A 121896-nucleotide genomic window follows, 5' to 3' on the forward strand; every position below is an offset into this window, starting at 1 on the left:
TTTCTAAGGCTACTCCACTGGTGATGCTTGCTGTTCTGTATAGTTATTTTAATAAAGAAATCATATGGCTGAGGATATAGATCAGTGGGTAGAGTGGTGCCCAGTTGTGAACTCTTTGGGAAGGATTAGGAGGTGTGGCCATGTTAGAAAAGGTGTGGCCTTGTTGGAGGAGGTGTGGCCTTGTTGGAGGAGGTGTGGCCTTGCTGGAAGAGGTGTGGCCATGTTGGAGAAGGTGTGGCCTTGTTGGAGGAGGTGTGGCCTTGCTGGAGGAGGTGTACCACTGAGGGTGCACTTTGCATTACCATGCCAGCCCCAATCTCCCTCTCTTTGCCTCCAGCTTGTTGGTCAAGATGTAAGTTCTTAGCTACTGCACCAGCACCATGCCTGCCTGCCTGCTGCTCCCTGTCATAGTGGCCATACAGTAACCCTCTGAAACTGTAAGCAAGTCCCCAGTTAAATGTTTTCTGTTAAACTGTCTTGTTCATGGTGTCTCTAAGATGCCATGCATATGTGACTCCCTAACACTGCCTGAACCGTGCCTGGTGGTACATGCTCAAAATTCCAACACTCAGGAGTGAGGTGAGGGGATCAGGAATCCAAACCCATGTCCAGCATCAGAGGCCAGCCTAGTCTCACAAAGGAAGAAGAATGAAGAGTGGCCTGCTATGAAGTGTTTCTCTGGCATGCAGCTTTTAATAAACTGAGCTGTCTGAGTGGGTTCACTACAGTTCTTGTGGTAGCAAAATAACTGTCCCCCAACCCTCCGAGATGTCCGTGTGCTCAGCCCTGACACCGCAAACAAGGGCTGCCATAATAGAATACCAGAGATTGTGACTCAAACCATAGCAACCCATTTTATTATAGAGCCGAAGACTAGAAGTCCAGGGCCGCGGGTTAGTGGGTAGTGGTTTTGCTAGAACCTCTTGGCATGCAGGCAGCGGCCCTCTCCTTGTGTCTTCACACGGTCCTTCTTGTGTGTCTGTACCTTAACCTCCTTCTCTTATAAAGACACTGGTCCTTCTATATTAAGGACCCACATGTATGATATCATTTTGACATCATTGCTCCTTCAAAGACCATAACAAGTCCAGCCCTATTCTGAGAAACTAAGATTTTCACGTAGGAGTTTTAGCCAGAATACAATCCAGTCTGTGACAGTTACCTCATATGATAAACAGGATTTTCAGTGACTTTAAAGATCTTGAGGCAGAATTTCTCTGGATGATTCAGGTGGCCTGGTGGGATACTGAGGCTCTCATAGGAGGGAGAGGAGATGGCGAGTGAGAGAAAGGAGGCTGCAGGGGACAGAGGCAAAGGCTGGAGTCGGCGTTGTATAGGTGGAGGAAGGCCATGCATCCTGAATGTAGGTGCCATGGAGTCTCCCCTGAAACATTCCATGTAGAAACTCTCCTGCCAGCACTGAGTTTTTCATGCAGTGAGTCCTATGTCAGAACCCCTATAATCCAGAAGTGTAAGGGGGATAAATTTGTGTTATAGCAATACACTATCTGCATTATTTAGCAACAACAAAAAACCAATACAATCATACATTCCACAAATCCTCTGGTTCAGTCATGCCATATCCCACACTGGTTTAGGACCTTCTTAAAAATAATTAAAAATAAATTGAGGGTGCTTGCCACCAAGCTTGATGGACTGAGTTTGATCCCTGGAGCCACACGCTCAGGGGAGAGGATGACTCTTACAAGTCTCTGATCCCTTGTGTGTGCACCACTGCCTTCTACCTGCAGTTGGAGAGGATCCACTGCCCTCTGCTGGCCTCTATCAGCACCTGCACACATGTGACAGACACAGCTATAAATAAAAAACCAAAAGGAAGCCTTATAAAACATACATCTTTATTATTATTATTATTAGCACACTGTTATGCATTAAAATGACAGAGAATGAGAAAACTGCAAGTTTAACTTCTTATTCATGTGTTTTCATCTCCGGTGATATCCATTTCCTTAAGCAGAGCCAAGCTGTGGGCCGGTGTCATTTTCTTCTCTCTAAAGAAGGCCTTTTACCATTCTAGCAAGGTGGGTCTGCTGAAAGAAGATTCGTTGATTTTTGTGAAAGAAAATCTTTATTTCTGTTCGAATTTTGAAGAATAATTTCACAGGAGATAGAGTTTAGGTCGATGTAGATTTTCTCCTCTAATTTCCTGTATGTTTGCTGAGGGAAGAAAGTCAAGCATAGCTCTGATCTCTGTTCTTCTTTGAGTAAAGCGACACCCTCCATCCTAGGTTCTGTCAAGTGGAGGTTCCCATCCACGGTGTGCTGATCCCACTGCTCGGGGCCTCTGTGAGGAAGCACATTGTGGCTGGAACTCATGGCAGAACAAAGTCGTTGGCTTCCTGGCTGGGAGGCCCAAGAGGAAGAAGAAGCATCTGAAGTCCCACTCAGCACTTGACTTCCTTCCAATAAGTTAAGCTTCCCCCTCAAGGCTCCGCTTTTCATGCCCCGTCCCTCCACTTCCAATAATGGCCCAGGATGAGAACCAAGATGTCAACATGGGGTTTGGGAGCAGGGCATTTCAGATCTAACCTCTAGAGCTATCCACCTCCTGAATTTGGCTATGACATGCATCCCTCTGTTTGTTTTTGTGTTCTTCCTTCCTGGCCCTGTGGTTTGGTGTCTGCTGTTATCTTGGGGTACATGGATGTTCAGTTTACTCTCTCACTCTTTTTCTTTCCTTCTAGATTTCTCTTCACACACATGTTGCCCCCTTTTATAGTTGGCCTAAAATTCTCAGATTTTCTGCTTTCTCTTGTGTTTTCTCCTTGCTTTAGAAACCCCTGTTCAGAGCCAGGAGATGGTGGCACACACCATTAATCCCAGCACTCAGGGGGCAGAGGCAGGTGAATCCCAGCTTGATGGCGTTCCAGGACAGCCATGGCTACACAGAGAAACTCTGTCTCCAAGGTGGAGAAAGAAAGAGAAAAAAAGAAGAAACTCCTCAGGGAGCCTGTCTACAGGAATGTGGAGGCTCCCAGATACATTCTTCATTCCAGTTTTGATGTTTTGGGTTCCTAATATTTTCCTTTTTCTCTCCTTAGAGTTTCAATCTCTCTGGTCTGTTGGGTCCTAATTTATCTACTTTGATATATTAATAATATGTCCTGCTTTGAAATCCATGGTTTCTGTAGTTTGAATGCCCCCATCTAAACTCAGGTCAAAATTTAATTGTCATTTTGATGGTGTCCATGAGCAGGTCATAGAAACACATTGCTCGTGAGTAGAATCAGACCACAGTTGTGGGATGGAATCCCTTAGCCCGGGAGTTTGTTGGTGTGAGCTTTCTCTCGCTTACGGGCCATCCTTGCCATGGGAGGCCTACTAATGTGTCACAACGCAGAGAGAGGGCCCTCACAAGAGGCAGCCTTGTAAGCTTAGACTACCGGGCTTCCAGAAACACGAGCCAACGCAAATTCTATCGCTTGTACTGCATTCAGTCTGGGAGGTTCTGTTAAGGATACATGAAACTAAGACACTCAGACACGAATGTGACAATTCATACATCCCTGCTATATTTGACTGTGGCTTAGACGCTTGTTTGATCTCTTCAAACTGCTTGTGTGTGTATGTGGGTGGGTGTCTGTGTCTGTGTATCTCTGTCTCGGTCTCTCTCTGTGTCTGTCTCTGTCTCCCTCTCTCTGTGCGATCTCTTTCATACTTTATTAATTGTGTTGTGAGATAGGCATGAGTATCGGTGGAGATGTGTTCATGGTGTGGACCTTATAGAAGGTCTGCAGGGGAGGTTTTTAAAATATGTCTGTGCCTATGATGGGTCCTCATGGAATTTTGGATTCTCAGACTTGAGTACTTCAATCCTCTAGAAATTTGCTGATTATAGTTCAGGTTTTTCTACCTCGAAATGGTTTCATCCTGGTTTTGTATCTGGTGAAGTTGGGATTCTCTGTATCTATCTGTCTATCCAACTTCAGATACATCCATTTGTTCCTGTGCACTCTTCTGACACAAATCTAAGGGGAGTTGTTGATTTGGGGTCTGTTTAGCTTTTCATTATTTTTTTTTTAAGGACAGCAGAGGGTTTTCTAAGACCCTTACATGCTAGACCAGAAAAACAAAGGCAAAAAAAAAAAAAAAAAAAGCATTTCCTCCTGGCCAGTGAAGACTCATCAGCAACCAGACATTGATTGATTGATTGCATAGCTGTCTACTATCGGTGATGAGAGGCCATGCTTAAATGCTATTTTAGAAATGAGTGGGGCCACGAGAGAGGCCAGCATAACAAACAGAACAGAACAGCCAGGAGAAAGCCTGGTGTGTTAACACTGACTCCAGAGAGCAGAAGTGACTTTCTGGGGCTTGGAGGTGTTGACTCACTAGAGGACAATGCCATCGAGGAAGTAAAGCCTGGAAACCCAAGCAGTCATCAGGACCCACATCACAATCCATGGGAGGACACGAGAACAGGACAGAGAAAAACAAACCTCAGCCAGGCAAGGGGAAGTCAGCCGTCAGGGGCATACTCAGGGGTGGCGTGGAGATGCCGGATGTGGAGAGAGGAGCTGAGAGCAGAGTTAGAAGGGACGAGGGCAGACGTGGGGTTTGGGTGAATATGCAACCCAAGTATGTTCATTTGAGAAGCCTGGGGTCCCAGAACGGCAACGCCTTCCACTGTCCCACTATTCTGTGCAGGAAATAGGCAAGTCACCAGAACGAGCTGGTTTGAACGGCTTTGCTTCTTTTTCTGTTCTAACATCTTCAGGAGGACAGGAGGAACCCATTCGTTTGCAGAGCTAAAAAGTGGAGTCAAGTCGGTAGCCACTCTGAAGGCAGAAATGTAACTGGCGTGTGTCCCCTGTTGTGGGGATGAGACAGTACAGGGCAGGGACTGGGGTGGTGACTGCACTCGGAGCTCTTGGCATCTGATTACTCTAATGCCGCATGAGGACGTTTCTGTTGTTTTGTAAGTTGCTTTGTTTTGACTTTTGGTTTTGCTTTTCATTTTTATCTTATTGTTTTATATTGTGTGTTTGGGTGTTTTGTACACATGTTTAGTTGTACACCACAATGTGCTTTGTACCACAGAGGTCAGAAGAGGGCCTTAGATCCCTTGGAACTCCAGTTACAGAAGGTTGTGAGCCACCAGCAGGTGCTGGGAATTGAACCCGAGTCTTCTTAAAGAGCACTCAGTGCTCTTAGCCATTGGGCCATTCCTCTAGCCCCATGATTGTCTGTTTTGTAATGAATGTCTGTGTTCCTCCCATGCGATGCTAATTCTCCATATGATATTTGGGAGGTGAGAAGTCTTAAATGACGTCATGAGGGCCAGACTGGTGTCCTTCTAAGAAGGAGAGGTGGAAGCAGGACTTGCTCTCCACTGTGTGGAGCCATCTGCAAGCCCTGAAGAGAGCATTCACCAGGAAGTGTTGGCATCGTGATCTTGGACTTTCCAGACCTAGACCCACAAAAATAAATTTCTATTACTTAAGCCACTCAGTCTGTGGTATCTGGTTATAGCCACCCAGACAGACAAAGATATTTCTGGTTCTCCCCTATCCCTGAGTCATTCTGTAAGCCCCTGGGATGCACTCCAACAAGAGATCATGTGCTACTTGGACTGGTGACTACAGCTGTTACCATAGCAACCATGGCTGGGCCCTTGACCACACTGCAACCTCTTGCAGGCTGTGTTTAGACTTCAAAGGTCAGTGGGCTCTGCTCAAACACCACACCCTCACTCAGATTCTCCTGTCTTCTAAAGCATCAAATGTGGCAGGCATGCTGGGAAAAACAGGGGAGGAAGGGAAGGGGGTGAGAGGGAGGAGAGGGGAGGGGAAGCTAGATGTAGTCTTGAAAACTCAGAATCAGTCACTTTATTCAGATTTAACCCTAGCTTCACTTTGAAGGGCTAGACTAGACCTGGACTCTATCTGCAGTAGGCAGCACTCCGCAAAATAATTCTTACCTTAAGACATCCCATTTCCCTTATATACATTCTCTACGGCTACCAACAGCCCATAACCACTGAAGAAATGAGACCCCTTATTATAAGACACACACGAATTAGTCACCTGATCAGAATTCCATCACTTACTGCAAGTCTGGAAAGGAAAACAACCTACAACAGAAAGTCAAGAAAGATCCCTCCAAATGCAAGAAAGACCTTGACTGATATCCAGGCCGAGGAGCCTTCAAAAGGCTGGGGGCCAATATCCAGCTCTCCCCACAGGAGGAACCCAGGTGACAGAGGGACACTGTGACACATGACATGTTGTCAACAGGCCATACTGATACATTCCAGGCAGGGAACACAAGAAAAGCACTAAACATTTGAACTCTGGGCAGCTTGTAATTCCATCTTGTCAGATGTGAACTGACAAGAGTGTAAACACTGTCTACAAAGTTGGGTGTGTTTTCCCAGGGCCTCCAAAGAATGCAAGAGTGTCACACCTGATGCGACTGTTGATTCTGTAATCTAAACAAAAAAAAAGTCACTTTTGGCAGGTGATTTCCTTCACCCTTGCCTCTAAAAAAAAGCCAGAGTTTCTCTGCTGCAAGCCTTAGGGTGGAACAATGACATTTGGGGGGAGACGGTTGTCACTGTCTTGCACTGTGGTTTCGACTGAGGTCAGAGCAAAGAGAGAATCCCAGCACTGACCACATTCCCCAGCCCCTCCCGTGAGAGCAGCTAAAAGGCTGGTGTGTTTAATTGGAATGCTTCCCATTCAAATGGATGCCAGTTAGAATGTTCTATCAGGAACTCACCAAGGCCAGCTGGCCTGGGTCTGAAAAAGCATGGGATAAAACCGGACTTGCTGAACATAGCAGACAATGAGGACTACTGAGAACTCAAGAACATTGGCAATGGGTTTTTGATCCTACTGCACGTACTGGCTTTGTGGGAGCCTAGGCAGTTTGGATGCTCACCTTACTAGACCTGGATGGAAGTGGGTGGTCCTTGGACTTCCCACAGGGCAGGGAACCCGGATTACTCTTAGGGATGATGAGGGAGGGGAACTTGATGGGGGAGGGGAGGGAAATGGGAGGTGGTGGAGGGGAGAAGGCAGAAATCTTTAATAAATAAATAAACAATAAAAAGAAAAAAAAAAGAAGACCTGAAATACTCGGCTATGTATTTAGGTGCGCTCAATGGGGTTGTTGGCTCTCACTCTTCCAAGGCACCTGCTCCCGGGGGTCAAACACTTCTGCCTACAGATACTCCTCACGGCCCCGCCCCCAGCTTTCTCCAGGACCAATGACAATGGTTGAGCAAGGGCCAGCCATTTCACAGCCATGTGTCCTTATTGCTGTCCTCTCCAGAGGGATGTGGAAGAAATGTGTGGGGAATTTAAAGATTAGCAAATTACAAAAATATGTAAATTAACAACTAAATTGTGTGCCGCTTTTCTCCTACTTGACCATGAATGGAATCGCTCACGCCCTGCATAGGTGTGTACGGATAAGACGTTTGGTGGGCCCAGAGTGCAGCAGCTTACTGAGGCCGAGGGAGTGATTGGGTTCAACTTTAGAGGCAGGAGAGAGTTTATGATTTATGAACATTGGGGCGAACATTGTAAGTGAAGCAGGAGTGCATGTATAATCTCTGATTCCATTCTAAAACCATCCTCATAAATACAGACAAATGTAGCTCCCCCCTTCATGAAAGAAGCTTCCTTTTGTAGCCGGATGGGAATTATCATAGAAAGCCATAAGTAAGCAAAATGCCAAGAACAGCAGGCTGTGGAATGCCCAACCCTGACTGATACATCTACAACCCGACCCCTGCATCTAGGGCTCAGGAAACACTGCTGAAGAGGAATGGGCCAATCATAAGAGACAGTGGACCAGGATGGTTGCTATGAGATGGTGTCTTTTATATGGGACAGAGAAGCTGCACCCAGGAAATCATGACGATATGGTCACCTAAACAAGACCTGCACAATGACAATATCAGTTGCTGTGTCAGTGTGGCAGGGGACCCCCTCCAGATGAAGAGCCATAGACAATTAATGGTTGCAGAGAGAGACGGACAGAGAGACAGAGAATTAGTACTAGACAAGACAAGAATCAGCCCCCTGATAGGTTATTCAGTACTAACCCGTCAGCCCTCAACACAGACACAAAGGAATGACACTAAATGGCTTATATAACAATAACAAATAAAGAGGAAGAGGACGTGAACTTGAGAGGGAGGAGGGAGGACGTGGCAAGAGTTGAAGAGAGGAAAGGAAGGAGGCAAAGATGTGAATACAATATGAATGCAGGACATTTTCCAAAAAAGAAAATAAAACTGTCTTAACTAAAAAGGGGGTAAGTCCAGTTTTCCCCATTGGGGAGATGATGAAAGTAAATGAACAGCAAAACAACACAGAAATATGACCAACTCATGGAGGCATTCCAAGAACGCAAAGGTGTAGGAGGAGACTGCTCATTCGTTTCCCAGCTGCCCAGGCCCGAAATAAACACACAGAAACTATATTAATTACAACACTGTTCAGCCAGTGACTTAGACATATTCCTGGCTAACTCTTACATCTTAAATTAACCCATTCATTCATATATGTATATATATATATATATATATATATATATATATATATATATATCACTACAAGTGTATATATATCACTGCAAGGCTGTGGCCTACCAGTAGAAGTCTGTCTCCTTCAGCAGCTACATGGTATCCCTCTGTCTCTGCCTTCTTTTCTCTTCTATCTGCTTGGAATTCCCTCCTTGCTCTCTTCTGCCCTATTGCAGGCAAAGTAGCTTTATTTATTAACCAATAAAAACAACCCATACACAGAAGGACTTCCCACACCACAAAGGTGTGAAATCTCTTTCCGGAAAGTAACTTCTTTTGGGCTGGTTTCTGGATTCAGCCTTTTCCCTTTCCCAGTGTGAGATTCCTAGAAGAAGCTCTAATTCCTTGGAGCTCCTTGTTTCACAGTTGTCTCTTTAGAATACCTTCATCCCTGCCAGACCAGTGCCATTCCCAAGCACCTTGTTTTAATTCTTCAGTCTAGAAGTACAATATGTCTGTATCTGAGCAAATCCCATGAACAGAATACATGTAGGGGCCAAGGTTAACGCACATTCTGTTTGGGACAGGCAGCTGTGCGTAACAACCACTTCTTTATAGCGTCTTGAATTTCAGTTGTTGGAGGCACAAACAACTCCATCTTTGTTTGAGACAAGGTCTCACTGTGAAGCCTAAGCTGGTTTCAAACTTACGATTCTCTTGTTTCAGTTTCTAAAGCATCATGGGCAAGCACTACTGTGTCTAGCATACTAACCTCTGAACGGTGGAATGGATATCATTTCACCATTACAAACACACACACACACACACACACACATATATGTAACACACACACAAACATACACCAAACTATGAATGGTATCCAGAACAGGTGGCTTTGGTATAGCCCCATTCCCTGGGTGGTGCCTTGGGGGTGGGGTTCTTGGGATGCCTGCTTAAAAGATATTTCATTCCGCAGCTGATTTATTAGATAAGAAACCCAAAGGAAAAGCAATAGTTGGGGGGGGAGGCTCTAGTAGGGACAGTGGTTGACAACAATACTTGTTACGCCTTGGCCCCTGGATGGATTTTTTTTATTAATAAAAACATGTGTGTGCAGAAAGCCAGAGAGGATGCCAGGTGTTCAGGCCCCTGACTCTCTGCTTCCTTTCCTTGAGACAACATCTCTCATTGAACCCAAAGCTCTTCATTTCAGCAAGTGTGACCAAGGATGCTCAACAACACGGGATACAGGCACACATGGCCATATCCGGTCGTGTTTGTTTGTTGTTTCTTTGTTTTGTTTTGTTTTAATAGATGGGATCTGGGGATCCAAACTCAGGTTCCCATGCTTAGGCGCTGGGCAATCTTACCCACTGAGCCATCTCTACGGCCTACTAAATTTCATTCTTCAAGCTGTTTGGGGCCTGCAGAAACACAGGACACAAAGTGGCCTGCTCTCACACCAAAGGCTGTTCTCTGTTACCAGCAGCTTCTATTACTGTTGGTGTTTGTTCCGCTTGCTGACCTGGGCTGCTGTGTCTACTACAACCCACTGCATGGGCATTTGCTGCCTTATTCATTCTCTGGGACTTAAGGAGCAAATGGTGCCATGTGCCACCTTGGCAGTATCATTTGGGAGAGTTTTACTGCCCTAAAAGTCACCACAGTGACTTAAAAGAAAAGACTATAGGCTGCTTGAGCCTCCTTGCTTTGAGTAACAAGGCATTTACCACTGTTGTACATTGGCTTAAAACACATGAAACACAGCTACTTTCTGAGTCTCTGTCCCTAGCATCCTTCTCTTGATATTAGTTTCGCATCTAAAATTGGATAGTTAATGATACGCTCTCTTTTCCAAATCAGACAATGAGAGAGTCTTACAGGAAGAAAAAGTTGTTTATTGCATAGTGGAGCTTATCAAAGGGAAAGTGACACAATTCGCCACCTCTTTCATTACCGCTTCAGTTTCTCTTCCTTTCACAGAGCCTGTTCAAGAGAGAATAAGGGGCAGGTTAGACCACCATGGTATGCATCAGCATCCCTGAGAAGGAGGGGCAGGTTGGACCACCATCAGCATCTCTACACCGGATGCCTGGCCTGGGATGCCTGGGAATTGCTTTAAAAGTGATCCAAATGACACGGAAGACCTGAACAGCCACACAAAACATCCTGATTTGGCCAAAGACAGAGTGAGAGACACCACAGAAAGATGAGGTAGCCTGGTTAGGGGACAGGGGCACAGCCTCAGAAAGGGAGTTTATTTCTCAGCAGGAAGGACCAGAGAGACTCCTTGCAGAGGCTCTAGCCAGGCACTGGCCTGTGACTGGGGGATGGAGAAGCCAAGCAAAGCCGTAGCTGGCCCAAGTTGGTGGTAATTGGAGGAAATGGGACTGGAGACCAAATTTTCTCAAATAAACCCACTCATTCATCCGTCAGTTAATCTGCCCAGTAAGCAAGAATGCATGAAACATGTTTTGAGGACTGTGAAGCTCAAAAAAGACACAGAATTGCCATTATAAGCATTTAAAGTCATAAAATAGAGGAGAAGGTGGATGTCACTGAGGGTTCAGGCGCCTGACAATATAGACCCAAGGCAATCAGCTCCCAGAGAGTGTAAGGAGTGATGTACCCTCTGGTGGGATGGACAGGGCCTGGGGATGGAGGTGAAACCCAGGGTCCAGTTAGAATTACCCACTATGTGAGACTTCTGTTTGAGGCAGGAAGCAGAGGAAACCAGGATGCCAACAAGAGATGCAGACAAGGACCACACTACTGGGGGCCTTGTCCATATGCCACAGTACTCGGCCTAGTAGGACCCTTCTGAACTTGTGTTAAGGGGCCTCAGTGACTGAGCTTTTTTTTTTTTTTTTGGTTTTTCGAGACAGGGTTTCTCTGTGGTTTTGGAGCCTGTCCTGGAACTAGCTCTTGTAGACCAGGCTGGTCTCGAACTCACAGAGATCCGCCTGCCTCTGCCTCCCGAGTGCTGGGATTAAAGGCGTGCACCACCACCGCCCGGCTGTGACTGAGCTTTTGAGGGCAGCAGGAAGAAGCTGCCAGGAAGATTTAGTACACATTCAGCTACAAAGAAAGAGGAGCAAAGAACAGGGAGAGAGGCAGAGCCAGGAAGCATTGCAGAGGAAGGGCTGGTCAAACTCATCACACCTTGGGTGAGGAAGGGAAGATCCCTATACTTCATGTCTCTGGCGTGCTAGCCAAGATGATGAGGGAGAAGAGCAGGTCTCTAAGGAAGAATTTTGGTTTGAATTTGCAGTGGAGTAAGTGGGTGGAATTTGCAGGAAGTGAGTGGCATGTTGTTGCGTTCTAAGCCCAGAGTTCAACATAGAAGGATGGATCAATTCCAGACAAGTACATCAAAGCACCCAGGATGCCTGGAACCACCAGAAGGGGAGGCAGCGAGTGGAGGAAGGACTGAGGTCCAGACCATAGGGAGTGTGATCATTTAATGAGCAGGAAGAAGAGTGTTCCATGAAGAACAGGGAGCTCTGGCCAGCGAGGGGAGCCAGGGAAAGCAGAAAGTCCCAGCAGCAAGGGGTCGCAGGAGAGGAGTGGTCACCACTATCCAAACCAGTCATGGGGTTCAGTGAGGAAAAAGGTAGATGCCCCGAGGGAGGAGGGAGACGTCAGGGTGAGGAAAGTGTCTCAAGTTCATGGATGGTGATATGGGCTGCAGTATTAAGAGGGTAGGAAGAGACAGAGAGCAAGAGATGTTCAAGAGGAGCCAAGAGGAGCCACGAGCTACAGGGACCATTACATAATCAGTCCTCAGGCTCAGATTTTGCTTGTGGGTTCACCTGATCACTAATATTTGCTTGTACCCCCAATTCAATTCTCATGGTCCCTTGTTCACTCATGGCCCAAACCTTGAGACATCCTGTCCCGTGTGTTGCCCTCTGAGGTCCAGTGAGGAAACATCCAGTCTTTTTTGTCTCAATTCACATGTTCTATACAAGCGTCTTTCTTGAAGTTTATTTGATGTTGTGGATTTTTCCATGTTTTAGCTTTGTGTTGATGAGTTACTCATCTTGCCAGTGCAGAGCTGTGTAGTATCCTAAGTCCAAGAAGGCTGAGGTAGACTTTATAGGCAAGCCTATATGTTATATGGTGTGTGTGTGTGTGTGTGTGTGTGTATGTGTGTGTGTGATGTGGTGTGTGTGGGTGACTGAATCCTGGTCTCTCAAATGCTGTGTAAGCACTCTGCCTCTGAGCCACAGCCGTAGTCTTTCTGATAGTTATTTTTTATTCTGAGAAAAGTCCCACTAAAGTTGCTCAGACTGGCTTTGAACTCTCTCTGTAACCCCAGAATGTCGTGAACTTGTGATCCTCCTGCCTCAGTCTCTTGTGTAGCTGGGATTGATGCCCTGCACCACCAACCTCTGCTTGGATGTGCTCTTCTCTAGCCTGGGTTACAACACATTGGGTATGCATTTAATGTTTTTTTTTTTTTTTAAAAAAAGGAGAATGAGCAAAATACATTCAATAAGGCATCTAATCAAAAACACGCATAAACAATGTTACATGCCAGGAACACAGCTCTGAGACACCTAACCTTATGTTTCTTGTAGATACAATTGTTTAGTAATTCTGTGTTCTCTCATGTATAGACCATTAATTCATGCAGATCACAGGAGCTCACAATACCTTCTTTTTTTTTTCTTTCTTTCTTTCTTTTTTTTTTTTTTTTTTCGAGACAGGGTTTCTCCGTAGCTTTTGGTTCCTGTCCTGGAACTAGCTCTTGTAGATCAGGCTGGCCTCGAACTCACAGAGATCCGCCTGCCTCTGCCTCCAGAGTGCTGGGATTAAAGGCGTGCACCACCACTGCCCTACTTCACAATACCTTCTAAAGCCAATAGTTAAGAGATGCAGTGTGCAGGAATGAGAGCCACAGGGCAGTGGAGAGTGGAGAGGAATCAGATTCTTGCCTTTGGGGCCTTAGTGGCTTTCCCCACACTTCTGTGAGTGACTCCCTTTGGTGGGTCAGTCTGTCCTGGAGATCATAACAAGACATTCTCACTAGTGAGTCTGAAACCTGAACATTGAAATCCCTCCCCAAGAGGCCAAGGTGCCTCAGGTGTTGGGGAACAGTGCCTCCACCTGGCTTTTGGTGGTAGGCATGCTGCTCACACTTGTAAAGTTATGGCCAGTTGGCAAGAACACATCCAGGGCCTCTGAGCCTGTGATAAATGGATCTCAGACACTGAAGTTTCACGAAGAGATGTATCACAAGGGGAAAAGACCAGAGGTGTAGGAAGCAGACAGGAGAAGATAAACTCCAACCATCTGTGCGAGCGGGGCCTCTCTGAGCACCTTGTCCCCTTCTCTAAGAAACAGACGATCTATCGCTATATAACTGACATAGCCAATGGGTGCAGAAGGAATAAGCATACTTGTGAGTGCTAGTCTTCCTGGATGCAGTGACTGGGTGCAAAGAGGACATTTGACCAACAGTAGCTGAAGGAATGAGTGGAAAAATCATGGGACAGATCTATTGGCTTATGGAGAGAAACCATCAGACCTGCCTCCGCCGCTGCTCTCGGGTACACGTCAACAATCCTACAGACAGCCATAGGACAGCATAAAGGAAAATGTCACTCCACAGTTGACAAGACAGAACCGTCCTGGCTACAAAGGTTAAGAAAACGTAGGACTTTCAAGTAGACCCTTTTCAACATGAGCATTGGGCCCTGGTTTTCCAAAGTCCCTATTTTAGAGTCCCGCTAACAAACAACGTCATGGTTCTTTTATTAAATAGAACATTTCACTCTATACTTGTGTATTAAATCTTTCCTGGCAACCTTAAAGAAGCCTAGAACAGTATTTACTAAATTATAGACACATTTTCTCACTTTCTATTTTAATCCAGGGACTGGGGCAGACTTGATAAAGTGGGGGAAATGCGATTCACAATTTTAAAATAGCGATCTCATTAATAGTCAGTCATCCACTCGTTCTATCCTGGGTATCTAATGAAATGAATAAAGGACATTTTTATAAATAATTTTATATAGGCATTAAGGGATATCTTCAGTAGCCATCGAACTAAACTAATAAGGATGGCTGTGTAAGGCACCAGCAAAGAGTTCATCTAATGCAAAGAGAAAGAAACAGCCTTGGAGGTGCTGAGCCCTCCTCTCAGGACTGGATGCCTGTCAGACGCCATGGCGCAGGTTTAGGAAGAGACCAGAAGAGCCCAGAGCCCACTGGGGCTGTCTCCTCAGTAGACCCACCGTGTGACTGCTATTAGCTTCATTTTATGACTCGAGGCAAAGTGGTGGACTGTTTCAAAACCTGTCGTGCTAAATAAGGTCACATGAGGGCAGAGACGTATCTGGGACACTGGCAAAAAATCAATGCACAGGCCAAGGCTGCTGCATTTGGTCTTCAGTCTGCATTTAATGACATGTGTTTTGGTGATTCATGTCTCTGCAGATGCTAGATGATGCAACTATATTGCGACACATGCATGCATACACACCAGAGGTAATCATATCATTAGTAAACAAAGCACAGCCGACCCACTGACAATTCTACCCTCACACCCCTGCCCTCGCTCCAGATGGTATATACTGGGGCAGTTTTTGCATGCATGTAAAGAATTCGATGAGTCTCTTTCTTCATGATGAATAGTTTCTTGATCTCAAGAAGAAGCCGGTTTTTTTTTATTATTTTTAGATGAAAAAGAAAATCTGCCACTTGCATCCCTCATCCGTAGTGAATTTTCTCTCTATTTTAGTAAAATGTCAGTTGACTTCTTTCAAATTGTAAGTCGTTAGGATTAATTATGCCTTGCTTAGCTGCCTTTCAGGCAGAAGCCTCTCAAGAGCATGATGGGAAAGACCCCAGCACCCACTCCAAAGACACCGACTGAGCGTGGACATGTCGGGTGTCATGGACGGATTACAGGGGCCCGGGATGAATGCTCAGGAAGCTCCCTGTATGAACGTATGTGTACCTTAATTTGTTTGCCTTATGCCCTCAGAGACCAGAAGAGGATATTGGATCCCCTGGAACTGGAGTTACAGATGGTTGTAAACTACCCTCCGGGGCTGGGAACTGAAGCTGGGCATCATGGGAACTCAGGGGTGTGGTGGGTGTGGGAAGGACAAAGCCAGCGGTGTAGTGCTGAAGCAGTAAGGCCGCTGTGAACCATCGAGGAATTCAGGTCATGTCTGGAAGTGTGCGGTGTTGTCCACAATATGAAGTGAGCAGAGAGCTGCAGAGATGGCCCAGCAGTTAAGAGCACTTGCTGCTCTTGAAGGGAATCCAGATTCAGTTCCTGGCACCCGAGGGCACCAGGCATACACACGGTGCATATGCATACGCGCAGGCAAGCATTCATCCACATAAAATAAGTAAATGCTTTCTTTAAAAATGTCAAGTGCATGAATTCTAAGGCTTTGTTAGTAATTCATGTGTGTGTGTGCCTGTAAACATGGCTGCCCTCAAATCCACACTTGTAATTCCAACCTTTTATTTAATTTTAATTATTAGGATTTATTAATGTTATGTATATGAATGTGTCTAGACAACCAACATCCCACAGACACCAGGAGATGAGGAAGGACAGAAAAGAATGTTCGGTGATGCCCCCACATCTTTAAGTTAGGAAAATTTGGTGGGTAAAAGGGCATTAAAAAGAAATGAGGCTAGCAGATCTTCTGGATCTCACAGTATGCCCATGGGCAATGCCTCCAGCAGGCATTGACATAGGACCCAGATCATGGGAGAGTGTGACACATTTGAAGGTAGCCTTCACATCAATGGCAATGATGGCCAGTAAGAGGAAGAGATGAGAGAGTAATCTACAGAGAGATAAAGAACTGGGCTGAGAGAGTAAACATGGCCAGCAGTGCTGAAATGACAGAGAAAGAGAAGCCAAAGAAGATTCCATGAAAAACGTTATGGAGCCTTCTGGGAAGGAAGAATGACAGGATGGAAATAATGGAAGAGAGGCTGGGTAAAGCAGGGGTTATTCTCTTTGTGGTTTGTAAAGTGAAGAAACTTGATCATGTCAGTAACAACAGATGCCACATAGGAAAGATGGGGGCCCACAAGATAGAAGCACAATGGCTGGAGGAGGCAGAAGGTAACAGAAAGTCACACTAAAGAGCACGGGGAGGAGAGCTGGAGCCCTCCAAAGCCATGGCATTTACTCCAAGTTCCTTCTGCTTCTAAATGACCATAGTGTGAGCATCGTCCCTTACCTCCAGGATGTCACTCAAAGCCAGAGTTTGCTCTTGCTCTTTGACGGGGATTTTGGAACCTTCTATGTGCAGGAAGACGTCGCCTTCTCACATTCTCTGAAGACGGAAGGGAGAAACAAAGACTCTGTCAGGCATGAGTTATTGAGAACAAGCCAAGCAGAACCGAGGCCATCACTGCCCACAGAACACCCAAGGCACCCATCTCTCGCCTTCCCCAACAAGCCTCGAGCCCTCTCATGTCACAGCGGCACCCAGAGCTGACTTCTCACTCATCAGCCCACGTGACACCCTCGGCCTTAGCTGCAAGCCCTCAAGGGCGGAACTGTCACATTTCTCTTTCAGCCCTCCGTGGAAACTGCCCCATGCTTGTCACACACATTTGCGGAATTCCATTAAATCGTTCTGTTCAAAGGCATCTCTGAGACAGCTGTACATCTGCATTAATGATGCTCCAAGGCCCAAATGTGGTTAAGTGTTGGCTTGGAGATGCCTTCTGACACACACAAGAGGACAGGTCACATGAGTTTACATCTGTACTATATTTTCATCCTTTGTTCTCTCTCTACACCACCCCTTCGTGTGTCTGTATGTGCGTGCGTGCGTGCGTGCATGTGTGCGTGTGTATGTGTGTTCCTAACCCCAGAAACTACAAGATAATCACGGTTTGCTGTCAGAGATGCTGAATTTGGGAATACATTGGTATGTATGTAGCAACTGGTAGTGAATACTGCATGTAGATTATCAATCTGATTCATTGGATTTATTTCCTGTTTTTGATCATTTCCAGAATCAGATCCCAAGAGCTAACAGTTCCTACTATGGCAGGCTTTCAAGGAATAGGCCATAGATTCTGAAGAAGTTCTGTAAGAAATGTCCAAAAGAACACTTGAACAGTGGTCATGGCTCTCTCTCTCTCTCTCTCTCTCTCTCTCTCTCTCTCTCTCTCTCTCTGTGTGTGTGTGTGTGTGTTCTCCCAAAGAGGCAAACCCTGGGGGCTTTTATGCAACAGACAAAGGTCTGATCTCCAAAATATATAAAGAACTCAAGAAACTAGACTTTAAAATGCTAATGAACCCAATAAAAAAATGGGGCACTGATCTGAACAGAGAATTCTCAACAGAAGAAATTCAAATGGCCAAAAGACACTTAAGGTCATGCTCAACTTCCTTAGTGATAAGGGAAATGCAAATTAAAACAACTTTGAGATACCATCTTACACCTGTCAGAATGGCTAAAATCAAAAACACCAATGATAGCTTTTGCTGGAGAGGTTGTGGAGAAAGAGGCACACTCATTCATTGCTGGTGGGAATGCAAACTTGTGCAACCACTTTGGAAATCAGTGTGGCGATTTATCAGGAAATTTGGGATCAACCCTGGGGGCTTTTAAAAAGTTTCAGGGGGCTGGAGAGATGGCTCAGTGGTTAGGAACACTGGCTGCTCTCCCAGGGGTCCTGAGTTCAATTCCCAGCAACCACATGGTGGCTCACAACCATCTGTAATGGGATCTGGTGCCCTCCTCTGGCATGTGGGCATACATGGAGGCAGAATGTTGTATACATAATAAATAAATAAATCTTTAAAAAAAAGTTTCAGGTTGAATTTCTAGCACTTGGCATCAATTGGAGGAAAGACAGAGCTCCCTAACCTGTGGATATCAATGTCATTTATTCTAACAGGGCTCTGGACACAGGGTGGATTTCACAAAGCTAGAAAGAAGTGTGGAGAACGCACAGACCTGTTAGACAGATAGGATCAAAGTCCTGACCCCTGTGCTAGTCACGTGACTGGGGACGACAGAGTCACCCTAATGACATAGATGAGATGGAGTTCTGACTCTTCAAGGGGAGCACAGCCACACAGGGGACCCTATAACTCAGATAACATACGCAGGGGGAGTAAGTGTGTACATGTACGGGACACTCTTAACAAGGAGCTTCTTCCCTCCTGCCTGCAGAGATTTGGGGACCATTGAATGGGAAAAGATCTGTAGAAATAGAGAGAAGTACCATACCAAAGCCTCCAAGGAGGGTGAGAACACGGTGCAGCCACAACCTGGTTTTGAGAGTCAAAGGGGGAAGCCCTGGTAAGTAGTAAGGCAGGGTATGTACTCTGCCTTTGCCAATTAACACCGAGTGTTTTTTTGGATCTAATACAGAGCTGACAAAGCCAGCCAGAAGATTGAAGAAGGAAATTGACCATACAGGCAAGGATTAAAGCTCCAGTCTTTCCCATTTACCAAGAAGTCTGGTCAGGTCTGGGAAAGGAGGGAGATAGTCATAGGGAAGGTGACCCAGAAAATGTTACGGAGGGACAAGGAGAAAGGCCAGTGATGACTTCCCAACTTGACTTAACATTTCATTTCTGGTATCTTCTATGGGAGCTAGTGCCTCAAAGTTACCTTCTCACAGTTTACCAAGCAAGTTCATACATTAGTGTTCTCGTTTGTGGAAATCATTTCCTATTTCAGGGTCTGTCCATTCTTTGTGCGATGGCTTCAGCGTGGCCCTCCTGATGAGCAAAGTTTCTAGGGAGATCTTACAGAAGGAAACAGACCACTTACCAAGTGACCGGTCCTGGAATCGTTCATTTCTGAATTCATCCAATTCATCCGTAAGAAAACCTGTAACACATTGACAGCCATTAGGCCAGACCTCCCCACCCACTGGCAGAGAGTGATGGAACTGCAGAGCTGAGCCTGCGAATATGCTCCATAAACAGGAGCAGCGCACGACAGCATTGAGTTTTACCGACACTGACGCCAATGGGAAAACTCATCAGAAAAATGAAAAATGGCTTCTAAGCGGTAGAGCAGAACCTGATGCCATTTACAATAAAATATTGCATAGGGCGGGGAAGTGAAGACCCTTCTGTCACCATGAGTAAGACACCTTGAGAGACAGTGGCATGGATGCCAGTCACATGACTGGAAATGCCTGAGTCTACCCTGATTAGGAACATAGCACATATTAGGCCCTACCGTGTGGATGCTGTGTGAAGGGGGAACGAGCATGTCCAAGTGTGAGGCCCTCTTAATGTGTATGCTGGTTAGGGTTTTTGTCAATAAACTAAGTCATTTGAGAAGAGAAAACCTTGACTGGGAAAATGCCCCTACCAGATTGGCCAGTGGGCAGGTCTGTATTGGGGGGCATTTTCTCAACTGATGACTGATGTGGGAGGGCTACCCCTGGGAAGGTGGTCCCGGGTTGTATTAGGAAGCAGGCTGAGCAAGCTATAGAGAGCAAGCCAGTAAACAACGCTTCTCCATGGCCTCTGCTTCAGTTCCTGCCTTCGGGTTCCTGCCTCGACTTCCCTTCATGATAGACCATGATTGAGATGTGTAAGCCAAAAATAAGCTCTTTCCTCCCCCAAGCTTCTTTTGGTTGTGACATTTTATCCCAGCAACAGAAACAGGACTATAACAAGAAAAACTGGCACTGGCCCTACTGGTCTGCAGAGGTGTCAAACCACTGCATGCCATCCTATATGGGGAACTCTGTAGCAATACTTAAGCCAATGGTTGCATCATTACCCAGCGAGATAAAGAAGGAGCAAAAGTAAAGCCAGGTGTTTGTTTTTTGTAATGACTTCAATTGTTCAAAGGTTGTCTGTAGAAAAACTAGACATGTCCAGTGTTAAATGATTCACAGAGAACTGTGATTGGAAGTTTAGGAAGGAAAAACAAATAATACTAAAGGTCATAGGTCTCAACTTACCCAGCAGATAATCATTCCTCCGTCTATAGGATCTTGGCATGTCCCCAAAAATCATCTAAAAAAATTTAAATATCAGTATGAAAGAGAAAACGCAAATGCTGCATAGGGGACTCGGATATACAATGTGTTCAGTGGAAAGATATAGCTCTCTATATCTAATGTGTACATTCAAGAGAGCACAGTAAGAGGCTGGAAAGATGGCTCAATGGCTAACTAATTAAACAAGTTAATTAATTAATTAAAACAAGTTGAAAGGAAGACAACTTGGGAAAACTAGGTGGGATCATGCACGCCTGAATCCAAGCAGTCAAATGGCAGAGACTGCGAGATCGTAAGTTCAAGACAGCCTAGGACGCAGGTGAGGCCTTGCCCTCCCCACAAAGAGAGGAAATGACAGAAGAAAGAAGGGGGAAAAGCAGAGAGGGAGCAGGAACTCACATGGAGAAGAGCAAGTTATATGAAGGTTAAGCTGAAGCCAAAACTCCCACTGACCCAGTATGTGCTTCTGGACGCTGCAGCACAGAAACAGAACTTTATAATTAGACCAAGTTCAGGTCAAAATGTACAAGCTTAGAGGAAATGTCTCTGTGAGATTTCCAATTTACATTCATGAGATCAAAAGAGCTCCAAGTAGTTTGGAGAAAATGCCCAAATCCATGCAATAGTCAAGGAAGTCTCTCCCATCTTTCTGCCTGGCGGCTACTTCTCCATCCTCAGCAGCCACTGTGAGGCTCTGGCTCCCATCATGGGGACAGATCAAGGGACGAGGACTTAGCAACACAATGCAGTAAGAAATACTAGGACAACCAGAAACCACATACAAAAGAATGGTACCGAACCATTTCCCCACACTATGTGTAAGAACTAAATCATAACAGAACATCAATAAAAGATCTAAGTGTTTGTAAGTCTTCAGAAACAATAAAAGAGAAAGAAATTGGATGTAGCAAAGGTCATCACAGAGGGAGGGGGCATGAAAAGTGAGAGGAAATATTCACCAAGAAGTCCATAATAAAAAGATAACTAGAACACAGGAATTGACATTTTCCCTAAGCTATGCAAATGGACAGTCACGAGGAAAATGCAAATTAAACCATAACAAAATCCCTCTTTATACATATCACATGGCTAAAATATAGACAGGCAGTAACAAATGTTGGCAAGAAGGTGTAGAAACAGAAGCTCTCAGCCAGCTAGGGTGGTGCATGCCTTCAATCCTAACACTTGGGAGGCTGAGACAGGTGGATCACTGTGAGTTCAAGGCCAACCTGGGCTACATACTAAGGTCATCCTGGGTTACATAGTAAGAGCCTATCTCAATAAAAAAAAAGAAAGGGGGGAAGAGAAAGGAAGGAAGAAATGAAAGAAAGGGAGGGAGGAAAGGAGGGAGGAAAGGAAGGAGGAAGGAAGGAAGGAAGGAAGGAAGGAAGGAAGGAAGGAAGGAAGGAAGGAGGGAGGGAGGGAGGGAGGGAGGGAGGGAGGGAGGGAGGGAGGGAGGGAGGGAGGAAGGGAGGGAGGGAGGGAGACTGTAGACTAGAGAAGGGCTCTTCTCAGGAACCCCCTCTCCAGATGATGAGTGGATTCTGAATTTGGATAGTGGTGGCAACTTGATCACCTCCCTGCAAATATACCCAAACTCACTGAACTGTACCCCAATATACCCCAAACCACTAAACAGAATCTGTTTAAAAGGCAGATTGTACCCACATGTGAATTATAGCTTAATGGTGTTACTTTAAAAATGAAAGGAAAAGGGGGCTAAGGATGTAGCTTGGTGGTAGAGCAAATGCTTTATTTAGGAGGCCTTTCATCTCACCCCCAGCACCACACACACAAAAATAATAATCGCAGTGTACATAGAAAATATATGTAAAAATAAATAGTAAGATAGTATCTATAGCAGAGGCAGATGACGTTAGTCAGGCCAAGGAGAACAATGGTAGATGATTTCTCTAACTCAAGCTAGAAATAAGTATTCCCTTTGCCTCCTAAGTACCAAGGATGTGTGTCTGTAACTGTAGTTTTGCTTTGTGATATGAAGAAGAAGGTGGGGCTGGGATGTAGCTTAGTCAGTAGAATGCTTACCCAGTAGGCACGAAACCCCAAGTCCAATCCCCAGTGCCAAATAGAACTGGACAGTGTGGTTATACCAACCTCACAGATTTCCCCTCTAGCCTCCCATACAAACCACAAAATCAGTAGTAAATGAATTCCCCAGGAAGCTATGTTTGATCACTGTCATTCTTGAGTTAGCTGGACTGTGTGTCACAGGTTTGTCAAAGAGTTTAACTCTGAGAGTTAAGTAAAGGGGACCCTTGGTACTTAGCATCAAAAAAAGAAAATCCTCAAACTACAGTGCCAGGGCAAGCCCAGAAATGACTTGGAAGGTTGACACTCAGAAGTTGGCAGTGTGAATGAGATCGGCCAACAGTGTGTTTCTTCTCTGTACGGTTCCCATGTGACTCTGAGGTCTCTGGTCATTGGTTTTATTAAACAGCCAAGGGGCAGGTATGTCAACTCCATAGAGGGCGTGAACGCTCATGTTCAATTCTTGAAGTTAGAGCTTTATGCACTTTTTAATATAATGTTAATAATAGAGCTTTATCTCATAAAACTGAACAAAGATAGAAGATGTAGAGAAAGTTATTCTATAGCTGCACAATAGTGGGAAAGATTTAAACACTAGTCAAGAACATTACTCCACCATGAATGAGCAAATTACCTGAAAGATGTGACTGTGATGTTAATCACACCTTCGGAATCTAGAAGGAGATTTTTTTGTGCTGTATTCCTGACAATTTTCCCCTCAGTTTTCTTGTACTCTTCAACAAGTATTTACTGAACACCTATCTGGTATCAAGTTTAAGTGAGGCCAATGAAAATTAACATCCCTCAGCCTCAGGAGATGCAGTCTAGTAGGGAAAGCTGTCAAGGAAGTAATGTGAGAACAAGTCATAAATGTACATCATTGATTCCATAGTAATAGTGCAAACCACTTTGCCATGGCCAACACTGGTTGGTAACTTGGTAGGATTTGGAATTACCCAGGAGAAACACAGCTTGTGGAGTCTATGAATAGGTTTAAGAGAATTTCAGGTTTAAATCAAATTCTCTTGGGCTGTCTTTGCCCCCAGTAGCCTTTTATCGCTCACCTCTGTGTATGGCCTAACATCCTTGGGACCATCAAGTCAAATACTTTTTGGGAATGTACAGATCCCTAGCTCCCAGCAACCCAAAGCTAAAGTGACATCAGATACATCTGAGGCCTCTAGCAGGTTCCCCCTCTTTGCTGTAATCCACCTACGTGAAATTTCCACAAACATATTTGAAATCCATTGATTTTGTATTTTAATTGTTCTGCTCCTATAAGAACATGAAATCAGGAGCAAACTATCATGCAGGGAACATAGCATTTGGGGCCCACTGAATCTGTGCTCCCAGGTCATGGTCACTTATAAATATAAGCTCCCAAATGAACTACTTCCTGTTCCCTTTGAAGGTAAGAACTGCATTGCTGTATTTTGTTTGGGGGAGTGTGGTGGGAAGAAGTAAGGATTATGGAAAATGGGCCAGTTGTTGTTCAAGGGAAAATTTAACTGTGTGAGCAGATTTCTGTCTACTGACCTGCATGATGGCCCAGCTATCCCATCAAATAGCCTAGCTTTCACAAACCGTCCCCAACCCAGGTGGAAGGAGACAGGCCCCCATCATACCTCTTCACTGCTGTTGGACTCGGATGCGGAGGCCCAGCGGCAGTGAGCCCACACATCCTGCACCTGCCCCTTGGACATCTGCACGGTGCTCCGGCAAGCAGCTGTTGGCTGGCAAAGACAGAGTCATGAGTTGTTTCTTCAGTACCCTGTGGGAGGGGTTAGCCTCTGGTCTATAAACTAGGAAATCCGGCAGGGTTTGCAAAATGAGGCAGAAAGGAGAAATTCACAGAGGTGGTTCAGGTATCCAAAGAACACTCTGCAGAACTAAACAGCTTAAAAGGAAAGTTTAAATATCTCCATGAGTTTAATACCAGTCTTTGAGAAAAGCCTGCATTTCCCCGTGAGTACAAAGGGCTGATTGGAATCTCTTCTTGCTTTAACAGAAACAGTAGTAGAGATGCCCTACATTTGACTATGTGCATATACATACATACATAAGTACATATGTACATACATGTATATATCTGTGTGTATGTATGTGTCATATATATGTGGATATGGATAAGTGACATGGCCCTAAAATTTAATGAGAGTGCGTGCATGTGACAGTCCTCTATAAGACAGAATCCCATTGAAGTTTCATGAGATAGATAGCGAAATAACTCCCTCTGTAATGAGATCACAAGAAATCACTCATTTGAAATATTTTGGGTCTGGACTGATGGTTTCATTCTGATCAGAGAGGATTCCACTACACAACAGCTGACGATTCTGGTCACAGAGAACGTAGACATAAATGGGCCATGTGAGCTGAATGAGAAGGGGAGACACACTGTGGGCAACACTCAGTCATGGACAGCACACCAAAGTGAGGCTCCCAGACTCACATCCGTGTCAAGCAGAGTTTCAAATGTGCTGGGACGTCTCTCTGCTGCAGGCCTCTTCGCATCACTGCGCCATCTGATACAAAGCATCCTTACCGTGTGAGGATATAATACATACTGGAGATTACACCTGGACCTTAGAGAATAGGACGCTGGGGCAGTGATGGTTAAAGAACTGACCAATATCACCAAGACTGCAGGTTCCAGACTCAAGAGCTCACTCCCTCAAGCACGGAGCACACAGTCCATGGCAGGAAAGGTAGTGGCGACCCAGTGTGTGGCTAAGTGCCAGACAGGCAGTAGTCAAGCTCCTTTGGTGACCCCTGACCCACTCCTAGTCATGGAAGTAGTGAGGGTCTCCCTCACGTTACTTCCTGGGTCACTTACCACATAGTAACCTCTTCGGAATGTGCAGGAGGAGGGATCACCAGAATCTCTCAGGCATGTCGTTTCCTGAACACTGAACTCCAAGTTCATGACCACGGTGTCTTCATCCAGGACGTTGACCTTCACAAAAGCAAAGCATGGATTTGCAATAGGTATGTTTCTGAGATTCGTGGTGTTGGTATGATTCTTTCTGCCCAGTGAGAAAACGTTGACAGAATCACGTACTCACTGGAAAAGCTATGTGATATCTTAGCATCCGTGTCATGGCAGGCCCTCACACTGAAGCCCATAGAGAAAAGCCACACAACACTGACAACCGTGGAACCAACGAAGCTGAGTGTGGCAGGTACCCCTCCAATTCCAGCACTCAGAAGGCCAAGGCAGGAGGTTTCAAGCTTGAGATCAACCTAACCTATAGAGAGAAATCTTGTCCTAAAACAATAATAAATAGAAGCGAGGGAGAGAGGAAGGGAGGGAGAGAGGGAGGGAGGGAGGAAAGAAAGAAGGAAAGAAGGATATAGAACATATACCTTCACTCCAAGGCCAACATTGCTTCTAAAGATTTACATTGGCAATTCCTTCTCCACAAAAGTTATGCTTATGAACTCACCTAGTCACCAAATATTCTTTGCAACTCCTAAATTACTCACCTAGCTTTTGTTCAACCTCTGCCTTCTCGTTCCAGCCTGTGCACTGTGAACACAGTGCCAGCATTCTGTTGGGAAACTTGTGGCTGGCATTTTGGTGCTTTCTTTGGGTCGTCTCAGTCCCCAAGCTAGTGTGAGAGACTATACGGCATCAAGAGTAAGAGACTGTGGTGTACCTTATGTAGAAAACATATGCGTTCAGCAAGACTTCTTTGGGTGGGAATTCCAGGTTCCTGGGGAGTGGGTTCAATGTTAATGAATCTACAGTGTATGTTATATTAGGAACCAATAAGCTCAAAAAACTCACAAAAAGGGGCTGGAGAGATGGCTCAGAGGTTGGGAGCATTGCCTGCTCTTCCAAAGGTCCTGAGTTCAATTCCCAGCAACCACATGGTGGCTCACAACCATCTGTAATGGGGTCTGGTGCCCTCTTCTGGCCTTCAGGCATACACACAGAATATTGTATACATAATAAATAAATAAATAAATAAATAAATAAATAAATAAATAATAAAAAAAAAAACTCACAAAAATAAGGTTACACATTGAATGTGTCAGTGAAAGTATTGTGCCCCAAAGCTCTTGGGAACCTCACTCTTAATCCCTCTTAGGAGCCATGATCTAGTCTTTCCTAGTTCAGTCTAGAACACAGCAAGAATAGACTGCATAAACTTGTAATTTTTTTTCCTTTTTCTTTTTTGTGTCCCCCCCCCTTTTTTTCGGTTTTTTTTTTTTTTGGTTTTTTTTTTTTTTTTTTTTTTTTTTTTGAGACAGGGTTTCTCTGTAGCTTTGGAGTTTGTCCTAGAACTAGCTCTGTAGACCAGGCTGGCCTTGAACTCACAGAGATTGTCTGCCTCTGCCTCCCAAGTGCTGGGATTAAAGGCGTGCGCCACCACCACCTGGATCAAAGTGACATTTTCTTAATGGAGGCACCAGACATGTTCACCAATTCCTAAAATAAGTGAATGAGCCCCAGGCTATCTCATGGATGAGCACCTTTGACCTATGACTAAATCTATATTGTTTTCTAATCTTGCCACCAAGATTACCAGGGCACCTTTCAAACTTCTGAAGAACTTGGGTGTCTGAGGACAGAGGATGCTATGATATACCAAGCCCCTCCCTGTGTGCTGGGCACCTGAGGCAGGGCAGTAAAGGGGTCAGGCAGCTGTGATTCCAGAGTGGGTACCACCCCACAAATGTTTACCAAAATTAATAATAATAAGCAAGATAATTCGGGAAATTGGTGTGCTAAAGAATGAAGGCAAGCAATGTTGGAGAAATGGGGAATGTCAAATTGTAGCTCCGTCAGCCATGGGAAGTCGTTACAAACTAAAGAGGCAACCCAGGCTCCTCTGCCCACCCGCAGCGATTTCTGTCGCCAACATCCACTTGGCCATACCCTTAGGATTCTCTCTCAAACACACTTTTTAATTCTTCCCACAGCCAGGCTAGAGGGCTGGGTTTCCAGGACCTTGTACTCTGCTTCTCTTTGAATTACAAACCCTGTCTTTATACTAGTTAGCTCTCCTCCCATTTGACTGCAAGCCTTTGGCCCTTGGCTGCAGGCTGTGCCTTCCGTCAGACACCTTAGTTTCCTGTTGCAGTTGTAAGGGGGTGCAGAGAGGAGAGGCCATCCGACTAGCAGGGAGCCCGCGGAGGTCTCCCTCACAGAGGAGGAACATGATGCTGAGGGGCAAGGTAAAGGCCATCTCTGTTCTGTCGTTTGACAGAAACTTTGGTGGGCCTGTGGGTATTTCCTGTGACATCATGGAATGCAGAGCTCAAGGAGAGGTGATGGAGAATGTTGCTTGACTAATATACTCAGGTGATAGGGAGAACAAAGGAACAGGAACAGGCACGAGGTGGGAGAACAATACCCTGGGACAAGATACGTTAAGTATCTGTTAGGATCCACATAAGCAGTCTGTAAGTGACTTATCTTTAGGTATGTGGACCTGGGGTCAGGCCTACATGTCTATAGCAAGATGGCCATGTGTCAGTGTATTCTGTGTTGGGCATGTCTCGCTGGCTACCTGTCCATGGTGTCCCCACTTAGTTCTCTCTGGATCTGTCCCCCTGCTCCCGTCTAATGAATCGTTTTGTTCCATAGTGAGCCCTAGCTGAATTTAAATTTAAAATAAATTTAAATTGTTGATCTGCTAGTTTGACAAGAGGGCATAGGTTCTACAACATTCTAAGAGAATTACATCCAGGGCCAATGAAACATGGCCTGGGTGCCAGCAAAAGCAGGGTTGGAGACAGAGGCAGCTGCATTTTGATGTAGCTTTCTTCCAGAAGCAGCCTGGCCTTTGCCTGGTAGCTGCCTACACTCTAAGTAAGTGCTGCCCCATAATAGTGTTCAGTGCCAACCTTGACAGTCAGATCCTGGGGTTGGTACCTCACAATAGCTCAGCCCACATCTTCATGACCATACCCAGTTAGAAGAGACAACTGAAGCTACTCGATGAATTTGCTTTGTGTTTGGGAAAGAAAACAAGGAACCAGTGTCAGAAGGTGGAGGGGGCAAAGGGACTTTATTTACATGAAGGCAAGCTGGGAAAGCAAAGTGTACTTCTGTTGAACAGCAGAGGAACAGCTAAATGACAAAGGTCGTGGATCTAGAATAGCGTGGAGAAGAGAGAAAGCCACAGAGACTGTGATGGTAGTGTGGTCTCTATGTGGTGGTAGTGGTTGCCTGACCATGTGGCTACGTGAGTCCACTCTTGTCTCCATGAGGCTGGCTGCTCTATTTCTTCCTCATCTTTGACATGAACATCAACTGCTTGGGGTGCCTTTCTGTCCCTACCTTTTTCTGAGCCCCATTAAGCTGATAAAAAAGAGTAAAATCCTTAAGGGGCAGGAAGGAGAGGGGCTTCTCTACGATACTGCTCCATTTCCCCCTCAGTTTTTGCTCCACTGAGTCCCAGAAAGCCCAAGATAATGTCGCTCCACCCAGTTCTCTGGTGATCAAGAAACAGCACTATGAAGTTGACAAAGTTGGGTGGGTTTCTTGGTTTCCGCAACCAGTGCTTCTTTTTTATAAACACTAGGAGGCCAACAGCATCCCTAGAATGCTTCCCAGGAGCCAGGAGGGCTTCAGGACTCTTCACCCCAAACCAGGACACGGACAGAGAGAAGCCAAGGTCAGAGGGAAAACGCAGAAGGAAGAATCAGATGTCCCAAGAAGCTTTGAGAACCCCAGGGCAAAAACTATAATTAAAATCTCTTCTTTGAAGCAGTCAGCATGAAAAAGGACCAGCTGTGATCTTTGTAAACAGAAAAATAAAAACAACTGATTCAACAAAGTAAGCAAAGACAAGGCAGGGATGGTGGAGAAGGCAGGGAAGGTGTCCCCATTCACTTACTCTTTTCAAGGAGTTCCTGGTCGCCTGAAACAGGTAAGGACTCAGGGACTGCGAGTTCACCTTCGCCACCGAGGCCTTGAGGGCTTCCTGCAGGGAGGAAGGGTCGAAGTCGTACACCGGGAAACCTGGACAGCGAGAACACAGGCCACAGTGAGAGGCGGTGGAACTCGGAAAGGGCAATCACCTCGAGCAGATGGCTAAGTGTGTCCTTCACCTGAGGCACACTGGTAGTGCGTTCCCAGCACCAATAGAACAAGCATCTGCAGCATTGCCTGCTCCATCCTGAGAGCTGTGACTCAGAGTCAGGGAGATGGCCGCTCTAGAGCTTCAGGATGATAGTTCTTATCCTTGTCACCTATGACCTGACTGCTCCGGCTGGTCGGAGCAGCCCGGAACTTCAGCAGAGATGACTGACTCTGGTGTCAATATTTACTGCTGACTTTTCCTATGGAAAAGTTCCAGGCTGAGGCCACTTTTGAAGTTTGGACCTTTCCAAGGGACTTTAGCCCACACCAAGAGACATCCAGAGAAGCTTGGGTCTCTGTGTGGGATATTTGCTTTTTCTCTTTGCATTTCATTCTCTGGGGGGAGGGGGTAAAACTGTAGCCTCAACAAAATGGTGAATTTAAAGCTGTCGTGTATTTATTCCTTACCTGGTCCTCAAAACCCTACACCCTCGGTGCCAGGTTCCTTCGTTCCTTCCTAGAGACCGTACACACACAGAGTGATTTTGCCTACCTGCTTACCTTTGCCTGCCACCTCCAGTACATGACAGGGGCCATGATTCAGAAACCACAATGGCCGTGCGGGTGACACAGAGCACAGAAGTACGTGTTGAACAAGTGAGCGAATGAACACACCAGGTCTCCCCGAACTGCATTTCAGGTCTTTCATCTGAAGCAGGCACTGACTTCTGGTGTCTAACAAGGGCCCAGAGCGTGCTGCTATGAGACAATGACCGCTGAAGTCTGTAATTCCATTACTTTTAACCTGGTTTGAACTCAATTCCATTAGAGTCTTCCAGATTGAACTAACGTCACCATCTGGCTCCAAACACTATGGTCTCATTAAATGAACTGCAGTAATAAAAGCAATCGCAGATGAGCGAAGGAGATGAAGGAGACAAGAGCATCGTGCTGCCAGCACAGGGCTATTGATTTTGCTTGATGCTTGCTGGGGTGAGGAGGGAGCACTGGGCTTCTCAGATTCTCTTGGCTATAATTAAGTGTTAGCACCAGGCGTGCAGGACGGGCTCTGAGGAGAGCGAAAAAGCGATGATTTTAAAATGCCCTGCAGAATTCCATCATGTCTTGTAAACCCAGAAGATTAAATGTAAGCCATCCAGACACGCTCATGCTACGGTGATTTCTTGTCCTGCCTCCAATCTGCAGGAATGTGGGCCACATTCATCCCTGCAATTTTCTGCTCTTCCAACCCCAGATACTTGGTCCAAAGTATTCAAAGTCAGGTGGCAGCCAGTGAAGCATCGTAGAGCTTTCTGCACACGGTCCCTAGGAAATCATATAAAGCAATCACAGGCCATTTAGCAGGAGCACCTGGAAACATACTGAGCATGGACCAGTGGGCGGGTGGCTGCATCGTAAAGGAAGATTACCCTCTGTTTTTTCCACAAGGACATCTCCTTTTTCTCATCTCTGCTGTCATATGACTTGCACGGGGGTGGGGGGGCTAAAAGGGGGGGGAGAGAGGGTGGATCACTAAATTCAGAACAAATATAAAAACGGAATCTTCGACAGATCCCCAAACCACGAACTTCGCAGCTGCCTTCTAATTTCTTATGGCATCATGGTTTCTAAACTGAGCGCCACGGCCAAGATTCTGCTGGCTGGCCTCATCTTGGTATTTCTGTGTTCGGGAAATGTCAGCAGTGTGGTCGGGAGGGTCACCATGCTGCAGCAGCAAAGACCAGAGCTTTAGAACCACCTAAGAGTTTGCTGAAAACGTACATCGTTCAGACCCACTCAGAAGCAGCCAGCAGACTCCAGATACAGGACCAGCCCCCACCCCCTTTATTTGACAGGCCCCCCACCCCACCCCATAGGACCTCCCTCCCCCTGTGTGGCTCAGATCTACACTCATGTCTGAGAAATGCTAATACAGAGCAGAGATCCTCAGCCAGGGGACTTTGTTCATGTGAGTGCATGTATGGCTTGAATACGAACCTCCCCACACACCGTCCCACACATGCACACGCATTTGCACACACACACACAGAGGGATTCTTGTGTTATAGGCTACCTCAGTTGGCTGTGCCATTGGTTCAAGCGGTGGGGCCTACACAAAGGAAGTACCTCACAGGAAGTGGCACCAAGGAACATTTCCTTCCTCTTTCTCTTTAGCTCTCTTGGCTTCTGGCCCCCTTGATAGGGACAACTTCGTGCCTCTATGACGCCCCTGCCACCATGTTCTGATGGACCATGGGCTATTCAGCTCTTAAGAAAATTAAGAATTTGAGAAAACTTCCTGCTGTTTGTTTACACAGCAGTTGCGTCATTTTTACCTCCCTGTGAATCATGTTCGGAGGGTCTAGGGTCCACAAATCTTAACCAACACTTGTTCTTTTCCCTTCTCCGGAGAATGGGAATCCTAACAAAGGTGAGGGGAAACTTTCCTCTGCCTTCAATTTGCATCTTCCTCGTAATTGGTGGCCGGGCATCCTTTCTCATCCCCATCAACCATCTACGCATCTGGCTTTGATTCATTTTTGAATCCTTTAGATGGGCTAGCTGGAGGCTTGTAAGCTTGCTGTTTTCCAGTGGTAGCCCGAAGTGCGGCTCGTTCTCTTCTGTTGTTTCTCTAGTCTCTCTCTTCCTGCTGCCTGTGGATTCAGATGTAGAACTTGCAAGTATTTCTTAGCACCATGTCTGCCTGGATCTGGGTGCGCTGTGGAACCCGCCCTGTCTGAAACTGTAAGCAAGCACCAGTTGAATGCTTTCTTTGATGAGAATGGCTGTAATCACAGTGTCTCTGCACAGCAGTAGAACACTGACTAAGACAGTAGATGACCAAATGTGAGTCACAGAGCACTGGTGACAACCATGCAAGAAAGAGCATGTGCTGTCAGAATCACACAGACCACACCTCTATGGCCGTGGAACAGCTGGGAAAACTGCAATGCAGCTTTCCTGGGAGGATGAAGAGTTGGAGAAATTTAGCTGAACAGAGGTGAGGTTGGGGTTGGGACAGAAAAGAGCCAAGTGTCCTTTCTCTACAGTCAGACACCAAAGATCTGAAGATTCAAGAAATAGCCAGAGAAGCCTACCATTTTGAAATATAAAAATAAAGAAAGAACAGGGGGGTAAAACAAGCCAAAATGTTTATTTTCAAAAGTCATGAATGATGTCTTCAGCTCTCAGCTAACATGTGGCAGGCAAGGATTACTACTTTTTAATAAGCTCCATATCTGCCAGATGGTGCTGGCACACACCTTTCATGCCAGCACTCAGGAGGCAGAAGCAGGTGAATCTCTGAGTTCTAGGCCAGTCTGCTCTACAGAGCAAGTTCCAGGACAGCCAGGGCTACACAGAGAAACCCTTTCCTAAAAAATAAATAAATAAATAAATAAATAAATAAATAAATAAAAATAGCCCCATATTCTTGGTTTTCTAAAATAGGCCAAATATTATTTCTTTTATGAAACAAAAGTTTGGTTTAAATATGGAATTTAAGTATGAGCATTGAGAGAAAGAAAGAGAGAGAGAGAGAGAGGGAGGGAGGGAGAGAGAGAGAGGGAGGGAGGGAGAGAGAGAGAGACAGAGAGGGAGAGAGAGACAGAGAGAGAGAGAGAGACAGAGAGAGAGAGAGACAGAGAGACAGAGAGAGACAGAGACACAAGAAAGCCCCGTGTACAGTGAGCTCTGGATTCTCATGAGATCGCCTCAAACACAGCTGTGAAAAAGAAAAAAAAAAAAAAAAAAACAAGCTGGATATCTCAAGACCAGGAGAAATACCCCAGATATTTCCTATAGATGATCTCTTTCTCTTTAAAATGCCCAATGGAACCATGCATCATTTTGCAACTGGCATACGGAATCCAATAGCTCTGCCATCACAAATGCCGATGAACAGAAACAGAAATTCAATCTTTCATCTGTGTTTTATTTAGAGACCTGGCAATCTGAGAAGGCAGTGGATTAACACCCTAAAAAAATCCTGTCTTCCAGCTCATCAGCCAGTAGATTACATAGGGAGAGTTGGGAGGCTGGAGAAACAGAGGCAGCTAGGCATCTCAGAGCTCAACCTCAGCCCTTTGATCAAGTTATGTCTCTGAGACTTGTGATGTCTAGCTCTCGTTATCATTCCTCTCAATCCTCCCCATTCTTTGGATGTGTGGGCTTAGCCACTTCCCAAATTGCTGAGTCTGGTTAATGTACGCTAATATCAATTTGTACTCCTCCAGAGGCATCTGGGATGGAGGAGGGTTAAGTCAAAACAAACACACCACTCACAGTCCTGGTGCTTAGCTGGTAATGTGTGCGTACTAACTCCAGTCTCCAATACAGAATCTACCCACCCTCCATGTGCTACTAATACTTTGGGAGAGAAGGGGAAAGGATGTGGTGAGATGGCCCACCGACCCTTCCGTTCTATTATCTTTCATGCAGCTGCAGACTAAAAGACAAAATAAGTCCCCAGTCTGGTTCCATCTTCACTGTCAGCAAGCATGCCAGCACACTGTGTCAAGCAAAGGAAGCGAGGAACTGAATGATTTCCATCTGAAGATACTCTACAGCCTAGACACTTTCAGTAACCATGTCCGATACCAGGTCAACCCCTCAGTGCATCAAAAGGCCGCACGTCTTGTTGCAGAACCCAGATCTCATCTCAGAATAAGAAACAGTTTATTCTGGGGACAAATACGAATGGCCATTTCCCAGGAACACCGATTCGAGTAGCCCAAGTAACACGTTCCAACGTGGAAACGTGTCGTGAAGGTTTTATAGTTACAAAACAAAAGAAAAACATAAATGAAGGATTTTTAAAAAATACCTTAGTGGAGACATAGGGTTGACAAGTTTAAAGTGAAGCAGAGGAATCTGCTCTGGGCCTCGGGTGCTGTTTGAAGAGAATGCTGTGCTCTTGGATTGGTGGTAGCGGCTCATCTGTTAACACCGTGAAATGACTTACCTGACAGGCACAAGGGTGTTCAGTGGGACACAGAGGTGGGAAATCTACGACAATTAAGAGGCTAAAGGTAGCCCAAGATAATATGGCCTTGATCCGCAAGAGTCCAGCTCTCTTCAGTGATGGTATTCAGTCTTCAATAGTTGGTGGCCTCAAAGTTACCTCCTTATTTTATTTTGAGGTTTTTGTCAAATTCAGGTTGTTGAGCCAAACCATCAGAAATCAAATGTGGGTAGTGAGGTTTCAGAAAGCTAATTTTTCTTAGTTTAAGTTGTTTCATATACATTTTAATTAAAATATAATTCCATCACTTTCTGCTTCCCTTTCTCCCTCCAGATCCTCCCATAATTCCTTCACTCTCAAATTGATAGATAGACTTTTCTTTGATTATTATTGTTACATAATGTATCTGTGTGCACAAATATGTGAGTGTGACCTGCTGAGTCCAGTTTTTGCTGTGTATGTGTGGTTACAGATCTGATCATTTTTTTATTGAATAACCAGTCAGGGGGCTCATTCTGGAACATACAATGCTGGCCTCAAACTCACAATCCTCCTGCCTCAGCTTCCCAAATACTGGACTTACAGGTGTTATTTCTGAACCCAGTCTTATTCCCTTAGTCTAAATGCAGCCATCTGGCTCCTACGGGTCAAGGGCTGTACTGAGCACTCCCATCATCCCAATTGCCCTATAGGGCAGTCCTGACGTGGTCTCCTTGGGGCCAACAAGGAGGCTTCTCAGAGAGGCAGGTACTTGAATCCTCTTGTCAACTCTTACATTGTCTGCTCCCAGTGTGAGTATTCGTGGTAGAGACTCTTCCCTAGGACCACCATTCCAGATGTGGGAAACCTGAGCACAGAAGCATAGCTCCCTAGGACCACCATTCCAGATGTAAAGACAGAGAAAGAAAAATGATAAAACCAGACATGGAGGCCTGAGATGGGTTTGAGGTCTCTCATGCCTGTGGCATGGATGCTGGAAGATACACCCTCCAAGATGAAGGTGGGCCCCTCACAGCTGGAATGTCTGCAGGTTTTGCATTAAACATGAATAACATGCAAAGCTCCACATTGTACCCAGGTATGCAGCCAATTGTGTTATTGAACACTGATCTCGCAGAGCCCAAAGCGTTTATCCAGCACACTGGCCTTTCCTTCTCCAGAAGGTCTTATCATTATTAAATAGGGAAACCAGTGGGTTATTCATTTTTCTGACAAGGCATCATTTATGTCTTCCACGGCTATATTCATTATCAAGAAGAATTCTTGTGCTGTGGGATGATCTTTCTAAGCACTCTGTGAATATGTATTCTTCTCATTGGTTAATACTAAAAGCTGTTTGGCAAATAGCCAGGCAGGATAAGATTAGGTGGAACAATCAAACTGAGAACTCAGATGAGGAGGGGCAGAATCGGGAGAGATGCCAGTCAGCGGCTGGAGGACCAAGATGTATTAGAACACATTTAATGCCACAGCCACGTGGCAATGCATAGATGAATAGAAATGGGTTAAAATGTAAGAGCCAGTTAGTAATGAGCCTGAACTACAGGTCAAACATTTTGTAATTAATATTAAGTCTCTGGGTGATTATTTAGAAATGGCTGTGGGATAGTGCAGGGCAGGGAAACCACCATTTACATATTTGATCAGTTAAACAGAAAGTTTGCAGTCAATGAGCCTCTCATACCAGAAACCAGTGAATAACCATCTCCCAATGATTATCTGATGTCCTCATTGACTCAGTATCAGCTTCGAACTGGAGGCACACATGAGCAAGGCATCCCCTAGTTCCTGACTGCTGAGCACCTGTAATACAGGGGAGTGACTATCAGACAGTGGATTTCATAAATGCAGGGAAAACAACAACAGCAATGGAGGCCCTCCAAGGCACAGTCAGTCACACTAGAGGAATGTTTCGTAGAAGATTCTAGAAAGGTATACCATTGGGTGGACTTGAGATAGTTAGGAAAGTCTCTTTGGAAAAGCAAGTGTTGATATATGAGCTAAAGGATGATTCAGAATGAATGAGAGGGGAAAAAAATCAGGGCAAGAGAGTCCCAGACAGACAGACTAGAGGAAGTAGGAGTTCTGGGGCAGAAACAAGTATGTCACCGCAGAGACAGAGTCACACAGTTTGCCCAAGGTAATGCCTCGTTATTGTTCTAGAGTAATCACTAATAGCATCCTGAGACCTAGACAGAGTCCTGCAGTTTGCCTAAGGGAATTCTGCTGTATGTCTAGTGTTCTAGAGCAGTAATTCTCAACCTGTGGGCCACAACCTCTTTGGAGGACAAACCCATTCACGGGGGTCACTTAAGGCCATTGGAAAACACAGATATTTGCATTTTGGTTCTCAGCACTAGCAAAATTACAGTTATGAAGTAGCAATGAAAATAACTGTGTGGCCAGAGGTCACCACAACATGAGGGACTGTATTAAAGGGTCACAGCATTAAAAAGATTGAAAACTACCGCAATCTCGAGTAATTGTTAATAACATCCCTAGTCCTAGATAGAGTCACGCAGTTTGCCTAAGGGAGTTTTGACATATGTCTGTTGCTCTAGGGTAGTCAGCAATAGCATCCCAAGCCCTTTCAATAGTGTCTCGTGAGAAACTAAGAGCCTTAGCATTCAGGATGAGGCAGGGCCCTGTATCAGATAAGGCTGGGAAAGTGAGCAGGAACATGCCAAGCCACCGACTCTTGACGACAACCCTGACCATTCAACATGAAGTTATTAAAGGGTCTTAAACAAGCCGGGTGGTGGTGGCGCATGCCTTTAATCCCAGCACTTGAGAGGCAGAGGCAGGCGGATCTCTGTGAGTTCGAGACCAGCCTGGTCTACAAGAGCTAGTTCCAGGACAAGCTCCAAAACCACAGAGAAACCCTGTCTCGAAAAACCAAAAAAAAAAAAAAAAAAAAAAAAAAAAAAAAAAAAAAAAAAAAAGCTCTTAAACATGAAGGCTATTTGATCAGATTTTGATTGGCCTCGACTACAGAGGCATTAGAAGGGAAGGGAATAAGCAGCAGAGGCTTTTCAGAGGCTCCTACCTGAGACTCAGTGTTATTTTTATAAAGAGAGAGCCAAGGAACCCTTCTCCTCCTGCCTTTCTCCCTGCTGTCTGAGATCAGGGGCCCTCACTCTGTTATTCATCCATCTTCGGGGGTGGGGATGAAGTTGTTGCTGCTCAGTTCAAGCTAAGATAACAGCTCAAGGTGGACAAGAGTGATTGCAGCAGAGAAAAAAGAGAGGTGCTTGGATTTTAAAAGCATCATCAAGTATACCCTGGAGGGCAGAGAGACAGAGGGAGAGAGAGAGAGAGAGAGAGAGAGAGAGAGAGAGAGAGAGAGAGAGAGAGAGAGAGAGAGAGAGAGAGAGAGAGAGAGAGAGAACACAGTGATGTTGTCTGCATAGAGCCAGCCAGTTGGTCAAAGCATTACAGTCTAAACAGTCCAGACAACCATCTGGGTAAGCCCAGCCAGAGTTTACGTGGAAATCGAGGCTGGAGCTAAGGATCGGAGAATACACGCACACACTGAGAGTGGGGTCAAGTCCTTCCACCCCTCCCTTCTCAAACCCATCTATTCAACTCCAGATCCAGCCGGTCTGGCCTCCTCCCCCTCTGCCCCCCTGGCTGCCAGCATCTACCCATCCCATCATTTTCCCGCCAGCAGTGACTTCACCCCACTCCCAAAGATGGCTGAATAGTGGAACAAGAATGCCTGCTCTCAGACTGAAGGGGAATGGGTGGGAGGAGAAGGATTTCCTGTCTCTCTCATCTAACGTCTGCCTCGTTTACAAAAATAACTCAGAAAGACTCAATGACCAGGAAGAAAGAAAGTATGGATGTTCTCACCAAATGCTTCCTCCTTTCCCTCCATCCAGAGATGAGACTCTAGTGTCCCAGAGAGGGGACAGCCTGAGAGATTATTTCATTCAAGGCCTCCTTTTTCTAATGAGGCAGCTCAAACCCCAGGAGGTATTACAATTCAACCCTACAGAAGGGACCTTACATCCTGGAGACCAGGAAATATCAGGGAATTAATCTGGACCCATCTAAGGCCCAGGCACGCAGTGGGTGCCCAATCAAACTGATGGAAATGAACTCACCTCCCTCTCCAAGTTCAAGCCATGTGCACTTCAGTTCTGGTAATGAAAGCCTCCTGGCTTCTAATAGGCTGAGGAACTGTGCCACTTAAATACAGAAGGATCAGAAAAGCAAACGTAACCAAAAAAAAAAAAAAAATTGAATCCAGGATTTCAGAGCTAGAAGGCAAAGGCTCTCAGGAGCCAGAGAAATTATTTCCTGACCTGGAAATAGTCCACAGTTGGAGCGAGAGCTTTGCAACCTCCCGAGATCCCAAAGGACAGCAAGGGTCAGAGCCAGGAGCTCAGCTAGACTTTGACCTGGGGGACACAAAGGGCAGGGGCTCTGCAGAGAACACGGGCTGTTGTTTTGTACTATTGCCCCGGGGTTCTCCCTTAGGGTAGGCCATTGGGACACGGAAGTCCCCTTCCTCTCCTGTCCCCATGCCACAAACTCCAGAGTCTCATCATTTCCAGGTCAGTAAGGGTGATCACTCAGAATAAAACGTGTAGGCATTGCCAAATGCATCTGGAAACTGACAGCTGGCTGCCTAGGATGTCCATTTCCCATTTCCAAAAGGATGCTGGAGAACTGTAGTCTTAGAGTGTTTTAGTCGGGGTTCTCTAGAGCAACAACTTATAGAATGAATACACACACACATACACACATACATATATACACATATATATAAATCTCATACTTACATATGAAATTTATTAGAATGACTTACAGGCTGTGATACAGCTAATCCAACAATGGTTGCTTATGAATGAAGCCATAAGACTGGATGTCTCGATTAGTCTTCAGTATACACCAGAATCCTGAAGAAGTAGGCTCTAATGCCAGTGAAGGAATGCACTTTCCAGCAAGACTTAGAACAAACAGGCAAAGAGAGAAGGCTTCCTTCTTTCATGTACTTTATATAGGCTTTTGGCAGAATGTACAGTCCAGATTAGAGGTGGGTTTTCCCAGTTCAAAAGGTATGAATTAAAGATCTCAAAGATCTGTATTAGAAATGGACCTTTTCACTTCAAATCATTAAGCCAAGATCCCTCACAGGTGTGCCCAGCCATTACTGAGTTCATTCTAGATATAATCAAGCTGACAACCAAGAATAGTCATCTCAGAGGAAATCAAGAAAGTCCCAGGGATATTGCACTGGGCAGTGGTTTTGCATCTATAAGGAGACATATCAGGGGCTAAAAGCGGTAAGTCTGAAGACTTTTTATCCATCTAGAAGAATGATTGCTGTTCTATTCCTCACTCATGTAAAAAAAAAAAAATGAATGAGACATTACAGGCATTTGCCAGCACTGAAATTAAAAGAAGGAAGGATAAAAGTGGAGACTGGGAGAGGCCCACAGTCAACAGGGATGGGAGTATCTCACCACTGAGGCGCAAGCGATTAGGAAACATTGATTAGTATTATTGTTGTGGTTGCTATTAGTAGTCGTAGATTTTACTTGAAAACAATGGGCCAAGTGAGCGTGGGGAATTTTTTTCTCTTTATTCTTCTCTTATACTGTACGTTCTGACTGTAGCCTACCCTCCCCCCACTCCTCCATGTTTCCCCCTTTCCTCTCTTCCCCAGGTCCACTGCTCCTCCATTTTGCTTGAAAAAGTCACAGACCTCCCAGTAACATCAACCAAACACTGCAAAACAAGATGCAATAAGACTAGACACAAACCCTCACATAAAGCTGAAGTAGGCAACTTGGTGGGGGTAAAGGGTCCCAAGTGCAGGTAAGAGTCAGAGACAGCCCCATTCCGACTGGTAGGAGTCTCAGAAAGACCCCAGATGAAACGTATCTCTGTAGTATGTATATGGCATGTATGTAGAGGACCTAGTGCATACCCAGAGCATGTGAGATTTTACTTTTATTTGCATAGAATCATTACGTGTGTTATTCCTGGCCACCCAAGTTAAAAGTGCTACTGGACCCTTTCTTAATGTAGAGGACTGAAGTTTTGTCATTTTGAAAACACTAATGAAGCCTTCTGCTGCCTGAAGAGTGTATTCCAGGCTGAGGGTTAGAAGATGGGCTTCAATACCCACACACTTGGACAGCCCTCTGTGCCCCGTAGGCCCCTCATGTCCTATACAGTTCTTGAGCAGTTCATTTCATTCCGTTACCCATCCATGAAAGGTAAAGGCTGATTGCACAGGCTCACATCACGAAACATTTTCCAAGAACACAAATGCAAAGTCTGCTATTGACCTGAGAGTTCCAATACCAAACACAACAAAAGAGTGGACTACATAGCGTTCCGGAGGTGGAGTTGGAGCCCAGGGGAGACAATGACAACTTGACTTCTCAACCACTAGCCAGCCTGTGTTCTCTGTTCTTCAATCCTTCCTTGTCAGTAAATCCATTCTGCCCATCATAGGTCCTGGATGTCTCCCTGCCTTCTTCCTCAGAGCTAACTGGGAGTCTCCTCTTTGCTTCCACATCCCTTTTACTAAAGCCCCATCATATCTCACAACTGAATGACAGCTATGGTAGACAGCTGTTCAGTACAGATTCAAGGCTGTATCCAACCACAATGGCATGTACAACTCATGAGTCAAGCGTGTGGATTAATATATAAATGAAAAAGCCCAAGTCTTTATCTTGTAAAAGCTTCTGATCCAGTGGAGAAAGACCTGGGATGGTGATTTTTCTGTTTCCAGTTGACTGGGTGTTATTTCTGGGTGTCTGGAAGTGTGTTGCAGGATAGGATTAGTGTATGCATTGCTGTAATCAGTAGAGACATTTCCTTCACAGGGTGGAAGGTATCATCTATCCCCAGAAGACCTGGACATAGCAGGAACAGGTAGAGGTTTCATTTCCTCTCTGGCTCGTGAGCTGCATTCCCGACCTTTCTTGGACCCTGGACTGGGATGTGAGTCCTCGCATCCCTGGTTCATAAGACAAGACTTTAGGGCAGAGCTGCAAATCACCACCTATGGTGGATTGTGGGACTTCCCAGCTGCCTAGTAAACCCATTCTGCAGACACCTTTCATTGGCTCTAGAGAACCCTGCCACAAGATTCTCCACAGTGACCACAATTCTTCAACACAGGCTTCCAGGGTTGCCATCAGATCCATAGACTGGCTTCTGTCCTGGTGTGAAGAAGGCTGTGAACATGAGGAAATAGGGTGTGCTTAGATAGGACTGAGAAATAGTTCAACCAGGCAAGAAAAGAGAAGGAACAAGAGCCTGGAGAGCATCTTATGGCATGCTGAAGAATGGTGCTGTTCAACCACACAGCCCTCACTGGGCTCTTGCACTCTCCATACAGAATGAATGAGACAGACCAGCTGGACAATGTCTCTCCCTCAAGAACTCTCCATCCCCACCGGGGGCATTCTAAGAAGACTGTGTTGGAGACCAATAACAACAGCATCCAACAAGGATGGCAGATGAGGAATAGGTTAAAGGTCTGTCAAGGCGCTGACATTTTCACCTAAGATGAGTGTCCTGTGGGTACCTGAGTGGAGGAGTCAGGGAGGCTCCACAGGACAGAAATGCCAGAGACTGCTCTGGGAGCTGAGGTTTTCAAGGCAGGCTGTCTGGAGGTGGTGTCTTTCAAGTTGGGTGCTGTGGGACAATGGTCTTGTACTTTGGAAAGGTTTGTCTCTTGTATTGTTTTTTAATAAAATTCTGATGGGCCAGTAGCCAGGCAAGAAGCATAGATGGGATGACCAGGCAGGAAGTATAGGCAGGGCGACTGGAATAGGAGAATTCTGAGAAGAGGAAAGGTTCGGTCTGCAGTTGTCATCCAGACACAGAGGAAGCAAGATGTGACTGCCTCGCTGAAAAGGGTACCAAGCCATGTGGCTAACACAGACTAGAATAATGGGTTAATGTAAGTTATAAGAGTTAATAAAAAGCCTGAGCTACTAGGCCAACAAGTTTATGATTAATGTAGACCTCTGTGTGTTTGTTTGGAACTGAATGGCTGCGAGACCAGGCAGGGCAGAAACCTTGGTCAACAGTTGGGCTCTAACAGGGTTTGTCAGAGGGAAAAAAAGGTGAAGAGACTTTGGGCAAGAGGAACAGTTGAGAACGGTGGAAGTAAGGAAAGCTGACAGGAGCTATAACAAAATGTCATTCTAAGACCCAGAACCTCCCAGCTACCTCATCAAATCTTATCCCTCTGAGGAAAGGAGGCCATTCTACACACAAGCAAATCAAGATACAGCACTTGTATGATCTCCTCAGGCACAGAAGCTTCTAGTGAACACAATTTCTCCCATCACTGAGTGAGTCTACAGCTTATTCTAGAAGATATACTGAGGTGGAAACATAGGAGGGGGAATTTCATGAAGAATAAACTCAATACTAGCCATTTGATCCTCTTCCTGGATGATGGAGTGCTTGGGTGGCCAGTGGTCAGCTCTTGCTGGGAAGACAAGCTGCTAAACACAATGGAAGAGACTCTTCAGCAACTACCATGACATTATGCCCAGACAATTAGCTTGGTGTGAGATAGTCACAAGCTGTCACACAATGAGCCTACAGAGATAAGGCAGGGCTACTGAGTCCCCATGTATTAGAACACATGGCAAGGTAGTCTGTGAGGGATCACTGAAGGCTTGAGAGAGGAGAAGGGAGGTCCCACCCTGAATCCCAGGAATATGTCTCTCAGCATGATAGAGACAATAGGACCTCACAGCCTGGCATAATGTGTCCCATGTTCTAGAAGATTCCGTGTGACTTCCTGATCTGATGGACTACTTTACATTGTGTGTGTTGTGCATGTATGAATATGAAAATGCGATGCTAGGGGACAAACCCAGGACCTCATGCATACTGGACAAGTGCCCTCCCCTGAGTTGTAGGTCAGCCCAGATCTGTATACATCTTCTAAAAAGATTTGTACTGTCACACAAATTTGGGGGGTCCTAAACATATTCCCCTCAACCCATTCCTCTGTCTCATTCCTTTTCAGCAGCTCTCTCTTTGCCCTGCATTCATGACATTCCCCGACAATGTCAAATGCCCCACCGCTGCCTGACACCTAGCCGTCACTACCCATCATCCCTCACACACGTCCTGTCCCCACCCATCCTGTTTCTTGAGGCATTTCTACATTGCCAACACCAGATGGTCCCCTTGAGGGGAGTTCAGAGGAAGCCAGTCTCATTGCTACAGCCAGGCTGCATCCTGAGAGACCTCTTTCATCCTCCACCCTCATTCCGAGTCCCTCTGTGCTCGACCCCACCCCTTCATTTAGTTAGTAGTCCACCTTTTGGTAGTATTGACTCTGTCTGAGATTCACTTCTTCTACCCAAGGTTATAAAATGGTAGAAAGCAGAGCCTGCCAATCCCTCCTAATTACTTTAAGTCATTCTCTTTCCAAGGAAGTGTTCGCAGGAGACATTTAAAAACACATCCATGCATGAGGAGCGAGGGGAACTTGACAAACAAGACTTCTGTAGGGGAACACAATCTGATCAAATGCACTGGTGCTGTCTGTGTGGATGTTTTGTGCACAGCCCAGCAGGACCCCAACTAGCTGAACTTCAGAGGTGTCTGCTCGGAAAACTGGGGTACGCCACCAGACACTGGAGCGTTTATCTTCAGGAGAATAAAGTCCCATGTCCTCATGCTTGGAGCTGAGGGTGAAGAAGGATGCCCAGTTCCAGCACAGATGGAGGGCCTGAGTTCTGAGCAGCATGTTTTTAAGACAGAAGCTTTAGGCAGCAACCATCTCCTTGACAACCACATGCTCAGTCTCCTGTGGACCACTGAGAAGCAGGAGGGGAAAGGATGCATTTCCCTGAGTCCTCCTGGAGAGAAACTTGTGCCCTTGGAGCAGGAAGACTCGGAAACACTGGCAGTGACATAACTATATCAAGCAGCCCTAGTCCCATACTGGGCACAGGTGGCTCTATTGTGGGTGAAAGACTCCATGTTAGCCCAGGGTAATCTGTCGGTCTGCTGGCAAGCCTACATCTAAACCCCTGTAGCTTTATAAAACACCAGTAACACAATGGAGTACCTCTGGTTCAGTGAAGCTGAAGACCCTTAGGTTACAGATGGGTGCCTAAGCAAAACCTACTGGTGGTTTTGATCAGTTGACTCCCAGCTGGTGATGTTATTTGGGGGAGGTTCAGGAGGTGTGTTGCTGCTGAAGAAGGTACAGGCCAGCTTTGAGCTCATTCTCTCGGATTTGTGTGTATGGTTCAAGATGTGAGCTCTCGGCTTTCTGCTCCTGCCTCCGCGCCTGCTGCCCACAGCCATGATGGACTCTTATCCCTCTAGATCCATAGCCAAATAAACTTCTCTACAAGTTGTTTTTGATCATGGCACTTTATCACAGCGATGGAGTAGTTAATACACTTACCAAACTGTGGACCACAGGACCTAAATCTCCCGATGGCAAGTGCAGCCACAGCACACTTGCTTCTGTTGGCACCCAGAGTGGTCCAGTTATCAGCCCTGGGACTCTGCACCCAAGCCCTTTAGGAACGTGTAACTCGGGGAATGACTTTTATTTTTCACTCTCACTAGAATGACACACACACATGATCAGGACAATTCCTCCATGGTTTAATGCTCCCACACACTGCTCGAAGCCATGTTGCAGGATGCTATGGAGTTGTGTGCAGGTCTACAGACAGTTAGTACCAGACTGAAGGATGTAGCTAGCACCTTTGATTTGACAAATAGCCAACACGTGATATTTTCATGAGATACAGTAGAGATAATGATGTCGCATGAGCACGCATCTTGCAGAGTAACCATTGGAGACCCCACTTGGGAGGTTTGATAGTTCCACACTGAACGAGAGACGACGCTGAGCATTGTCTAATTCTTCTTTAGGGTCAGCAGGAGAATAATGTGTGCAAACACCGCTTTCTTAAGCTCAAGAAACTATGAGCACGCGGACACGTTCACTAAGTGGGGAATGGCAGACAGATTAGGCTAATTGGTCTTACAGGGCATTTTAAATTTCATTTACTTCTTTTATTCCGGTTTGTTGCTTGAGTTGCAGGTAAGGGCCTGGGACTTAATGTCCACACAGTCTTTGTGTTGCCATAGATTTTATTTTTTGCAAATCCCTATGGGGAGGATGGACCCTTTCTTGTGTTGGTTTCAGCCAAGGCAAGCACTTTGTTCATCGGGGTGAAATGGACATGGGCTGCTCTCACCAACGGAGAAATGCTCGGCTTTCCATCGTTGGCCATTCTCATTGTGTAAATTTGCCCCATCTCCTCCCTGCTTCTGAAACTCTGAGAGCGAGAGTCCTGGAAGGCCAGAGTGGGTCTAAGTAACAGCGTCCTTTATTCCTCCAGTCTCTGCTAGCACTGCGAAGAGCCAGCCAGACCAAATAAAAATAGATCCATCTATCCGGATTAATGCTTCAGTCATTCTTCTATCTAAATATTCATTTAATGACTTCCTGCTGAGGGTCGCTCCTTCAGTTGCTGAGTGAATGGTCTATGAAAAGCTTAAAAGCTAACTACAAATGCTAAAGTGCCTTCTGCTCTCCCAGAACATCTCTTTGGAGCACAGGGACCACGGTTCAAGAAGGCTAGGAGCAGAGCGTTCATTGAGATAACCACTGGAAGTTAAATATAATACCATGTCTTGATAGAGAGCTCCACATATTTTATGCCTTATACATAAGTTAATAATTCCTATTTTGCTATACACTGATGAAAAAAAAAAGCCTTGTAAGTGGTTTGATAATCAACAGATATTTCAAAGAAGCTAGTATCCTAGATAGGAACTCTCTTGATGGTCTTAATTCAGAAAGGAGACTCATGCTCAAAAATGTTCATTTCAATGGCCAAGTGGAATCAGCTATCAATGACCTACGTTAAGGAAATTGCTAGAGGTTTGAATATTACCGACTTACTGATACTGCTTGTGAAGACTGTGAAACATCTTTGATAAAATCGTTGTTGAGAAGGCCTCTATAAAACTGTATATGTAGATGATGTTAAGATTTCTAAAAGTAAAGTATAGCATGCATAGAAAAAGCTAGTCTTGAGCAAACACACAGAAGTGTGGGCAATAGTTACACGAGGGAGTGGGAGATTGCTTATGTGCACTTACACCGTCTAATTCCCTGTACTATCCATCTGCTATTTTTAATGGGGAAATACTAAGAGTGGAGGAGGGGCACAGCCAGCGGAAACAAAACAAGCAAGAACTCCTCTCAGGTGATCCCCTTGGGTGACTTTTCACACTGGTAAGAATAGATGATCTCTTCAGCCCAAGTCCTGGTGAACCCAAGAGGAAGTCACTGCCACGGTGGCCCTTTTTGATGTGTGAGAAAGGAGAAGTTGCCCTAGGGCATTTTAGAGGATGGCCTGATGGGATTCTGGGTAGGACTTTTAACAATATGTCGAGTTCATCATACAATGCAGGAAAGAGAAAAGCAGGAAATAACAACAGTGCAGGTGGAACATCAGGGCCAGGATCGCCATCATGGGAGATGCACGGAACAAAGATGTGGAACTTCAAGGGACAAAGAAGGTAAGCAGACACATCAACACTTAATGCCAGCACGAGGCTCTAAGGTGAAGAAAGTGCAGGCATCCTCACGGAGGAACACGTGATCCTTTACAACCCTCTTCACATCCAAAGTCCTCCACACACTTTGCTCCCTGATGTCTGCCCTCGAGGGTGACAATGAGTCACTGGCCCAGGAACCTGAAAAGTTCTCCTTCAGAGGTCAATAGCAGCACAGTCCATCAGTGTCCTGTGAGCCTCCCAATCCAGATGACTGATTTCACCTGTGAAAACAAGAAAATGGTGAACTCAGAATAAGTTTCATGGCTCCATTCTCTGACAGCATAGGTGTTTCAAAATGGACTGGGGAGAAGTGTGAGCACGCCACCACAGCCAAGAGGTTAGTTTTGCCACACTAGTTGTGCTTGTCTGGGAGTCTGACCCTGTGAGCTATGTGAGGTTCACTGAGCAAGATCCAGCTCATCCCCTCTAAGTGAAGTCTCAGAGAACCAATAAGGACTTTATTAGCTTAGCTCTTAGTCAATTAACTAAAAAATATAAAATAGCCAAGTTGAAATCTAGAACATTTATCAAAACGCAGTTTTCAAATGACATACAAAGGATCATCAAAAGCTTGCTTTCTTTTTCGAAAGAAAGTGAAAGCCGGGCGGTGGTGGCACATGCCTTTAATCCCAGCATTCGGGAGGCAGAGACAGGCGGATCTCTGTGAGTTCGAGGCCAGCCTGGTCTACAAGAGCTAGGAACCAAAAGCTACGAAGAAACCCTGTCTCGAAAAATCCAAAAAAAAGAAAAAAGAAAAAGGAAAAGAAAAAAGAAAGTGAAATGATGCAGCCAGGCCCATTCTTTGGAAAACAGGCTATCCCCAAGGACCTACCCCCTTCCCCGCTCCACTCCCCACCCCCGAGAGAGAGGCTGCCTACTTGAGTCTTGCTCTGGAGTCTTCTAGCCATAGTGTGGAAGAACGAAAAAACAGGCACAAGGGGATGGACCAAAGGCTGGCACAGGGTGAAGATAGAAGTGTCAGACACCTGTCTGCCTGTCCAACCCCCACCCGTCCCAGCTCTCACCCTGAGGCTGACTTTCTCTGCCCGTTCATATTGTCCCAGGGAAAGGTTGCAAATCCTGAGCCCTCTAGATAAAGAAGCACTGAGAGACTTGTCTGAGCCACTTAGGACTGGCACTCAGTCAAACACTTTCTTAAGGGTATGAATATCAAGAAAGAACTTACCTAGAAGTAAAAAGAATACAAAGATGGCATTTGACAAATTCATTGTTTCCAAAGATGTCACCAGGTGAAAGTCATGGGATATGTTTCCTTTTCTGCCTGTGTGAGTGTATGTATTAGTGTTTGTTACTCTGTGTATGTTAATGCCCGTTAGAATGTGTGTTCATATGTTAGTATGTTTGTCAGTGTATGTTAGTGTGTTATTGTGTGTGTTAGTATATACTAGCGTATCAGTATATGTATTAGTGTGTGTTCATGTATGTGTATCAGTGCACAGGCTGCACACACCAGCACATGGTGCACACATACAAGAGTAAGTGTCACACCCTCAAAAGTTGTTTTTATCCACCCTTTCATTTGTTCTGAGCATATTAACAGAGGCCAAGGCTAAGTGCAGGGTAGATGGGTGGGAGGCCAGTCTGCTTGCCCATCTCACAGCCAAAGCGCTGAAAGGCAGACTGAGATCAGAGCTTTCTGGGTGGGTGTACTAGTATGGATTTGAACCTTTTGTGATTATTTCAACTCTTTGATCACATTTAGATTTATTTTATCATTTGAATTGTTTTGTCTGCTCCTTCCTATTTTTTTTCAGTTCATACATTAAGAAAAAACTGTTTCAAAATCCAAAGTGCAGTGTAGTGATATTGCATTTGTATTTTAATAAATAAAACTTGCCTTAAGATCAGAGAGTAAAACAAGCCTATTGGTCAATCTTACAGACAGGCAGTGGTGACACACAACCTTAATCCCAGTAGCCACACTAGTTTGCCACAGAAACCGGGTGGTAGTGGTGCACACCTTTAATCCCAGCTCTAGAGAGGAATACAAAATGGGAGGAGAGAGCTCTCAGAAACAGTCTCATTCTGAGATTCCTGGAGACAGGATTGCCATTTCAAACTGAGGTAGAGGTAAGAGCCAATGGCTGGCTATTTTTGCTTTTCTGAGCTTCAGGATGAACCCCAATATCTGTTTCTGAGTTTTTTATTAAGCATGCTACAGTGCAGTGTATTTTAAACTTCAACTTTTTAAATTAAACATCATTGTGAAGGTGTCAAAATGGATTCCCCCTGAGTACTCAAGGCCTGAATTCTTCAGCACATTCAGGAAGTGGCACTCAGCTTTCGTATCCTATCAGGTGTGAGTCTTCCATACCGGAGGTCTGTAGATATGAGCTGTGACTGCCAGGACCCCAGGAACACAGATGAATGGCCAAAGACACAGGATTTCCCTGCAGCATGACCTCTCTGCAGAGGGGAACTCTGCAGTCCAAGTACTTACTGCACGTAAGTAAGGGTCGGGGCAAAGGGCAGCACAGGAGACCAGTGCCAAAGAGCAGCATGAGGGATGAGCTCGAAGGACCAGTGTGAGGGGCAGTATAAGGGCCAGCACAAGGGGTCAGTGTGAGGGGCAGTATAAGGGGCCAGCACAAGGGGTCAGTGTGAGGGCTCCACATGAGGGTGCCAATGCTAGACATGAATACAAGAGGCCAGCATTAGGAGGCAGTATGAGATGTCAGCGCAAGGGGCTAGCGGCTAGCACATCACAATTCTGACCCTTCTGCCACACTCTGTCAATACTAACGGAGCAGGCAACTCCTCGCTGTGTCTCTATTCCTTACGGTTTGCTTGTAGACTAATGGAACACCCATAATTATGTTCCTCTCTCCCCTCCTCCCCATGCTCCTAAAATATTCAACATTTGGCCTCAGGATGTGGACAGGTTGGGGGGGGGGGACATGATCAAAGCAAATGGCGAGAGGCTGGAGTGAAGCCTTGAGTTCATTTTTGCCAATGGATTGAGTTACACGTCACTGTGCAAATGAGCTGTTGTTACAACCCTCCCATGCCTAACTGGAACCATTTTCATCGGCAAAAAGGTGATCAGCCTACCTACCCCACAGCAATAGACATAAGAAGCCGTGAGACTAAGGAACATTTTAGGCACATTTTCACAAAAATTTCTATGATAAAGCATTAAGGAAGAAAAAATAGCAAATATTAAGTCAGTATGACCTCATTCCAGTATGTGAAAACGGCTACAAGGCTGGCAGGTGTTAGACAGACCCTGTAGGCTATCTGTGCCCTAGAGCCACCCTCTGGGAGGGTCGTGAGCAGGAACTTCCACTCCTTCGTCTCTAGACTGCGACTTATTTGGTTTGTTTTGTACAATGCTTTATTGTCAAGGCTGATAACATATGAAAATAAAACAAGTGGGAAACCACCACAATTTGAAAACTATCCTTAAAACGCCGAAATTTTTAGAGCAAAGAAGAAAGACGTTAGCCAACTCACCTTGTCACTCCTTGATTTCTCCCCACGAGGGTCCGTTCACGTAGCTTATTTGATTTTGTTAGCAATCTCTTTCAGAAGACCTTTGAGATCGTTAAGCTTGGGAAGGGAGAGACACGGAACTCGGTCTTAGGACAAGTTTCCAACATTCCATTTGAAATGACAAGTCCCTTAACCAGTAAAGGCAACCCGGGGAAGGCAGGCAGACCCTGCCTATTGCTAACTTATGGTCAGCGGTTACCAGACAAACCGACATCAGCTTCATGAAATGCACATCCAAAGGATTTCCTTCCTCTTAGACCCGACAAATGATGACAGCACAGGAGGAATGTGTGCAAATGGGCACAGACACTGCTAGTAGATATGAAGGAAGTTTTGCTATATAAAAATGTAGTGCTAATAAAAATTATGAAGATACTAGCAAGATATAACGGTATGCCTCCTAACACATAACCAGTAAACTCCAAAATATAACTTGCATAAATGATTCATAAGATTACTCTGCATATTATATGAGGTCTGTAGCCTCATTTTAAGTCACATGCCACTTTGATGTCCTTTATAAAAGCGCATGGACAAGTTCTAATTTCTGTGGAGTTGGCTCCTAGCTTCTTGGGGTGGGATGCGAGGGATGTGTGCTGAAGTTGGGCCCGGTTCCAGTGCGAGCCTCTTCCTTTAATTAAAAAAGAAAGAAAGAACAAAGAGAAACCGTGGTTGCTAACGGCGGCCTCATTGAAAACCGCACAGTGAGAGGCCACTTCTAGGCCTCAGGTCAGCAGTGAATAACTTTGTTTTCAGTTATAATGAGATGGAAAAGGGTTCTGCTCCCCTCCCCAGGGGATTTTGTTACTAGTAAAATGCTATTAATAAGCCACTTCAAGGAGAGCACAAGACTCTCTGAGCAAAAGAAGTGACACGGAGAAACAAAAGGAAAATAAGCAAAACTAAGAGTCAGTTTTGTGAAAAGGTAAACAGAACCAACAAATCTGTAGCTAGACTTCAATAAAAGCTGTGTCTGTTGGAGTGGTGTGCAGACTTAAAGAACCAGGGGCTGCTCAGGCCTGGATCTTCCTCAGATGTGGGGAGAACACAGTCTAACAGGCGCCTGCAACAGAGTGATGGGCAGACAGGTATAAGCTGTCCCTGGCTAGCCAATGGGCACAAAGGCACCTGCCACCACATACAAAGCTCCTGCTCCAGGGACAGGCTGGTCACAGGCCATCACACATGCCAGATAAAACAGATGTCTCGTGAAATAAGCACCTCCATCCAGTCCTCTTCGTTTCCCACAAGGGCAGCTTGCTAGCCACAGTGGTTCTGGAACCTTGCTTAGCCAGGGGCTTCTCTAGATACATACAACCTAAGGAGTCTGAATAGAGATCACAGAACCCAGGGCCTACAAGATGGTTCGGCAGGTAAAGGCACCTGACACCTAGCCTAGTGACCTGAGTTCAATCCCCCAGGCCTACATAGTCGAAGGAGAGAATCAGACTGTAAGAGTTGTTCTCTGAGCTTCACACCACAGTGTGGCATGTGCACCCACCTGCATGTGCACACACATACACACAATTAAAATGCACACATATACACACAATTAAAATGGGATCATTATTTGTAAAGACCATAAAGCTCAAACAAACCAGGAGCAAACAAGGAGACAGAATCGGCCTCAAAACGATCCTAACAAAGAACAGCTCCGGAGCAGAGAGGTGGCTTCACGAGAGAATCTACCATCCGACATTTAAAGGTGAACAAATACCAATCCCATTTAGACTCTCCACAAAACAGAAGAGGGACTGCATGTATGAGACCAACATTACCCTGGCTCCAAAGTCTGATAAAGACAATGAAGAGAACTCCAAGCCAACATCCCAGTGAATAAAGATGCAAAAACATCAATAAAATAGTAGGAACTCAATTCAAGAGCACATCGAAATGACCACGCACCACAACTAAGTGAAATTGGTCCCTGGGATATGAGACTGGCTCTGCATGCCAAGCAGTGGTGGTGGTGCACGCCTTTAATCCCAACACTCAGGTGGCAGAGGCAGGCGGACCTCTGTGAGTTCAAGACCAGCCTGGTCTGCATAGTGAGTTACAGGACAGCCTGGGCTTCAAAGAGAAACCCTGACTTAAAAAACAGACAGACAGATGAAAGGACTGCTCAGCAAAAGAAAACCAGTGGGTGTGGTAAGCTATGAACAAAATGGAGGACAGAGTCAACATGATCCATGCATTGAAGGCAGAAAAATTCTAGATCTGTTTCACAATAGAAACTTAAGAAGATAAGGACTCTTAGACACAATAAAGACGATGAAGAAAGAATCCTATCACCCTATCCAATACCCCATCATCTCTAGTATCGTCAGACAAGCCTGCTCACCCTCGCCACTGTTATTCTAGCCGGTGTTGGGAGTTGTAGCCCATGTGATCAGGTAAGAAAAGGAAGTAAAAGCTATCTAGATCTGTTTGTGTGGGGTGTTAAGTAATGTCTTATAACAAAGACTTCACCAAAAACCTTTCCTGGAAAAAAAAAAAACAGAATAAATTTGTTAAAATTGGTATTCCTGTTGTGGAAAACAATACAGAAGTTCCTGGAAACATTAAAAACGGCCTCGCTCCCCCACTCCTGGTACCCAGCTGAAGAGCTGATGTCAGGACGATGAGGCAGCCCATGTTGACCTGTTCACTGAAGCACCAGCTACAGACACAGAAACAACCCAAGTGCCAGGCAACAGATTGACAGATAAAGAAAAATGTGGTTCATGGACACCGTGGAGAACAGTTTCACCCTAAAGAAAGGAAGGAAACCCTACATCTGCAGGGACACAGGTGGCCCAGATGGTCAACCCCCTCCCATGTGATCTCACTCTCATGGTCAGCCTAAAATAGTCAAAAGGGGTAGGGAAGGGAGGAATATGAAAGGATCTACTGTACACGGAGGAGAGAACGGCCATTATTATACTGTATTCATATGCTAATATCCATCTAGACATTAATATCGTCTACATACATGAGATGTGCTGTGATCATAGGTCTTACATTGAATCCTAGGACATATGCAGGTAGTAACTATGCAAGTATGTAAATTAGCTGGACTGGATTGTGGTGTTAATTTTGCAATGTATACATGAATCAAAATATCTAACTGTATACCTCAAATATATTGAATTTGTGTCAATGATATCTCAATGGAGCTGTTCAAAAATAAAAGCAATTTAAAAGGAAAGCAAAAATATGCTAAATTCTTGCTCTAGGAACAAAAATTCAAAACATGATCCCCAGATTTCTATGAGTGGAAAGGAGGGAATTTTGGTTGTTCAGGGTGGGAAGAGGACAGAGAAGGTGACAGAAAGGGAGGTAGGGGCAGCGAGACAGCTCGTGGGATGCGGGAGGCTCTGTACTACGTAGATAGGGCTTCCAACACTGAATTGTGGCAATCATCTTGCAGTGTATACATGCATGGAAACACCTGCCTGTATACCTTAAATATATTCGCAGCAGCAAAAGCTTGAGGGAGCTCGTCACATCACATCCACAGGAAGAACAGGGAGAACGAACGCATACATAACCTCAGCTCTATTCTTATACAGTTTAGGACCCAAACCCAGGGTATGGTGCCACCTATAAGGGGCCGGGTCTTCCTATTTCCATTAATGTAATTAAGATAATCCCTTACAGATATGCCCAAAGGATAAATTGATCTAGACAGTTACCCACTGAGACCCTCTTCCAAGGTGACTTTAGATTATGTCAAGTTGACAGTTAAACCTAACAGAAGTGGCACTTCTGTGCTCTTCTACTAGAGGGCTGGGAGAATAGGAAGCAATTCTGCCCCAGTCCCCAGCTCTTAGCTGAGTTGTGCAGACAGCTGAACAGAACCATGTCTAATTTAAAAAAAAAATAAAACAATGAATGTCTTTAGTTTTCTGACCACCCTATAGCTGAAAACTCAAAGGCATTAAAGATAAAATAAATGCTTCTGTGACTCTGAGCCATACCTTTGTATCCAGTTGTCTAAACCGATGCCTCATCCTGCAAGGAAATCAGAAAATAAACTAAGAGAAAGAGTCTGGGGGAGGCTCTTTGGCCCTGTTTTCATCTTTCAAAGGACAGAAGGCAGATTGTGTATAGTCTTCAGTTTGGGCTCAGGCCAGCATCAGCTGCATTGATCTCTCCGATTTTCTTCCTCATCTCCAAGCAAAGCAGAATTCCTTTCTCAGCCCAATTAGACAGATGGAAAAGTCATGCGTGTCTGCTGACAGCAGTGGTGAAAGTTGACTCAGAAGATCTGCCTTCCTCCATAACCAGAATACGTGAGTCTAGAATACAGGCATCCACGCTGTCTCAAGAAAAAGAGCAGTGTACCCTCTGGTAGTTGTGTGGATTCTAGCAAAGAGATTAATTGTACCCATATTTACTTCTACTGGTTAAAGTAGATTTGGAGATGTGCTAAACTCTTAGAAGAAGTGAAACATAGGGATTTATAAAAAGTCAATGGGTCACATAGGGATTTATAAAAGTCCCACACAATTTAAAAATGATAGTCAGCACTTGCCAGAGATAGCTTGTAACAAGCCACCTTCTACCTCTGTTGTTCAGCATTGCAGAGACAAGCATGCCAGTGGCGTGCTCCTGAAAGATAATACAACTACCCATGGCCTCTGGGTCTTCCTGGAACTCACTTCTGCAACTGTGGCTCTTGTTTCTTGGCTCTGTGGGTGCTAATGTCTATCCTTCTTTCTCCTCATCTTCTTTTGTTTGGTTGCTTGGTTTTTTAAGACAAGAGTTTCTCTGTGTAGACCTGGCTGTCTTGGAACTCACTCTGTAAACGTAGCTGGCTTTGAACTCAGAGATCTTCCCGCCTCTGCCTCCTGAGTGCTAGGATTCAGGGCATGCACTACCACCCAACTCAGCCCTTAAAGGCTTAGCTCAGATCTCAGTGCCTTGAACACGGGATATCTCACGGTCCCAAGAGAAAGATATAGCCTCTTGGGACCCCTTTCTACCCCATGTTCTTTAGGGGAACAATCAGATTAACTGAGGTGTGATCTCTGCTTGTGTTGAGGGAGTGGCTGGCGTATGTCTAAGTATTTGTCATCTACAATTGCTTCAGCAGTACTGTCACTCGCCAATGGAAACACGCCTTACTGAGCATGCTCAGATAAGCTGTCTCTGTCCTTCCAGTTTATATATGCAAAGGGTGCCTTGTTTCAGAAGTGAATGACTGACATACTCCTCTGAGCTGTCGTTGGCTTTCGTGTTGATCTTGACAAGGTAATTCTCCTTCATGACACCCTCCCATGCCAATGTCTCATTGTCCTCATTTCTGAAACCTGAAAGAATGAGAAAAGAAAAACATTCAGGTTGTCTCGTTTGCCTCCATTTCCTAACCAACGCCTTCCAGGCAGGCATCTGAGAGACTCTGGGACTAAGACAGTTAGACTGATCTCTAGCAGTAGACCTGGCTACCGTCTCTTACCAGTGACAGAAGCAGAGTGATGGAATATTAACGGATTTCTCAGCAAGAATGAGGGTGGGCGCTGCCTGTGTGAACTAAGAAAGCAATCTTTATTCTAAACAGAGATCCATTTGAAACTTGCCTGTGTCTTTTAAGACTTACATCATTCCACTCATGATTTGGGTGCCCGTGTTTGGTGAGTCCTACTCCTCTGTTTTGATGACATGGAAACACTAAGCCATTTGGTTGGACGCTTACTACATGTTTTCGAACTCCCAATCTAAAGTCAGGAGGTTTATAGAGGAGGCCAATCTGATGACATTGATTCTACTCTGAGACAGGTGGTCTGGGGGTGGACCGTGAAGCATTCTTCCCCTTTCCTCTAAGCCAGGGCCAACTATACAAACTAGCCTGGTACCTGTTCCAGGGAGATTCTTACTTCAGTTTCTTACGGTGTCTGGGCCTTTCGGATGGAGGCCAAATGAGAAACCACATCATTAAGATAATTAATGTTTGCAATGGACACCAAACTCCAGGAATTTATGGAAACAGGAAAGAGATGTTTGTGTAAGTGGCCACACAATAATTGAAATAAATTTGTGATTTGTTTATTTGGTCAGGTTTCTTTCCTTATTTTGTTCTTTCTTTCTTTCTTTCTTTCTTTCTGCTGTCTTTTGTTATTTCGCTCTTTCATTCTTTCTTTCTTCTAAGACAGGGTTTCTCTGTAACTGCCCTGGCTATCCTGGAACTCACTTGGTAGAACAGACTGGCCTCAAACTCACTGAGATCTGCCTGCGTCTGCCTCTGGAGTGCTGGAATTAAAGGTGTGCACCACCAAACCCAGTAATTTGTGTGGGTTTTACCCTTAACATACCGTTTAAATGTGTGCATTCTCATGTTAGAGTCTACAAACTCTAATGCCTTACTGGACTGAAAAAAAATTAACTGGAGATCAGAGTAACACGTGAGTGACTGGATTTGAGAAAATTCCAAAATCAAACATGCCTTTATCTTTAAATGGCTGTTATTACTTTCCAAAACAGTTCCTAACCTATTTCCTTTCAAGTGCATTTTGGAGTAGTTTCCAATGTCTTTCCTTCAAAGTAAATCTTAGAGCTCAACAATACAAGATTGAAGCTCCTGGACACCAGAAGCCAGAAGAACGACAAACAGCCAAGAAAAATGGCCAGCTTCCTTAAAAGCGAGGGAGAGGCTAGGTGAAATGGTGGCCTGGCATTTTCACCAAGGGTACTGAAAAATTAGCAGGCTCTAAAGTTCATATTTGTACCAGCAAAAATATGTAGAAGCACCCACCCATCTTATAGAAAAAGCCCATCCATTATTACAACTTCAGAGAGGATGAGAAGGTTGTGGGAGACCATTACCCAAGGAATCAGAGATAATACATAGTCTTTATCTAGACATTTTCTTCTAGAATTAACATAAAAATGATTCATGTTCTCAAAAAATGCACATATACCACTTTTTATCACAACCTCATATATTACTAAGAATCAGACTAGGACCAGAAGAGACAACTCAGTGGGTGTGCATGTTAGCTGCTCTTCCAGAGGCTCTGAGTTCAGTTCCAAGTATCCATGTCAGGCAGCTCACAACTGCCTATCACTCTAGCTCCAGGGGCATCAAGTGCCTTATCCTCTGCAGAATATGAATATATATATATTTATATATATTATATATATATATATATATAAAATTAAAAATAAATCTTTCTTGAAGAGCCTAACCAAACTACATATTTAACAATAAGGGCTTGGTTAAGTTAACTATGGTATATCCATACACCAGAATATCTCATAGTTAAAATTCTTAGCATAGACATTATTTGTTTATAGGTATAAACATGTTTATGATGCATTATCAGCTGTATAAATGAACCAATTATTCTACGAATTTTTTGCATACTATCCTCCAGGCAATATACATTCCCACAGAAATCAATGATAACTATTGATATTTATCTCTGGATGCTGGTCCTATCTGCCCACAATCCTTACTTGTGCTTTCCTGTGTTTTTCAAATGTTCTATAAAGAGTCTATATTGCCTTCCAAATAAGAAAAGAAACAATAAATTTTCTAAAAATGCAATTACCAAGCAGCATATATTTTTCTGACTTGAAGGTATTGTCAAACAAGGGGGGATAAAAAAGAAAGAAAGTTTGGAGTCTGACATTCTAAGAATTATTTGAAAAAAAAAATCTTATAGTCTTTCCTCTAAAGAAGGGCAATTTCAAAATTAATGACCTCCCCATCATTTGGAAGCAAACACAAAATACGCTTCAGGAGTGAGCTGCCAGCTGGAGTCCCTAGGAAAGGCAGAGTGCTGTGGTCTCTAGAATTAGTCTTCTGCAAGAGGCAGCAAAGGAACATGGAGTAACTCAGCTGGCTGGAAAGTCTCTGGTGAGGGAATGGGGCTCTGTCTCTATCATCAGCACCACTAAGGAGAGGGGCCCTGTCCTTCTGTTTCTTAGTGTCCTTCTGGGAGTAAAATCTATTGGAAGAGGACAGGTACCATTGCTTCTTCCAACCGTCCCTAGAACATCTCTCTCCCAGTGTCTCCCTGGGGAGATGGATAAATAACAAGCATTTGTGACACACCTGTTTGCTTCCTGAAGATGAAACTCCTTCTTATTGGCTGGTGGGGGGGGGGGTCTGATTCCAGCTGATGTTCTTATCTTGCCTCATGTGATGCATTTTGTCCTCCTCCTTAAGCCGAGTCTGAAGCCAGGAGTTGATCTACCTTCCTGACACTGAGATCCCAGGCTTAGTGTACTAGATCCCGAGAGAATGGACCTTTATTTCATCCAGTGCCCAACAGTCGATGCCCAACCCGAGTCAATGTAATGGACAGTTCTGTAGAACATTCATTCCAATTCCAGAAAATAGTGAATGTTAGACTCTGCTTTTGTCTTTATCCTGAGTCCAAGCCATCCTCATTGCAACAAATAAAAGTGTGCTTGTGTGTGTGTGTTCATGTCTCATGTAGACTATGTGTACATAACCTGTATACCTTTGCACATGTGTGTAGAGACCAACAGACAAACATTGGGTGTTTTCCTCAACCACTGTCCAGTTTTTTTTTGAGACAGTGTCTCTCAGTGAACCTGGGGCCCACTGAATGGTTATATCTGGCAAGCAAGCTATAGGAACCCTCCTGTCTCTGCCTCCAGCAATAGAATTACAGGCATGCACCACCATGTCTGACCTTTTACATGTGTGCCAGAGATTTGAACTCAAGTGCTTACACTTGGGAGGCAAGGCTTTTGTCAATGGAGCCATCTCTCCAGCTCCTCTTCCTCATTATGACTTTCATTCATTGTCCAAAGAACCAAAAAAAAAAAAAAAAAAAAGTGTAAGCCTTTCTAAGGCTTGGATTTGCCCTTCAGTCTTCGCCCAGATCCTGTAGACACTCTCATCTACATGATCTCAGGAAGGAGTCAAACCGAGACCTAGGCATGCCATTAAATGCCTTTGATATTCGGATGTGGTTTTTGAGGACATTCAGCTTCTAGACCTGCACTTGCAGTTCCCACCCTGAACATGAAGACTTCCACTCTTTCTGTTAGTAATGGCTCAGTTTGTTTTCCAAGGCAAAACAATGGGGAGAAAGACAGCCACTTATCCAAACTGTCAAAATACTTCCATCAAGAAAGGCAACCACACATGTGCAATGGTTAATGACACCCCCAGAGTGTCATTTAATGTCTCAGGATGACACTGTTGAAGCTGAGTGTGAAGATCCTTCCTGCTGCAGGCTGTTTGAGAACAGGAGGTGCCTATATATTCTGGAAGTCAGTCTGCAGGTCAGGTCTCGGGATGGGACTGGAGGTCAGCCATGAGTATCTTGCCTCCAGTTTGATGGGAAGGGTCAGACGATGGATCTCTGTACTTAAAATCTGCCATAATTGCCACCAACTACCATATCTAGGAAAGTGATATTTTTACATTCAGAATCATAATATTTGGAATTGCATCAAAGAGAAGTGGTCAGCCCAACATGATGCGTAAATCTGATAGTAGAAGTTCATATCCATTTTATCACACACCTTGTGGCAAATGACCAGAGCACCTCATGCAGTCAAGAATTGTCAAAGGACAAGCCCCAGAAAGGCATAGAGCCGTGAGAGAGGTGATGTGATGGAGACCCAGGAATACAGAGGTGCCAACAGTGTGCTGGAGGCCACAGGCGCAAACGAAACCTTCTCTGGAGAGTTGCACGGTGGACTGCCAGCAGTGAAACGACAGGAGAAGGGCAGCCCTTTGGGAGGTCACCCTGCTCTGGTGTTCCCCAGATACCGGGCATGGAGCCTGGGGTTTGAAATTAGTCCTTCTGGGTTTTCATCTGCCTTGAGCCGCTCTCCCCTTCCTATTTCTATCCTTTCTTCCTTCCTGGGGTAGAAATATTTATCTGTGTCTGCCCCCATCACTGGACCTGAGAAGTCTGTGACTTCAATACTTGCAAAGACTCACACCTGAGTTTTCATGGAATCTTAGAGGAGCCGTTTGAGTTTGGATGTTTGAACAATACTGGAATAATAGTGAAGACGCCAGGGACCAGAAGAATAAAGAAATGTGTCTTGCATTGTGAGACAGACATGAATATTTGGGGGCCAGAAGTAGAATGATACCAGTTGGGTGAGTTTCCCCCCAAAATTCCCATGTGTTAAAGGGTTGCCCTCCAAGATGGCACTGTGGGGTGGTGGAGACACCTTCAAGAGAAGGGGCCCAGAGTGCTCTTAAGGCGATATTGAGACCCATTTCTGAGTCACCCCCTGCTTCCTGGCTAGTGATATAAGTGATCTGCTCTGACATGTATTCTCCATATTCTCCACCAGGCCCAAGGCAATGGAGCCACACAGCCTTGAACTGGAATGCCCAGCACTGAGCCAAGTGAATCTTTGTTCTTTATAGGCTAATTACCTGAGCGGGTACATTACAGTGATAGAGAGCTGACTAATAAAAGCAACCCCCAAACCCTTTCATCCTGTTGGCAGTCTGGCTAAACTTCTCCAAAAAATAAGTTCCCAGAAGTAGTAGTGGGCAAAAAAAAAAAAAAGAAAAGAAAAGAAAAAAGGAGGGAGAGAGGGAAGGAGGGAAAGAGGGAGGGAGGGACAGAAGCAAAGAGAGAGGGAGGGAGGGAGGGAGGAAGGAAGGAAATCCTAAAACCAAAGTCCTAGCTTCACACTATCCATGAAGACTACTAGCAAAATACCTTATTTATGTTGCTGTTATAATTATGTTTGTCCTAAAGCCATAGCCAGCAGCCCTGGAGAGCTTCCTACCCCACCCTGTCCCTTGAGGCACACATTGGCTGGCCTGACACCTGACCTTCAGAGCCACACAGTGAACTGACTGTAGTGACACAGAGGGCACAGTGCTGACATGAGCCACCACTCCAGAACCCGAGCCCAGCCGGAAATAAACCACCGCTCCAGAACCCGAGCCAGGCCAGTTAACTCACTCACAGCAGGCGGAAGACTCCATGTTCTTCTCCTTGCAGCAGCATTTGAAACACTTCTTCACCACCATGTAGAAGTAAGCAAAGACGACGAACGGGAAGGGGATGTTGAGGCGGTTGCAGTACTCCTGCACCAGGAAGTAGCGCTGGAACTTCCAGACCTGATCGTTGTTCTCCTGCACGGTGCCCACTGTGTAGCTGGCAGGGGAGAGGGAAGACACAGCTTAGCCATCTGCACTGTCTATCGCCCCACTGGCCTATGGTGGTAAGATGGCTGGGCAGCCAGCCACGTGGTGGCCTAGGCCAGGCAGGTGGGAGGCGTCCATGTTGATACCACAGCCAGGACAACTTGGTACAAGCCACCCACTGACCTCAGTGGGGAATCTAACTTTGGTTCCATTTTCTTTTTTGGTTTTGATCGCACAAGAAAAATGTCCAGTGAACTTCGAAGTGATAATGATTTACAAACCTTTTAATGATAACCTTTGATAACAATTTGTTATTGTGCTAGTTACAAAGAGGCCAGTGAAGGCAGTTCCCTCAGGAATATTTTATCACCATTATGTGTCTAATTGAAACAATCTGGAGAGAGTTTGTTAGCATTTCTCAAAAGCCTCGGACAAAATGCCAAAATGGCTGCCCCAAGGATGCCCAATGGCTGCCCCTAGGATGGCCACCCCTCATGGCTGGGGAAGGCTGGGGAACAAGATTCGGCAGGAGAAGGAGAGAAGGCCTTTAGGAAGAGCTATCACCAGGGACTGTCATCTGGGAGCTGCACAGATTCCAGTTACAGACATACACAGTTATATTTGGAAAGGAATGTTGAGGATTGCCCTGTGGTGTGTCCAGAAGGGCAGATCTGACTCTGTGAACTGCAGATGAAGGGTCACTAACCCACTCGAGCACGCGCTGTGGCAGGCCTTGCCCTTCTCCCCAGCTCCCTCTACCTTGCTAAAGGTCATTTCCCTTATTTGGTCAATCTTTCCTTATAAGGCTGACTACCAAGGTCCAGCAATCAAAATCCCCCTTTGGTTCACCTTATTAACATGTCTAATTAAAATTAAACACCTCATCTTAATGCAGGCTTCCCCTTGTACCTCTATAAGCTGCCATTTTCCTATATGCCATGTCTGTTTCCTCTCTATCCCCAGACAACTCTTTGCCTTCCAGGACAAATACTGCTCCCCCTCTCCCTGTTCCCTTCCCCTTCTCTCTCATCCTCCATCTCCTGTCTTTGTCCCTTATCCCTGTCCTCTGTCCCTCTGGGGCAAATAAATCTCCTTTGTGCTGAGAACTTGGTCTTGGGGATCCTGAGTCGATCTTTTTCCCTTCAGTGAACATGCGGAAATTAACAGATGCGCAATTTCTGGAAAGCAAGATGAGAAAGAGCTGTCTCTCTCCACCCAAGGAGCAACGCTGTCTCATTGACTATGAAGATTACAAGCCAATCAGTTGGCAGTGCACAGCTCTCTCTGCTGCTGTTGGAGTTAACAGAACTAAGAACAAGATGGCCACTTATGAGTCCATGCACAGTTTAGAAACGTCATACAAGCATTTCATCTAAGCAAGTCAGCCCGGGATCATGTGTCTTTGGGTAGAGTACATACTACTTGGGGTGAGGTGGCGTTCAGCAGCTGCATTGTGGGAACTAGCCAGGCAAGAATTCACACCCATCTCTAACGCTTGATAAGGTGTCAGAAAGCTGGATGGAACTCTCTGCCAGACTCCACGGAGTTCCAGGAGCTGTGAGCACCGTGAAAAACACAACACGGCAGCCCAGAAGAATCTGAAAGGCACAGTTTAGAAAAGGGAAAAGGAAAACATTTCCAAAAAAAAAAAAAATGTCTCTTAATGGAAACACGGACTCTCAGTTTTCTAACCAGAACTACGTTTTCCCATTTCTTTGAATTTTGCTGATCACCGAGAAACTCACTTTGATCTCTGTTTCTTTCCGCGTGTTGAACTCAGCAATAGCAGGACAGTGGTAGGAAGAGGGTGTAGCAGCTGATTTTATGTTTTTTGCTCAACATAAAAGTTTTTTTTTTTAAGGAGCCTTAAAAAGTTTCATCATTTTGACCCAGTGACTTCACTCCTGGGTGTTCAAGCTAGGGACAAGGAGGTAGTTAAAAAACAAACAAACAAACAAACAAACAAACTACACAGAAATAGACACACACACGTGGCTCCTCATATGCTGTAGGTAGAGACACCTGTGCCCCTCACCTACGAGAAAAGAACAGCCCGCACATTCAACACCGAGAGCACACCTGAGTATGAATGATGAGCGTGATTTCATTATGCAGCCACTGAAATCAGGTTTATAGATAATTTTTCTGCTTTGGAAAAATTGTCTGTGTTAAGTGGAAACAACAAGGCTCAAACTCATACTTTCAGGACAGTCTCCCCACATAAATCATGACTCCGGGGAGGAGTGGCATCTTTAGTCTCCCAGCTGGGCTCGGGCCTCCTGATCTTCCACTTCCCAAGCATCACGTAAGAAGTCTAAGTGCTGCACATAATTATTACAATGTCAATTTTGCGTTCTACCCATAACTCTTTATAGTAATGACATTCAAGTTCTCAAAACACCCAGGCTATAAAATAGAAAACATTTTTCAATACGCCAGGAGCCGGTCTATTGATCTATTTGGGCTCTCCTATAGTTCAAGCACCTCCAGCTCACTGCATAGCTGAGGATGATCTTGAACTATTCATCCTCCTGCCTCCATCTCTCAGGACTTGATTGCTGGCATAAGCCACAAACACCTGGCTTACGTGATGCTTCAGACCCAACATAGAGCTTAGTACCTGCTAGGCAAGCACTCTACCATCTGGGCTCCATCCCAGTTCCTATAGGATGCTGTTCTAGGCAGCCCGTTTATGTTGATTAATTTAATATGTAAATAACTCTAAGTCCTGCTATCATCTATGATAAACAGATTGGGAAACTGAGGCACAGAAAGAGCTGGCAAATTGAAGCGTTGAAGCTGGGATTTGGCCTAGCAATCTATCCCCGGGTCTATCCTATATCAGTTGAGCAAAATGTGTGGTGTTATGATAGCTCTCCTCTGTTTCCAAGGGGTTTAATGGGATGACTTGTCACTTTGGGTTAACAACAAAGTGGTTGACAATTTGGGCAGTGTACATTTTGAGCACAATGAAGCCTCTGAAAATTAGAAACCCACGCTTATTGACTACCCGCCTGCATAAGCTCCCTAAGGCATGCCAGGGGCTGCCCGGCTGATCCTTTCATCTACGTTTCAGAGTAGAAGCTTTAGGTACAAAGCAAACAGGACTGAGGATCCAGAAAACGGATCTAATAGCTAGCCTGGCATTCCTTCCCAAAGTAGGTCAGGTTGCTGGAAGGCTAATGCTCTGCTTGCTGTCATCATCATCTTCCCTGGTCCTCAGCTGGCTCTGCTCTCTACGAAGAACAGAGGCCTCATCTGCCACAGCAGCGGCTCAGATCTACAGAAGCACCCCGATTAGTGACTCTCGGTCTTAAGAACCCGCCGGAACAGCCAACCATCTTTATTCTAACCATTAGCTCTAAGAGCACCTCACGAATTCACGCAGCCATTCCCAAATGGATCCCGATTGCTCCAAACTCAAAAACCAAAACAAAAGTCCACTTTGAGGCCTCAAATGTTGTTTTTGGATGTTTCCTACAAAAGACATTGCTATGTCTGGATGGAGGCAGGAGTATTACAATGCTTGCGGCAAGTTAAGAAGCACAAGAGCTCCCCTCCTGTCCTCGCTCTGGGAGCTCCGAGAGAAATGCTGAAGAAAGGCCCTCTGGGGGTGAGATTTGTGCCTTGGCTGAACTGGCCATTCAGACTCAGTGAAGCACGTTTTATTTTCTGCAGATCACGTAGGGCAGGAACTGACAGACTGAAGCCATTTGCAACCCTTCACTTGTTTTTGCACAGCCTGAGAAAGACTGGGAAGAGCAGAGACGTCCAGGCGGGGACAAGCCATCGGGCATCGTGTGTGTGTGTGTGTGTGTGTGTGTGTGTGTGTGTGTGTGTGTGTGTGTCCATTTGGCCCAAGCCCTTCTGGGGAAGCGCTGCAATCCCTACCTCTGAGGTAGGCAGGAGGACCCGCCAATCACAACTTTGCCTTTGAGCTATCATTCTCCACCTCAAGAAGCCTGCGCATCACTGTTTCATTTCTTCCTCTGGAGAACCAAACGTCAAGGGCCTTCCTGTCAGAACAACATTTCTTCTGCGCCTCATGGGCAAGAGAAACCCTGGGAACAGCACTTCTGATAAATGATGAAAACCCACGTTTACCTATCATGAGGGAGCTAGATGAGCACCTAAAAGCCGAGGTCTACCTTCCCGAATGGCAGCAGCTTCTAGAGTTTTTTCTTTTTCTTTTACGTCCACTCCAGATTCAGTCAGTCAACATGGGAGTCCTCCGTGGAGGGCTGATAACTGAGGATGGCATCAAATTGCTCTACAAAGATAATAATTTTTGTATTATTTACTTGTGTGTGTGTGTGTGTGTGCGTGCGTGTGTGTGTAAAACACAGGCCAAGTTCAGGTGCTCCTTCAGTACTGCCAACTTTTCGTTTTGTTACGACAGTAACTTTGACTGGCCTGCAACTCAGGAACTCACGAGATGGGCTGAGTAGCCAGGCGCTGAGATCTGCATGTCTCTGCCTCTCCTGCACCAGGATTGACAAATGTATTTTCATGTCTGACTTTTAATGAAGGTCACGGACCTTGAACTCGGGTCTTCAGGCTTGCCTAGCAGGCACTGTGTTACCAGTTGAGTTATCACCATGTCTCTGATTTTTTTTATAGTCTTTAGAAGTTAGTTTTAACATCTGTAGAGAAGTTAGATTCTGCAAAGGCAGGCCTTCTACAGCTGATGTGCGAAAATGGCTCTCAGGGACACTCAGAGTGGCTTGGGGATAGCCTCAGTTGCACCAACTCAGACAATGCTCAATATCTTCCAGGCCATCACTGGACATCTGTGTCTTCCTCAAGAGACCCTAAAACCTGCCCCTTCTCACTGCTTCTCCAATACCCTGTTAGGAAGGTATTGCCCCTCTCAATATCTCAGTGGGATGGAGGTGGGTAGTGGCAGTGGAAGTCATCTCATGGGACCAACTGAATACCTTCTATGGAGCAGGGCAGGAGAGAGGAGGAAGCAGAAGCCCCTTGGAGGGAGAAATTCGCTGAGATTGGAGATGTTGCCAGCCTTCGGCAGATGTTTGAAGCTCAGAGAGCCTTGTGCACAGATGAAATCCAGACGTACATTAAAGGGGTGATATGCCATGACCACAGAGCAGAAGGACGGTGGAATGCTAACAATATTGCTATAATCCATCGTTTGTATAATGCATCATAACGCCAGATCAAAAGGGAAGTCTTTCAATACTTACAGGAGAGCCTTCTGGAACACAGAACATCTTTTTCTGGTTAGAAAGGGAGACAGAGAAGAAGAAGCTGACATGACAGATAAGGAGTTGAGGGGGAGGGGGGAACCACCATCCACGAGGTAATAAAAAGAAGGGAGACAGTTAACAAAGGAGACTTGTTCCCCATGAATAAGTGACTCTTTAAAAGCTTTCCTATATAGCAAAAAGTCGTCACTGAAATCAAAATCATAGGAAAAAAAATCCAGGAAACATTTGCTCACACCCCTAAATGGTTGAAATAACAAAGAGCCTGCAAGGCCCATGCAAACAGAACCACAGAGTGTACTGATAGCTACAGATACTTGAACACTGTGAAAACGATGTTGATTCTGGGGATTATGAATCCAGTTTTTCCTAAATAATTCCACAAAGAGTCACAAGAATTTTTTTTCTCAAAAGAAGAAAGAAGAAACTCATCACAAGATGAGTTTCTTCATACAATTAAATATGCAAGAAAAGCTAGGGGCGATTTGAGTAAGAATAATGAGGGGAGGACTTATACAACAGATGTTTTAATGACTTAAAAAAATCTTCAGTAATGAAAACCATTTGGTAGTAAAAACCAAAATAGAAAGAGTGATCAAATCAGAATGCACAGTCTGAAGAAAATTATAAAAACTGGATGTGAAAACAACAGCAGGTTTTAGAATAAATTAAAATCCAAATAGACTTCTCAGCTAGATTCCTTTCTCAAAGATTTATTTTTATTCTAAGTGTATGTGTGTGAGCCTGCTTGAGTTTATGTGCACCATGTATGTGCAGGATCCCACAGTGGCCAGAAGAGGGCATTGGAGTCCCCAGACCTGGCACTAGACACTGGTGTGAGCCACCATGTGGGGGATGGGAACTGAAACCTGGTTCTCTGCAAAAGCAGTGAACACGCTGGTGTTGAGCCTTCTCTCTTGCCCTCAGCTAGACTTTCACCCAACAAGCAGCTCCTTCTGTGTGTCTCAGAGAACTAATGCCCCCTCTTTCCCAAGCAGACCAGTCTAATCAGAACTGTTTCGTTTCTAGAGATAGCCCTGGCTCATGGGCTCTGTGTCTGTCCAGCATGTATGTTGACATGTTTGCTCTATCCTATCCCCTTTCATCCATGTGTTTCAAAACAACTAGAAGATTTGGATTGAGAGAGGGCTCAGTGCTTATGAGCAAATACTGCCCTTAGAGAGGACCCATGATCGCCTCTCATCATCCGCATTAGGTAACCCGTATCACTGCTTGTAACTCCAGCTCCAAGGGATTAGATAACCTCTTCTGGCCTCTGTGGGCACCTCCACTCACATACACATACCGTTCCCCCAACCACACACATACCAGACATATGCACATATACATTATTTAAATAAAATAAAGAGGAGGCTCAAAGCTTCCAACACAAAGAGATGATGGTGGTCTGAGGAGAAGGAGACACAACTTATCATTCAATCATTACTCATTGAACATGCACATCCAACATTGCACCATAAACAGGCATAGTGCTATGTGCCAGTTTGTACCAGAATAACATCCATTCAGCAATTGAATTACCATTCAGCTGAAATAAAGTAATGGTAGCTCTTTGCACTGTTTTCAAGATTGAAGATATTTTGTAAGAGGGATGGGAAAGAGTGAAGGGGGCTTTGGAATAGATCATAGAAAAGCTGATTAGATGCCATTGACAAAACAAAAGACAATAATTGTAATAATCATGACGTGGGAGATGTGGGGAGGAGCAGGCACAGAACTGACAACCCATGGGAGAGACACCAGTGATTCCATTTACCTGCCTTTCAATCAACCATTGGGTTTAGTATGACGCTGCCATAGAGCAATGCGTCTAGACTGAACCAAACACAGGACTTGAAATCCTCCTGCCTCAGCCTCCCAAGTGGCTGGGTTTCCACGACTATCCCCCAGGCCTGATAGCTACTTCCTATTTTATTATAATATGCACCACCGTAGTAAATATTGGCAGTCATTTCTTTCACTCACAGCAGGTACTTGACCTGCCCCGCCTCTTCCCTCTGAAGTCACCGGGAGGCTGCACCCCCAACAAGGGCTGGGAATGAAGTGAAGGGGCCCATACAAGGCACTTGGAAGGCAAAGCTCCATAAATATTTCTTATTATCATTACAGTTACCTGCTGTCTTTTTAAAATTTAAACTCTGTTTCCATAGCTTCCCTCAGACCACTGATGTCACAGCAAATTTTCCGTTTGTGCCGGGGGGAGCACTCTTTTCTGTCTGCTTTACTACACAGTGGTAACAAATGTGCAGTGTCCTAGGGTGTAAGAAGATGATGGCTCCTAGAAGCTGCCCAAATGTGCACGGTCAGTGAGTCCTTGTCAGAGCTGGCTGCCAACCTTGGGGTCTGGCACCTGCATGTGTGTACATCGTTTCCTGAGTCATTCCTTCCAGCCTCCAGGATGAATGACTTCCGTGCAAACGGATCATAAATTTGTTAGTGCTTCTCGCTTTTCTGTGGGCTATCACCTAGTCAGCCCCCGGTACTGCAGGGCCATCCCCAAGGACACATTTGCAATGCAGCTAACAAGGTCACTGGTGTGGGTGCATAAGCTTTTCACTAAATACTATGATGTGACTTCACACAGGTGTGACATCCTGGGGTCACCTGCTCAGGGAGCAATCTCCAGACAGCTTAGCAACCACTAGAAATGGCATGTGAGAAACTGACTCACAGACACAGCAGGGCCTCAATGCCCTCAAACTCATAGCCAGGGGTCACTGAGAGGAGGTGAAGATCCAGGAGAAGGTGACAAGAGCCATCACACTGAAGTCCTGAGTGAGGTGACAGCTGGGTGGGGTGCAATGACTCCTCCAGGAAGACACTGATGTAAGCTGAACATTCATGTGTGACCTGTATGTCTTTAGCAGGAAAGTTCCAGCACAGCTCTGATTCCCTCATTTCCTAACCACAACGCAGATGCCAGATAGTAAAGACGAGGGCCTTCCATGCCGGCAGCTGCCATGACAGCTCATAACACAAAGATCCCGAGCCCTCTAGCCACTCCATGCTGTGGCACTGGCTGCTGCTGGCCCTTGTTCTGACCACTGTGGTCTGACAGGAAGCAAGCTGAGGGAGGGAAGATTCACTCTGGCTCATGGTTTGAAGGAACACAGTCTAGCTCATCATGGTAGAGAAGGCACAGCAGTGTGAGCAGCTAGCAGCTGGAACTGCCAGGTGACTTGCTCACATCTCAGAGGACCAAAAAAAGGGCGAAGGTGGAAATGAGGGTATGAGGGAGAATAAGAAACTGGCACCAGAAGCAGAGCTGAGGCTTGACCCCAAAGACTCACTTCTTTGCACCAGACCTTACTTACTAAATTGTTCTGCAGTTTCCCCAAACAACGCCACCCTCTGGGGACCAAGCATCCAAACACGTGTGCTTGTGGAGGACAGCTCACATTTGAACCACAACTTCTGCCAATTTCCCCAGAGCTGCCCAGTGTTATGCCCATGCTCATACCAGTGGGCATGCTGTATGCAATCTTGGAGACACTGCAGGAGACAGGATAGTTTCTGGGACTTGGTTAGCAAGTGTGGTGCCATTAACTCAGTGTTGGCTCTTTGGCTCCGAATGTCATTCTTAGCATGTGGTTGCTTAGGCAACATGACTTCGACATCTTCTAACCTCTGATTTTCTTTTCACGAGAAATCTGCACCTATGTTAGATGCCATAGAGATAAGTGTTCCTAATTTATCTGTCTCCTACATCACAATTATTTGGAAGCTTTAGCAGATAGCCACTCAACCATTTCCCACCTTTCAGAGGATCCAAAGGCCTACATTAAAATGGTTATGAAAACAGTTATGCCTCTTCTAGAATCTTCTGAAGATTCTACCCTGCGTATCTTTAAACTAAGAGTCATAGGGAACATTATTTTTGAAAGAAATATATTGATCAGGTTTTGACAGGAACACTTGGTGTCCCTTGCAGACTAGCTAGCCTCAGAACCAACATTCAGAAAGATACCGCACCATAACTGGCCATCAGAACGAGAACAACAATCTGTGTATTGTGGATTCATCCCATCGTTCATCGCCATCCTAAGGCAAACCTTAAATTACAACAGCTATATGGGTTGTGGCCAGATACATAAGTTGTGGAATAGTTAGGCAGGTTATATACCAATCGAGGCACAACAGAACCATCAGTGAGGTTCCTCACAGCTAAAGACATGAAGATCATTCGGTTTGTTCCAGATGCCACTCCAAGTATCTCTGGTGCTTCTGAGAAACTCTATGAAAGCGAGGAACTTATCACAGCTAAATAATGTGGGGCTTGGACAAAACAAAGCTCTGCAAACCCGTGAAAGCAAGCCTGTGTGTGAGGCCCCGTGAGCAGCTTGGCAAGTGTTACCCAGTAGAGGCTAAAACCAAACGGTGCCACAAGTAACCTCTGACAGCTACACCTTCCAAGTTCATGACGAATGGTGCTCCTGGGACCTTTAACTTCCAGATTATACATCCAAGGTGTCATTGGTTGCTGGGTATTGGTTTGCATACATTTGTCTTGCTTAGAAAACATACACCAGGAACCTTGGAGGTGATTTGCGCTGCAGCTATCGGCTAACGCAGTCAACTTGCCTGGATTTGGAATTGCCTAGGAGACACATCTCTAGTGGTGTCTATGAGCGTGCTTACAGAGAGGTTCAATGGGAAGGAGGCCCACTTTGAACACAGGGAGCACTATCACCTAGGAGACACATCTCTAGCGGTGTCTATGAGCGTGCTTACAGAGAGGTTCAATGGAAAGGAGGCCCACTCTGAACACAGGGAGCACTATCTCTAGTGGTGTCTATGAGTGTGCTTACAGAAAGGTTTAATGGGAAGAAGGCCCACTCTGAACACAGGGAGCATTATCGCCTAGGAGACACACCTCTAGTGGTGTCTATGAGCATGCTTACAGAGGTTTAATGGGAAGAAGGCCCACTCTGAACACAGGGAGCACTAGTTCATGGGTTGGGGTATTTGGCAGAATACAAAGGAAGATGAGTAGCAGACACATTGTGACTGCCTGCCTCCCACCCCCAATCCCATGACTTCCCACCACAATAGGTTTTACCCTCAAACCATAAGCCAAAACAAGCCCATCCATCCTCTCATTGCCTGTGTTAGATGATTTGTCACAGCAACAAGAACAGTCGTTGGTTCAGCTGCTCTCCCAGGATGATGTGATGCTAAGCATTGCCTAGATTTAAGGGAGTTGGTTGCATTGCTTGTCTGTGGGGTCAAATCAAAGAACGGTCTGTAGAGCACCCTGTTTGTTTTTTTTAAATATGGTCCCTTTAAGGCCCCCAAACACCAAAGACCACCAGGCTCCCAATGGCCTCTACTCTCCGCTCCTCAAGGTAGACATTACCTCTGCCCACACTCTTCCTGCCTGCCTGACGTAAATACAGCCCATAGAGGAAGTCCCTGAATGCGTGACACAGACATACCCAAACATGGCGACCAGGAGGTTGACGAGCAGGATGTTGGTGGAGAGCATGTAGATGCACACCAGAGGGATGGTGATCCACTCAGGGAAGCGGGGCAGGTTGTTCTCATCCATCTCCACACACAGTGGCTTGGACTCATTGCCCGAGAAGGTGCAGTGGGAAAAATCATATGTGGTACCTGTGGGCACAGAACCAGGAGGCCAGTGAGGTCCCTCTGGAGAAGCAAGGACCGTGGCAGGCCGGGGGAGATGTGGGATCAGAGTCATCTGATGTCTTGGGAACAATCTTCAGAGCCTCATGCCCACCAGACAGCTTACTGAGCAGCCACTGGGAAATTGTGACTTCATTAAGACCAAAATAAAAAAAAAAAAAAAAAAAAAGGTGTCAATTTGACACAGACTGGAGTCATCTGAGGGAGTCTCAATTGAGGGCAATTGAGGGGTGGCCAAGGTCAGTATGGCCATGTCTATGAGAGACTGTCTTGATGTGGGAAGGCCCAGCCCACTGTGACAAGTCCCATCTCTTGGCAGCTGGAAGAAGAGTAGATATACAACCTAGGAAGAATTAGGCTAGCTAAGCATTAACCAATGAGATAGCTAGCAAAGCATCCTTCTGTGGGTCCTGCCTGCAGGTTCCTGCCTCGAGCTCCTGCCCTGACTTCCCTCAGTGAGCAATTATGGAATGGAAGCATCGCTCTTGGCCCGCATGTCTTATCGCAGCAACAGAAACTAGAACAGGGGGTGTGGTCATGTTCTGTGTTCCAAGAAGCATCCAAGCTCCTCAGTTCTTCAGTCAGTTTAAAGATTCAACCTGCACAAAGTCCCAAAAGAAGGAAATGGATCACCCAGAAACAGCTTCCCACAGAGAAACCATCTCTGAAATGAACAGAAGGATGAGTGAGTGACAACCATGTGACTAAATGGGAAGGGACAGGTACCCAAAGCAGTGGCAACAGCACATGCTAAGGTAAGTGAGACAGAGGCCTGGGAGAGGAAACTTGGCAAGGCTGCATTGCTGGCTCACCATGTTCATAATGAAAGTCATGGGCATTGTTAGAGGATGGTAATAGAAGTGATTCTCTGCCAAAGGGCTGCTCTGACTGCCACACACATCAAAAAGATCCAGAGGACACAAGGAGAGCTTGGATAGATGCCAGAGCATGGGGGATCAGAACATTCTGCATGGGGACGCTGTGGGATCGTGAAATCAGCTGAACTGGCTGAGCACTAGCATCCAGGAGCAGTGTCAGAGCAGGTTCGTGATGCCATTTGGAGCTACCTAAGAGATGTGACTCTGGGCATGTCCACGAAGGTGTTTCCAGAGACTTCAACCCTCAGCATGGGCAGCTCCTTCCCATGGGCTGGGGTCCTGGACTGAATAAAAAGGAGGAAGTGAGCTGAGCATCAGGAGTCCTCCCCTCTCTCTCTCTCCCTCCTTCCTTCCCTCCCTTCTTCTCTCCCTCCCTCTTTCCCCCCTCTGCTTCCTGACTGTGGATGTGATGAGACAAACCACCTCACTCTCCTGCCACCACGCTTCCTCTGCCATGATAGGCTGACTGTGTACCCTTGAACTGTAAGTCAAGATAACCCTTTTCTTCCTGACATCGTTTCTGTTGGGTATTTTGTCACAGTGACAAGAGATGGTAAGACAGGTCTGGTAAGGACATCAACGACCTGACATATCACAGGTAGGGGTATAGCTCGGTGGTGGAACACTTCCCTAGTTAGTACAGCAGAGGAGCGGAATGTCACAAAAGGGCTCTGACATACACCACTGTGCCCTGGTGGGAAAGAGACCAGCATGGACCTTGGAGGAGGGCCTGCTCTGCCAGGAAGGCCACTATGGGTCTGTGTGAGTTCAGAGAAGACTACAGACTCTGGTTCTAAGGAGAAGCACCCTGCCAGAACCCTGTCCTCAGCCCTGACAGCCTGGGCACACACACAGTGTAGGAAGGTGTCACTGTGCCAGATAGCCACTGACAGAACTCAGAGACTGAAATGTGCACACAGCGCACATACCTGCCCTGGCCTGTCCCCCTAAGTGCTGTTCCTCGGTAGAACCCAACCCAGCATCACGAGGAGCTCTCCTCCAGACAAACGGTGTCACTATGCCAACTAGAGAGTTCCAAGAGCCTTTCCACCCCTGCACAGAAAAGACCTGCTTCTCACAGTCAGAAGAGGCTTCCACTGAGGAATGGAGACCTATAGGAGAAACCAGAGGGACTGAGAAAGGTCACCAGCCAGGTCCAGCCCTGGCTCAAGGAAGCAGACCATCAGTGCAGTTCAAGCTGGCAGGGTGGGAGATGACAAGTCGGGGCTACTGTCAACATCAGGAAGCTCCTCCACGCAGTCCACCCAAAACACAAATTTGCGTATGCCCCATACCTGACATTTACAGTCTGAGTGTGGGCACAATAAAGCCACCATGCCAACATCAGCCTCATTCCATCTTCTGAGCAATGGGCTAAGGATGAAAGCTTCAACCCAAGGTCCTAATGTCAACCTTCCATGTGTTCTTTAGGACTAGATGGAACCCTGGACACTGTGACAACACTCCTGTCTGAATCAGCAAGGACTGTCCCATTCTACCCTAGGAACTGAGAAATGCCGCGCTTTTTTAAAAACGTGAATGTGCGGGCTCCGTGGGTAGAATGCTTGCCTATCATGCATGAAGTCCTGGGTTCAATCCCCAGCACAGCACTAACCAGGCATGGCGGTACACATCTTCAGTGGGGTCGGGGGAGGGGGAGGGAGGAAGGATCAGGAATTCAAGGTCATCCTGGGCTAGAAAGGGAATTCAAAGACACCCTGGGCTAGGGACCTTGTCTCAAAAAATATTAAGAAATAGAAAGACTTAAAGATTTCCATGAGAACAAGGTAAGATCTTATTCAGGAGCAAAGAGAAGAGGTGAAAGGGTCAGGGATGGGTCCAGGATGTCACCCCCAGCTCCACCTCTGTCCATGCAGGGCTGGGCTTACCATCCACGTCACTGGGCACCTGGCCAAACATGGCCAGGTAGGGCTCATAGATGACAGAGCGGAAAATCCACCTCCAGCGTTGTTCATTCAGTCTAAGGATCCCCTGCCTGGCCACACCAAAGGCCACCATCCACACGGCAAAGAGAAACAGGAAGAAGAAAACGTCGATCAGCTGCCAAGGGAGGAGATCAGAATAGTCAGAACTGTGTTTGTGGTGGCTATGGAGCCTGGCCATTCCCAGTCAGCCACAGAGACTGGCAGATGTAGGTTCTAGGACCCAGAAAATTTAAGTTATCAAATTGCCTGGTCACTTATTTACTTATCTCACACCAATTGGTTGAGTTAACTGTTGGGGTTAAGATCGGGGCCTTGTATATGCTCTATCACGGGGCTGCATCCCCAATCCTTAGCCACTAACCTAAACATAAAATACCATCACCTTAGGTCTGGAGATGTTTCCCTAATGAAACCCAAGTCCTGCACTATTGCTTGCTGATCTCCAAACAGCTCGGATTCAGTGCTTTGAGACTGAAAACCCAGCTCAAACACAAAAGGGCCTCTGCTGTGGAGGAGGTGGCTCCAGCCACACCTGGCAGCATTTGCATTCTTTTTCAACCCCCAAATTGTTTTTGCAGTATTACTTCTTTGGAAAACAAAAGCAGCCCTTGTGAGACGGGAACAATTTACTTTTTCTCCTGCTGTGTTTTGCACACACAGCTTGACGTCATGGCGACTGGATGCCTCCGAGGTGCTTTGAGTTAAAAACAGCACACTCAGCCTCAGCATTGGAAAGGGATGTCCACATGAGCTCATCCAGTGGCCCATCTGATTTCCAGACAGAACCAGCCTCGGGAAGCAACATCCCCAGCCTGCCACGTTCTCCTGTTGTGTATGTAAAACAAGCCTTTCTCCCACATGAGTATTACAGGGTGTGGAATTTAGGATCCCATCATCCCTAGATGTCTAGCTCACCATTTATCTCTAGTGAAAGATGTTTTCCTCCTTGAACTAGAACAACCCATCTATAAAAACCGTAAAAATAGCAATAAAAGCCCCTCCATACATATACTCTGAGTGAGCTGTTCAGACTCCAAGGAAGCGTGATGCAAAGTGGAGACCATCAGGAAACCCCAGTGGCTTTCGGGCAGTGCTACATATCAACACTGTTGGTTCCTTGGAGCTCTCTTTCCTAAAATCTCCCCTGAGGAGAATGGCCTCTGGTAAAAACAGTTAAAGAAAAAAAAAAAAAAAAAGCAAATGTCACTGTGAACGCAAGCTATCAAGCTATGCCGTGAACAAGCTCCGCCCACCAGTCATGGACTCCAAGGCAGGTAAGAGACGGATGCCCACTGGTGCTACTGGCTCTTACCATTCGCTGTAACATTATAATCTTGGGTCCTAAGTTCCTGCTCACGGTAAAGATGTGGATAAGCCTTAGAGTGAATATAATGTAATCCAGACAGAATATGACTCTCCCGGAGTACAAAGAGCTTTTATTAGAAGAGTGGAGTCTGTGGAGAAAAAGAGAATTAGTGTTACGTGGCACAATGTCTCAAAGTTTACTGTGGTGTGTCGTGTGTGTGGTGTGTCATGTGTGAGGTGTGTCATGTGTATGTGGTGTGTTGTGTGTGTGGTGTGTCATGTGTGTGTGGTGTGTTGTGTGTGTGGTATGTCATGTGTGTATGGTGTGTCGTGTGTGTGTAGTGTGTTGTGTGTGTGTGGTATGTCATGTGTGTGTACACATCGGGTGTCTCACTCTGTTGCTTTCTGTCATGGTTTTCGAGACAGGGTCTCACACAGAACCTGGAACTCACTGATTGGGACAATGAGCTCCCAGACCTGCCAATCTTGCCCAGCCCTGGTTTCAGTTACAGGTGGGTACTGTCATTCTCAGCTTTTATGCGGATTCTGTGGGTCTGAACACAGTCCTCACACTTGAATGGCAGGCATGTTGCTGACTGAGCCATCTCCCCAGCTCAGTTTAGGGCCTTGGATGGTCATTTGAGATTTAGCTTCTTCTCACGCATTCCAGCTGTGAGGCTGGAGGGATACACTGATACCTGGGTGACTGCAGGACCAGTGTGCTGGCCAAAGTCACATGAGCCATAAACTAAGTGGACCAAAATAAATCAACACTGGAAGACACTCAGCATCCCCAGGACCCGTTCCTTGGATTCTAATTGTGGCCTCCCAAAGCCTATTTGAAAAACAAAAGGAAAATTGTAAAGAAACCCGGATGAGAGGGAAGAAGGAATTTATGTTGGCCACAGGACAGGAGCAACGGCCTCTTGTGGTCATCTCTGGTAGGGCATGAAGTGACTGGTCCATCCATGGACTTGTTATGTCCAAGATTTTTTTTCTCCATCTTTTGTGCCAAAATGCCTGAAGGTAGGAAGGGGGAAGGAAGCACTCACCGGAACACGATCCCCGCTATGAAGTAGAAGAGCCCCAGGGTGTCCATGACGTTCCACAGGTCAGTGAAATAATTCACTCCGTTCATGTACCACTGTGACAAGAGAGGGCAGACAAAAGAATGGGCATCTGGGACGCCAGGCTTGCAGACCCGTGAATATCCACGCAGCTTCTCCCTAGCACTCTGGAGGCTGTTGGTGTCAAGAATCCCACTACCAGAACCCCATGTTCCCAGGGCACCGGAGAGCTAGCTGCTCTTTTACACACGTGTAGCTCTCAGAGTCAAGGAAAGGAGGTGTGTTCTCTTCTCTCAAATGAAGCCTCAGAGAATGAGTGTGACCTGTGTGGGAAAATATGAACTGGTCAGGTGACCACGGACAACAGTGTAGACTACACACTGCGCAGTTACCGAGTGTCTTCCTGACTGTTGTGAATTTGTGTGTTTGTTGTAAAAAATATAATGAGCACACAGAGTAGAACAGCTTGATTAGAGAAACCTTTTTAAAATGTGCACATGGAGGGAAGATTATTAATTGGACTACACAAAGTAAGTGTGAAGAACTCCAACCTAGCTGTGTAGCCCTTCCGTTTGCCTACCTACTCAGAATCTGGCTACGAGGGGCCTGAAAACCAGACCCTGGGGAAGGCTCAAAACAGGGAACAGTGGATTCAGTGAGGTGTGGTACTGATTCCCATAAAAGATGAATGCTCATGTGTTCCCGTGAACTCATCCATCTGGATCTATCTGGGACTTGGCTATCCTATTTCCTACTTGGTCCCTGACCCCAAGGCCTAGTCGGGGTGGCTAAGGAGCCCATCCTGGGAATGAAGGACTTCTAGGGTCCACCAATATCCCCCAAGCTGAAATGCCGAGGGAGGCAGGACACACCACTTGAGTAGACAAAGGAGAGGAGCACTACCAGATCACCTCAGAATGATGACCTCCCCCATGCCTGCACAGCCTAGGTCAGACCATGCTCCACTGTGGGGAGACTGGATCAAGGTTAGGACCCTGGGAGGACACAGGAGCATCCATTTGTTGGTGCAGTGCTGACCCTCGGGGTACCAACAGCCACTGGCTACTCCGTGCCTGCTAAAGTGAGAGTGGCTGGTACCCGCCCAGCCCACCTGTTCGCCTTGTCGTCCCTGCTGGTAGACTGGTACATGCTGATCTGTACTACCCCAGCCCTTCCTCGCCTGAGGGACTACAGAAACCTGACCCATATTACAGGAATGATAGCTACATGAACCTATATATTCTACATGAATACCACTACAGGGAGAAAAGATTTCGGGTAAGGTTAAGCTGTGCTCATGAAACACCAGGATGTGTTCATCGTCTCCTCCACGCCGTGACGGCTTCAAAACTAGAGGAACTTTCAGAGAAGGTGTGGTGGAGCTTACCACCTTTTAATCAAACATCCATCGCACTGCTTACCTCTGTTAGGAGTGAGTTAACTGTGTGTACGCTGTTGACTGTCTAGGTTAGAAATCCCCAATTAGTGTGAGCACCCGACATCCCTCGTCAGCAGAGAGTAGTGGGTGTCTGAGGCCCAGATACAATCTAAAACAGACAATGTCCTGTTGAGGGGGCCTTCCGGAACAACTGTGACTCTTGTCTGATAAGACTGCACAGGTCTGCAGACCTCTTCCTTGAAAACCAACCCAGTTTAGGGAATCCAAAGACAAGGTTCTGCAGAAAGGAAGGGAAACAGCGCCCTCTAGTGACAAATTGCTCAAGGACAAAACTTTACAGCAGTGGTCTGCAGACTGGCTCCTGTTTTATCAACCATTCCGAAAACAGGCCACCTGAGTTTCTCTGTCCAAAACAGAGTGGGGACTGGACTCCCTCTGTATAGATAACTCCTCCTCTCTGGCTTCATCAGTCATGACCAGGTGACCCTCAGGAGTGACTTAGGTGCACCCTGCATGTCCCTTCCTGTATTAACACAACAGGCTTCAGAGATGCGCAGTAAATTAAAGTCTAATTGAACCGCTCCCACTTGATGCTGTTCTGGGGACCACCGGAGCATGTGTCAGGACCTGGGGCACTCAGGGGACTCCCTGATGGGGTCAGTACAAAAGAAGACACCCTGATTCATGCTTCTGCTTCTCTCAGAAGGAAATGCACACAAAGAAAGGGCAGAACTAAGAAGCCAAACTACTACACATCACTTACAATCTATTTGCAACTCTTCCCTACCCTTTAATTCTCTGTCCCTCTTTCCCTCTCCCAACCCAATCCTCATGACTTAATTCCCTATTAGCCATAAGTCAACTGACCCTGTAACTCAGGAAGCTCTTCTCTTACTGCTGGTTTCCACACAGAACCCCTCAGCCCCTCTCTGCTGACACATCAGAAGCCAAAAGGGAACCGGGGAGTAAAGGCTGGCCACATAGACAGGGTCCACACGGAAGGGTTGTGGGCTGAGCGACACCTGCAAACTGAAGTCCTCAACCCTCTACCTGGGAATGTGACCTTGTCTGGAAATCAGGTCACTGCAGATGGAACTGGACAGGTGAAGATGGAATCCTGATCCAACATGACTGCTGTCCCCAGGAAGTGGAGAAATTAGGGCACACCTGCACATATGGGGGAGTACCATATGGACATGACGCCAGGGGTCAAAGCGTCACATCCACGAGGCACAGAATGGCAAAGACGGCCAGAAAACTTCCAGAAGCCAGGGGAAAGGACAGAACTGTTTCCTTCATAGTATTAAGTGGGACCACCTGTCCCATACCTTCATCTGGGTCTTTAACCCTCCAGAACACTGCTACCCAATCCATCTTGTGTGTCTTGGGGCTTTCTTCTCCCACCTCCACTGACAGGCCACCACCTTCCACACAGCTAACCAACTAGTCAAGAAGACAGGTACACATGGGCACCAGTGCCAGGACCCCTCCCAGCTCCCACACCCATAATCACTAGTTGATCAAGACATACCCATGCTGAGAGTATATAAACAGGCCCCTCAGAACCCCTCGCAACCCACGAGTCCTGGAGAAGGCATATAAAAATCTATCTGAGAGAGTTGGCATGAGAATGTAAGCCAACATAGTGTTCTTAGACTAGTTGGGGCCCTATCAGGGCAAGAGCAGCATTGTTGCCCCTTTAAATCTCTTCTGCCACCAGGCCTTCTGCTTTGCAAACTGCCAGTACCCCACAAGCTATACACCTAGCACATGCTTGCTCCATGGAATGTATTTTAACCTTAGGGTTCAGGTCCAGAAGAGACAACAGAATGACAGTAGAATCTGAGAGAACTTTCTGAGACCGGTTTTCATCACGGGTCAGTACACTGCCACCTTCACCATTAGCATGAATTTCTTCAACATCTGCTACCTCAGTAAGTCTCTGCTCCTTGGGTCCTGGGGTTGTTTGGATTCAGTGGTGGAACAAGGATCCCAAAACATGCACATCCCAAGAAACTGCACACATGGACCATAAAGAACCCACAGGGATTATGGCAAGACTTGACTGCTAGGCATTAGGGTGCTCAAGATGGTCAGGCCCCCAGGTTCCCAGCTGCTCAGCAAGCTGCCCCTGATGGTGGTGAAGGTGAGCACACAGAAGGTTCCCGATGATGGAAGAACTCAGGCCAAGGTCTCTCAACCATGCCCCTCCTCTGTCCTAGCTTATTTCTGTTGATCTGATAAAACTTTCTAACCAAAACAACTCAGAGGGAGAAAGGATTTTGATGGAGGAGGGTCATCTTTCTATCTGTTGTTTCATTGGTTAATTAATAAAGAAAACTGCTTGGCCTTTAAAAGGACAGAAAATTAGGTAGGTGGAGTAAACAGAAAACAGAATGCTGGGAGAAAGAAGCCGAGTCAGTCAGTCGCTGTGATTCTCCCACCCGACACAGAAGCAGGTTAAGAATCTCCCTGGTAAGCCACCAGCTCGTGGTGCTACACAGATTATTAGAAATGGGTTAATCAAGTTATAAGAATTAGCCAATAAGAGGCTAGAACTAATGGGCCAAGCAGTATTTAAAAGAATACAGTTTCCATGTAATTATTTCAGGGGTAAAGCTAGCTGGTGCGGACACAGCCCGCCACCGTTCCTACTACAGGATTTGTTCACCTTATACTTCCAGGTCACACTGCATTGCTGGAAAACTAAGGCAGGGGCACGAACATGGAGGAGCATTGCTAGTTCACAAGCTCATGCCCAGCTGGCTTTCTTATACAGCCCAGGACCACCTGCCTAGGGATAGTGCTGCCCACAGTGGGCTGGGATCACCTACATCAATTAGCTACAAGACAATCCTCCCACAGACATATTCACCTGCCAATCTTATCTAGACGGTTCTTCGGCTGAGGCTCCCTTCAGATGGCCATAGGCTGTGTCAAGCTGGCAATTAAAGCTAAGTAAGGCATCTTTCCTGGCTGAGCCATGTCCATCAGTTAACACTAGTTCAGGACATAGCCTGAATTCAATGCTAAGAGATCTCACTGCCATGCTCAGAATTTGAAAATCACCTTCAGGTCCATAGACTGTCACCTAGGAAGAATTTATTTGCAGCTTAATGACTGCATTTGTAGTTCAGAAACAGTTCTGATTGACCGTGATGTCAGGAAGCTGCTACCCACTGAAGACACCTTGAGGGAGTGCCCAGTGTTGTAACCCTTTCCTCCAATTGAAACATCCTCTCCTGGGGTAGCACAGAAGCTGGGGGGACTGGGAAAGTTACAGGCACCTCCCCAAGGCTGTATGTGAACAGTAGCAGGTGCTGGGGCAGAAGACACTGGTGGAGTGACTTGTCCACAGATTAGCCTTTGAGATCCAGAGACGCAGCATTTGTGAGCTGTAGCTGCCTTTGAGTCAGCCACTCTCTCGTCAGTCACCCCAGTAAGCTCACTGGTTCCTTACACTAGACTCGTGGAATCATCTCTTTGGTGTGTTGTCAGTGTCTTATCCGGGGTGAGCAGACATTTATCCACATCTCCCTGGGGAAAGCGACGAGACTCTTGCCCACCTGCCTCACTTCATCACAGAAGAGGACGAACACCAGGGCATAGAGGATCAGCTCGGGCGTGTGCGGCACAGAGTGGAAGTCCATGAGCAGCACGTAGGCAAACAGCAGGAGGAAGGCAATGTAGAAGACCACGTTCCAGGAGAAGACCACGAAGGGCGAGGTGAAGAAGGCCACGTAGTACCAGAGCAGCTTCTTGTGCTTGTCAATGGGCTTCTTTCTGGACCAAGCCAGAGGTGGGGCAGAGTCACCATCCACACACACTCACACATACTGAGACACATAACAGACACGCTCTCTCACACACTCACATAATTCATATACACTGATACAGTCACTCACACATGAACGCACACACGTGCGCGCGCACGCACACCCACACCCACACACACACACACTGGTGCTACCCACCACAGACAAGGAACAAACACGGAAAACTGGATCAAAATGCTGACCCAGCCAAAACTCAACCTTTGTTTTCGTTCTTTTGTTTTGTTTTGTTTTTGTTTCTTTTTTAGTTGATCAGAGAATCCAAATTCAGCCTCAGATACTGAAGATGACCCCAGGACCACCTGCTTGAAATCCAACCCAGAAAAATCCATGGAAGATGCCAGACCATGCACACAGATGCATAATGGATGTTCTAAGTTCTAGGCTTACAACTATTTGCACAAATGTTCAAACACACACACACGCACACACATGCACACACACACACACACCACGGATGCTCACACACACGATTAGATGTCTCAGTCCACACCTGAATGATACAAGGCCACAGCCCACCAGGGGGATGACAAACAGGCACAGGATGATCTTCCAGTTCTTCGTGTCTCGGGAAATCTCTCCATACCATTGCTTAGAAAGAAAATTCTAGAGGGAAACAGAGACAGAGAACACAGTCCTTGTTGATTTAAGTACAGGAAGGACAGGACACAGTCCCCATCCCTGCATATTCCAGAAATATTTACCCCTATATTAACATCTTTAATTTTTAAATGTTATCTGGATCCTAAGGCGTGAAGAAGCAACTTAAAATTCTGTTTGATTTTCAAGTCTTTTTTCTAAATTCAATTCTATGGGCTTTAAAAGAGAGTGTTACATGAGTGAAACTCACTAAGCTTATGAATTTTTAACTACTATGACTCTTATTTGTGTAAGCTTAAACAAGTATGAGTCTTCAGTGACTGCTAAGTTCAAAGACAGGGCCAACGCAATCTGTAGAGTCCCCAGAGATTCCTGGCTGGAGGCAGATGGATGCTTTTATTCTGAAGCTAAAAAGGAAGCTGGGAAAGGAGAGACTGATAGAGTTGAGGTGGTATGCATGGAGACACGTTCCCCTGATCACTGTGCCAGCCCCTGAATGTGGGGCAGGAAGGGCTTCCATGATGGTGGAAACTGGAAACCCATATTACTACCAAAAGATAGGTGGGGGGATAAGGGACCCATATCAAAAAAGCCCACAGCTGGAAAAACAAAACAAGCCAACCAGGCAGGGCCTAGCATATAGAGGGCGGAGCGAAGGAAAACTAGGGCCCACTCATTGCCACTAAAAGTGTTGGGATGGTGTGCTGTGGCCATAGTCCTGCGTCTGCTCTTCTACTGGGTAGAGGACAAAGGCCTCTCTTGTGCTCCTGCCATGTCCTCTTGGGGTTACTCCACAGATATGTGCTTGGCTGAGGAGGAGCCAAGCTAAACCCCAGAAAGAGCACCAAGCAAGCAGCACATTGCAGTCATAAACACCCTGAAACTTGCAGCGGATTCTACAGGGGACCCAGAGGCTCCCAAGAGCTCCAAGGGCAACCTTCCTTCTGAGCACATCATGTCTGCTTCTTCCTCCCCCAGCTCACCGCCTGCTAATCACCTCCAAGTCACCTCCAGAGCAAACCACTTCACTGAAAGCCTCTTCTGTCTCTTTACTGGTAATGCAAAGTCTGAAGTTGGAGGCAATTCACAGAGGATTAAATCCCAGTGCCACTACTTCCTAGCAAGCATGGGAAATATTCCAGGACCTCTCTGAGCCCTGAATCCTCAAAATAAAATGAATTACACCCACCTCCACAAGCATGGTGCAGAGGAAACACGTTACAGGCATGGTTCTCCCTCCTATGCCTGCCTGACCAGACCTACAGTGTTCCAGGGCAACTGTGGGTGCAGTTAAGCTGCTGCCTGCTTAACTTGTCTCAGGACCAGCCCCGCCCATCTCATGATCCCTCCATCACTCGTGATGACCGTGATGACCACAGTGGCAGCAATTGACACGGCCAACCTTCCCTTTCATACAGAATTTCATGGCATCACCATAGCAACTCTCCGACAACCGCAACTGCTGCTGGTTGGATAAGAAATCCCCAACAGGCTCTCGGGTCTGGCCGGCAGGATGGGCCATGGAGGGCGGGCCTTGTAGAGTTACCCCTAAGCCAGTTTCTAGTCCCTCTGTCTGTCCTTTAATCCATGGTGCATCAGCACCATGATCTCTGCTGCACTAGGTGGAACTGTGAGCCCAAATATGTCTGTCACAGAGAAATACCTAATATGCATGACTGTGCCCATTTCACAGATAGAAACTGGGATCCATCATCTCACATCTGCTTTAGTGGACTGAGACCCAGGCAGGAGGACCCAGAGAGAGCTCATCATTACAATGCTGTACTATTTGCTTTGCGGAAGCCCAAAGAATTCTTCCTCCTTGCCATGTGTCTTTGTTTCATTTCTGTTGCCATGGTTAAAAAAATAAAAATAAAACAAACAACAACAACAAAAAAAAAACCTGAGAAAAAGCACCTTTGGGAGGACAGGGTTTATTTTAGTGCACAATCCCACATTACAGTCCATCATTTTGAGGACCTTGAGGCACAATCACATCGACAATCAAAAGCAGAGAGAAATTAATGTGAAGTTAATATTCTCCTAGATTTCTTTATTCATCTAAGGTCCAGGATCCAAAGCTAGAGAATACTACCATCCATAGTGGGCAGGGTCTTCCCACATCAACTAAGGCAATCAAGGCAACCCTGCCCCCCCACACACACATACACCCACTGACCAACCTATCTAGACAATGCCTCCCTGAGACTCTTTCTAGATGATTCTACAGTATGTTAAGTTGACGATTAAAGCTAGGCACCACACTGTGATTTGGGGCTTAGATATTTTCCCAAGGTCCATCCCTAAAGGCATCGTTTCCAGTGTGACACTTGGGAAGGTGGTTCAATCTTTAAGAAGATGGGACTTAGGAGGATGTCTTAGGCTACTGGGGGTTACCCCCTCAAAGAGACTTTGGTTCCTCCTCTGCCGCTCACCTCTTTGCTTCCTAGCTGCCATGAGGTAAGTGTCTACCTCTACCACAGCTCTGGCCAGAATGCCCTATCTCATCATGTATTCAGAAGCAATGGGCACAGCCAAGCACGAACTAAAACCTCCAAACCCTGTGAACCCAACTAAACCTCTGCTCCTTTTTTTTTTTTTTTTTTTTTTTTTTGAGACAGGGTTTCTCTGTGGTTTTGGAGCCTGTCCTGGAACTAGCTCTTGTAGACCAGGCTGGTCTCGAACTCACAGAGATCCGCTTGTCTCTGCCTCCCGAGTGCTGGGATTAAAGGCGTGCGCCACCACCGCCCGGCAACCTCTGCTCTTTTTAAGGTAATCACGCCAGGCATTTCGCTACAGCTGTGGAGAGTTGACCAGTGCACTCCTGTGCCATCTCTTGAGGTGAGACTTTCCACAAAAGCATATGTCTCCGCTTCTGTCACATTGTCACTCAGGGAACCCCTCAACGGTTTTTACACGGGATGAGGAAGGTGGACTCCTAATACCATGTCCTTAATGCTACCGGTAGCATGTGCTGTCAGACGTGTTCCTGGGCAGTTTTCAGGTCCCAGCCTTCGCTTACCTGGACCCCAGGCTGAGCGATGAAATGCTGATCTGTGGCCTCCACCGCCAGCTCCAGGCAGTTGCTCCCGCCCCAGGCTTCACAGGAGTAGACCAGCAGCTGCTCTGCCAGGTCTTCATCGTTGCTGTAGCACTCGGTGAATAGCTCTGCATCGTCACAGAGAAGAGGGCTGGGCTCAGGTGGTAGACATGGAACCTGGCCTGCCTAGCCCCCATCAAACCCTGAACAGATGGGGCATGAGGACCCAGGCATGCAGAAGGCATAGAAAAAGCTAACCAAATGTCACCCTTGCTACATGGATGACATAGCATAGTGGCAGGGCTCTGTATGTAGAGGGTGTTGTTATATGCTTATGGAGCTGAGCTACTTCCACCACCTAGGGAGGGCCCTCTCTGATGGGTTCTGTCTGGACGCAGGCAGAAGGGCCTTGCTCTCAGGGAAGGCCTCAGGATCCTCTATCCCTCCTTACCTAAAGCAGCCCCTCCCCACTTCCATTTCCCTCCCAAGCCTTCTGGGTGAGACATCTTGGCAGACACTCACCCACAGCTCGGGTTTCATATTCATTGGCCAGTTCCTCTGATTCCCCAGCAGCGTTGATGTCATTCTTGACTTTAGCCAGGGTCTTCAGAAGCTTGCTGGCTCCCAAGGCTGCCAGAGTACAGCCTTTGGTCTTTGGGGGTGGGGGTGGCAAGGATGGGGAAATGTTGGTTAATTCATAGTCTCTTGAAGCTTTGACATTAACTTTTGAAAAGTATAGACAAGCAGGAGATGGCAAAGTCAACTACTCATTGTGATTCCAAGTCAAGTCTGAGATGAGCTTGGAACAGACTTGGACCTCAGTAAACTATCAGTGGTCTTGTAGGGAGAATCAGCATCTAAAAAGAAAATACCTGGATAAGTATTGGGGGACATTCAGCCTCTGATGGCAGGAAGCCTGACTGACCCTTATCTCAACGTTAACATACTATAACAGCCAGGATACAGGGAGGGAAAATAAGAACACTGAAGACCTGCGCCATGTAACTGAAGGCTGTGTCTGAATTCAGCAGTCAAGGACGGAAGTGCATATGGAAGCACAGGTGTCCATATTTATAGAAATCGTGACGTACCAAACCACAGAGAAAAGTGTCAATAAATACTTCAAGCAGAATGTTTATAGGTCCTACCTCCGGTTCATAATGTAATTAAGCGAGAAATCATTGTTTTTATTTTAATCTTATTATTACTTAGTTCTGGGGATCAAACCTAAGGCCTTGTGCATGTGAGGTAAGGGCTAAGAAATTAATTTCTTTTCTATTCAGTAAATAAATTTTAATTTAATGTATATAAGGAACCTTTTAAATTGTATATGTAGTTCAGAAGTGAACTGAATATTTAACTTAATTAAAGTTTGAAATATGCCATCTTAATTTGGCTGAGGTTGTTGTCTCTTACCATAGTTGATAACATTCTAAAATTCCCAAATCATTGCAATACAATTCTAATTCCTACAAGCCTGTATTGTTAAAAAGCATTAGACATTTTTTGTTACATCACTGAGGATTCAATAATTCTCTATTCTATAATAACAGACTAGACCTGAGTTTTAACTATTGACCATGTGATTTGTTTAATTTTTTGTCTTAATATTGTGAATAAATTTGCAGATAAATGACTTAGCAAAAACAAAGTAAGATTTGGAAAGAAAGGTTTCTTTGATGAGGGCGCACTTCTCTGTGGGTCTGAGGGTAAGGACTTACAACGCAGTTAGAAATAATACTGGCTTAGGAAAACCGAGGTGTGAGGCTCTCCTCTGAGACTCATGACTTAGCCCTAGGCAGCTGGCTATGTTTATGGCGTCAGGCAGAGTTTGACCTCCTGTTAAAAAGGCCTTCTGTCCAATTAGACAGATGTCGGTTCTTAGCGCCACCATTGCACCTTGAGGGATATCTTGCCATTCTGCCCGTGGTTGTGTTTCAAGGGCATCACAGCTGGGGAGGGCTGTTGATTGCTCCCCTCCCTTGGCCGCTTGTCTAGCACCTTCAGATACTATGGAAGCTAGACCTATAGAAGTAGGTTTCCACATCACATCCACCTCAAGTCTTCCAGGCCCTATGTCCAAAGTGTGCAGTTTCTTCAGCAGTAGGTATGTAGTAGCTTCAACCTCTGGGAAGTAACCAAGGGCAACGGCAATAGTATGTATTGAATTGGGGACCAGAAATTAATTTCTTAAGTTAAATTTCAGAGCTTCTTATACTTGGGGAAAAAAAATCATGCAGAGGAACCTGGGGAGCAGGAGTGGACTGGGGGACCCTACCTAACTCCTTTCCGGGGACCACCCATCCTAAGCACACCTCCAAGGACGTAACAGAGGCACAGGCCTGGTCCTGGGCACCAGATGCTCTAAATTTTAAACTAGGCATGAGTGTAGATTAGATCAGACTCCTAGGACACAGCATGCATTTGGCATCAATTCAGTGTGGGCCTGGACATTTACCTGCTCCCAAATGACCTTGGAGAGTTCCTTCTTGTTCTGGAGGATGGCCCAGATGAAAAGAGCTTGCAGGGGGTGCCGGGTGGTGAGAGATGCATCCTGAGAGGGGTGAGAACATGGGGTCACTACATGCAAATGTAACCCACTTTCGGTACACTTGTTTTAACAATGAGATGGGGTGGTCGGAAAGCATGAGAAACCGGCCCTCTGCTGGGAGACCTCTGGGGCTCGGGGCTGAGTCTGTTTTAGCAGCACAGTGGTGTGGTTCTCATTGCTCACTGTCGCTCAGCAGGTGGTGTGATTTGACACAAAATCTTTCATCCAGCATCAAAGACAAAGTACAACTGTATGGGAAGGTAAAAGCAGGGGAGGAGAGCCGAAAGCATTTCAGAGACTAAATGACTTCTGATGCACCGTGGAGAAAAACGATTCCTCTCCATTCCACAGATCAGTTTCTCAGACAGAGGGGGAAGAAAAGTGGTCAGATGGAATCCAACTCTCCTGTGCCTTGTATCCAATCGTCACCAAGTAAAACGTGCTCATTTCTTGGGGCTGTCATTCAAAGATTGGAAGTCTAGCTCATATTTAAGATTCTGTATCTTCAAAGAATATTTTCAGATGGAAAGTGTGTGTGTCCCCTCCTCAGCTCTCCTCTTGATTTGACTAAACTCTACACTGTACATGTGAACCCCAGGTATGTACTGTGTTTCAAAATTTTAACATAAATAATGTCAAACAGAAGATATACACTTTCAATTCAACCACACAGTGAGCTCATTTACACACACACACACACTTAAAAATCTCAGCTACAAATGCTAATGACACAAATCTCAGAGCTCAAGTGGTAACTATCTAGTTTAGGTTTCCCCAGAAGCAATCCTGAGATAAAGGGAGGCAGAGGCAGGCGGATCTCTGTGAGTTCGAGACCAGCCTGGTCTACAAGAGCTAGTTCCAGGACAGGCTCCAAAACCACAGAGAAACCCTGTCTCGAAAAAACAAAAAAAAAAAAAAAAAAAAAAAGAATTTAAAGAATTTGAGCAAAGTTTTTCATTTAGAAAGTGAGGAAATGAAGTCAGGAAAAAGAGAGGCCAATAGAAGACACATGGCCAAGCAGGCGGCCAAGGCTGTGTTGACAGAGCCTCACGGCACTATGCTCCTGAATCGTCTGAGGGGCAGTCGGGGCATTCGCTAGCCCTGTAAAACTGATCAGAGCAAACGCTGGCGATGACTGATGATGATGTTGATGGAACTGGACTTGCCCATATGCAGAGAGGAACCCTGCGGCATTCACATCTGCCCTAGCGAAAATATCCACGACTCCATTTATCCACAGACCTACTGCCAGCCCTTTATTCTTTCACTTGGGCAGCGGGGAGCTGAACCACGAACGGAAAGCCATCTGTTTGTCCCTGTTCCCCATCAAATAGTCTCGGAAAGTGTGTCACACAAGCCCTGTGATCTAGAAATGATGGATCTAAACAGAGCCAGGGACTAGAGCCAGACGATAGAACACTTACCAGTGACTTTATTCTTTAGGAAAGATGGTAGGGAAATTGTATGCCACCCTTCTAGCTGCTTTACGGCAATCGGGAAAAGAACGGGAAAGATGGAGGCAGAGAAGGGAATTCTGGGAAACAAAAATGTGGAAGCAGAGAACTGAATCCAGACAGCTCCACTGTTTTTACCATTACGTACATGGAGTTCCACATCCAAGTCCTCCCGACTGCTTCTGTCTTCCTTCCAGAAGCTTCTACGGAAGTTTGCCACCAGCTTCCAGACGAAGGTGAGGAGCGCGTCGTTGTAGGAGTTCTTGGCGATCTGCAGGTTCCGGTACACTAGGGTGCTGAAGTGGGCGGAGAAGAGCTCCGTGAGGACGTCGTTGGTGAGAAACTTCTGCAGGTTCAGGCCGTTCTCCAGGAAGAGGCGGACAAACTTGGGCCTGTCCTTTATGAGCGCCGTGAACATGACTTCCTGCAGGTCAGCCGACTGAAGAGAAAGAAGAGGAGAGAGCATGTACTGTGAGATCGATAAAGGAAACACAAGGTGTTCCTGTATTTCAGCCACAGAGTCCTAGGACCTCCAGCTTCTCTCTCCATCCTACTTTGACAATAAAATTCATTTTTCAGCCTCTAGGAGGGAGAACACCAAGGTGGAGCCTTCGAATGTGACCTGGGCTCTTTCTTAGGTGGAGATAGCATGCCCACTGAAGCGCGACACGGGCCAGGAGCTGACGCAGGCACGCGGCATGAAAAGCATCAGGGAGCAGAAGCCAACGGTGGGCGTCTATAGTAGACGCTGACAGCGAATCAACTGCCAGTGCTACAGTACACACAGTGGGATCTGATGCCCCCCTAGGTGAACTCTGACCTTCTCTACAGTGACAATTGTCAAAACAGAACCCATCAAGCCACATACTGTCTAGCAATGGTCTGGACTGTGACACAGCAGTGAGTCCCTGGACCCTGGATCAATATTTTCCTAGTCCCTGGTAAAAGTTATCCTACAGAGCTTTTCCAGGAATCCTTTTTTTTTTTCTTATTTATTTTTAGACAGCATCTTAGCGTGGTATCCCAAGCTGGCCTGAACTCACTACATAATCCATGCTGGCTTTGGATTCATAGCAATTCTCCAGTATCTGCCTTCCCAGTGCTGAGATGACAGGCAGGAGCCGTGATGCCTAGCCTTCCTAAGAGTCTAAAGAAAGATCAGTGCTCACTTCAGCCACAGTCCAGGAGGTGTGCACTGCGTCAGCTCTTCGGTGCATCATACAACTGCCATGGTATTTATTATGAGTTAGTTTCATTGCCAATACTCACAGATTCAAAGGGTCTTTAAGATCGTATTTCTAGCATTAAAAGAGGAAGGTACAAAGTCTGACAACATGAAAACCTCCAGCAGAAGCCTATGGCATCTATTCTCAGGAACCTAGGCCCCCTGGTGCCCACTGACTCCATGATTCCACCCTAATGACAGCCTACTTAACTCCCTCAGTTCCTTGGCTGGCCCTCATTTTAATGGCAGCATTGGTGGTTTTGTGTCTGTCTGAGGCTGTTTTCATAGACTCACATTTTGCTTCGGGAAAATTGTTAAGGGTTCCTTGGATTCCTCCACTCTTTAGATCTCTCTGGGTTTAACACCTGAGGAGCATAGCATCTTCTCCGCTGTACTCAAAGCATTATAAGTGTGTGTGTATGTGTGTGTGTGTGTGTGTGCCTTTCCATCGGTCCCACACGGAACAGCTTGGTGCAAAGGTTCTCAAACATGGCGACTCGCTACAGCAGACTGCCATAGTCAACCTCGTTTCTAGCTCAGCAAGCTTGAGTTAGACACTACCAAGCAACTCACACCTCTAACGCTGTCACTTGTCCGAGGACCACACTGAGAACCTCAGTTATTATGTAAACTTACACGATGTGATTTCCCATGACTATATCCAACAAGTAACTCCACCAAAATCTCTGAAAAATTTAGCAGCTAGTTTCTGCAAGCCAGTATGAGCCAGCATGGGTTGGCTTCAGCACGGCACTGTGAAAGGGAACTGACTCAGTGTATAGTTGAGAACCTTGCCCAAGGACACACAGACAGCCACTCCAGCACTCAAACCCTTACCCACTGTGTCCTTCATCCTAACCACCTTCAGCTGAGTTAATAAAATTAAATGTATAATGCTATTATGTGTCTGAGTTTGTTTATTTACCACCTGACCTTATTAAAATAGGACAATGTACACAGAGGGATTTATTTATGAACCAATTAATTAATGCACTCGCAGCTCTACTTGCCCTCCATTAACGAAAGCCTTGTGATGTGTAATGGGGTTCATTATGGTGCAAAGACCAAACACAAGACAATGTTTGCTAAAGGGATGAATAACTCAAAAATTCATGAGCCATTACTACTTTCACTAATCTCATTAAAATTGATCATATGTTAATGTAAATCAGATCTTGGTCTTTGACGATACAGTGGTTTGTGTGAGAGCGCTTTCTGAAGCTGGCTGCTGGAGATGGCAGCTGAGTTATGCCAGCCTTCAAATCCATCCATACACATGTACAGTCAAATACAACCTCACTGCCCATAATGACTTCAACTAATTGAGAAGAGTTGAACACAAAGATGCACCCTTGTAAATCTCTGTCTGATGGTTTAACTGTTGCTTCTGAACTGAGCCTCCAAGGCTGATTGAACTTTAGATTCATGTAAGTGGTATCCCATAAATGGGGTCGCAAAACATGAAAATATAGAAATGTGACCTGCTGGAAAATTATAGGTTTTAACTACACATGCAACTTCTATATTGGAGGTACTTATTTGACGCAGGGAGTTCCTGGTGCCTCACTCTAAGACACCAGTGGATGTCCTCAGCAAAGCTATTCCACCTTTCCCTCCTACCTCCCACCCCTGACAAATCTGTTATCTGAATTTGGCTGGGTGTGGAGGGAGCAAAAGAAAGTTGCTGTCTTGATCTTTTTAGTCAAGCTAGATCAATAATCCCACGTCTCTAGTCCCCATACCTCCACTCATCCACTCCTGACAGCAGACCCATAGCTCTAAACCAGATGATCTTCTCTCGTCACCTGGCAACAGGATTATACATTTAGAATGGCTTACATTAGAGTCTTTGGTTAGATTATCTGTTTGCAAGAAAGCTAAGTCAACATCATCATCCCATCCTACAATCAAGGAAAGGGAGGCTGGCCACCACTGATTTGCTAGAACAAAACAATCATTAACAAGATTCTAGATTGATGACCTTGTTGGACACAGACCATCTACTGTTGAGACCAATGTCCATGCTAATCCAGGAATATTCCCAGAGGCTTTGTTACCTCCCATCGGCGGTCGTTGGTGAAGATCTCATCACTGGCAAGGTCCAATTGGTTCCACTCCAGTAGAAGCTTCAGTTGCCCGTTCCAATTGTCCTTATCTTGCTCATTAGTGCTGAAGGCTAAAAGTGGGCAGGGAGAAAACCATAGCCACACATAAGGAAGCCAGGCCACTAATATCCTCCAAATATCAGAGCCACTTGTCAAAACCGGTCTCTTGGAATCAGAGGAAACTGTAATCTCGCTCTATTGTCACCCATTCTTATCTCTATTGCACATGCCCAGAAGCCTATAGTGATCAACCCAGATCATAATATCTTTCTGTTACCTATGAATATAGTATAAGTAGAATATATTTATATTTCTATAGATTGAGGCTCCATAAGTATTATATTCTGAAGTTGTATCTGATTTATCCTATATATAAATCTACAAAATAATGAACCATATTGCAACAATGTATTTGTTATGATTTAAGTGTAAAATGTTCCCCCTAGGCTCCTGGACTTGAACACTTGGTCTCTAGCTACTGGCACTGTTCCAAGAAGCTATGGAACCTTTAAGAGTCATGGCTTAGTTTGAGGAATTGGTTCAAAGGGAGGAAGGTCTTAGAGGCCCAATTTCCAACTCAATCTCTTTCTTTTCCCTTCTCTCCCCATTTTTTCTTCTCACCTATCTATCTATCTATCTATCTATCTATCTATCTATCTATCTATCTATCTATCCTTTGTATCTATCATCTATCTACTATCTTCTATCTCTCATCTATCTATCTTCTATCTTTCTCTATCTATCTATCTATCTATCTATCTATCTATCTATCATCTATCTATCTATCTTCTCTGTATACTTTACATTTATTGGTTAGGTATTTCAGTCCAGAAGGCAAGGCTTTGCTATTTACTACAGGAAATTACACTTAGGTGGAATTCTTTTTCGAGACAGGGTCTCACTATGTAGCTCTGGCTTTCCTGGAAGACAGACTTATAGTCTTATGTAGACCAGGCTGGCCTCAAACTCACAGAAATCCACCTGCCTCTGCCTTCTGGAGGCTGGGATTCAAGACATGCACCATCATGCCCAGCTCACTTTGATGGAATTCTAAGACAGCGAAGACCAAAAAGAATTGTTTTTCCTGGTGGTCAGTCATTAGCTTCAGGAGATATGTGAGCCTCTGAGGTGTGTGTGTGTGTGTGTGTGTCTGTGTGTGTGTGGCACAGAGCATGTGTACATGTGAAGCATGTATGCACACACCCCTGGAGATACAAAGTCTTTACGACATATTTAAAAGGGTCTGAGACTCCCAAAGTCCTTTAAACCACTGCTAGAAACAGTGTTTGCAGATGACCTTGGTTACATTTGATCAGCCTTTTAACGACATAAAATTTCTTCTTCTGTGAAATTCACCTTAGAGAGCAGTCATGTTATCCTTCAAGGCTGTACTCCCAAGGAACTGACTCCACTCACCTTTGTACAGCGCATAGGAAATGGCGTTGCTCACCACCTCGTCTCCGGCCTCTTCCATCTTGATAACTGTGAGTAGGTGGGGACACTCAAGAATTTCTTTGAGCTGGTAATAGGTCAGGAAGAATATTGTCAACCCACTGGTCTTGAGCATGAGGAACATGAACCTTTTAAATGTATCTGTTCTTTCACAACTCCATACATTCATGTATATACAATATACTTTGATCCTTACCCCCTATACCCTCTCTTATTCCCTCCCCCGCTCTCTAAACCCTTCTTTCTTCCCAACAGACCTCCCTTCTACTACTCTGAAATCTCTCTGTGTGTGTATGTGTGTGTACATGTGCATATACGTGTGTATGTGTGAATGAAACAAAGCCTGACACACTAAAGATACCAATTGTCTGGTAAGTAAATGAATGCAGAACAGACAACAGAAGACTGTGGAAACCTAAGTGTGGTTGGTCATAAAGTCTGAAAGAGGAGGAAGGAATAGTTTAATGACAAACACGAAGTGGTAGGACTTGGTGATAGAGATAGCAATAGCTTACATTATCCTTTTTGAGAGACAAATATATCATCCTTTGTGATTTTTCTGTAGTGTTTAAATTTGAAACAGATTCTTTGAAAAGGCATCTAATTTCAAGGCTCCAGGTAATGACAAGGATGAACTTCTACCTGGAAGAACTTCTACGGGAGGGTCAGGCCTGCTTTGGTTAGCTTCAGTCATAGATGATAGTGATTTCCCTAGCAAAATTTAAAGCTAGACCTTCCTGATCTCATCTGGGCAAAAGCCAGGAGTCTCAGGGTCTTGCTACAGGAAGGTAGCAAGGAGTTGAGAAAGTTCTTGGGCCTGGCTATCAGGAGGTGAACTTTTAAGAGAGAAGAGTGATGATGAAGATATGGGTTCCAAAGATGTGCACCCAGTGGTCGGGGGTGGGGAGTGGATAAACCAGAGTTTCAACAAAACACCAACCATGAGGATTTTTGAGGGAGAGGAACAGATGAGAAAAGAAGGAAAGATTCTTCACCATGTGTGCAGGCTTTGCTCAAGCCAGAGGAAAGGAATCCAGGGACAAATGATCGGCAAGGAGGCAGATCTAGGGCCCAAGGTTATGGAGCACATGTGAAGTGGGCAACTCCATGGAGGTAAGACATCTTTGGTTTTGCAATGGAAAGAGAAGAAAGCAACCACAGATACAAAGCACAGCAGCAGACCTGGAGAGGGTTCCAAGGACTCTCTAACTGGGTTCCCTCCCACACACCTTTCTCCCTCCCTCCCTGAGCCTGCTGCAATCAGCGTGAGAGCTCCTGAATGTAAGCCAGATCTCATTTTCTCCTTGCTTCTGGGCTTTCGGTGGTATCTCATGACAGTTGATTGAGACCCAAACTTGAAAACGGTGCTCAGAGAGTTGCCTGTTCTGGACTCTTGTAAGCACTCAGCTTCTGCTCACAATTGTACCCCCTCTGCTTCACTCAGTTCTTCCTATGTGTCAGCTTCTCACCTCAGGACCCTTGTACATGCAGTTCCCACCATCATGATGCCCACCCTCACCCCCTCATTCACTCTCCATATTTCAGATACTGGTTCCCACATCACTTCATCTCAGAGCCTTCCACAAAACCCCACACCATAACACATCCATCTCTATCCATGCCATCTTTCTTCAGAACACCCTGTGCTGGTTTATAATGGCTGTCCACTTGACAGAATCTAGAACCACTTAGAAAATAAACTTCTAGGCAAGTCTATAAGGAACTGTTTAGTTTGGGTTAAGGGGAGAAAACCCAGCCTAAATGTGGGTGGTACCATTCCATGAGCTGGGGTCCAGGGCTGGACAAAAAGAAGAATGAGAGCTGAGTATCGGCATCTCCCTCCTTCCCTCCTTCCCTCCTTCCCTCCCTCCCTCCCTCCCTCTCTCTGATTTTAACTACAGAGGCTATGTGATCAGCTGTCTCATGCTCTTGCCACCACGCTTTCGCTGCTGTGATGGACTGTAGCCCCTACGACTGTGAGCTAAAATAGACCCTTCCTTTTTTTAAGTTATTCCTTGCCACGCACTGTTCACAGCAAAGAGAACAGCAACTAATGCACACCCATGCCAGTTGGAAAATGTAGTGATTTTTATAATAACTTCACACAAGGTATCTTTCAACTTATGTTCCCTATGTGAAGCCATAGACTATTTCTGACATACACACAATTCTTGGTGTGACCAAATCAAATCTAGCACATGACATACACACAATAAGAACTTACCTAATGAACAGAAGATTAAATAGCTTTGGATGTCTGAACAGATAGTATATAGCTAATATTCAAATACTATGGAAAAGTCAAGGTCTTGGTGGGCTTGGAGTGTGTGGAAACAGTGTGAGAAAGCTGTTGGGGAGAAGGGGAGCCCCCAGGAGGAGAGGGATTTCTTGGAGAGACAGAGAACGGATGCATTCAGCTTTGGTGATCAGCCATCTACGTGACTAGCGAGGTCACTCAAGACTACATTGGTAGGTTGCTTATATAGTTCACTGATTTACATATTTATTAATTAATAATCCTACTCTCAAGTTTGGTCTTTTGGGAAATCTGTACCAATTTCACAACTCCATATGAATACATAGCTAAAATGCCAGGGTAATTTTCATTTTTATGTATGTCTTCTGGGTGACATGATTAGAAATAAATATATTTAATTAGATGTGAATATAAATTAGATATGAATCACAGGAATGATAATATAATCAAAGGCAACCAAATTAGCCTGACATTTAGCTTAAGATGAATTGCCTGCGATGGTTTCCTTGAAGTAGAAATCCAAATCCCTCACAAAGAATAGAGGAACCATTAGGACCGTCCTGGTTTTTGGATGTGACATGAACCAGATGATATGTGTCAACTTGTAGAAGGGTTAAAAGGAAATCTACTGGGAAGGACCCAGGTCTGTGTTAGGTAGACAAACTAAAAGTTCTTTATTCCCCCCTCTTTGAGTATCCTTATACTGGCCACGGAATTACTTTTACCTACCTGAGGAAATAGAGAAGGCGATAAGCATGCAACAAATTAACTAAAACTATCCATGGCTGAAGTATTTCCACTTCAGAGAGTGAGCACTCTTGCCTATGGATTTTCATATGGAAAAAATATCAAGGGATGAGTGACCTGGCCACTCCCCACCACTTCACTATCTCCGGATAGACCGCTGGTTTGACCTTCCCTAGCTGGATCTTTGATGGTTCTCTTCACTGGTATCTGTTGTTTGCAGAGCATGACGCTCTAGTGCAAGGAGGCCAGTGTTTATCACATACTGACCGTGATGTGTGTGCTCAACCAGCGCACTCTGGGACTCGGCACAAGGAAGGATGCCAACGGTTGGATGTGTGACCTCAATCAGCACACTCTGGGACTCGGCACAAGGAAGGATGCCAACGGCTGAATGTCTCTCAGCGTCTTTGTTTGGCTTTGCCTTCACCTTCCATAAATTACAGTCTTCATTTCCATTCACCTGATTCTGTGCTAGACTTAGACGTGACTTTTAAAAAAAAATTCCTGCAAGAAATTTCCTACAAAACTACCAGTTTTACCTTTTGGTGGAAAAATCTAAAAACTGCAATGTCTCGGTAAGGAGATCACACAAGCCATTGCTAGTCAAGGCCTGGCCCAGTGCAGGTGCTGTCTCCCAGCCATAGAACTGAAATTCAACCATGGTTCTAGGCTGCAAATTCTCGACAATGGAGCTTAATCTAGAAAGGGCTTGTTGTCTGACCATTTTGGATCCCATCAGGCTTACAAAGCGAGCCACCCTCTCGGGTAAATTAAAGGAGACCGTTAAGGCCCCGCTCCGTGGGCATTAGTAAAGAGTGCCTGGCAACAGAACGTGAGACAGTCTTCCATCCCAGGAACCCCCAGCGCCTTCCCCAGACTCACCGATCTGATCCAGCTCTCGATCTCCTCTTCAGGCAGTCGGGACACAGTGCGTGGTAAAAACCGCACCAGCTTCTCTTTGACCATGGAAGAGGTCAGAACGTCCTCCACCTCCACCAGGCTGGCAATCACGTCGGCAATCTGCCCCGAGCCTTCCACCACCACGCAGGGGATCTTACTTTTGATAGAGGTGTTGATGGCCTATGAGGGGAGAGAGAGTTGGACACGTGGAAGGGGCAGCAATGAGCAACACAATCCAGCTCAGGACCGAGGAGGCTCTAAGTCACAAGATGCTCTGACGCCTCTTACTGCTTTTCTCTCTAGAGCTTTGATTTCAAACCGACATTGAACCAACTGCAGCGGCTTTATGAATGGGAGAAGTGAGCCAGTTGTTTGACATCCGAGAAAATGAAAGGTTCCCTAAAAAGCATACACTGTTTTACCTTCCTCCCAGTGGCTACACTTTACACTAGTGGCCCGGCTGCTCAGGCCATAGCCTGGAGGGGAATTCTAGTCTATTCTAATAAAATTAGAAAGTCAAAGCCTAGAGTAGAGAGTAGTAGCAACAAACTAACTTTCTTTCTTAGCTGGTGTCCCCAGAAACCTGTCTCCTTCCACACCACCCCAACTTAAATATTTAAAAAAAAATACTATACTCCTCTCTACTACTTCCTGTCAACCAGTTGCTAACCCCACCTCTCTGAGCCCTGGTTAATTTTATTTAATTAATGCAAATGCAAGCATCTTTACATAGTTAAACAAATGCAGCATAAACCAGTGTAACACCTCTTTGCTTAGTTAAACAAATGTTCCACAATGAGGACCCCTGAGATAATTCACGCTTTCCATACAGGGGTACTTTGAAAATCACCTTACGTACAGAAAATTGCTCACTCCCTAAACTGGTGTGACACGTAAGTGGCAATTGTGAAGGTTTGATCCCACACAGTTGTATTGATAACTTATCTAAAGGAAGCTATCAGCGCCCTGGGAATACTTTAAAAGCGTCCAGCAGTTAGTGTGTCGGCTCCGTCGTTCCCCACTTCACTTACTGCAAGAAAGCAGAATAGATATACTTTCTGAACAAACACCTCTTGCCCCGATGTGTTCTTTGCAAAAACTTCAGGAGGTGGAAGAGGGGGCTCGGAATCTTTATCACCTGACTTCAAGATCAAAGGATTAAGCTACACATGGGCGCAGAAGAACCTGAAAGTCCCCTTCTTTAGGGGCTGAAGGCTGTCCATGAAGAAGACACAGCCCATCGCGCCAAGAGCGTGGGGCTATGAGGTGTGTGAGGGAGCAGCCTGCCAGTCCATCCACATCCTCAAAGTCTGAACTCAAGAGGAACAGAAACGCAAGTGCTGGGTGGCAGCTAAAAGATGGGCCAAGGAGCCCAAGAAACATTAGTTCATTGTTAGCATCCTGATCTCCGGCCCCTGCTTCCGAGGAATGGGAACAAGCAGCGCAGATCTTCACAGCTGATACTGGAGAGACCCCCACCATTAAGTTGCAGCGTGGAAAGAAACATCTTCCCTTCACTCTAGGACAAATCTTTCCAAATCGTAAGTTTCAGAGAAAGAATAGGCATGCATCCAGCTCCCAATCCATCGCTCTCATTTACCGTCTCTCTCTAAATCTTTAACCTGCTACCACTCTGTCTCCTCTTTATGTTTTCTCATTTATCAGTGCTTAGAGAATTTCAGACAGCGCAGTTTGATTATGGTCACTCCCTTCTTCCAGCTCCTCCCTGGTCATTCCCTGTTTCTCTATCCAACCAAAAGTGGGCAACAAAGGCCTTACAAGTCACCACAGGCTAATAAATTAAAAGTCCAGGGACGGGAATGGGTTACCTTTTTAGGGAGTTGTTTGCCAGTGAGGTTCCACAGACCCCCAAACACTACAGGGCATTGTACTTGACAGTAAGCCTATTGCTAAAGACACCACCCACACGAGCTATGGAACACAGAGAAACCAAGCTAATGCTGACCTGGAAGCCTCATCTCTACTGACCAGCAATCATACTGCAGGGAAGAGCTGCACACACAACCAGAGTAGGAAAGTAATCATCTCTCTTACCCAGCTATGAATCCTGGGGGCCACAATAGCAACTGGCCTGGCAAGGCATGCCCACTGGTACAATAGAAGCATGAATGTCATGGAGTTAGCAATCCCTTTCTGATTGGAGGTAAGACCTACTCCACCGGATGAAACCACATCCTGTCACTGGGGACGGGAATCTATGAGGAGACACCCAGGCCCTCGCGGAGAACCTGTGACTGTCACTCTGCTAACTGGGCATAGGGTTACACTGACTGCTATGACTCACTGCTACTCCCTGAGGTTTGCGCATCAGTCAAGCCTTATCGGAGAAGCGTGTATTCGCAGGAGATGGTGATTAACACGGAGACCAGTCCATCCACAGTTGGGCAAAGAATGAGAGACTGCAGACGGCTCAGCCCTAAGTGGAATGTCTATTTCACACCCTCTCTCCCTACCTCCTCTTTATACAGCTGCTTTTTCCACACTTATCCAGTGATCATTCACAGATCAATTTTACTTGTTCCCTGAAATTCCTTTAAAAACATTTTTCTTTCAAAGTCTCCTGAATGGCTTCTTTTTTCTTCAACAGTGGTCTCTAAAGCAGCTCTCAAAACATCTCATAACTATCTGTTGAATGAATAAACTAAAAGCCACACCATAAAAAAAAAGACTAGATGATAAATGTTCCTCTACAATTCTAGGAAATTTTTGCTAGCAAGGACTAGAAATTCCAGTGTGTTCTGATCACTAGGCCAGAGACGGTTACTGTGCATAGGTCTGCTTATTCTAACCTCAGTTTTAAATTAAAACCAGGAAATGGTGTGGAAATAATTAAGAGAGGAGTTGAACATTATTTTCTTGTAAGATCTTATTCCTATAACAACAACAACAACAACAACAAAGATCGCTGGAAAGCACTGTATCCAAACACTAACTGCATTGTAGTCACTGATGCTCATTTCTAAGGAGCCAGAGGCCTGAATTCAGGCAGGTGCAACAGTAACAACAGGGTCCGTGATGTGGGTGGGGAAATGGAGTCTTTGCTAAGATGCTCAGTGTCACAGGGCACAGTCATCCAGGAGCTCCGTGTTGGCAGCATGGCTTAGGTGTGAGATTCCTGCATGTGGAGTCCAGGATCCCCAGAAGTTACTTCTGCCATTCTGAATGCAACTCTCTACTCTCTCAGCTGAAGGGCAGCCTGCGTCTAGTAAAGGAACAACACGGGATGAGAAAACACTTCTTACTTCAGGAAAGCACTTAGGATACACAGAGGGCAAAGTCAAGAGAGCTCATGAACATGGCTTTCAAGAATTTAGAACATCATAAAGAACCAAATGTGTGAATCTGCGGGAGAGAAGAAGGAGCTACAATTAAAACTTAAGTACAGAAAAGCTATCCAGGGACATTATAGCAAAAAAATATATTCAGCTAGGGAAAGGAAGGGACATCCAAGCACAAGACGTCTTTTAAACCCTAAATGCATGTTGCCAGGAAAAATCTTATCATGGCAAATTACAACTGGAATGCAAGTTCACAAAGAAGCAATAAAGTTGAAGGGAAAGATGCCGACTCACAAAGGCAATCCCTTTAGAGGTATCAGACGGCTTGGCAGAAACCCCAAGTCAGGAAAGTCAGAAATGGCATACTTCAAGCCCTGAAAGAAAAAAAAAAACTCCCAACAAGATTAGCATACCTGGAAAATTTATCTTTTAAAGCTGACAAAGAAGGATAAAGAGATGTTTATCTCTCACCTGGTACCAAAATCAACACGAAATGATTGAAGACCTTAATACACGACCTGAAACTTTGAACTGAAGCAAAAGAACATGGGTAGAACATTTCAAAATATTTATGTAGGTAAGGACCTGCTGGAAAGGATTCCAGTGGGTCAGGCAACGGCAATAAGAATTGAGAAATGGGATTGCATAAAATCTCCTTCATAGCAAAGTTAACAATTAACAGAGAGGAGACACAGCTCACAGAATGGAAGAGAAGTCTTTGCTATCTTTATAACTGGCCTGATATTAATATCTAGAACCTATAAACTCAAAAAGTTAAGCACCCAAACTCCAAGTGGACAGTCAGCAAATGGGCAACTAAATTCAAGAGATGGCCCTCAAAAGAAGAGATACAAATGGCCAACAAAGAAAATGAAAATATATTTATCATCCTTAGCCATCAGGAAAACACAAACCAGAGCTACCTTGAGAGTCCATCTCACTGCTGTCAGACAGACTAGCATCAAGAAATGAAGCAACAGAACACTAATGAAGGGGCCAAGGAAAAGCAATTCTTACAGCTTCTGATTGAAATTTTAATTAGTGACTATAGGAATTAATATAGAGGTACCTCAAAATACAAATAAAACTAGAACAACCATACGAGCCAGTATACCACTTACGAGCACACACCCAAAGGAATCTAAGTCAGCAGACGCTAGAGACACCGGCACTCCCATGTCCTCTAGGGTACAGTTCACAATGGCTAAGATATATAACCAGACTACTACCCAAGAGATAAATGGATGAAGTATTGGATGTATACACAGTGGGGTTTTAGTTGATCATAAAGGATGAAGTCTTGTCATTTGTAGAGAAATGGATGGAACTGTAGATAATAATGTTGAATAAGAAAAGACAAACATCTAATTTCCTCTTGCATGCAGAATCTAGACTTCACACACACACACACACACACATCACGAAGGGAGAAAGGACTGCGTGGGGGAAGGAAAGAGACTAAAGAAGTGGGGACAGAGGGCAGTATACTGAACATGAGGAAAATATAAGGAAAACCATGTATGAACAGGTCACGGTGAGGCTCATTTTATACACCAACTGGAAATTTAGTTTGAAAAGATTATACAAACGCAAAAGACTGGGGCAGTAGTGGGGGAGGGAGCTTCTATTAGATAAGCCTGTAGGCCAGCCTTTCAGAAAACCAAGCCAAAACTCACTTTCAAAGTCTCTCTTCCACCTCCTTGAGCAAAACACACGATGGGGATCTTACCACCGTAGTTGGAATCTGTAAAACAAGAACAAAGTCTGTTTCAGACTCCACCTTGAGGGCTGGGTGTGGTAGGAAGTGGGATGCGGCAGGAAGTGGGGTGCGGCAGGAAGTAGCGTGCGACAGGAAGTGGGGTGCGGCAGGAGGCGGGAGGAATGTAAATGAAGACCGCCTGTTGGTTTCCTGGCCACTCAGACTCAGACCCGAATAATCACATGGAAACTATATTAATTATAACACTGTTTGGCCGAAGGCTCAGGTGCATTTCTAGCTAAGTTCTTACATTTTAAATTAACCCATTTCTATTCATCTATGTATCACCACAGGATTTTGGCCTACCGGTAAGGTTCTGGCATCTTTCTCCTTTGGCAGCTACATGGCGTTTCCTTGACTCTGCCTACTCTCTTTCTCTATCTCTGTTCGAGTTTCCTGCCTGGCTTTACTCTGCTAAGACATTGGCCAAAACAGCTTTATTCATTGATCAATAAAGCAACACATATACAGAAGGATGTCCCACGTCAGAGGACCATCTGCTCTGAGAGCTCATGGCCTAGGCGGTAACTGCTTGGATTTGACCTTGGCCCTGAACTGATCGATCACAATGAAGGAATTGCTGTGCGGCAGACCATCAACAGTGTGGCATGGGTAATACTGTCATTTGTCATTGCTTTATAAAATGCTGAAGTCGTCACTTCATTCACATTTGTGGATTTGATGAGACTGGGTTGAAGTTTGCTCTTATTCTCCCCCTCATTTGTATAATCCCATGCTTTCCTAAGTAGGTAACAAATTTGCATAATGAGGCATTCTCTCAATGGAGTTTAGTGCGTCTATAAATAACTTCCTAAGCTGTATCTTCATTGAAGCCAAAACAATTGAGACTGTGTCCTGTGAGGCAGTCTGTCACTAAACCACAGGACAACCTTGCTCCCAAGCATGATGCCTCTCAGTACCCTGTCCACAGCAAAAGAAGACACACACAGCTCATCAGATAAAGTCTTGCACTCAGTTTCTGCAAACCGGTGTTTTAGGTGATTCTATTCTGGTAACCCAAAAAAGGAGCCAAAGTTAAAACATTAAATAGCCTTCCAGTTGTGACAGTCTTAACTTCTCCACCCTACTCTGTTGAGTCTCAAACCCAGGGTCAAATGGCTGAGTTGCCTATTTAATATATCAGTGCTGACACTGGCTGGCAGGTTCTCCCAGCATCCCTCAGGCCCTACCTGTTACAGGGTATGACTGGCATACCCAGCCCTCTACCCTGAACTCTCCAGCCCAGAAGCTGGGCTACCCTTCTCCCAGAGGCTCTTACCTATATAATGCAGCCATTGTGGTTACCTGCCCCCTTTTGTACCTCTGCCCTCATGGCTGCTACACTTCCTTCCTCTCTTTCCCCCTCTCCTTCTCTCCACATGGCCCAGCTCAGTCTGGTCATTCATCTACTGTGGAGGACGAAAAATGCAGGCCTGTTTCCACCTTGTCTGATGGTCAGGGAGTTTGGAGATTTGACAGGCATAGTTGCATGTCCTAACTCAGGAGGTGATTGCTTGGTTCTTTTGAGATTAAGATCCATTCTAGTAAGTCCATGCCTTCCTGACAGGTGGTCAGGATATGCAAATGTACTTCTCCTTTTTTAATAAACATGAATGAATTTCAGGATTTCAGTCACTGGGATGCCCTCCCAATACTTTCTATGGTTTCTGTTCTGTTATCTTTTATGCATCTTCATATTCTTTACTTTCATTTCTCCAATTCCCACACCCCTACCCTGGTAAGAAGTATTTTTGTCGAGGCCGGTCCTCAACAACCTACCTAATTGCATTGCTTCTTAAATATGCATTTTCCATTAGGGGCTTCACTTTTTACAAATACCTATAGAAAAAAGAAGCCAGCAGGCTTCCTAAATGAATAAGCAAGAGTATAAGAAGGCATCTGTCACTGCCTTCAGCGTGCTGAAGGACATGTCAGTGGCCCCTGTAGAGACACTCCTGGGATACTTGAAGAAAGGGGAAAAATACAAGCTCCTCTTTAGCAGTGAAGACAGGGAATCAAGAGGGCTAGCCATTGCAGCACCAGCTGCCTCCACAACAGCCATGCATGCATAGCTGGCCTCCAACTGTCACCGTGCACGCCGGCCTCCCGGTTCCTAATGGCTGACCTTGACTGGTCCGCTCAGAGATGTACTTCTCAAGCTGATTCCGCAGCTTGGCTTCCACTGTGGGGTGTCCATGACATCCGTTGTCCACAAGCAGCAGGTGGGTGTGATTGTTGTCGAGGATGTAGAGAGGATCTCTCTTGAAGTCATCCATGATGTACTGAGCTGAGAAATATCCCTGGAAAGCACAAGGACACTTGTCTTCAGGATGCAGGGTGACATCACAAGGACCCTATCGAAGCAAGAGGACTTGTGTTTGCTGTGTGTGACCTCTTGTGACTGTACTGACAAAGAGCACCAAAATGGAAGTAGAAAAGGTATGGTCACAAACAGCCCACTGTAAACCAAGAATGAGCGAGAACTGCACTGTCTTGTTCATATATATTTAATACTCTCATGACTCAAAAATAAAACACGGATCAAAAATTTTAAAAAAAGATGATGAAAACTAAGAAAACTCTCTGAAACAGATCTAAAATGAGGCATGGCATGTTTCAAACAGAGTCCTTGTTTCAGGTTTGCTGAGCCTCCGTCCTGTTCCACCCACAGCAGTGAGTGCTACAATGATCCTGATGAGCCTGTGTCAGAAGATGTGGCCAATGAAATGGTTATGAACATTTTGTTTTATACAGAAGACCAAACACTGTCACCCAGGAAAATACTAGAGAAACCAGGAAGCCAAGCGCAATATCATAAGAGTTTGCTGCAAAATCATGTTGTCATGGAAGACTGTCATCAGAAGTAAAAAAGGGATAAAAACCAGCAGTATAATTTAAGCCTCTAAAACACTATGTTTTCTACAGAAATGAAGACTGTAGCATATAAATGAAAATGTAAATTATACTTAATTCTAAGAGCCGTGGGTTGTCATCAAGATTTTATGTGCATTTAGCTATTATCTGTGCACTTCATAATTTCACACTGATAAGCATTTCCATACTGTCAAAACATCCTCAGAAGGCATATTTTTCTACCTCCATGGTTATTCTTCATTTGTGCATAGTGATCTGTCTGGGCTTCCCTCTTTAGTGATAATATTACTAGATTACAATATCTAGTAATAAATACCGAGTCCCAAGTATTGCTGGATATTTAGATTTTTGTCAATTCTTGGGTATTACAGAATGTTTTAATGAAATCTTTGTTCTAATATTAAATTCTCTAGGGATGAACTTATTAATGTAATTGTTGGCACTTTTCAAAAATTTCATACTCGTGACAAAGCTCTGTGGAGAACACAGATTTGATTTCTAGGTTCCTGTACCCCTTTATTAGACTCCAGAATGACTACAGAGACAAGAAAGTGAACGATGTTTTTTAAAACTAAGCCCTTAACATTTACTATCTAAATGCCTAGTGAGCCTCAGATGGAATAAGATTGTATTATATAGATTTCTGAACATCTAGCCCAAATCTCCTGAGTAGGACTTGGGTAGTTTCTCACTGTTTCCAAAACATCACATCTGACACATATATCAGTAGATATCATATATCTGTAGTGCATTCTGGACATAATTTGAGGGAGGTCTGCTACCTTCTAAATCAGTTGTCTAGAAACATTTGGTGGTGTGGGTCTCAGCCTTCTCCACACTGGGCTAAGGTCGGTGAACAATAATAAATCTGAATTCCTAAGAATCTGGCAGAGGAGTGCAGGAGTATACCCACAGGTGAACTCTTTTGAGATGGATTTGGATTATAAATCATAAAAACATGCACTCAGGTCTAACAGGAGCTTTCTAGGGACATATTTTAATGACAAAATGCCTCCACTATTAGTTCCTGCTTTGGAATTCCTTAAGAATACCCCTCCCCCTTGTCCAATGGCCAAGGTCTATAGGTTGTTCTCATAAGACAGGCTTTCCCACCATCTGGCTCCACTACAGAGCCCCAGCATTCGGGTCATAGCCATTGCCCTGGTCTTTCCCCCACAGAACCTTACAGGCCTCCCTGCCCCGCACATACCTCATCATCGCAATTCCGGATAAGGGTGTCCCTGTTGGAGACCATGCCCCATGCCGCAATGCCAATGGCCACGATGTTCTCTTCTGAATTCCTGCTGATGGTGTTATCTCTTACCACTTCACCTATGTACTTCATAAGACCATAGTGAGTGCCTCCCGTGAGAATCCAAGCACCTGTGGATGAGGGAGGGGGAATGGAACTTCACCTGCCCATGAGCTCCCGGATGCTACATTGAGAGCCGGACTGTGGGATGGGACCATATGGCGAACAAGAAGAGAATCCCAGGTCATCGGGGGTTCCTGAGGGGCATGTACTAGACAGCACGGGTTCGGTGCCCTATTCTAGATATGCATTCTCAACCTCCACAAAAGGTGCACTCATGAGTCTCCAGGGGATTGCTTTCATGAACAGTGAGTGCCTGGCCTGAACCCATAAGTGAGCTGGGCAGTGCAACCATAGAGGGCAGTGTGCTCTCTCTCCAGACCTCATGCTGGTCAGAACAGGGTGGACCTTCCTAGTCCCAGTAATTCTGCTTTGCTTTACATAACTATGTCTATTTTTATTCAAGGTTTATATCTGATAATCCTCGCAATATCGAGCACTTTTCTGGATTTTAATGGAAAATAAAAGAAACAAAAGACCTGCAGGTTTGGGCTATAGCTCAGAGATGGCGTGTTTTACTACCATGGGTTCAGATCCCAGCATCAGACAACAGAAAAATTATTTAGTATAATGGAAATGACTATTGTGTAACTTGTAGCCTAGGCAGTCCTCACTCTAAAGGCAGATCCTACCTTAAAGATACTCTCCATCTTTTGGGAAATTCCCACCTTGAACACAGCCTCCATCCATCCTTAGGGCAGCCCCCACCTTGAACACAGCCTCCATCCATCCTTAGGGCAGCCTCTATCTTGAAGACAGCCTTCATCCTTTAGGGCTGCCCCCACATTGAACACTGTCTTCATGCTTAGGATAGCCCTATCTTGAACACTGTCTCCATTCTTAGGGCAGTCCCCACCTTGGAGACATTCTCCATCATTAAGGAAGTTTCCACTTTGAGGACACTATCCTTAGGAGCAATCTCCACCCTGAAAGAAGTCGCTATTTTTTCTCTTTATCAGCTCTAGCAATAGAAGTCTTCAGAGTCCTGAGGCAGCCCTCTTCTCTAGTTGTTAGAAAGTCCATTCATTTGCTGTCTGTCTCCATTGTCTAATTTCCCTGCCATATTTGACAAGGAAGAACTAGGTTATCGGTCACCTCCCACATCAAAGACCTTCCATAGGTGCATTGTGGCCGTTAGAAGGTTCATACCCAATTCCTAAACCAGTTCTCAGTGTTTCTTCTTAAAATAAGGTAACTGGACATGACCAACACCAAGGACTCGGGGAGTATTGTCTTCTTTGCCCTAGCTAAACTAACAGAGTCAACTTTGTAAGTTAGTTAGAAATGAGCTGTCTTCTAGGCCAAAGCCACTTATTCTGTTCACATTGTGTGTGTGTGATATGTGTGTATGTATCTGTGTAATATATGTATATGTGTGTGTATCTCTCTGTGTGTGATGTGTGTATCTGTTTGTGTAATATGTGTATATGTGTGTGTATCTGTGTGTATGTGTGTATCTGTCTGTGTGTGTAATATGTGTGTGTATCTGTTTGTGTAATATATATATGTTTATGTTTGTGCAATATGTGTATCTGTGTGTGTATCTGTGTAATATGTGTATATGTGTGTATCTCTCTGTGTGTGATATGTGTGTGTATCTGTTTGTGTAATATGTGTATATATGTGTGTGTCTGTGTGTATCTGTCTGTGTGTGTAACATGTGTGTATCTGTTTGTGTAATATATATGTGTATGTTTGTGTAATATGTGTATCTGTGTGTGTGTACATGTGTACATGTGCTTGAACATCCCTGCTACAGCACAGTTGCAGGTCAGAAAACAACTTTCAGTCAGTTCTCTCCTATCTGTGGGTTCCAGTATCAGACTCAGACTGTCAGTCTTGTCATAAGCTCCTTTACCTGCTCAGCCATCGTGCTGGGCCCAATGCCAGGGACTTTCGTGTGTTTTCTTCTACTCTATTCCCAGGGCCTACAATCGCCCTGGACAGACACTGGAAAATTCCTATCTAAGATAAAGTGTGTTTCCTCAGTTCTGTCAGTCAAGGCTTCTTTGCAAAAGAAGTTTCAAAAACGTCCAGGTAAACCGAACTCACTTATGAGAAAACCATCAACCAAACCTAAGATGAGACTCAATCTACAAAGCTATAGGTGTGCTCTCATGGAAGTGTGGCAATGGATGGAGGCTGAGAACCAGTGCTGATGGAGAAAAACAGAAGGATATGCAAAGTTAAAGGAATTTGGAACCCAAATGGAGAAAAAAAATATGTCTTACTTAGAAAGGCCATTAAAGAGGCACAATCGACAATCGACTACCAGTGTCAGGGAATGTAAATGGTCCCTGTTCCCAGGCTGGCAAATTGCAGTGAGATATGTAAAGGGACTTCCCTTCTCTTTGAAGACGCAGGCCAGTGAATTGGGGGGCTAAGAGCCATGATGTCTGCAGCCCACTCTCAAATCATTTTGTCCCAAATCCTAGTACACAAATATTCACGAAATAGTCATGGAATAAAATTCATAAAAGAATAATTCACAAAGGGGTATTTGTAGAAGGCAAATGCAGGAAATACCAGCCATCAGTAAGTCTAGACACATGCACTTATGTTCATCGTATTATTCTTGAAACATTTCTGCAGTGCTTGAAAGTTTTTAAAATTAAAAAAGTAAAAGAGAGAACATGCTAAGTTGAGCATATGAAGTCAAAGCTACTGTTATCTGGGTCACACAACCACACAGTGTTCACAGTGCTGTGGCCTGCAGCCTCTGTTTCCAAAAGCACAGCAACGATCTCCAAGATTAAAGAAAAATCTAATTAAAATGCCTTTTTAATTATTTACTAGAATATTCTGACTAAAATTTATATGTGCAAATAATAAAATAAAATTACTATTCTTTTTGTAATCAAAGTTTAACACCTTAACCCCAACTGAGAGTTACTCTGTAAATCTGCCAGCCAGAGAATCTTATCTTTCCACCACCTGAGAATTTTATTTAGAATAATAAAATGACAACTATATTTCTCTGGGCTGGAGAGATGGCTCAGCCATTATGAGTGCATATTGCTCTTGAAGACGGCTCCAGTTCAATACCCAGTACCCAAAGAGCTGCTCACAACTGCCTGTAGCTCCAGCTCCAGCGCCCTCTTCTGGCCTCTGCTGGTACCTGCACTCTCAGGCATATAACCCACAGAGACTTACATAGAAATATCTGGATTCTGCAGGTAAGTAGCATGTGCAAACTTTGTCCTCTGCACCCAAAATGCAGCACGGTCTAGGAATAATGATCCTGGGATATTATCAGTGCTAGCTTACCTTTAGACTGTGCGATATAAATCAGCCGGCTGAAGATCTTGCGCATGCGTGGCTTCAGGGCGAAGTTTTTGGCGCCACCAGTCACTGAAATGACCAGGTTGGGTGTTTTGAGGTGCCAGTGCTGGGTCAGCAGTTCATACAGGGTTTCCGAGTCTGTGTCGCAGGACAAGCGGATATACTGTGGGGGCAGGATAAAAGCGCCAGGTTTGTGTACTCTGCCCCTGAGATGTTTGGGTGGGTGGCTGCACCTGGGGCAAGGGATAGGGTGTCCTAGGCAGGGCTGCTGCCAGAGCCTCACTGGAAAGTAGAAGGAAGACATGGGGGAAGAGTGACCCTGAATGATTCCACAAGCCGGAAGGAGACCCTGAAACTTTACCTGGCCCTTGAGGTATTGGAAGCTGGGTAGACAAGAAATGATGAAGGATCCTCAAACTGCCATCTTGGCACACCTGGATGAGCCAAGGAGGAGATGGGCAGCCTGTGGGAAGACTCGCTGACCCATCATGAGGCAGAGCCCCAGACAGTGGGTGGAGCTGCCTATACTCAGGGACTACAAATACAGAGCTTGGGGACTCATAGGGTCAAGGTCCAGACACCCAGCCTGTGGATTGAGCTATCGTTGAAACAGAATATGGGAACCCTTGGGGGAGACCAGTTTCTAATGGAAAAACCCTTGTAAAACTCATGGATATAAAGAAATGTCGCCTTTGTTGGGGATTACAGTATATTGTCGGGGACCGAAGGCCCCAACATAGAAAATTATTTTTCCTAACTGGGCCGGTACGGAGGCGTGAGAAATAACCAGACAAGTTCACGGAAGGGCATCTCAGGCTCCACTCCATCCTGAAGATCAACCCCCTACAGTATATACTCAAGGATGATGCCCCAAGCTACTCACAAAAGTATTCTCCCTTCCTCTAACAGGCTCAGGATGTCACAGGGACCCATGACATGGCTCAACCACAGCTCCAGCCATGATGCCACCCTTAACTACTGAGTTTTCAGATAGCACAGTCTAGACACTGTCAACTTGTCTTTTCCTGCAGTGGTTGTTGGCAATCACCCATTCCCCACCTCCATGCTACTGAACAGCTAAGGCAGCTAAGGCAGCCCACGCCCTTAGCACATATACTAAAGGAGAACGTGGGGGCTCACCTTGCCTTTCTTCCCCAGAGTCTCAAACTGAATGTCACCAAAGGCGTCTGTCGGAAACTCCTTGGTATGTTTCTTGTAGCTCCACTTCTCATTTTCGTTGATCTGGGTGCCTTCGATGTGCTGGTTCTGGGCATAGCCACACTTGCAAATGCTCTCCCTGGGGAAAGAACAGATTTCCATCTGCTTAAATGGCTTGTCACATCTTAGGATAAACTGCGTGCTCTAAACTTCAACCAGCACAACAAGAAATTCTATCCTCATCTCTTACTCGCAGGCTATTCCCCTTGTCTTGGCTGATTGTCTAGAAAGGAGTTTCATGGTTTGTTCCCATTGCTAATTATCTGTTTGTCAATGAGCTTGCCCTGTGCTGGGAGCAGAGAGTCAGAGAAGGGCTCCTGCCCTGCATTAACTGTGTGAGAAGCCATGAAACTGGTAAGAGGTGGAACTCAGGTATCCGGGAACCAGAACTCAGCTTCTCACATGAGTCTGAGCTAACTCGCCGAGACCCAGGAACATGCAGGCATTAGTGCTTCAGTGCCAACCTCACCAGATGCCCAGCAAGCCACGCTCTTTTGAGGAGGGGTAATCTCTTCCCATGAGCTGTACTCATGCCTGGCAGGGGTTCAAAGTTCTCCAGAGCTTAGAAACCACCATTCTCTACCAGGTATTCACTGCTTAGATGACTTTGGGTCAGTAACAGCTCCATCCAGACAAGGAAAACTGCTGTAGTGAGCATTAGGTCTTCCCACTGAAAGTACACAGAACTCAATCCTAACTGTCCACTAGGGGGCACACGTGCATGATGGGAAGCTGAAAGAGGATTAAGGACACCGTGGTAAGTAGTACAGCCTATCCTCCCCTTCTATAATACCCTGTAGTCATGCAACAAGTGTCCAAGAGCACTATTTATTATTAAATAGCATCTGCAACACCCAAGTTGAGACCTACGTAATGTCCTGCCCTCAAGTTGCATGGCATCTCCTGGAGTGGCTAAGTAGAAACTTGGCAAAGATCATACAGAACCAACCAAATGCCTCCTTTTGTCCTGGCACAGTCCCTCTCCTTCCCAGCTTGCTGTGAGGGCTAAAAATGACACAAAGCGTCAAGTGGGCCTGGTGCACAGCGCATGCTCTGCCAAGGAGACCTTCAGCTCAGGGTGGTGCACACACGCAGGCCAAGAAACAATGGAGGACTAACAACCGAAAGAAGTAAAGGTGCAGCAAAAATATCTGCAAACACGGTCCATGCTTGACCAATACCACAGTCGGGAAGGACAGAGCAAAAGAACAATGGAGCCAGACAATGTCACCCAACATCATCATAGATAACCAAAAGCTCAATGTCCTATTTTATATCCTTGGCCCAAGGCTAGGAAGACCAATGTCACTCACTGTTACCAGTGTCTCCATCCTCACAATAAAGTATATGACCTGAGATGTGGACCTACCCCAGGGCACGGGGACAGTGTAGAAGACGCACCCATTTCTAGCATCCTTGTACCCTGCATTCTCAGTCAACTGCAGCAAAATTCCCTCCAACAGTCAGAGCCAGAGAAAGATATGTCAATTGAGAAGATCTTGTTAAGGTTGTTTCTGACTGGATTCTATACTTTATATTCGCAATCCAAAAATATAACAGCCTCTAGCAAACACTGTGTGAATGGATGAGCAAACAGGCATGGCATTAATCAGTCTTCTTATAAATAATTTATATCTGCAACCGTTCTCAATGATTTGTGTAAAACAGATACTTTAGCTTTCCTTCTGGGATGCAAGGATGCATACACATCACTATCACAGACCAGAGGAAGCACTGTCTTTCAAGGTCTTCACCACCACTGAGTTTGTCCGGCATAAAGCAAGATGTAGGGCAAGCCCTACCTATGGCAGTTGAATTTTCATTCATGAGGGGATAAGGGTAATGTTTGTTTCTTTGACTTCTAAACACTCAGCAGAGGAAGCTCACAGCTCAGGAGGCAAGGGTCGTGAGCACTGCAGAAGTCAAAGATCTGTGGCCCAGCCAAACCACCTGTTTCTACTGCCGGGAAGCGGTGACCTCGGCTGCATCCCGGGGGCCCAGGGTTTCTCTGTTAATAGCCCTCCATGTGAAGTACTGAAGCCAGACTAGGCACCAAAGCCCCGCAAGGGAGAGGCTACCGTGAGGAGCAAACAGGAATGAGGAGCAAAGGGGACTCCTCAGGAATTCTCACCAGCAGCTGCTCCTGTCCAGGAAACTGTTGCTGTTGCCTCCTCTTTTAGGTCCCTCCTGGAGAGTACACACTTGACCTGGGTCCTGAAGAGACTGCTGTTGCTCCCCAACACCATCTGTACAGTTGTATGGGGGTGACCCTGTTTATTCACCAGAATCCTGAGCATCTACCCACGGTCACCAGGCCCAGGGACAGTTTTAACATTGGTGTTCCTTTCTTGGAAATTTGGGAAGAAAATTAGAATTGGGAGCAGAAGGTATGTTCTCATCTCTTTCCAGGCCACACAAAAGTCCTGTGGGTACTAAGAAGGAGTGGAGAAAGGGACAGACAGGACTTTCTGGATCCCCACAAACCTAGTCATGATTTCTAACTACTCAAGGGTCCCAGTCGGTGCCTGCTTTTAGATAGCATTCCTGTCTCCTCAAAGCAAGCTCTGTCTTTTCAATTCAACTCGTTGAACTCTATAACAGGACCCCTAATGACTGCAGAGTGTGAGAACTGTCCTGGTTCAAAGTGCCTGTGAAAATAATAAATGTTTTTCTAAAATTATAAAAAAAATTGAGCTGCAGACTAGATCCTGTATCATCGAGGGTCCTTGCCTCTGTTTGCACAGCTCCCAAGGGGCTTCACTCAGCTTAGGAAAAAAAGAGCCTGCTAGAACTGAGCCATTTCCACAACCCTTTCTCTTACAGAGTCCTGGGGGACTTCCCAAGACAAGGCTGCTTCCCATGCCCCTCTCTTCTCTGTCACTGCTGCCTGCCAATCCACTACCCTAAGGGACATGTCCCCAGCCACCCAAGCTCACGGTAGGGTGGCAGATGGTCCACTTGCCCTTGCCATAGCTGAAGATAGGCTCTTGAGCCCCTTTCCCTGCCAAGGATAGGGGTACATCTTAAATGATCTTTTGACCAAAGAAGTTGTCTGGCTCCTTTATGGGCTGGTAGCCCTCCAAGAACCAATCTGCATGAATTGTTTAGAAACAGGGAAATGGCCTTGCCAGGAAAGAATTGGGAGTATAGACACATGGAGGAGGGGCAGGGATAGCCGAGAGGAGAGCTGGGAAGGGTTGTGGGGTGGGGTAGGGGGCACTGGCATCCTAATCCACATCCCAGAACCATAGTTTTGAATCCCACAGAGCTACACACATCTTTATTGCAGCCAAGAACCATGCATGGATATTTGATTTTGTAGTTGAGCAAAGAATGACTAAAGCTTGGTAATTCAGTTTCTTGTTGACACTAGCCACATTTCAAAAGATCCACAGTCACATGACATTGCCATGTTGACAGCTCCGATATGCAGAGATTTGTTGCAAAGAGCTACGACTGCAGACAGTGTCCTTCCTGTTTCTACACAGGACTCAACACGGACCAAGAAGTGAGAGCCGAAGAGAACAGTCCAGATCTATGGGAATCCCACTCTAAGAGTGGCAGCTGGGGTACACAATGTCTCAAAGGTGCCCAGCGGAGGAGAAGTTCCAGCATCCTCCCCCAGGGACCACTCAAGAAACAGACATCCATTAGGGATGAAAGTAAAGGTCCACCTGGGCTTAGCACACACTTGGCAACCCCAGGGTCTCAGCGGTGATCTTTGTCCTGTGTCATCTAGCTTGTCCAGTAACCACAAAATAGGGAGGGGCGTCAGTGTTTCTTGCCACTTCGAGTCCCTTGTCTTGTAACAGACAGGGTCAAACCCATTCATTTTCCTTTCTGCTCATTAACATCATGAAAGACCCCTGTGTGTTGGGTTTGTGGGGCCTCTCCTGCAGGCGGCTGAACCCCCAAACACAGAAGACTTGATGTAAAGGAGCACCCACTTAGAAGGGAAGTGCCCAGGACCACAGCCGTGAGGAAGGGACATTCAGATAGTGCAGAAGCCTATGGGTAGAACTGCCTGCAAAGGGTTAGGTAACAGGGAGGACTCCCAGGCTCACGGGAGCCCTGAAGGGAGTGACAGTCCCTCTCAGTGACTTTACCAACTGCGATCGATATGGCCAGAGCTAAGAGACAAGAGAGAAGAGCGGAAGCAGGGAATTCTGCAGGCGTGTCAGAGCCATCTTAATCACACGCCATCGGGGACTTTAGAGAGGCAACCATCCCCAGTAACGAACCCAAGGGCTCACTGTGCCAACAGTCGCTGGCTGTGCTCGGGAAACACAGAAGCCAACGTGGACGAAAGCTGCAGCTTACATGGCCTTGGAGTCTCTGGTGAAGAAGACGCACTCTCGTTTTTTAAAATTTGCCTGAATAAAATCCACCAAATCCTGTAAAGAAAAAAGTATGGAGAGTAATGTGTTACTCGTGTGTTCTCTCAGATCTGCTGGGATTAACGAATACTATCCATGTCCTAGCCCTCCCCAAAGGTTGTCATGGCGTCCTTTTTGTTTCTTTTAGACTACTCTGAGTTTATTTTTAATGACAATACATTCCAACTGTTTAACTAAATGAAAATGTTTCCAAAAGTTGCTTAGCATTGTCTTGTGTATAAATTGGCATCACACACACACACATACACACACACACACACTCATAATGTTTTTCTCTCTTCACAGTTACTAGGGAACAGAAGTGTTGGATGATAGTTTGGGATTAGAAAAAAACTATCTATGCATATTTTTAGCCCTCTTCTGCCTGATTTTTTAAAAAGAGATGTTTTCCAAAATGCCCTTCATTTGTATTTGCTCCACTCTGGGCAAGGTGGTTAGATCTAACTGGGAACTAGTAATAAGAACCATCCCAGGCTTTTAGAAACCAAAGATGTCTCTTACGTTGGCAGAAAAAGACATTTGGAAATACTCATATTCCTCACAAGGAGAGAGTTTGCAATCAATAGTTATGTATCATAAATAGTGACCAAGATACAGAAGGACTGTCAATCAGCTAAACAAAGCCGATTGTCCAAGGGGAAAACAGCAAGAGACAGAGAAGATGTGGGAAAAAGGAGCCCACAGGAAATACATACATAAAATACATAAAAGCTCCACCACATTACACCTACCTACCAGATCAACAAAACTTAAACCAAAACAACAGTTGCCAGCCACTAGAGATGAGGAGGAAGGCAAAGGACCTCACACTCCCAGTAGGTGAGAGAGTAAATTGGTACCACTCAGGATATCACACACAAAGCCATTTCTCCGAGGACCCATTAGAGAATGGTTTCCCAAGAGCCGCCTGTACTCTCTCAATCCATGGAACTCCATCCTCGGAAATGTCCAGCCCTGATGCAGTGTGGCTCCTAGGAGCTTCCCTTTCCACAGGAACCCCAGTCAATTGCAAGTCATCAGGTGCTGGCAGCTGATATCCTCAGACCACTTCCCCCATTGGTGGCCTCACAAGACAGGCTAGCTCTGAAGCCAGCCCTAACTTCTTATCCCTTACAGCAGAGTTAGCCAGACACGTACTACAAAAGCCGGGCTCCTCCCTGTTTGGAGTTCGCCATGCATTCCCAGCGCCTGCACTGACAACTACGCTGGTATCAGACACTGGGGACCTTTGCCTCCATTCCCACCCTTTGAATATGAATGGCTACATAAATCTCATTATTCAAACCCAGACCCATTGAAGGAGACATTCCACCTTCAACTATCAGTTCTCAAAGGGCATTTTTGTTTCTCAGCTAGATCCAGTGTACACATCCAAGAACACGGGGTGGTATTGCTCCTAGCATCAAATGCCAGAAACCCAAGTATTGGTCTCTTTGAGGCTGGGTAAGCAGAGTTCCACATAGCAGAACAAAAAGTTGACAGTGGCTATATGCATCAACATGGACAAATCCCCCAAACAGCAGTGACAATAAAAAAATAAAAATAAAGAACCCACAAATGAGGATTTGTCGAGCCCAGCTGCGCCTGTATCAAACAGAGACAAAGCCAAGCCCTACAGGCAGTTCCACGAAGACTAGGTGACACACAGTTCCGGAGAGCGCCTGTGACCTGGGGCAGGAGGAAGGCACTCTGAAGCGCTCTGTTTCTCAATCTGGAGGTGGCTCCCAGGTAGCCATGGTGATGATGGCTTCTGGAAGCTTGGAAGCTCCATTCTTCTACGTGTATTCCTCAGCAAAATTTAGGATAAACGCAGCTCTTCTGTTCCTCTGCAGAAAAGGCATTGGGAACTCTGTGCTGCCCAGTTTCACTCACAAGAATGTTTATCCACTTAGATGATTCTGAGTGCTCCTAACATGGAGGACAGAAACTCAACAGCTGTATGGGGCATGGAATGATCCTAGAGAAGAGGGTGATTTTTTTTTTCTAATAATTTCTTGCTAAAAGCCTCCCTCAGAAGGTGCACTTTCTGAGAGGTATGTCTGTGCTTGGGAGGCCAGCAGGAAACCCTGGAAGTGTCTCAGCCTTCATCCCACTTCCAGGGCTCCAGTGCCTGAGGTCAAGGGTTCTTTGGAGAGAACTTTTCAGTGATGCTACATTGCGTGGGGCCAAAGGAAAAGGAGGAGGAGAGCAAGGTCTGAAAATTCTGGAGAGGTCCCCATTGCCTGTGTCCACTCTGTCATGGAGCAGCACTAAAGCGAGACGTGGGGACAGACTCTAAGGGGGACACTTAGTCCTAGGGGTGTCAAGATTAGGGGTGGCACCTGAGGCTCCTGAGCTTCCCTTCCCTTCATGCCAGCCACGGGAGGTAGGTCTCAGCTGGAAGAAGGCACAGGCTTCTGTTAAGGCTCACACTCCCTTTTTTGAGTTTGTTGACAGCTCAGGGATCCACACGATTGACCGATCAGATGAAAATGATGGCGTGAGTGGTACCCTGGCTCTCCCTCCCTCACCTCCGTTCCTTTTTTATAAACCCAGCTTCTAACCCAACACTTAATGCTGCAGTCAGTGAAAGCCAGACTGCAGACTACGGTCTTCTGACAAATCAGAGTGTGAGTCACGCCTGACAGTACAGAGAGCAGGCGGGAGGGGACCACAGGTGACAGGAGTGAAGCTGAACGGAGTTAAGGTCCTGGTGGCCCACTAAGCTGAACCCACTAAGAAGCCACGCCCTGTCGGCAGTGTCAGGCTGGTTCAGGATGAGGAGAGATGGGCCAGAGGAAGCAACCAGGAGGCAAGAGCAACCAAACAGAGTCGAGGGCACGGACGTCACAACTCAGTCCTGAAGCCACAGGGTGAGAACGAGAGCATCAATCATGAGTAGTGAAATCAACACTAGAAACATGATTTTTAAAAAAATGAAGGGAATGAGTGACTCCTGACTGCCAGCCCCAGATGGGGCATCTGCAGTACAACCCCTACCGCTAACACTTGGGGGACATCCCGGAAGGGGGAGGAGAGAGATAGTCAGACCCAGAAGTCTGGGATGTCTGATGCTTGACAGTGTCTTCTGAGAAGGATGGAGATGTTGTTCCCATGAACTCTCGACAACACGGCTGCCTGCACAAGACCTGTGAAGACCACACTAATCGGCATGCCAACAGGGGTGGTAGAAAATTTCATAAAACCCCACCGGGAGATGAAGAGCTCCAGGGAGTCAGTGGCTGCTTGGGGGAGAGCAATCCATGCAAATAGGGCGTCAACACTAATGAGACTCAGTAGGTTTCACACACACACACACACACACACACATACACACACATACACACACATACACACATACACACACATATACACATACACACACAATACACACACGTACACACACAATGCACACACATACACACACATATACACACAATACACACATACACACATACACACAATACACACACATACACACAAAATACACACACAATACACACACATACACATGCACACAAAAATACACACACATACACACACATACACACATACACACATACACACACATACACACACATACACATACAATACACACACACAAATCAATATAGAAAAAGAAGTCTAAATTCAATAAGGGCTTGTGGGTGGGGACACAAGAGGAATCGGAGGGAAAAGAGAGAGAATGCAGATGATATAAATATAGTGTATTCATATGAAATCCCCAAATTTTACCAGAAAAAAATGATTTAAGGAACATGGTGTTTAAATTTTTCCTAATGACTTATTAAAATGATTGTCATCTTAAAAGAGAAATGCTTGAAATACAATACATCAATGAACACGCTTCTAGATTCTACCAAAATGACTCATAAAACACATACCAATCAGGACACGAGAGATGACACTTTTTTTTTTTTTTACAGAGAGCAAACTTGTCACTAAATAACCCTGGTCACATCAGGTGGCCTCAGTGTGGACTTACACTGTCACTGTAGGACACGTTTGTGCTCCGAGACACACTGGAGTACAGAGTTCGGGTGCTGCCCAGAGCCCCGTTCCTGCGGCTCCTCATGCTGAGCCTGGCTCCCTCGAAGGACATCTTGCCTGTGGAGAGTGGAGGACAGGTGGGTTATAGACAGTAAAGGGGCTTCCCTCGAAACGTGTGGCCTGGTGCCCCTTCCTTTGGTCGCCGTGGGCAGTGCACCGTGTCCCGTTTGGCTCACCAGCATCATACACCCTGTACCTACTACTTTTCATCCTCTAGGACCCAGGAAGTATTTCTGCTCTACAGCTCTAAGGTCTTCACGACTCAGTGCTGCCACCCTATGGTAGCAACATGCACGGC

General features: G+C 45.6%; 2 protein-coding genes across 2 annotated transcripts; both read right to left on the reverse strand.

Annotated features, from left to right (window-relative positions):
- Nucleotides 1-16729: 16729 nt before the first annotated feature.
- Spp2 (secreted phosphoprotein 2) lies at nucleotides 16730-29732 on the reverse strand. Its single transcript, XM_057763030.1, has 7 exons — nucleotides 29588-29732; nucleotides 29374-29498; nucleotides 25359-25478; nucleotides 24148-24255; nucleotides 20435-20489; nucleotides 19282-19341; nucleotides 16730-16815 (listed from the first exon to the last, which is right to left on the reverse strand). Exons 1-7 carry the CDS (start codon nucleotides 29652-29654, stop codon nucleotides 16730-16732), a joined length of 621 nt encoding a protein of 206 aa, XP_057619013.1. The 5' UTR covers nucleotides 29655-29732.
- Nucleotides 29733-47160: 17428 nt separating this feature from the next.
- Trpm8 (transient receptor potential cation channel subfamily M member 8) lies at nucleotides 47161-121650 on the reverse strand. The gene is made up of 25 exons (XM_057761792.1): nucleotides 121534-121650; nucleotides 117493-117566; nucleotides 113095-113251; nucleotides 111940-112117; nucleotides 108511-108683; nucleotides 106552-106726; nucleotides 104344-104411; nucleotides 99351-99548; nucleotides 95429-95531; nucleotides 93965-94083; nucleotides 90831-91121; nucleotides 89136-89231; nucleotides 87200-87329; nucleotides 86660-86805; nucleotides 83531-83643; nucleotides 82771-82987; nucleotides 77791-77882; nucleotides 76746-76887; nucleotides 75377-75548; nucleotides 72399-72576; nucleotides 61537-61727; nucleotides 55826-55925; nucleotides 54591-54624; nucleotides 50593-50688; nucleotides 47161-47339 (listed from the first exon to the last, which is right to left on the reverse strand). Exons 1-24 carry the CDS (start codon nucleotides 121648-121650, stop codon nucleotides 50638-50640), a joined length of 3315 nt encoding a protein of 1104 aa, XP_057617775.1. The 3' UTR covers nucleotides 47161-47339; nucleotides 50593-50637.
- Between the last annotated feature and the right edge of the window lie 246 nt (nucleotides 121651-121896).

This window comes from Chionomys nivalis, chromosome 2, assembly GCF_950005125.1.
Source record: "Chionomys nivalis chromosome 2, mChiNiv1.1, whole genome shotgun sequence".
Classification (NCBI taxonomy): Eukaryota; Metazoa; Chordata; class Mammalia; order Rodentia; family Cricetidae; genus Chionomys; species Chionomys nivalis.

What these genes read in the sequence shown, in the direction of transcription:
- Spp2 (XM_057763030.1), bottom strand. Translation starts at nt 29,654, where the DNA reads ATGGAGCAGGCAATGCTGCAGATGCTTGTTCTATTGGTGCTGGGAACG. An exon ending in TCCGAAGAGGTTACTATGTG is followed by an intron (nt 24,256 to 25,358) that starts GTAAGTGACCCA and finishes TGTCTTTGCCAG; the next exon opens with CCAACAGCTGCTTGCCGGAG. An exon ending in GAGGAATGATTATCTGCTGG is followed by an intron (nt 19,342 to 20,434) that starts GTAAGTTGAGAC and finishes AATGTGTTACAG; the next exon opens with GTTTTCTTACGGATGAATTG.
- Trpm8 (XM_057761792.1), bottom strand. Translation starts at nt 121,650, where the DNA reads ATGTCCTTCGAGGGAGCCAGGCTCAGCATGAGGAGCCGCAGGAACGGG. An exon ending in ACCAGAGACTCCAAGGCCAT is followed by an intron (nt 113,252 to 117,492) that starts GTAAGCTGCAGC and finishes TTCTTTCCCCAG; the next exon opens with GGAGAGCATTTGCAAGTGTG. An exon ending in TTATATCGCACAGTCTAAAG is followed by an intron (nt 108,684 to 111,939) that starts GTAAGCTAGCAC and finishes CCTCATCCACAG; the next exon opens with GTGCTTGGATTCTCACGGGA.